The 114018-nt window shown below is 43.2% G+C and overlaps 3 protein-coding genes across 4 annotated transcripts; 1 reads left to right on the top strand and 2 right to left on the bottom strand.

The window, feature by feature from the left end:
- Positions 1-4619: 4619 nt before the first annotated feature.
- On the bottom strand, positions 4620-75565 carry LOC119647883 (galactosylgalactosylxylosylprotein 3-beta-glucuronosyltransferase P). Of its 2 annotated transcripts, none has more exons than XM_038049170.1 (6): positions 74843-75565; positions 17637-17874; positions 11031-11217; positions 10215-10369; positions 5079-5369; positions 4620-5020 (listed from the first exon to the last, which is right to left on the bottom strand). In XM_038049170.1, the coding sequence occupies exons 2-6, from the start codon at positions 17763-17765 to the stop codon at positions 4907-4909; spliced, it is 876 nt and encodes a 291-aa protein (XP_037905098.1). In that variant the 5' UTR covers positions 17766-17874; positions 74843-75565; the 3' UTR covers positions 4620-4906. The 2 variants fall into 2 exon arrangements, with proteins under 2 accessions (XP_037905098.1, XP_037905099.1); XM_038049171.1 differs by lacking the exon at positions 74843-75565 and adding an exon at positions 18016-18104.
- A 21514-nt stretch (positions 75566-97079) lies between these two features.
- Positions 97080-98467, top strand: LOC119650133 (prisilkin-39-like). The gene is made up of 2 exons (XM_038052664.1): positions 97080-97524; positions 97582-98467. The coding sequence occupies exons 1-2, from the start codon at positions 97235-97237 to the stop codon at positions 97805-97807; spliced, it is 516 nt and encodes a 171-aa protein (XP_037908592.1). The 5' UTR covers positions 97080-97234; the 3' UTR covers positions 97808-98467.
- An 11778-nt stretch (positions 98468-110245) lies between these two features.
- Positions 110246-112114, bottom strand: LOC119648812 (guanine nucleotide-binding protein subunit beta-2). Its single transcript, XM_038050664.1, has 7 exons — positions 111952-112114; positions 111658-111873; positions 111211-111440; positions 110940-111141; positions 110720-110849; positions 110572-110658; positions 110246-110505 (listed from the first exon to the last, which is right to left on the bottom strand). Exons 1-7 carry the CDS (start codon positions 112018-112020, stop codon positions 110399-110401), a joined length of 1041 nt encoding a protein of 346 aa, XP_037906592.1. The 5' UTR covers positions 112021-112114; the 3' UTR covers positions 110246-110398.
- Between the last annotated feature and the right edge of the window lie 1904 nt (positions 112115-114018).

The raw sequence follows: 114018 nt of genomic DNA, 5'->3' as shown, positions 1-114018 counted from the left end.
AAATTAACGACCATTCGGCCGCACCCATTACCTCGTGTGTGGTTTCTGTAAACTTGACTTTGAAGTAGACGTGGTGAAATTGAAAGAAATGCTTCTCCATAATCATCCTTAAATATTTAAGACGGGCTCTAGGGTGAGGCTAACGAACCGAAAGTCTTTCGCGGACACATGGCGACGGCTGCCTGCTTTCGGTATGAAAACTACGTGCGCATGCCTCCGGAGGGGCGGTACCTGTCTAAACAACCCTTGTTTACATGACTGGCATTATTCATTATTTGCAATGAGCCTAGTTTAAAATAAAGACTCTTTTCTATACGACCTTAAGGGGGTCTTCTACCGTCGTGGTTTCAACCAATAGATTTTTCGTATATTTTGAAAATAAGTAACGTCAAGAATACCCAATAAAAAGGATTTCGTGAAAATCACTCCCAGCAACCTCTATAACTTCAACGGTTTCCACCAATCTTTCAAGATAATAATAGGATTTTAGGCTGGAAAAAAATGCAGAGACATTCCGCTTTATCTGGCACGAACTTTAGATTTCAGTTATTTTTACGAGCGTTACATTCAGGAAATTCAAATGTTTTGTGCCATGTTTAAGACCCAGTTAATAACAGGGCTTGATTCAGGTCTAGAAATGTATGCAGAAATGGAATTCTAAAGGCCGCGCTTAATTTCTACTCAGGCTATAGGGAGTGCTGAACGAGAGTGTGGATTCTTTACTGACAATTTGACTCCGAAAGTCTGCGTTGTGTAATAAGCTAGGAATATTTAAATAGCCACAAGATCGTCTGGAAGTTGTTTAAAGTACCGAACAATGGCAGGCTTGCCCGTATACTCATATGGTGGTGCAGGGGCTTCCAGGAAGCATTCACGCGAACCAAGACGTGTGTGCAGACCTCCAGGTTCTTGAGAGCGTCGAAAAATGACGGGATGATAGGGGTGATTTTAATTTGGCTTCCGAGCAAGCGCAAAAGCCCAGTGATGGATAGGCCGACCTATCCACAGAAGCGATAGGGAGTCTCAAATTCTCCCCGTATACTAGCTCGGCGACAAACTCCTCACGATGGACTGTACCGAGGTCAAGTTGAATAAAAGGCACTACTTGCGCCCACGAAAAGTTATCGTGTGTCATTATAGCGGCAATAGCGGGGAAGGGACGGAGGAAGAAGGGAATGAGCCTACCTCTTTCTGTACGTACTTGGTGACTTTACACTTTTAGCACGCGATGCACTGTTTGGCTCAGGTTAACATCCTTATTCATTGACTAGTGCAAGCCGATTCGTTGTCTAAATGTTTTGGTGCGCAGGATCGTGAACTGCATGGAATACTTCCTTGCGAGAATCAGCCGGAATATATGGCCTAACTCCCTTTTCAGAAGTCTCGCAGACTATTTCGGAGATTGAGCCAAGAAGGGGAAACTCTCGAAATTTGTGTTTGAAGTTGTCCCTGAGGTTCGGAAGCATTGCGTCATCCTTCTGTGCCTCAGTGATTGCCGAAAAATCGACCGTGGCAGGGATTTTAACCTCTGAAATGCGTGACAACGCATTTGTAATTACATTGTCCTTGCCGGACACGTACTGGATGTCCGAAGTAAACTTATGAGGTTCAGGTGCCCAAGTTGGCGAAGATATGCTTTGTCTGGCTTCAGCTATGTCCGTGACCACTATGAACGACCTGCCTTCTAGGGAATAGCGAAAGTGTTTGATTGCCATGTGCGCGGCTAATAGCTCACGAACTGCTGTAGTTCTGCTGAACTATATTCAATTTCGTGGAAAGAAAGCTCAACGGCTGCCAGATTTGGTTCACCTTTTGGTGCCGGGCAGCACCTACTGCGATGTCTGAGGCATCAACGAATACGGCTAGGGGTGCATCTGATTGAGGGAATGCCAGGAGTGCAGCGTTCGCCAGCTGTCGTTTGGCTAGCTCAAATGCCTGGGCGACCTCTGCAGACGACGCAATTATGCATGAGTCTTTGATCTTAGGTCCAGAAAAGTAGGTGTTTAGGACCGCTTGATGTTTTGTGGATTTGGGTAAGAAACGACACAGAAGTTTAACATGCCCCCAAAAACATTCACAGATTCTTAACTGTGTAGCCTAAACTTTCACCTGCTGTGAACTCACCGAGTCCGATGAGTGTGCATATTTCCGTTTTTGGAATGTTTTCTGGAGCTACAGGGATTTGATTTTACGTCTAGGCTAAGTACAAGGTCGTGAAAACACGGCAGTTAGTGAGGTTACGCGGAAAGTCGTGTATGAGTGGTATGGGAAAACAGTCTGGAATGGTCTGAGCATTCAGACGTCTGTAAACGCCACATGGTCTCCATTCGCCGTTGGCAAGTTTTCCTGAAAACCTGAACGAGGTTACGGAGTCTATAAGAAACTTTTTCTGAAGATCCACTAGCAATCCATAGTGGCTTACAATGTCTGCGCTTGATATGGCGCTGATCTCCGCTATAACAAAACGCCATGAAAATGTTCGTCGAAGTCCTAGACTTACGTCCACTTGCCTGAAGTCGTAATTGTATGTGGTAGAGGAGTTTACTGCCACCAGTTTGAGTTGTTGCGGAATGAGTTTGTGATTCCGCAAAACCGGGGAACTGAGGCGTCTGCGCCTGAGGCGCTCGCTCAAAGGATCATAGATTGTTAGGCGGCATGAAGCTGCGCTCTGGGTACCCACCGCGGGAGCTCCCAACGAGTTCAGTTTTTTTATGCCGGAAATGTGCACGGGCTGATACCAGCAAATTGCAGGACTCGTTGAGGTCCCCGACGCACGACTACCCGATTGCCCATTTCGGTTGGCGGACCGCGAACTCGTTCAGGACGGACCTCTTGAACGCAAGGCTTCCACGGTAACCAATAGCTTAGACGGTAGCCGCGAGTGTAGCCACTATCTGGTGAAGTTCAGTAATTTGGCCCGTGGCCTCCCGTGACACTTCACTGATCACGGGGCATGCATTCACCTCGTGGATTTTTTCAGCGGTGTTCGCTAACACAGAGTCCACATATGCCAAAATGGCGTGGGTGCTCTCCGGGACTTGCTGTAACCACGGCTTCAGAAGCTCAATCCAGACCTTATCCCCGCCCACTTGCTTCATCTCACGCAACAGTTAGATTGGGGAGCGGTCCCCTAAGGTGAGGTCTGTTAGTAAGTGATTCAATTTTGCTGACTCACAAACAGTCGCTTGTTGACCTTTAACTTTGAGTAGGAACACTCCTCGAGCACGTCGGCGACGAGCCCAATCGACTCTTCGTTCAGGCCGATGAGCGCGTGATGAAATCGCGTGGCATCAGCCTTCGATTGGCGGAACCAGGCCTCCGGGTTACGTTGCCAAAACGGTGGCACCCGTACTGCCACTGCGGTCACGGGGGAGGTGCCGAAGGCGCCCGCATCGTTGTCTCCGTATGGCATTGCGAACTGACTGAATTTACGTGGAGAAAGCGAAGAATCCTCCGAGACCCACAACGAACGAAAAACGTGACCAGTGCAGAAAATTGAACAAAACCACGACCGAAGCGAACATCTTTCAAACCAATAAAATACGGAAAGAAAAAAAAACAATAATGAATTTGATTAGTAAAAACGAAGATGAGAAGGAAGGAGTTGAAACGAGGACCTGGAGTTTCTTGTCTGACCTTATCGTTCATTGTTTTCTTTTCCGGAGGTTCTTTTGGCTACTTCAACTGAATCTTTAATTGAGCTGGATAGTGGTATGGCGTAAAGGCATTCTTTTCGCGGGGTCAATTTGCGAATTAGCCAAACATTAGCTGACGATTACGCCTAGATGATCTTCTTGTGTGTTTCCCATCTCATGAATTACATATACGACACCCACAGAATCAAATAGATGCTCGGACGTCGAAGAGGTACACTGCTTTTCTTCCACCATACAAATTCAAGTAATGCGCTGGGAAACGAATCTCCTGTATGTAGTCTCCTTGGTCTTCCCCTATTGTGATGAAAGTTGAAGCTTAAAAAGGAATTATTTGGCGTATTCGGGACAGCGATGAGTTTTATAGGGAGTATTCAGTGTAAACTCTGATAGTAATCCGAAAGCTGTAATGTGGTAATTATGTGGAACGGATGCCTTTCGTTCCTGGCACTCAATGAATATTTAATGGCAATCATCAGGGAATGAAGGAAAATGGGGGTGGAAGGAGGCGTTTATTGGACTACGACGGAAAGCCATACGGCAATCAAACTGTGGCTGAGATCAATACTCTCCTGACACATTTAAGTAATAAATGCAAACAACTTGAGTAAATTTTTCAAATGGCTTATCGTTGTATTTTCAGTTTGTTTCAAAAACATTGCTTTCAACGTAAAACAGCGAAAATAAATATTTATATTCAAAAAATACAATGGCAATAGAATCGAAAGTTATAGTATAGATTTTACATTAAATATTAAAGATATTTACAAGCAGGAAATGATCAGAGTTTATAATATCTTTTTATAATGGAGAAGATTTTCACATTTAAGTTTTTCGTTTCAGGAATACTCATTAAATATTGCTTTCAATGACTTAAGATGTTAAGTAAGGATCTGTTCATTTTAAGGAAGCATTATTGCAAGATTATTTTCTTTTAATTTAGGTACAATATAAATAAATTTGAAACATGTTCACTTGGATTTGTATTTCAAACTCATGTCTATCTCACTTGTTTAGTTATACTCGAAAAGGACTAGCCTACGACTTCCTTAAATAAGTTTAATTTCTATCTACACCCGCTGATGGACAGCATTAAGTACAAGATTTGAATCTTACTAAAAGGAATTCAATAAGAAAATTTTATATATGTTTACTAGTGTTTGTCCTTAAAAAAATATACATTATATAGCACCTAAAAATATATTGATTGATTGAATGCAATATGCCATACAAGGTTGTCCTGCAACAATAATTCACTTTCCCACCAGCGCTTCTGTCAGTTTCAGCAGGTTTGTACCACTATATTTAGTCACGTTCAATTTGGCCGCAACAGGATTCTTCTTGGTTTGCGTATGCCATGTAAGCACCTGAAAAGAATATCGTGTCCATTATGCCAAGCTCACTACAAGTGGGTTGCTAACATACTTCTGTACATGAGGACGCTAGCAGTTCTATCTCCGTCTTATTGAGGGGACTCAAACTCTTCAGGAAGCCATCCTCCTCGTAGCCGGCTTTGTATGGCATTTTTGCGTTTGGACGTTCCAACAGAAATTTGACACTGACGGCAAATCCGGCCATGTCGACGGGATATTTACGTCCGCCGATCCAGCCATCATAAAATCCATCCAATTGACCGTTGCGAACAATTGGGCTGCTCACACCTAATCTGGTGACTAAACCTACAGGCCACATTGACACTTTTTTTGTATATCGCATCTGAAAATAAAAAGTATAGTAAAATTAGGGATTAGTTAAAAAAAAGTTAGTGATTATAGACGGATAATCCTTCAAATAATTTTAATCTCGAGTCTTTAATTATTGTATTCTGTTTAATGAGAATTCTGTAGAAAAACATAGAATACTTAGAGAAGTATTCTCTAAGTATGCCCAGAAATTATTGTAATACTTGCAGCGGCCTGGTCTGATTATGCTTCAAATTAAGGTTGCATAATTCGGCAAGTCCTCACACGACCTACTCGCAGTGGCCGCTGAAAACCGTCTTCCGACGGGCCAAGAGTATGTGCTAGGCTGGTTATGTGTTATAGGCAAGCGGATCTACTGGGAGATGAACTGAGCTAGCAAAAAGGTACTAGCAGGACCACAAACGCAGGTGGGGAACAGCATACACCGAGGGATGCGTGGCCAGTGGGATGCTAAATCTTTAGAATGCGAGCTCTGAATACCTTGGGAATCTTGAGTTTCAGGTAAGATCCTTACCCCGATGGCCGGGCTAGCCAGGGTGGACATTTTTGCGAGATTACTAGTGGGACCAAAACATGGATTCCAAATTAAAAAATAAAAAACTAACGACAGAAGTGGAAACAAATCGGGAAACCGGAGGCTGGATGCTTCAGATATGAAAGGTTTTGTGTGTTTCTTATATCAAAATATTTGAGTGGATTTGTTAGTAATAGTGCGATCTCTACCAGCCGTCGAGGGCAATACAATTGGTGCCAGTCGCAGCACTGCTGTGCTGAGATTAACAACAGGAAGTGAGGCGGCTGACGGACTAGCGGTTCCCAGAGCGGAGCAATGTGTAACTTCAAGCAACCTTTGAAAACTGGTAAGCAGCAGCGATGTGGCCAGGAGTCACATACGTGTGGCTCTGACGGATGGTAATTTCGCTAGCGGCAAACTGGCTTAGGAGGTGTAGACCAGTACTGAATGTGGTCTGTCGGAAATGATCATTGAGCATCTCTTGGACGGCCAAGGTCCGTGGGGTAGCCATGCCATAGCATGTGAGAATTAATTCTCCAAAGACTTCTCGGTTCGAGCGTCGTTAAGATCAGCGACGCCTGGGAGACTGAAGGCCATCTCATACGGTGAGATGTCAGGAGGCCGGTCGCTCGCATCTGGTTGCCGAAGAGCTGAATAGATAGCAACAAGCTCTTTCAACCCTCCCACCTTCAACACCCCAGGATTCCCATGGACGATTGGTTATCAAGGAGGAAGAACCCTAAGTGAACAGCCAACCTTTTCTGCTCCGCATAAATGGGCAGCGCCTAGAGACACTGGTGGATTATAAAGAGAAGGAACGCAAAGGAGAAAGTATTCCGCTTCGCGAAACCAGAGATCCTTTTTAGATCATAGTTGGATACTTTTTAGTTTAGATCTCGTTACAGAGGCCTACAACCCTTGCAGAGACCTCATGAACAATCTCTCTGATACGCAAATTGGTAACATTAGCACGACAGACGAGTTGGAGCCAAAAGCAAGGACTCTGGAAAAGGTATTCGAAACCGCCTTCAAAAGCCGTGTGCCAGTTGACGTTTGCAATCACCACGACCGCGGTGGTAGCACCCATACAAGCACTGCCTGAATAAATACAAGTCGGCCATCAACCTGGCTGGATTATTTTCAGAACATTGAAAAAACAAGCGAATCTGCAAAATTCTGTACAAAAAAACATTATTTTCCAAAAAATCCTCCCCACCAGGTGGCTGGTGAAACCTTGGAGGTGCTGCTTCAGCCAGTGCGGAGAACTGTGAGTCAGAGCCTTGCCTGGAGGGTGTGCAACCCCAGTTTTGAGACACCGTCAAATCGGTAATTTGTGTGTGTGTAATTTTAGTTGTCCCAAGATGTCCTGGTAAGCTACATCAGAGAAAGCTAAGTTCCCTGGTCCAGCTTACGATGCCCATACGTATCCAGATAGCTGAGTGGTTAGAGCACAAGACTATCGTACGGTAGCTCGCGGTTCAAATCTTACACGTGGCAGTGGGTTTTGTATCGTAAAGGGGTAAAGCTCACGGTCATCCCATATGGCGAGATGTCAGGGAACCGGTCGCTGCTCGCATCTGGTTGTCGAAGAGCCGCATGGGTAACAACAAGCTCGTTCATCCCTTCCATCTTCAACACCCCAGGATTCCCATGGAGATTTTGGTTTGTCAAAATTGGTAATATCATTGTAATGTGTGCAGTTTCCTTAACTGTAATGTGTTAAAACAGTCGCAACCCAGGTCTCAGAAGACCCCAAGTGAGACCGTTATTGTACGGTATTTAAGGCCTGAGGTAGTTATTTTTCTGAATTTAATATTCAGATTTCTTTTAACTGTTTTGTTGAATTGAACTAACACAGAAAAACTAAACTCTACCAGCTTTAGTGAGACATAATGCCCTAAGAAAAGAGTCTTTAGTATACGCAATGATGTCCTACTGTGGCTCGTCCAAAGGGCTTACAGAACAGCGAATCGATCTGACCACAGAGAGGGTTGCATAGCAACTGAATCTGGTAGTTTCCGAGGATAAAATCAGTTGGACTATAAAAAGCTTCTCGCTCTCCACCAGGTAATTAGCACGGTTGAGCGGCCATTACAATACAATCATTTTACTTTAATTGCCGTCGTGGACGTAGGGGGAGCATTCAACAATTTAATATCAACGCCATTAAGGAAGCCTTAACCAGTATAGAATTGTAGGGGTATCTTACACATTGGATGTTATCCATGCTAACAACTAGGATATGCCAATCTGATCTTGGAGATAACCACTTTACCAGAACTGCAAGCAGAGGTACGTCCCAGGATGGCGCCATCTCTCCCGTGCTCTGGTTGATTAGTGATGGATGAAATTCCATGCATATTTGGCAGAAGCAGGGCGAAGATAGTGGTGTATACCGGCAACTTGATGATATTGGTGTCAGGAATGTTTTCCTCCGTTATGAGTGAAATCATGGAAGGAGCGCTGGGAAGGTATGATTGTAGGTTGCAAGATGTTTATTCGGCATCAATATACCAAAACAAGGGTACTCGACTTGCATCTCCCGCGGCTAAATGTACAAAGATCGTTTTTTCCTCCAATGTAAACTCTTGGGTGTAATCCTGGATCCTTCTACGCCTGCAAAAGGACCTTTGTAAGGAAATGGGATGCCCGACAGAGGATGGTTCTCTGGATGTACATAGCCACAGTTCGTTTCATTCTAACGTACGTTTCTATTGTATGATGGCAGGCACTGAGCAAAAAGTACAATAGAACGAAGCGTAATATGATTCAAAGGACCGCATGTGCAAGTGCTACCAGGGCTCTGCAGTCCTGCCCGGCAGATTCTCTCAATGTACATCTGTATCTCCTCCAGCTAGAACTTCACATTAAATACGCTAAAGCGGGTAGTGTCGTCAGATTACATGAGTATACATGTTGGACACTGAAGCCCTACGGCCATAGTAACATCCCAGACAAAGTACCTCAACAAATCTGGGCATTTCCAACCAGGGCAGAGTGAAAGACAGGTGGCGTGTTACAAGGCTATGATACAGTATTTTTCACTGATGGATCAAAGAAGATCTGTGCAGTGGGTAAGAGGGTTTTCGCAGACGCGCCCAATCGTACAGTCTCCCAGGATTCTCCAGTGTATTCCAAGTAGAAGTGCTGGCGATACAGGAGCATGATTTGAGCCCCAACCGTAACATAGCTATTCTGTCGGTCAGCGGCCATTAACGCCTTGTACTCAGTGGCCATATCATCCAGCCTGGTGAGGCAGTCCAAGAAAGTGCTAAACAGTCTGAGCGACACGCTCAAAGTCATCCTCATCTGGATTCTCGATTATACCCTCTATTGCGGGCCGCTGGACTGGCTAGACGGGGTTATGCTCTTGGCAGTCCCTCGGCGGATACAGTCTGTGTCCCACTGGCGACTGATAAGGGTGAAATTTCGCATTATTTATCAGTCGCGGACCTCAGATGATGAAGGGAGGATTTGGCTGCCTATAACCAGATTCGGTCGCGAGAGCTCTTGTGCCAGACGCATGTACATACATACAAGATTATGGCAGTCTGCACGGGGTACGGCCTATAGGGAATCATACCTGACCGGCATACCCGACAATTCGCATTGCCGAAGCTGCGAAAAAGGGGGAAACACTCTTAGATACTTGCTCTGCGATTGCCTAGGTCTAGCTATAGCCAGGCTATGAGCACTAGGTACACCATTTTTAAGGGCCTCAGGGATTTTGCTAGTCTTAAGGTGGAAGAGTTGCTTTTCTTTATGAATACAACGGACAGTTCGACTCTGGCCTCCTTGCTCTTACCATAGCAGTCATTGTCTTAGGGGTTTGTGGTGTCAAAACGGCACCCCACATCGTTAATTGAGTTCCCCGGAGTGGCCACTGATACCTAGTCTACTCTAGGCGAAGTTTTCCATTCCAGATATTTGATGTCTATGCATTCCAACTGAAGTTACCATCAGGAATCGATATCGGAATTTACGATGTACTAATATAAGTCACTTATTCCTGCTTATAGCGATAATTTCTGGACATAAGGATGAAAGCATAAAAAAATTCGAGATAACGTGCACTGTAATTATGGCTTATATTTCATGTAGTATAGGAAAAACCAATTATATGACAGTTCCTCAATTTGTCCTTATTAATGAAATATTTGGGTCCGCATCGTCTGGTGATTAGTCGATTATTATAGGTTGATAGCAATTGGTAACAACGTTTTTTTAGATAACGCAGTCATTTTAATAGAACTCTTAATAGCTTGGCTGAAAAGCTTACTAAGGGTAGCATAGGGGAAATTAACGTTACATGTGCGCCCTAAATTAGTGCATTTGAATACGTACCTGCTCAAATATTGATATATCATAGGTATTGTCATCATCGGCAAAGTAAAATACTCCTTCAGTGGCATTTGCCCGCAGCCATTCCAGTCCTCGATTCCGGTTCGATACTCCCCGAGGCATGGCCTTACTCTTCCTATACTGCTCAGGCATGGGTGCTAAAAAAGATAAATAGGAAAACTGAGTCAGAATCGGTTTAATTCAAACAGAAATTCATCCACGTGCTCATCGATAAACATGCAGCCGGCAAAAGACCTCAATTCAATGGATCGTTAATCAAAAACTGACGCATTTATGGAATATTGAATTATGATGCATTTGCGGTTTGGAGTTTCCCAGAATAGAGCAAGCTCATCATGAAATTAGAAAATTATCATACATAAACACTGATTACGTAAGGAATATTGATTAGCAACTAATTTCAATAGGGGGTAGTTGGTTATGCCTTTCATCATGTGCTAGAAAAAAGGGCATTTGATAAGCTTCCAGAAAAGAACTCTACAGACTGTCTGGAGGCACTCCCACGTATTAATCCGCGGGTGTGATAATTTCAAGCTACTTTAGATTGAAGACAAAGTCACCCAGAATTCTGTTCAAGGCGGGAGATATCGAAAATCCGTTTGTTCTGCTTGTTCTATTTGGATATACATTTGTAGACTCGACGCGTTTCGTTCATGAGCATATTATCAGTTTTCTGATAAAAAAAGCGACAAAATTCTATATTTACGAAGATCCCACGTAAGGGCATCATGCTTGGAATATATTAAACATAATAATTTAACTAATACATACAAGCAGCAATATCTAACCCATACATACCTACTAAATGTATAAAAGGCACCGCTATATGATGTAATCTTTTGGTAACCAATTCTGAAGGCGTCTTAGAATCTTCTATGACTAACCAGAGCAAATTTGAGACATGCTTTAGCGTATATCCTAATCTAGTTAACTCGGCTAATTGTTCAGGTCTTTTATATGTTGGCGTTATTATATACAAAGGCGGCTGAAAATAAAAAAAAACACATTTTACTTTATTTACATGTTCATAGCATCCCACACTTGGATATATATACATCAATCTAGATTTAAGAGTTTTTCTAAAAAAAGATTTTTTTTGTGTATCATACAACAATCGAATATTAAAAACTGTATGTGATGGAAAATGTCACCATTGGATATTGAACTTTCAACTCCATCCCCGGAACAGGTGGGACGCTTATGGAAGGGGAACAGAAGGGCTCCCTTGAACATTGATGAAAATTCGTGGTGGTCAAGTGAAGGTTGGTTTCTTTGATGTCATCATGGTGAAGTTTGAATTTACAGCCCTGCCTCTGCAGGACGAGGGGATAGGAAGCAAAAGGAAGAAGGTCTCTCGTCCTTAGTCTCATGTTAGAATTGCGGAAGGGGGTTTTGATGCCATTATGGTAAAATTTGATTTGTGAAACTCCTCAGAGAACAACGGTAAGGGGTGTATGTAGGGGGAAGAGGAAGACCACTCATCTAGCTCCATTAAAGAATTGCAGCAGTCGCGGCGTTTTAAAGGGTTACGAGAACTCACAAAGAGACTATTTTCATATCATTGACAACCTTATTGGTATGGGTATGGTAACGCAACTATCGCCTCGTTTTATAATAGAAGAGAAGAGTGTCGTAGCTTCTTAAGAGGGGAGCGACTACTGGGATCTTCTAGTACGATCGGAAAGGAGGAGTCTTCCTCTTTTTCACCATCTTTTTTCTACCCCTTACCTTGCGAGAGTGGGGTTGACAAAGCAACAATTTGATATGATGTTACCACGATGCGTGTTCTTCGTGGTGTCATATCTGTGGTGCCAGCTTATTTCTCCCATTTAGCCGAAGTACGCAGCAGCCTGGGCCGCGGTGGGATGCATATTTGACAACATGGAGGCAACACTTCATAAGCCTCTTCAGCGCAAAAAAACTACAACATCGCCGAGGAATAAAGAACGCTACGCTTGCAACAGGGTTGTGCGGGTTTTTTTTAACTTGCCGGGTAAAGCTCGGGACTAATAACCAAAGAGGTGACACAGTCGAGTGTTAGTAATTGCATTTCGATACCGCGTCTCCATCTTCCTTTTCTTTGTAGTGCGAGTCGAATATAATTCTATTTAGATTGAAATTAGCGAGCCTCGGCGCTTATATCCCGCCAACATGTTGGATAAAGACGATGTTCCGAATACTAAAGACGGCAAGTACGACGACGCGTTCAACAGTGATAATCAGCTGAGAAAAGGAACATTTCCAACCCAGTTAATGGCTGTCTCGCCGGTGCATCTCTAATAATCATAAGATTCATGCTTAACCACGTCGTCTCAGCTCTCGACGACGCAACGATCTAGGAAATTGCCCACATACTTTTGAATCCTCCAGAGTCTGTTTTAAATATGAGTACCTCAAGGTGGAGATTTTTAAGCGTTTAAAAGATCTTCAACGAACTCGAGCTTGAAAACAACAAGCCGTCCCTGCTTTTACGCCGCATGAGAATGTTGGCAGGATCCGCCGTGACCAACGACGTCATTCGAATCAAACGGTTCGATCTGCTCCCACCAACCATTGCTGGCACGTTGAAAGTGGTGAAGTCACCTCCCATCAACGACTTCATTGGCGGAAGAGCTCGTTCATGACTTCTCATCCACTGCAGTAATTGCGATTGCCATGTATGGAACTCATAAATTGCAACTTAATCTGCGGTTACTTCGATGGTTCGACTGGACTTTTACGGTAGCCACCGTTCACGTGGCAATCTTGGATGCGGATTTCCTTAGTCACTACAACCTGTTCGCCGATCTGCGAGGTCATCAATTGATCGACGCATTCACTGACCACACATCAAAGGGTTACATAGCCCTGAAGCCAGTCCATAGCATCTCTGAAGCCAATCACGCTAATTCGCTTGCTGGGAATCTAGCCATCACATACGCAGTTCTGCAAGAGTTCGTGGACTTTATTCGGCCAGGCGGCTCGGCAGCCGTCATAGACCTAAAGATGGCGTTCTACTAGATACCCACCGCGGAGGAGGACATATCGAAAACCACCGTCACAATGTCTTTTGGACTTTTTGAGATTGCTCGACCTTCCATGAGACACTACAATGTATAATAGTATATTTAGGCGACATCATTATCGCTTCTGAGGATCATGCTTAGCATCATCGACTTCTTCGCCAAGCCTTTGAAATTCTGCGTAACATCAAGCTCCGCTTGAAAAAGATCGAGATCGTCTGGACCCTCGAGGCAGACGACGTCTTTCTCTGAAGCAGGCTCCCTGTCCCTGAAGCAGCTACCATCTTCTTTCTCAGGTCTAATGCCGCATTGGCTCTACCCATCGACGCTTCAGACTCCGCCATTGGTGCGGCCCTCGAATAGTAGAACCCTCATGGAGTACGGGGGCCGCTACCGTTCTTCTCTAGGAAACTCTCCAACACTGAAATGCGCTACAGGGCCTACGACTACGAGCTTTTGGCCATTTATGCTGGGTTCCAGTATAACATCACAATCATGGAGAGATCCATCAGGTGGCCGGAAGTAATGAGAAAAAGGACAATTTTTTTTTAATGCCGAAAGACAGAAAGACATAGGATGGACTTTCAAGAAGCACAACGAAGAAACATTCTCGGAGGTAATGCAACGAATACAAATTTGTCAGGGAATGCAATGTATATGGCTGTATAGATTCTGAAACGGATGCAGATGGTTTGTAACGCGTCTATGCCGCGGCAAACGGGATCAGTGAAACAAAGATCAAATTTCTGGTAGAATACTGAAATCAATAAATATCATAAAGTATGCGCTTAAATGCGAGAAGTCGATGTCAACGCCGCAGAAACAAGCCAGAATATAAGAAGCTACATCAATTATACAAGGTTGCCACTGTTGCAGAGAGCAAAACCATGCACTTCAACTAGCACTGCATTGAAGTTGACTCTGATCCTTGGGCTGGCACATATTAGATAGTTATGGCAATGATGAAGGAAAAACATTCCCCATCGATTACTTATCCCGAATTGCTGAACGGCACGTTCAAATCAACGATAAAGTACCAGAGGTAAGCGAAGAAGAGGTATTGGAAGCGGCCAAGAGCATCAACGTCAATAACGTTCCCGGCTTAGGTGGCATACCGAATATAGCTGCCAAATTTGCGGTAGGTGCAGCGTCAAAAACTTTAGCACAAGTATTTACTGTATACTTGAAAGAAGAAATGGAAGAAGCAGGTGAACCTTCGTCGTATAGGCCGATATGTCTCTTAAATACATTCGGAAAATTGTTCAAGCGAATAATCTATAATAGATTATTAATAGTCGCGGCGAGAGAAGGCGATCTATCAGGGAGGCAAATTGGATCCAGTAAAGCGATCGATGCGGTCAATTTGGTGAGAAATCTGGCTAAATCGGCTGTTGAAAGAAATAAATGTTGCGGGATGGTATCTTTCAACGTAAAAAACGCCTTTAACTCGACGACATGGAAAGAAATCATTGGTGTACCTTATACGTACTGTTCTCGAGTTTCTGCGCTTTGTTATGCTTCGGATGAGAGACCTAAAGAATATCGAACAACCTGTGAAGTACCGTAAAGATCAGTCTTCCGTCCTTTGTTCTGAAACATAATGTATAACGGAGTGCTAACGCTCCGTTTCCCTAGCCGATCACTTCCATTGGAAGGAAGGAAGGAATGAAGAATACGTCTGTGAAGATTAAAGTCGGAGACTAAATGATACATTCCCAGTCCTGAAATATCTCGAGTCGATTTTCGATCAGAAAAGGGGCTAACATCAGCTCGTTGATCGCTAGAATGCTACCGACTATATGAGACACAAGACAAAGCCGTCGCCAACTCATTACAAAAGTGGTTACTACCGTGTCATTTTACGCAGTGCCTGTGTGGACCACCGTATTGAGTAACGTTAACAATAGAAGAAAAATAGCAACGGCATATCGACTTAGTATCCTCCGAACATGCTGCGCTTACCGAACCACATCGGACTATGCAGTATATATGTATAATGAGATGCTGCCTATCGATATCTTGACGACAGAAGCCCTATGAATTTACGAACCAAGTTATGAAACTAATGGACCTAAAACCCCACAAACGGTGCGATGAGAGCAAGAAAACTCGATGGATACATAGGTTGATACCAAACGCAGAGATATGGTATGTTCTTTGTGATCGCCGTATCAACGAACGTCTCAAATCTAAAATTTACCGCAATGTCGTCCGTCCTGTCGCTCTCTATGGTTCTGAGCGTTGGCCGACTATAAAAGACAATTAACGGCGGCTTGCTAATGGGGACGAAGCTGTTGCGTTCGATTAGTGGCGTGACACGTTTTGATCACATCCGAAATGAGGATATCCGTGATCGTTATGGGGTTGCACTGATCGTGAAGAGAGAGGCGTCTTCGATGGTATGGTCACGCAATTCGTGCTAACGAGAATTCACTTGCCAAGATTGGTCTGAGCACCGAAGTCGATGGTAAGCGACCAAGAGGTCGGCCGGATAAACGGTGGCTTGATACGCTGGATGGGGATTTAAAAGTCTCGAGATTGCACCCAGAACAGGGATTCGATAGAACCAAATGGCGAAACCGATCATGACGAGCCGACCCCGCTTGTGAACGCGACTCAGTTTTTAGGTGGACGTTGCGGCTATCGAGGATATCTCCACCGATTTGGTCATGACGATTCACCGAATTACCCGAGATGCGAGTATGTAATGGAGGATGTGGCGCATGTACTCTTCCATTGTCCAAAGTTCATATCATACAGAACGGAAATGGAGGCGATATCCAAAACTCTCTTATCAGCGGAAAGCATCGTAGGCAATATGTTGAGTTCACTTAAGGTATTGAAAGCGGTGGAAGAAGCAATCAAGAATATCCACGGAATACTACAGCAGTAGGAGTTTAGAAGGAAGAAGGAGAGGATAACCATTATGAATAACACATAATGGGTCCAACCCCGAAACGAAATACCGTATGACAGTCCGCGGGGGAGAGTGCATGGAGAAGGAGGTGGTTTTAGTGAGTAAAAGTCCCACATAACCATCTGGCAGGAGTCAGCGGTAGCTTTCCACTTGCCGTAAAAAAAGACAGACAGGCACAGATAAACATTGAACTGATTTTAATAAACTTTTGTTTTACAAAAAAACTTTACAAAGGCAGACGGACAGTAAACCGATTTAGATAAGGTTTTAATTTCCACAAGAGCTTAACAGGAAGTTTTCACTACCTAAGTGGGTCGAATCATGAGGGAGCCCCCGCCTGGGCTCGGTGAACTAGAACGCATCCATACCAGGACTAAATGGTCGAAATTTGGAAGACAACGGTGTTGATAACATATTATTTTCCGAGTTAGCAACACATATTCTTAAAGGGTCTAGATTCATGGAAGAAACCATATATTTCGCAGCATTTCCATGATTACAATCCAGGGTTCCCCCAGTTCGCAGCCAATTCAAATTATATGTGAAAATATCTAATATTAAGTTCGATTGTTCGCTAATAAAGTAATTGGATGCTCATTTTCTATTCATAGAAGTTCTACTTTTATTGGAAACAAAGAGCGAACAAAGCTAGAATAATTGAATAGTTCGATTTGAGTCATGTCGAAACTGCGTCCGTTCGTTAATGTCAGCGAATAACGATAATGATGGGATATGAAAAGTAGGTTATTTGAAGGAGGACATACCAAACAAAGTAGATAAAAATATATACAAAAATATAGATATGCGTTTGATTGAGTTAATCGAGTTAATTAATCATGCAGATATGATTCTCCTGAAACCATCGAGTGATTCTCTAGAGAAAATTAATGAAAGATGAAGGAAACGAAAGTTTTTCTGGCAGACATTGACGCCGCACACCGACAGGTGATACCAATCATGAATATTGCTAAAGTAGGACCAACTCTACGTGGTAGATCTGCAGATGTCCTGCCGTGGAGCAGTTGGTGATACCTTAGCAATATTCGAGTGTCCAAGTGCAAATTGATATATTTGAAGTCTTAGCAAACAAAAAGGACAAAGCATGATTGATTCATAAGGAAAGCGTGTGTATATACAAAGCGAAGGACTATTATCGAAAATACTAAAAAGCCAAGTCCTTAGAGGCTCAAAAGGCACACAGAAGCAAAAGTTTATCTTTGTATTTACTAATGCATTTTTTATGGAAGTTGTTGTTGAAGTGGAGAGAGACTTTGTAGAAGTTGATGATGATGGGGCTACTGTTCGAGTATTGTCTAGCGTTTCTAATGAATACTCGATTTTCTCTGGTTCGACCTTTTGTTGCTGTTCATATTGTGATTGTTGTTTATGCTGTTGTAATTGTTCTTGTTGTTGAGACTGTTGTTCATGTCCTAACTGTTGTCGGTTTACTAGACGAAAATCTTTCGAATGGAACTTGGAATCTACCTTAATTTCTGTACTCGCGTCGGGTAGTATTTGCGTTCTCGATATATGATACTGATACAGTACCATGTAAATACACGTTGTCATGAGGAATATAGTCAGGTACAATCTTGCTGAAGATTTTAGTGTCATTTTTTCTATTTTCTTATTGTTTTTCTTTTAATTTTTGTTGTTATGCCTGGAAATTCCACTTTTTTTCGACGCTTCATTAACATGAGGTACATTTAATTTTGTGGCGTATCTGAAAATAGAATAGAAAAGAAATCTATAGTCAATAAATTGCTGTTATTTTGATTGATATAAATTTAATTGGCAATAGTTGAAAGTAATAATGATAGATTATGAAATTTATTATATTTTCCGAAGGCATCACTCATATTACCAAAGCGGGAGTCCAAATAGATAAAAAATTTTTGAGTAATGGCACCAAGAACTCAATTCGGGCCGTCACTTTTGAAGTGTGAGATTAACTAGTGGGTTGTCACTTCAGCCAAAATTGAAAACCCCTGATAACAGGCCCGACGACAGGGGGTGGCAAACGAGGTTTGAGATAAATATTTCAAAGAAACAGGAAATAATATAGGTAACCGTATAATTTTCACTTCGGACAAGGTTTTTCCATATAACTTTCATCGCGGGTCCGATTTTTCAATACCGCCGTAGGATTGACGAAACACACCTCCCCTTAAAAAGAGGGGTTTTGGTGAAATTTTAATGCTCATCCTTACCACCGAAGGGGCGGAGAAGGGGACAGTATACAAAGGAAGAAAAAAATCCTGGCCTATGACTCTGTTGTAAAATTGCCGTAGTAACCACCACTTAAAGAGCTACGGTTCCTCAAAATGGGAATTCATTCATAACAGACGGACAGTAGGTAGAGGATATAAAGGAAGAAATGGGAGATCCTTTCTCTCCAAACCTGTTAGAAATCGCAGCGGTTAGTAGTGGTATGGCGTCATTAGAAGCAAGGGAAACATTGCTTGCTCTACTTAATTAAAGAAAATCCAGTAACAGAAGAAACTGTTGCATAAGTCATAACACGGTTCGAAATGTTAGTTCTTAACAGCAGTTTGACAGAACAGCAGCAGAACATAAAATATCCTCTTCGCGATACGCATTCCTTGAGAGGCATTTTAAAATCTGCCTATATGACGGCGACATTAAAAAATTCATTTCGTTGTCGAGTGTTCATCGCGAATTCATAAACTGTACGGAGCCAAAGGGATGAATTGCATTCTTGTGAAAGTGTTTTCAGATTTGCCTCCGGAACGACAGAATTGGCTGCTGATGAATTGTGTGGTGTATTGGTCCGATCGAATGAACTTTTTCCAATTTCATTCCGATCGAAATGAACCATGAATGCTAAGTTTCCAATTTGATTTGGAGGTAGAATTTTTGCACGTTGTGAATTTGCAAATGGTTGCATGTGATTTAAAGTTAAAATTAGTATTGAACAGAAGTTTTGAGTAGTTTTCGAATTGAAAGTGGTGTATTTATTGAATCAATGAAAGGTGAAGGTATTTGTTTTTGTGTGATTGGTAATCTGTTATCGAAGTCACTTGGATCGCGTTCTTTGCTAGTAAGAATTCTTTTTTGTTAAATCCCGGTATTAACTATTATTAAATGACGGAAAAAAGTCTTACGTTCGTGGTTTTTCTAGTAAATTGTATAATGTTGGGCGTTGTTTCAACGACTACGATGTTAAAAACAAATTTATTCCTGGGAATTTCTGCTATTTTCTTCCTCCTATCTAGGATCGAAAATCACAATCGATAACAGCGTTGATGATAAAATTCTCACACGATTGATGGCTGCCAATAGAACCTATTTCAGCTTACAAAAACTGTTTCGTTCGAAGCGTCTCACCATAGCGTCAAAGCTCTTACTGTACAATACAATGATCTTGCCAGTCCTAATGTATTCCTCGGACACTTGGGTTCTTAACAATAAAAGTTGCGACTCTTGGTCGCGCTCGAGAGAAGAATCCTCCGAAGAATCTTTGGCCCCCTACATAATGACGATAAAATCCGACTCAATAGGTTGCGGTGGGCTCTTAATCACTTAATCCGTATGGATGAGGATGATCCAGCCCGAAAAGTCTATAAGGGCAATATCTACGGTAGAAAAGGAAGACGAGGCAGATCCTACCTGAGATGGAGCGATGGCGCAGACCAGGAAGCCAGACAGCTTTTACGGATATCGAATTGGTGGCCTTCGGCATAAGACCAGGATGTTTGGAGTTCCTTATTAAGAACCGGCTTATACCGGATATATATAGTGTTCTTGGCTTTTAAATAATTTTAAACCAGCTATTGGAGCTATTTTATTTAATTATTTACGAACTTATTTATTTTTACAGGGTACTATAACTCTCTCTCTCTAACACACTTCAAGGCCCTGATCCAATATGGGTTGTTGCGGCACCGATTATTATTATTTATTTTTCAAATGTAAATATATACATAAATATTTATTTATATTTTGGTGGTTTTGATATGATGCATGGGAGCCTAAACACTGCACGTCCTTGTTCGTGGATCCTAGATGCACAAAACAGCTAACGAGAGAGGTTCTGATCACTTAAAATGATTTTAAAAGTTCAACTTTGTAAAACAAATAAATATTACTTACCCTCACCCGAAACCACGCCACTGATGGTTAGCCACTCCGAGAAAGTTATGACGCTTGAAAAGAGGGATATTTTGATACCATCATGGTTAAGTGTAATTTGTGAACTTAAGCTTCGAAGTGGGACAAGATAAGTAGATTATGGAGGAAGAGAAAAAAGTCTGCCTCATTGAAACCTTGCGATAAATTCACGCCGCATGTTATTTAGGAACTACATATATTGAACCCAAGCAAAATCACTTTTTTTCCAGTAAATAAGGGAGTCCCGAGCCTACATTCAATCGACATCGGGTGAAACAAGCACCCTCTCAAAACGTAGGCAAAGTCAGATCATCATGGCTCAGTGATCCTGCTGAATAGCGCTGACCACGGTAGTATTGAGCGTGAGACGCTATATTTTTATCTACGAGCGCCGTTTCTAGCATTAGCGATATTGAACGGAAAATGGAGATTTTTCCAGTCTGCGTCAAGTTTTTAATTTGATTACTTATAAAATATTTCGGGGATGTTTTCTCTGGTGAAAAAACCATTTGAACCCTTCTTCAGTGTAAGTTTTGTAAGAACTAGATTTTGTTTTCCGAAATATAATATATACGCCCAATATAATCGGACCATCCCCCATTCGCTTTCATGTGGAAGATCAGGTAACAAACATATTTCAGCCTCAACAATGATTAGCCTATTTATTTGAACATTGAAGGGGCGTTTGACTATGCGCCTTTTTAAAAACTTTGTGATGCCGCCAGAGCGCATAGTGTTGATGTCTTAATTAAGTGGATCCATGTTATGTTAACGCAGAGACTGTTGTGTGCTGAAGTGGATGCCAATCGGTACCTAACAGCAGAAGCAACGAAAGACTGCCCCCAAGAAGATGTGCTGTCGCCACTTCTGTGAAGTATGCTGATCGACTCACTACTATGCAAACTGCAAAATTTGCCAATAAACACACAAGCTTATGCTGATGACGTGGCTGTTTGCTGGTGATTGGGATCTTGGAACGGTGTGTAGGAATATACAACGTGCCGTTGATCTGATAGACAATTGGTGCCTCAGACATGGTCTTTCAGATAATCCAAATATAATAAAACCTAAATGGTATTATTCACAAAAAGGAGAAAACTGAATGTACTGTGCCTCCCTGAGATGAGCGGTACTACCCTTCAACTCTCCGAAGAAGTGAAATATCTGGGAGTCACTGTAGATAAAAAGCTTCTTTGGAACAAACATGTAGAGGTTAAGATGAACCGATCTCTCACAGCTTATGGGCTGGGCAGACGGACCTTCGCCTCGACATGGGGACTCAGGCCTCATGTGATAATGTGAATATATGTTGCCATCATTAGGCGGATATTCGTTTATGCATCCGTAATGTGATGGGTTAAAGTGAGACAAAAAGATTTTCACCGTAAACTAGCCGCATTGCAAAGAACCCATACATCTGTTTGGTAGAAGATATGAAGCTACCCTGAAGCGTAGAGAGAACTGGCAAGTCCCAGAGGAATGCGTGGCGGGATATACGGAAGTCTTCAACACCGATGGCTCAAAAACCATAGGATTCTAGAACCGGACTCTACCTCTCGAATAAAAACGAGAAGTGGGTTTTTCCTTTGGGACGATATTCAACGGTTTTCAAGCCGAAGTTTATGCGATCCTATGGGCGGCAAACTGGGTGGTTGACGAGCGATTGAAGGGCAGGCGCATCGCAATCTGTAGTGATAGCCAGGTTGCATTGAAGGCGTTGAGGAGTCCTTTGATTACCTCGAAAATCTACAAGAATGCAGAAACCGTTTGAACTCTCTCTCTAAATTCAATACGGTGGAACTACTCTGGGTACCTGGTCACTGTGGCGTAAAGGGAAATGAAATCTCGGATGCTTTTGCGAAAGAGGGGTCAATCTCCCCCATGCCGAAACCGGAACCAGTAATTGGATTACCAGTAGCATTAGCTAAGGCTGTCTTCAAAAACTGGGAACAAGCTCCCCACAATGATAGGTGGCAGAGCCTAAGTGGTGCTCGACACACTGTCTCCAGCTGTGACGGGTAGCATCACATCTACTAACGAAAATCCTGCGATACGTTAACGAATTCGGAATATTCCGCCAGATGCGGGTGGCGAGTACAATGGGCCAACACGGCCTGAGTACTCAAAAGCTAGAGCTCCCCCACCACACACACACCTCACCAACAACCTATGGTTTTTGTATGGGATATATAAATATCTTGCAGCTATTGATCCGACAACTGATAAGTGCAGTCGCCGCTTTACAACGCTGCAAATTGGGAAATATGGCACCTCATCTATGCTTCAGAGGAAGATGCAGTTGGTTGCGTGTCCCCTTTTAGGAACCGACACTTGTAACATGACGATTGTTCCCGAACCTTCTTAACATCGGGTTCGGGAACGCCAATAGTGAGAAAAGTTCCCGGCCTATCGGCTCTCTCGTCCGTTTTGCTGCCTAGCAGCATCCAAGTGGAGGTGTTGAGGTTATTTTGCACACCAAATTGTTCCACAGCCCCAGCACAATTCCGCTCTTCTTCTGGAAGCCAGAGGAAGCACTTTTTGAACGGTGGTGGATATTTTACCGCGTACTTCAATAATGAGCGATAATATCGGGCTTTTATATATGTTTAACATATGAATAAATATATGTTCGCATTTCTATCTTTATTCAGTTCCAAAAAAACAATTGCCAAAAAAGTGAAAAAATAGCCTTCACACGAGATGACCCCCTTAACGCAAAAGTACCCTGTGGGCGTTGGTGTTGGCTTTTGACATTTTAACGTAAAAATCTTTGTGATGGACGACAGCGTAACAACGATCGCTTGCCAATTGGCCAGCGTTTTATCGTCGAGAAACTTTCTCGTCATTTTAAAGCTAAGTATTTCGGTTTTGTATCCCTTAGCTGGCTTGGTAACCCGGAGTGTTGCATAGACTGCTTTGTGAATAGACATTCGTAATGGTCGACAATCGCGTAAGTGAGATTTCTTCTTTTTTTTCACGAATCTCTTGTTTCGCTTTATAGTCATCTTCTTGGTAGAGACACTCTCCTTCATTGCCTGATTAATTCTCCACACTGCTCCCTGGGCTGCTTGTCTGGCATGATAGCATGCCGAACGAAGATCTGATAGTTCACTGTTTCACCAGCAGTTAGGCTTCCTAATGGCGAAAAAAGAACGCCTAGGCATGAATAAGCCACTTGTTGCCACTCCGTGAAATTAAAAGCTCTCACCGGGGGTACATTTTCATTTCTTTCGCGAAGTAACTTGTAGTGCTCTTCTTTCTTGGACACAATCGACCCTCAACCGCTTAACTTGTTCTTCCGGTTGTAGACGATTGTTTGATGAACGCTGTGGTTGTCATGTTCACTAACGTTCCAGGATATACAGCGAGCTGGAGAAAAACTCACCACAATGAAGCAGCAGATGTTCTTTTCCGGTATATAGTAACCTGACCATGGTTAGCGAATATGATGTTGAACTGTGAGAAAGCCTCTCTCTTACATTCGCCAATAAACTTTCCTAATTTGTAGCCTCTACGCTTGTCTGTTTGCCATACGCACTTTTCTCAGGAACGCTGATACCCACGACACGAAATCAGATGGAAAGGCTGGAACTGTGAACCTACATGTACATACGTGCATGGAATAGTCCCAGTATATACAAAAAGGGTTTTTTTTTTTGACCGAATATAGTCATGAGGGGTATCAAATTAGAGGCGTTAAGTAATACTTTTTTCCAAAACGGGTTCTTAGTTTTGGTGGCAGTTACAAGGGGGTGAGCGTGTTAAATTAAGAGGCTATTTTCAGAAACTATCCGCTCAAATAAAGTTAATAACAGCATATTATTAGATTTCAGAAATTCACTGGCAATCTCCCTTCAGTTTATTTTGAAGTACAAAATTTTGCAGAAATATAGATCACCACATAAAGTATAATTCTAGGGAAAGATGTGTTACTAATACTAACAAAGTTATGGTAGGTCAAATTAATAAATTCCCTAAAATTTATTAAGCTCCAAAGCAAATGGTCTAATGTACTTAATATATTTATATATATATTCTGGGGTTCGCATAAATGAAACCAGGGCACACCCGAATATTTTTACACAAAACCTTTCACACCTGAAACGTTGAAACTCCGGCTTCGAACTTGTTAGCTGTCGCTTGTAGAGATTATAGAGATAAAAGTCCTGTTCTATCAGAAAGAAAGCTTCCATTATTTTATCACTTTTATTGATAAAGTTTTATCTGGAAGTCAATGGGGAAGATTTAATCTCAATATGGAAGTAATAAATCCAATGAAGAAAAATATTCGATGACAGTTTTATGTTGGAATTCTCCGAATAACCATTACAAAGCACATTTTCTTTTATATTTGATAGTAAGTTTCCATTTTTATCTTTCCAAAAGCGCATAAGCAAGTATTTAATTGAACTTTGTTGCAATCATCAAAGCTTGATTATTAATTAACTGTGGGCTATGAATGCTACGAAAAAAATAATAATTTGTTATCGTGGCATAATTGCATTCTTTACAGGCTTTTATCTATATGTGTGCATATTCCAGCACTCTAATTAATTAAAATCAAATCTGCTACCTTTTTTTCTCGAAATCAAATTTGATGAGGTAATTTTTAAAAATAGTCTGGTAAAAGATATCCTTCTTCTTTTTCTTCAGCCTTTGTCCCGTTCACAAGCGGAGTTGGCTCGTCGTGATCAGTTTCGCCATTTTATTTTATCAAATGCCTGATCTGGATGCAATCTAGAGACTTTTATATCCCCATCCAGCGTATCAAGCCATCGCTGTTTCGGCCGGCCTTTTGGTCGTTTACCATCGACTTTGATGTTCAGACCAATCTTGGCAAGTGAATTTTTATTAGCGCCAATTACGTGACCATAGTATCGAAGACGCCTCTCTCGCAGTTTTTCCACGATCGGTGTAACTCCATATCGATCGCGGGTATCCTCATTTCGGATGTGATCAAAACGTGTCACGCCACTAGTCCAACGCAACATCTTCGTCTCCATTACCGTAAGACCCGTTCATTGCCTTTTATAGTTGGCCAACACTCAGAACCATAATTTTAGATTTGAGAAGTTCGTTGATACGTCGATCACAAAGACCACCAGTTGTGGAACGCCACTTCATCTCGATGAAGCAATTTCATAACGTACTGGCTGATAGTGTTGATCCGACGTATTTAAATTGCTCAGTTCTAGGCAGGTCACTGCCACTGACAGTGATTGTGCCTGTTTCATTGGGATCGGTCGTCAAAAATTCAGTTTTATTCAGATTCAATCTGAGACCGTGTTGCATGAGGCGATCATTCCAGTTTTGGACAAGATGATCGAGACCATTTTTGCTATTAGACGCTTGGAAAGCATCATTTGCATAAAGGAGTGTAAAGGGCGCTGGAAGTTGGATGTCCCGTATAACGGTGTCCATTACAAGAACAAAGATGAGTGCGGGCGCTACCTAGATGAACACCAACAGAGGCACGAAGCGGTTTTGATACATTCGCCATACTTCGAACTTTACTTTTCGGATCCTGGTAGAGCAATTGAACCCAGCGCGCGAGTTCTTCTGGCACGAAGTGTTGTCGTAGAACGTACCAGATGAGTTGGCGTGGCACACGGTTAAACGCTTTCTCCAGATCCAAAAATGCAATGTAAAGAGGGCGATGCTTCTCACGGTGTTTCTCCATGAATAACGGCGCAGCGTGTATTGTTAGTAGTTCCGCAGTTCTTGACAAATCCGACTTGATTCACAGTTATTTCAACGATTAACCCGAAGTATGAGAGTCCAGGGGCTATCCCGGTTCCCATAGTACCAATATACCCATGGTAAGGTTTCCTGACCAATTTGCCACTTCAGATGAGTCTCCGTGCAGACTCGGGTCTGATCGCCTTAATTACTTCTTTGGAGCATTCGCCTACTGCATCACGGCCGGCAAGCCAAAGTGAGTACAGCGTCTCCCGGTGCCACGACTATGGAGACCCTCGGCCTCTTGGTTTTGGTTTGGCCGACAGGGTTACCGCCCCGTATTCCTCACCGCCACCTCTGAGCACCACTATTTCAAGGACAAGGACAATCATAGTTACGAGAGTTGTTTGGATAATTTTGCAGCCCGATTGATGGCTTTGAGGCAAAGCAAATAGGGAAAAGGAAGGCCGCTGGTAAAGCATAAAAGTAATAAAGGTCCCAGTTAGAACCTTGAGGAATACCAGAGGAGGAGTAGAAGAACGGGGATGTGCAGCCATAAAAAAAAGGCAGAATCGGTTAGAAAATTAGGGGGCAAGTAATGTGATGTCAAGTAGTATGGAAACACTGAGAGAGGTGTTAGGACAACAGTATCTTCTGACTTAAAATCAAATGTCAGTGTAGATAATATGCATTTCCCGCCGTGAATTTAAATATTTAGCCACAAAACTGATGAAGTCGACCAAATTGGAGGCAATGGACCTACATTTAACAAAGGCATGCTGCTCCTTTAATATGAGGTGATCAAAGTGGCCAGACAACCAGTCGCTGACATGCCTTTCCAAAATAGTACGGTAATTCGATAATAATTTCCGATTGCCATTACTTCGTGGCCCTGGTTGAAAATATTGGAGGGGGGGAACTGAAATGAACCAACCACATTTAATCAAAAAGAGATTAAAAAAGTCGGCGTGACCAAGGCCAACACTGGCTTAAAGATTCCCATAAGGTACTCGACAAGGAAAGCGGTAAGGAAAGGAATGGCAGTCGTTGGAGAGAAGGAGAGGAAAGAGAGAAAACATAGACTAAAGAATCTTCTTCTTTTTCTTCAGCCTTTGTCCCGTTCACAAGCAGGGTTAGCTCGTCGTGATCGGCTTCGCCATTTGGTTCCATCGAATGCTTGATCTGGGTGCAATCTCGAGGCTTTCAAATCCCCATCTAGCGTATCAAGCCACCTTTGTTTAGGTCTGCCTTTTGGTCGTTTACCATCGACTTCGATGTTCAGACCAATCTTGGCAAGTGAATTCTCGTTGGCACGAATTGCGTGACCATACCATCGAAGACACCTCTCTTGCAACTCCTTATTTCGAACGTGATCTACACGTGTGACGCCACTAGTCCAACATAGCATCTTCTTCTCCATTACCGCAAAACGCCGTTCATTGTCTTTTATAATCGCCCAACACTTAGAACCATAGAGAGCGACTGGACGGACGACATTACGGTAAATTTTAGATTTGAGACGTTCAAACATAGACTAAAGAATAATAGCGGGAAGGTAAATTACAAGATAGTTAGGGGAATTTAGCAATTAGTTTTCGTGGACTCCAATGTGAACCAAACTCGGTAAGAGCGCAGGGACGTGACAAGAAAGGAGAATGCTATAGAAGATTATGAGTACTTGGTCGCGAGACGGCTGTTAGGGATATGAAACTAGTGGATCTCGGCTCAAAATCGGGACTTGGAGTTCCTTCTTAAGGCAAGCCCAGACAGGACATCGATTGTTACGCCATTGATGATGATAATTTATTACTTGGGCCATCACTTACCACTAAAACCATCTATTGGAAACCGCATGTATATCTTTGCAAATAATGATATAAGCAGTCTTATGAGACTGTATGTGGAAAAAGGGCTGCACTACTTACGACTTAAAGTACTTTTGGAGATTCTGACTGACTGATTAATCATTTTCTATGAAAGCTGCCTGACATCTACGACCGACGATGTAAGTGCGGTTCTAATTGTATGTAGTTCAAAACTGATAAAGTATCTACTTTACATAATTTGTAAGATAGCGATATGACTGTCATAAATCCATAATTGAATGCGTTAATTCCGCCACTATTTTCAAACAGATCATCTGTAATACAAGTAATGATTTTTCCTAGGTGATGATGGCTACAGTAACTTATCGTACCTCTTACTTTAACTGTAAGTATAACATAGTCCTGACACATTAGTTGTAAGTATAACATAGTCCTAACTCATCACTAATGGAATAAAAATACTTAAAGAAGAAATATTATGCTTATTCTAAAACGTAGTTTGCGCTAAGTGCATCTTTGACAACGATGCCAATAAATGAGATTAATGTCTAATATGTATACAATATTTGTCTAATATCTTCACCCTAGTTGCTAGTCAGATAGAAGAAAGCGAAAAGGTATGATTGCTCTAAGTGCGATCTTGCAATGTTTCTAGTGAAAATGATTTCCATTCTCAGTAATATTTTACTTTAATATGTATATTTCTATATTTCGGAAACCAGTTGTTCCCTTCCTCAGTACAGCACACAATTGGTTCCCGAAATATCGCTAAATGCATTTTAAAATCAAATACTAGCGAAAAAGAAGAAGCGTCCAATCATTTACACAGTAATTGTTGTCTCCTGTAATTTCATTCATCAACTACTCTCAGCAAGGAACTCTCACAAGAGGCTACCTGAAAATAACCGCATGTTTTCAAATGGTACCCTGGTTCCAATCATACCAGATGAAACCTTTTTTGAGCTTCCAATCGAATTACGCATGATTTGATCGACCTGCACTTATTAGATACGCAGGGTAGACACAGAATAGTGCCTTTAATCCTATGAGGATTTGCATCCAGTAATTAGCGTATAACTGTATGAAGACTAGTCTGTATGTGTAGGCATCTAGATTGATAGTAAGCAGTTCGTTTCGAAATAGTTGATTAAATGAAATTTAGTTAGATCTCCAGGAAATACCAGGAACATCACGTGATCCCAGAAATGCAACAAGAAAACCCTACGACTACGGTGAACTGATCACAGAAAACCGACTAAAGAGATCTGTAATATCTGTTACAAGCACAAATCTTGACAGTCCTATAAGGGAAGCATTAAATTTGATAAAGAGACTTACGGAATTGCTAAGGGATGGAAAGGATTAGTTACTCAGTAGGACTCAATAACTGGACCTGTACACTGTTTTTCATTGTACACATGATAGAAAAGATTCCACCAATTCTTCGCTTTATTAAGATATTCTAGATCATCTTGCAGAAGCCAATCCGAGCAATGTTTCACTGGTCAAAGAGGATTTTTAGGGAAGCAAATGAAGAAAACTATTCAATTGTCGAGCTGCTGAGATCTATAGATCTCAGCATTGAGAAACATTGCTCGGATTGGCTTCTGCAAGATGATCTAGAATATCTTAATAAAGCGAAGAATTGGTGGAATCTTTTCTATCATGTGTACAATGAAAAACAGTGTACAGGTCTATCCAATATCTGTTATAACAGATATTGGATGGAATCGAGGCCTATTTATAGCTAAACTATGTTGTAATGTTTCTGTTGAAAGCTGCAAATAGAACATTTATCATCTTCTGACAAGCACTAAACCAGACTAAAAGCCTCTTGACAATCTTTTTATTAAAATCGGTTCAATGTCTGCCTGTCTGTCACACAAGATTTAGAAACTCAGAACTCAGAAACGCCTGAACCGATTGTTACAAAATTTGGGGAGAACATGTGGTCTGTACCTTCTTCTACATGCAGCGAGTGGCGCCATTTTTGTTGAATTTTAAGAGGAGCTCCCAATACATGCGAAAGGATCGTGTAAATGTATGGCCCAAAAAGTGGAACAGGCTTCGTTCTCAGAACCTACCTAACCGTTACAGAAGGTCAAAGTTTCGCATTTCAGATAAATTTATGGCACCCAAGACACGTATGACATGATCATCATATAAAGTGAACTTATATGAACGGCGGAGTCCATGAGAACGTCTTAGTTTTCCTTTTTTGATTTTTAAGGTTTTGTGTAAAAGGTGATAAGGTTTTGTTTTACACATAACCTTATCAAAATCGATACTGTCACTGTCACTGTCTGTCTGTCACATGTAGTTTCCTCGAAAACGGGTAAATCGATCCGAACAAAATTTGGCGGACATATGGAAACTATGAAATCTCACGTATACAGTGGATGACAAAAATTTACGTGCAGTTTAAAGGGGGGCTCCCCATACATGTAAAGGGGGATTTAAAAAAAGTTTCATCCAACATAGTCATCTGGGGTATCAAATGAAAGGTCTCGGTTAGTAATTTCCGAATCTGATGTTATTTTTGACGTGAATTGTGCGCCAGGAAGGAGTCAAAATGTACACACTTAATGTGAGACAGGACTCATTTTTGGAAACTACCCAACCCAAAAATCCGAAAAAAAAATCAGGAAGGTGTGTTTAGATGAAATCTAGTCCTCAAAATATGCTCCATTCCGATATTTGCTCAGATGAACTCAAACGTGGTCAAGGGTAGTATAGGTACCAGGGCGAAAAGTGAATTGGTACCCACGATGGAACATAAAACCTGGGAAACGCCTGCTGAACCAATACCAACAGCTCTACTACCAAACCCTATCTCCACCTCCACGTGGTGACCGCTGGGAGCTCTTTCTTAACGAAAGCTGCAGACGGAGAAGGGTGGATGGTCATCCAGTAAACCATGTGCTCGGAGTAGGTTTCTTAGTCAACCAAAAAATGAAACCTGCTGTTATCGGCTTTGAAAACATAAGCGAACGGCTATGCACTCTGCGCTTGCGAAGCAAATTTAGAAATATAAGCCTCATTAACGCTCACCCCCCACAGAGAAGACTGCAGAGTCGGAGAAGGATACTTTCTACGAGGCAGTAGAACGAACCCTCGAAGCCTGTCCGAGATATGATATCAAAATCATACTTGGGGATTTTAACAGTCAAGTAGGGAAGAAGCTCGTATTCTGACAATACGTTGGTTCCCATAGCTTACATCATAATACAAATAATAACGGACTGCGCATTATTCAATTAGCAGTGTCATAAGAACTGGTTGTTGTAAGTACCTGGTTTGCGCGGAAAGCGGTTCACAAACATACGTGGGTCTCTCTAGACGGGACCACTTTCAACCAAATTCACCACGTGTTCATCGAACGCCGCCACCTCTCAGCCTTGATGAATGTCAGAACATTAAGGGGGCAATATAGACTCGGATCGTTATCTCGTTGGCATGGTGCTCGAAGCTCGAATAACAACACCACCCAGAATTCCCTCTGACAGTCAGATGAGAGTTAACACTAAAGCCTTCCACAACACAGCCCTTCGCGACACCTATAAGAAGGAAATGGATGCCGCAATAACCGCAACAAATGATCTTCACAATCACCTGAAGAACGTTATCATAAATACGACCCCAAACATACTTGGCCCCAGCCGAAAAAAACAGTCGGAACGGCTGGTTTGACGATGAATGTAAGCTAGCAACGGAACGGAAGAATGCTGCATACCGAGTAATGTTGCATTCTCAAAGGACGCGTGCACGCGCGGAAACTTATCACGAACTCCGGCGAGCACAGAAGCAACTTCACAGACGGAAAAAAGAAGCCTGGGAGAACCAACAGGTCTGTCAACTCGAAAAGTACAGGCAGCAACCGCACTAGGCGCGCAAGTTTTACCAACAAGTCAGCAGGATGATATTTTATACACCTCGATGCTCATCCTGCCGAGAAAAAGAGGGAAATCTGATTTCCAACAGAATGGGCATATTGGAACGATGGATTGAGCATTTTGATGAGCTACTGAACAACCAGAACATCGGCGAGTTGGAGGTCCCGCCAACTGAAGACGACGGACAAATACTACCACCACCAAGTTTAGGAGAAACAGTTCGTGCAATTCATCGGCTAAAAAATCATAATTACACGACTCGGTTCATCAATTTGTGCTCAAGGTGTGAGACAGCCAATCAATACCTGACGACTGGCAAAGAGGCTTTATCTGCCTCATACATAAAAAGGGAGATATCACACAGTGCAGCAATTATAGAGATATCACGTTGTTGAGTACCATTTAGAAGATATTCTCTGCTATCTTGCTAGGCCGGATAGCCCCATACGCCCAGAACATCATTGGCCCATACCAAAGAGGCATCACTCCAGGCAAATCAGCAACAGATCAAATTTTCTCTCTGCGGCAAGCGATGGAAAAACTGTTGGAATATGGAGACCAGTTACACCATCTCTTCATTGACTTTAAAGACACCTATGATAGCATAGCCAGGGTAAACAGTACACGGCCATGAGAGAATTCGGTATCCCGACGAAACTAATAAGACTGACTAGGCTGACCCTGACCAATGTGCGAGGCCAGATAAAAGCAGCAGGATCACTCTCAAGACCATTTGACATCAACAACGGTCTACGATAAGGGGATGCACTATCATGCGTACTCTTTAACCTGGCCCTCGAGAAAGTGATCCGCGATGCTGAGGTAAATGCAGAAGGTACGATTCTCTTTAAGTCCACCCAACTACTGGCCTGGGGAAGAACGACCCGAGACGTACAAACTGCCTTCATCCAGATCACCCAGAGGAAGAATAAAGATAAGAGACTACAACTTTGAGACCGTTGATAATTTCTCCTATCTAGGGTCGAAAATAACAACCGATAACAGCTACGATGATGAAATCCGCGCACGGTTGTTGGCAGCCAACAGAGCTTATTTCAGCTTACAAAAAACTGTTCCGAACGAAACGTTTCAACATAGAGTCAAAGCTTTTACTATACAAGTCTATGATTTTGCCAGTCCTCATGTATTCCTCGGAAACTTGGGTTCTTAAAAAGAAAAATTGCGAACTCTTCGTCGCGTTCAAGAGAAGAATCCTCCGAAGAATTTTTGGCCCCCTACATGAGGATGGACGATTCCGTAGTCTACATAACGATGAAATCTATGAGTGATTCCATGACCGTCAAGTTGTGGATAAAATTCGGCTCAATAGGTTACGGTGGGCAGGTCACTTAGTCCGTATGGATGAGGATGATCCAGCCCGCGAAGTCTATACGGGCAATATCTATGGTAGAAAAAGAAGACAAAGCAGACCTTGCCTGAGATGGAGCGATGGCGTAAGTCAGGACGCCAGACAGCTTTTAGGGATATTGAATTGGTGAACCTCGGCGCAAAACCGGGATGTATGGAGTTCCTTACTAAGGCAGGCCTAGACCGGATACCGGTTGTTGCGTCATTGCGGATCACTTTCTCGAGGGCCAGATTACACGAAACCTTTCATTGCTAAAGCATCTAGGTTGTTGTTTTCCGACTTATTTTGGACATGCTATCAAAATCACTACTTTAAAAGACACATACTCCTCTTATATACCTTGTACTGGTTAACGTGAGCCATTCCACTGATGATTGCATATTCTATTTCGCACACTCCAAACGGATTATTATTTTTAACCAGCCTATGTCGATGAAAATAATAAAATTGAATCAATATCAATAACTTATCAATTAACTAATACTCGTTATTTGATATCACCGATGCCGCGCAATTTCGCATGATTCAATTAGCATTAGCGGATTAAAGTTATCATTCTCAACTGGGATTAGATACATATGAATTCGTTAACGTAATAATGAGAGTAATTTTTCCGTTGAAATTGGGATTAAATCGAAATCTGAACATTTGGATATTTCATTAACTCAATAGTAATTTTCATAAGAATTAAAGCTGGTTGATAGGAGCCTATCGCCAGGAAAAAGCTAAGCACAGATCAGAAATGTGCTACAGTCTGCCTTTTTAGATAATATACAACCCTAACATTTGATAAAGTGGTCGTTTCATTAGTGAACTTTTTCCTAATAAAGATATGATTATAAGTTTTGCTTCTGATAAGTTTGGTGCGAATTTTGATATTATTAGCAAATATGTAAAAACTCAACTTTCAATATTAAACACTTCTTCCGAATTCATTGATTGTATCTATTTGAAACGGGTATGATGATAATGTGTACACATTTTTGATAACGTATGTTTGTAAAAGCTGTTTTGTAAATGTTTGCATCAAAGCTACCGTAAAGTATTTCATATTTTCAGCGTCCAGCTTCCGGTTTCTAGTAAAATTTTATTTGAACACAAAATATTTATTAAATAAAAAATTCGTAACTAACACCTGAATCAAAACAAATATTATATCTGATCGGACGACAATTTTATTTATCTTTAATGATATTTCTTCGATTCATTTAGAATAGAGGCAAATAAAAAGATTAGATACACATTTATGACAATGGAACGACGCAATATACATATATTGACGAATTCAATAATTATTCTTGTTCAATAAAAAAACGATTCATGTGGACGTATTTTGTATGGCTATTCGATTCAGATATTGAGGATGTTTATATACTGACGTGGATATCTACAAATATATGCGAACTTTCTTTTGTTGTTATCTCCACAACGGAGGCCATTTTTGTCTTTGTTTTCTAATGATTCATCTTATTAATAGATTTAAAATTGAGTGCAAACACGTGCATTATATTAAAGTGATTCAATTTCGAGGAAACGAAAAATAAATAAAGATAGTTTCATTGGAAAAGGCGCACTGTATGTATAATAGAAAAGATATTTAGTAGACAATGCTGATGTTTGTAGTTCTTGTTATCGAATATACTGGAAACAGTGACTGGCAGATACATCTTCCCGAATGCAGTGTGTCATCGTCGTCGGGCTTTCTCTTAATGATGTGGGGTCTTTTGATATATATGAACCGATCCTATGCTGTCCAAGATCTGTTTAAGATAGTGATAACATATATGGATTGTCATTTACCCCTTGGTAGGATATAGCGCGTCAACCACACCTACGTGCCATCGCTGGTGGTTCGTTAAAATGAAGTTCACCTCACCCCGAGATTTCAACTGTTCTGCGCCAAGTGCTCTTGGGGCGACCACTCGTCCACCATCTTGGAAGAGTGCATTCTACTGCAATTGTCGACTCTCCTTAATGTATGACCTATCCACTGCCACTTCCGTCTTCCGATCACATCGCCCACAGGTGTAAGATCGGCACGACGACCAAGTTCTTCGTTTGAAATAAAATCATCACAGCGTACTCCGCTAATACGTCGCAGACAGGTGTCAACGAAGGCTTGGAGCCTTCGAGTGACAGTGAGGGCCACTTTCTATGTGCTAGCAATACAGTGTTAGTGTTGAGATAAATGCGCTGTTGACCTAAAATAATCATATGGAATTTCAGTATTTTGCCGACATTTTTTTAGCTGATAATCGGAAGTTATTTTTTAATTTTCCTTGCAACCGAATGTAATGAAATCCACCAAGCAGAATATTTAGAAAGTGGAATCAACAACTGAATGAGACTAATCAACGAATTTACTAGATACCGGTATACTACCTACCTATCATAAGGAAGGCGGAATATAATAACCAAAGCAGAAAGAAATTGCAAGAAGGCAAGTTATATTAAGGGGGGAGTACAGTGTAGAGATAAAAAAAATCGATTTTTTTTGGTCTTGGGCATTCCGAGCAGTGAATTCAAAAAATTCCCGTCGCTACAAGTCGTTTGTTTGCAAAGACACGTCGTCTGCTTTGATCTTTCTGTTTGTCAGCTAGGCCGCTGCAGATTGGCTGGCATGGACTCGCTTCACTTGAGTAGGGGAGCCAAGGACGGGCACTTTCCTCCATGCTGGGGACTCTACGTTTTTTAAAAAGCAAAACTAACCGAACTAGGTGTTCGTGTTATTTAGGGGGGGTTGCTGTTATTGTTTTTTGACAACTGCTTGGTTAGGTTGTTAACATTTGTAAAATGTACGAGGTTCGTTCAATCGATCGGAAAGGGACTAAAGCAAACAAGCAACGCTCCAGAAAAAGAAAATTCTATGGGAATCAACATTGCAAGGATGACGAGGAGGAAACTAACCTAGCTTAGACTTCAACGTCTACAAGAAAACTTGTCCCTTGCACATCTCAGAACTTTGTGCATGCCATGTTTGGAGTTCTTCTCGGCGTTTAGTGTTCTTTCGGAAACAGTTAGTTGTGGAAAGTGTCACGAAAAAATGCAGTTCGTGACCTCTCAAGAACGTGGACTAGGATTTAAAATAAACGTAATGGCATAAAAATAAAAATAATCTAAAGCTAACACATGCCATTCTCCTGTGAATCTCTAAAATTAGTCTGTTTTTACTCAGAAATATTTTTTAAAAACTTGAAAATAATAGTTATTTTTTTAAGCCAGGGACTTAAATGGGAAGTTCACACGATAATAACAAGTGTCCTGAGTACTAAGAATTTTGGTTTTTGTTTCAGACCGACAGGAGGGCTGCAATCGTGTCCGACAATGTACGCCGTTTTTTTTACGCCCCAAACGGCTTGGTGACGAAGAGGGGGCTAAGGAAGGGCTAGGGAGGTCTTTTTTAAATTGAAGTCAACGATGTGACCAAAAATTATGTTTATACGATAAATACCTAATTTGCCAATTTTAGCCTTGATTTACTTCGAAAATAGACCTCATTTAAACCCTTCTACACTGTACTCCCCCTTAAACAGGGAAGAAAACGCGATTCGTGACTTTATTAAAAAAAATTAAAAAGTCTTGCGATGCACGTCAGTTAATAATCGGAAAAGTCTCCGTATTGGAATTAGCAAACTTCACACCAAATCAGATGTATCTCGAAAATCTACTAACATGTTAACGTCTGAAAATAAAAAACCGATTAGTGAAGAACAGCAGACCACTGCAAAGAGCTCTACGACCAATGTCCCCCGGGTTATCAAATCTTTCTATGGAGATAGTAATAAGAATGGTACTCTGCTTGCCGACATCTGAGTTGTGACATACAAATGGCGAGAATACTTCGATCAAATTTCAATGGAAGAATTTGTTAATCCACCGCCGCTGCAAGCACTATCGTTACTCCGAGCGATCCCACCCATCAGCGTACTTGTGACTGTAGAAGCAATTAAAGGCATCAAACGGGGGGAAGCAGCAGCATCCCAACGATATTGTAGCTAAGGTCTCCCAGGCGAAGAATTGGGATCTAACTTTCTGATTCAGTAAATCCTCCAAAAGAAAGAGGGAAGGATGGAAGACTATGATGTCTGATCAACTAGATAGGACAAGCATTTCTATATGGAAAAAAGATAACAGGTTTGATTCGATTGTTGTGTCTGAGCTGAGGTCTAAAAATACACTCACAGTACTCTCCCTACTTGTCGTAAAGGGCGACTGAGAGATTTGGAAATTTATGAGCTAGCAACCTGCAAAGTTCGACACTATTTTCCTATCGGAACATCAAACGCGCCTCGGAAAGGGGCTTGTTTTATGGCTATAACGTTTGACTATCGAAAAAGATTGGTTTATGAAATGTGGGCATGCTACTCGACAACGACGTTGAAGGCCCGAGAAGATTGGCTTTAAACCTAAACGATGTAACATGGAACTCCGGAGAGTTCTTTTCTCCCCGAAGGCCAATGGAATGTACTCTAAAGGGCGTTTTCGCAACTTGCTCGTCATTCAGCATTGGGAAAACTTTTTGCTGCGCAAAAGATACGGCCTCTGACCAATCCGAGGATATCGAATAGCATTGGGCTGCCATTAAAATTACTCTTATCTCTGACGCGTTGCTGAACATGGCGTAAGAGGACCTCAGGAGATTTGACGGTTTACGGAAATGTGGAGGCACATCGACAAACGTAAGGAACAGAGAGCTTTATTGATAGCTACGATCAGAACTCCATTACTATAGCAAAGTATGAGAAGTATACCATAATGTATGCCGTGAATAAGTGAATTCTACTAAAGTGTTGGTTGAGGGAAATATAATCTGCTGCAACTGGCAATGATTTTGCTCCTGTATACCGTAGCACGAAGGAGCTTACAGATGGTCATATGTTTTGTGACTGTCCGTGAGGGGCGTTAATGGTAAATTTTTCATATACGATGATGAGTTCCTGGAAATGTGAAAAGAGCACCTCACCATCACTTACAATAGCCGATAAAGTTCTCACAACTTTGAACAAGCGGATACGGTCTGCTCTTTAAACGGCAGCGAAATCGATTCGGCCATTGGTCAGCCCGGGCACTCCCTGCGGAACTGCTCCTTGAAACCGCTATAGTCTCTGTTCGCTGAAGTCTTTCTTTTTCTCTTTCAAATCTTAACTGTTGTAATTGGAAGAACATTTGTGTGTTTTCTGTTGCCTGTTTTCTTTCTTCTACAAATCCAAAGCTATTTCAACCATTTGCACAGACTCCATGAATTGGTGAGACAAAGTTCTCAGCCCAACGCCTAAAGCATTAACAGCACTAGATCCGTTTTTGCTGTTTTGTTCGAAATCTGGAAATCCAGCTATCTCAACACCAACATCAAATTGAGATTAGATTGCTCTGCACTAATGTCAAGCACATGAAAAATAACTCCTCCCCCTCTGTTACTCGAAAGCCCAAAGCTTTCGTCAACACGTTATATCATAGTGGTAATATGACCTAAGACAATATTAAATAAAAAACTTCATCATCGTATGTACGCCAGATACTGGATCACATTAAATATCGGTACGACAGATATTGGACGTAGTGATTGCAAGACAGGGCATAGATTCAAAAGAGCGACATGTCCATTGTGGAGGAAACCAATATGCTAGAAAGGCCGACGCCTGGACTGTCCTAGAGGTATATGGTGCAGAACGGTGGCGGAAGGCTTCTATCTCTCCGGAAAGTCGTGAAGGTCAAGCACGCACATTGCCAGACGCGAGGTCGCGTAGACGTAGTTGTTTCGTTATGCTCAACAAAGGTGTGGCAACCATATAAACCTGGTTTGTCAAGAATAGTAAAACTATTGACGCAATACACGATATGCAGTGGCTCATTGGGAGACACCTTGAGAAACATTACGGAACGAGGTTTTTGACGATCGACTCAATGAAGCCGGTGCGATAATTGTCATGTAATCCATGGTGATGACAAATCGCTAGCTGAGGTTGACCTGAAGGTCGACCGGAATAGCGATGACTTGATAAGCTAGATCATGAGTTGAGGATTTCTCGACTTTATTGGGAGCAAGCAAACAACCGAGAGAAGTAGCAAATTTAGTCTAGACATGCCAACCTCCTTTCGAATGAGCCAAAGATTAAGGAAGAAGGGGATTAGGCTATGCGTTGATTTCATTCATAGTTAATGCAAGTGATAACTTTACAACACTGGGAGAGGGCAAGGACAAATATAAACATGTAGGACCATAACCAAAATCCGGGGTTAGAGCAGCATACCCAAGAGATATACGTTCAACCACCTCATCGAAACCGTAAATCTTCATGAGGTAGTTTCTTTGGATGAAAAACAAAGAAGGGTCAACAATCATCATCATCCAGACGAACCCCGTGCGAAGGTATGCATGTGTCAAATGAGTTATCTAGTACACTAACTCGCTTCGATCAACATAGGATGCATCATATCTTAATCTTATTGAAAATCAATATTTTCATAATCTCATAATTAATACGGTAGCGTAAACTGCTGGTTTTTAAGGAAGCCTTTTATGTGAATAATTGGTGCTAGAGTTAAGGAAACCTGATTAATGGAATGACGCTTCTAATATGATGAAATTTATGATACAGGTCTTAGCAACTAAATTTCGAAGAATCAATAAGTAGATAGCCTGGGTTACGAGTACCATTGTTGTGCTTTAGGGAAATGATAGAAGAAGTAACATAAGTTCCCAGTTACTGATATGGGTAGGTAGAACAGGGGACAGATATCTGACAATACACGAGATAAATTAGAAATGAAAATGTTAAATAGAAGAGGACCTGAATCACTACCTTGAGGTACTCCAGAAAACACGAAAATTTCAGATAGATGTCTTTGAAACTTAACAGACTGGGTTCAATCAAAAAGAAAGATCTGAAGTCAACTGAGTAATCGAATATACCAACGCGACGTATTTTGCCCAATAGACTATATTGATCGACTTGGTCCACAAGGTTTGCTGAAGTGTGTATAGACCGGATCCATCTAGTTTCCTTTTTCTGATTCGCTGAGGACGTTAGAAACTGGAAAGATGGGATTAGTGGAGGTCGGCCTATCTTTTCGGAACCCCGGTTGTTGTTCGTTGAGCAGAGGGTCAATGACAGGATTGAATTCATAACAGATCAGTTTCTCGAAAAGTTTGGGGATGGACACGAAAGCATCTCGACAATTTTCAAGTGACCGTTTATAGCCACTCATATAGATAGGGATGAGATGAGATGATTTTTAAAAGGATTTCCATTGAGGGTGATTTGCTGCAGATCAAATACTGAGGAGTAGTCATTTGTCGAAATCGTTTTAGGAATTAGGGTTGGCGGTGGGATCAGAGTTGGACAGAAAGTACCCTCAAAGTGATCAGTAAATAAATCACGAATTTCCTGTGGACAAGAAAAATTTGTACTGTCTTCCGTTTTATATTAACGAAGTCGAAAAATTCCTTTGGATCGATGATGATTTCTTTCATGCATTGAAGTAATTTTTGACTCATATGCTTCATGGAATTTTATGGTGAATTCTCTGGAAATTGCATGGCATTTCTCCTCAAGGGAGGAAAAGGATCTGAGATAAAAAACAAGGCATTTTTTTAAAATTCTTCAGAACATTTTATTTATTCGCCCTGCGTTTTGCGTCCCGTTTTCCATGTACGATTCTTGTCTTCTTAATGACAGTCAAGTACTTGCATTAAGCGTCAAGCATTTAAGCTCGCACGATCCTATTTAAAGATAAAGGGGCGCTGGTGGTGGTGGCCGGCGATAGGCTAGTGGGGGAATCCGTCGAGAACTCACCGCAACATCGGGACGCCAAATTCGATATCCGAAGTCAGTGGCAAATAGTTCACCTTCTTCTGCACGTATTTCCATTCAATGTTGCTATTATGGGGGATGGCAACATCAACAATATACGGAGCGACCCGCCTTGTCGACTAACGCCGTCCTGAATGGCACACATAAATCCTTTCGTCTTAGCAAAGAGCTCCCCAGCATACAGCCATCTGTTCGAAAAATCACTGCCAAAGTCAGTTTACCGCGCATTGCCTCCGAATTCCATTTATCGATCCGCTCCTGGTTTGACTTCACCCCACTCAGAGGATTGAAAGATCGTTACTTCAAGTTAAGTGGAGTCAGCCCACAGTTTGCCTTACAAACAGCTGCATGCATGGGATTCGCCTGTGCTTTGCTGTAAAAATAAGCGCGTAGCCAGCCGAGTTGGCGGCAGTGGTGTTGTGCCGCCATGTCAACTACGCCCCTGCCTCCGATGACAGGAGGCAGGTTCAGCCGCTCCACCGCAGAGTTTGGATGATGCCGTTGAAATTTGGATTGTATTGTAGTGCGTATTCGCCGCTAAACGCTTCCCAGATCGGGTTTTGTCCATAGCAATATTCTGAATGCAGTCGGTGAGAGATGCGATTTCAGCACCAGCTTTATATGCTATCCCAATTCCAGTGGCGAATTCGGATAGCAGAACATCCTTCATATCATCAACTCGAGCATGATTGCAGAATTCCTAGATATCTGTAGAACTTTGTCTCGAACATAGCTTGGATGTAGAGGTCACCAATACTATGTCTTGCATGCGGCTGAACATGTCTACTATCCGTAAAAGACTTCTAAGGCGATCGTCAGTACCAGCATACAGCTTTGTGCCATCTAAGTACATCAAGTGTGCCAGCTCGCACTTAGTACGTAGGCCCTATTGTTATATTTGTCGATTGCAAAACTATTCCGTCTGGTATCATTCAGTAGCCATGAAAATGGGGGTTCAGTGCCATGCAAAATGCTCCTCCGTATATGGATACACTTTAAGACACCTTCAGATGAACGCCCTGATAACATCGTATGCCGCCCTTCCATGACTACCTCCAAAAACTATTAGCGAGGTATGCGGGACGCTGTTGAAAGCATTAGCATAATCAATATAGCAACTAAAGAGGTTTCTTAGGCCTCTAGTTGCTTGCCCTACAACTACCGAGTCGATAATGAGTTGCTCTCACTTGACCCAACTCGGCAGCCTTTCGGATCCTCGAACAGAATGTTGTTGGTCTCGAAGTGCGCATTGACCCTTCCACTACCAATGGACGTTATGAATTTGTAGAGGGTTGGTAAGCAAGTAATCGGTTTTGAGTCTGCGAGGTCTCGCACGGTGTTTTTTGAGGTACCTTGTCCCGCAGTGAGGAAGGGTGGAAATTCCTCCGGCCGACTAATGACCTGATTTATGTTATATGTCAACCAACCTGTGTATGCTGATAAACTTCTTATACCAGAAATTCTCCACCTGATTCAGACCAGGACCAATCCAGTTCTTCGATCTATTTATGGCTTGTCAAACCTCCTCTTTGGTAACATCCGATAAGTTCATGCTTGGTAAAGTGGCATTGTCGGTGTCTTCGACGGTATCCACTCAGCATACTGGGCGGTAGCCTCCAAAAATGCACCCGAATATTCTTTCACTTCCGTCACCGAAAACTGTACTGTCTGGACGCTTTGTTGGGATTCGTCCAGAGATCTGAAAAAACTCCACTGGTTCCTTGAATACGCTGCAGTTTGAACATGTCTGGAGTGACTTTCGCCATATCGTTACAACCGACCGCATACGACAGAACGTTTTTGTTTTAGTGTGTCCAGAATATCAACTACTGATGTTTCACTGGGTATGGTACAGTTCCTGTAAACCGTTTGCACTTTATTTTTTACCCGTGTTCCCAGTGTTGATTTCAATCAGTCTAGCAATGTCCTGCCGACGTTCCAAACGATTTTTTCACGATGGATCTCTTCGGCCACTCAAACCAATAACGTGAAAGCGAATCTCCTGACCGTGCGATCTGACAGTCGTAACTGCACCACAATGCACATATCAGCACACAGCCGAAATGCAATCTTATCATTGACTTGAAATAGAATTCTCGGAATTGCTGGAGATACATAGAGTTTGGGAATACCTAGTTTATGCAAAGGATCCATTTCTCATAATTCTATACATGCTCTTTGAAACTCGTCCTGAACCTCAGTGGAGACCTCAGCTGGACGGTGAAGAAGAGTGCTTCGACGTGTACTGAAACTGTTGCCTGTAGTTCGGCATGATGTTGATGCCACCGATTTTTGGTCACCGGTCTCCGCGACGACCTCAAGTCGAACACGCTCCCTAATGATAGCCGGGATTGTGTCGCTGCCAGTCATAAAGCGGTACTGGTCTGTGACTCGCTGTGCAGTCAAGTGCGCGAATCGCGGAAAAAGCTCGATGAAACTCTGATGCAACAAGGGGAGGTAAGATATCGTACCTGTCCCCGTCGTTATTTCGTAGTAGAAGCGGATGATAAAGAGGCTCATTTCCTCAGTCCACTTCATCTGCTGCCAACGCGAACATACTGTAGTGGTCGCACCAGGTTGCGGCACAATGGCTGCAGCAGGCGGAACAATGCTCCTGGTCATCGTGGCGTCTAGACCTCGAATCGCCCCACAATTAGCGGTTTCGACGCCGTGCTGTCGGGAGCCCGACCTGTTCACCAAGCCAGGCGACTCCCGGCGGTTATCCGTACCGGACCTCAAGTTTTTCCTACTTCGTATTAGATGGATTTGCATTTTATACCTTACTTGCCAGTTGTGGGGATAGCTTCATCAGCGTGTAATCTGTAAAACTACAAATTTCCTGAACTTTCCTCACCTACCCCCTGAGATGCTGCGATGGCCTACAACCATACAGACTGAAGCTTTCCATTCTTTGAATTGCCTCCTACTATTATTATTATGGATCTTATTCCGTTGATTCCTCAGATGTCTCAAATGAGGAGTGATGGGAAGAGTTCGAGTAAAGTTTCCCAGCCGCAATGTTTGGACTAACCACCATTTCTTCCCAGCCTTTGGTAAAGATTAGATCTAACCAATTAGCGCCTTGATTTGGAGTTGGATTAACTTGATATAAATCATTGTCATAAAATGCACTGGCGAGGTTAAAGTCAATGGGATTAAGATAGTTGACTGTAAATGGGTTATAATTTTCATCGATAATGAACCTGATGTTCGGACGACTAAAGTCTGCGAACACAATTATCTTGTCATCCTCTTCTAAGGAAGCAGCGATGGAAGAGGTTACGTTAGTTACTTCATAATGGGTAGCTTTGTCAGGGCTGGTAGAAACGTAGGTAATACCAATATAAAGGTAATGTTTGAGGACTCTTGCAAATGTACACTCAAAATGGAGTTTATCAATGTTGGTTGTAACAATCTCACTATGGAGGAAATTGTGAATTGCGATGATTACACGCCTCCTGTGGAAATACAAAGTGCTGGTATAATTGCGGTCAATTTCACAATAATTCAACAGCTCTCAAAGATTTCCTCGTTTCATTTAGCATCAAGAAAAAGCTAGTTAACTTTAGCTCTTTTGCCACAGCAGTTGTGATAAAGGATCCTAGGGTTCGTAAAAGGAACATTCATAAGGATTATCGGGAGAATTTTCTGACTAAGAGTAATACTTTTTATGGTCTTCGCCTGATTTTGCAAGGTAGAGTTTTGAGGTCACATTTGGACTAATTCATCGTAATAGCGATCAGAAAAAGGATCATAATGAATTCACGTCAGTGGGTAGCTCCTTTTGTTGAAAAATTATCCACCTGCGAACAGAGCCTATTTCAGTTTACAAACTCTCTTTCGCTCGAAACGTCTCACCATAGGGTCAAAGCTCTTATTGTACAAGACAATGATCTTGCCAGTCCTCATGTATTCCTCAGAGACTTGGGTTCTTAGCAAGAAAAATTGCGAACTCTTGGTCGCGTTCGACAGAAGAATCTTCCGAAGAATTTTTGATCCCCTACATGAGGATGAACGATTCCGTAGCCTACATAACGACGAAATCTATGAGCGATACCGTGACCGTCAGGTTGTGGATCAAATTCGGCTCAATAAGTTGCGGTGAGCGGGTCACTTAATCCGTATGGATGAGAATAATCTAGCCTACAAAGTCTATAAGCGCAATATCTATGGTAGAAAAAGAAGACGTGGCAGACCCTGACTGGGATGGAGCGATGGCGTAGGTCAGGAAGGCAGACAGCTTTTAGGGATATCGAATTGATGGACCTGTGCAAAACTGAGATTGAGTTCCTTACTACTACGTCGTTGATGTGGTACTTATTCCGCAAAAAGTCTACGAAAATCCACATGTCTCAGTCGATCATAAAATTATTTGCTTGCAATGGATTGACTTTATCAAGGAGCTCGATAAGAAGGTGCAAAAAATACTCTTTTGAATTTGCTGATGTAATCAATTGCTAAATTGATAACTTTGTAACTACAGTAATTGATCAATAAAGTGTCCAGTAAAACGTATCATTTCTGCGTCATGCGAACCCTTTGATGTTGCCTTCGACGCATCCAGACATTGGTAAAAGGACGGACGAAAATTTCTCAAGTAATTGCATTCATAAAATTTTTCATTTCCTTTCTTGGCATTGAACATTTTCTCTATCAATTGATTCACATTTAATATTTTCCTTAAAGTAACATAAATCTAATTTTTTTAGGTTGATAAATTCATATTTTCTACGAATTAATTCCATTTTATTCGTAAAAAATATATATAAAGATTAGATTCAGAATGGTGATAATGATATGGCGCAACATTGACGAATTTGGCAAGCACTCTTGTTCAATAAAAAAAACTCATATAAACCTATGTGCATATTATATGACTTTGGTTTCAAATTTCAAGCTGATATATGAGTTTCCATATGTATGCCTACCCACAAATATAGGCTATAAATATCCGTTTACCTATGGCAAACTCTCTACGGAATGTTCGTTATCTTGGCGTTATATTGATATAATTTCCACACAAGCAATGAATCAGTTAATTGATCAATTGAAACTACAATCGATACCCGCACGATAAAAGAAAGTGCCAATTTTTGAGGAAGTAGTAAAAAAATAAAGACAGTTCAACCAGACAACCAGATAAGAAAGTAATGAAGATGTTTACATGGACAGTTCCAGTGAAACACGACCTTCCTGTTTATTCCTTTGTTAAGTAGAAGACAATCACAACATTTTTTTCCCTAAACATTATGTGGTTATTCGGTTTGTTCAGACTATTTTAGATTAAAATTACAAAAGCAATTAATAGTGAGGGAGTGCCTAGGCTAAAAATAAACGCAACGCCTGGGTTCGAATCCCAGTCGTCGTATATGTTTGTGTTCGTCTCGGTGCTCTGAGCTTATCACTTGCACAGCATTTATATGTAATGATAATGAAACTAAAGCACAGTCTCACTGTCTGGATGCCCTATACCCCACAAAGAAGTGAACAGGAGATAAACATGTCTAAAATGTTGGTTTACATAATTTCGAAGAACAAATCAGTTAGGTCACGTCCCGTATTCTTGACACACTGAGCAAACCAATCTCTGGCGTTTGTCACAGCTCTTGCCAGCAGCATCATCATCATCATCAACGGCGCAACAACCGATATCCGGTCTAGGCCTGCCTTAATAAGAAACTCCAGACATCCCGGTTGTGCGTCGAAATCCGCCAATTCGATATTCCTAAAAGCTGTTTGGCGTCCTGACCTACGCCATCGCTCCACCTTAGGCAGGGTCTGCCTCGTCTTTTTCTACCATAGATATTGTCCTTATAGACTTTCCGGGCTGGATCATCCTCATCCATACGGATTAAGTGACCCGCCCACCATAACCTATTGAGCCTGACAATCATGGTATCGATCACAGATTTCGTCGTTATGTAGGCTACGGAATCGTCCATCCTCATGTAGGGGGCCAAAAATTCTTCGGAGGATTCTTCTCTCGAACGCGGCCAAGAGTTAGCAATTTTTCTTGTTAAGAACCCAAGTTTCCGAGGAATACATTAGGACTAGCAAGATCATAGTCTTGTACAGTAACAGCTTTGACCCTATGGTGAGACGTTTCGAGCGGAACAATTTTTGTAAGCTGAAATAGGCTCTTTTGGCTGACAACAATCATGCGCGCATTTCATTATCGTAACTGTTATCGGATGTGATTTTCGACCCTAGATAGGAGAAATTATCGGTCTCTTATCTTTATTCTTTCCGTTTGACCAGTGCGGTTCGCACCGATTACCGCTCGATCTGGATGAAGGCAGTTTGTACGTCTCGGGTGGTTCTTCCCATGATGTCGATATCATCAGCATAGGTCAGTAGTTGGGTGGACTTAAAGAGGATCGTACCCCTTGGATTTACCTCAGCTTCACGAATCACTTTATCGAGGACCAGGTTAAAGAGGACGCATGATAGAGCATCCCCTTTTCGTAGGCCGTTCTTAATGTTGAATGGTCTTGAGAGTGATCCTGCTGCTTTTATCTGGCCTCGCACATTGATCAGGGTCAGCCAAGTCAATCTTATCAATTTCGTCGGGATACCAAATTCTCTCATGGTCGTTTACAATTTTACCCTGGCCATGCTATCACAGGCGGCTTTAAATCGACGAAGAGATGGTGCAACTGATGTCCATATTCCAACAGTTTTCCCATCGCTTGTCGCAGAGAGAAAATCTAATCTGTTGCTTATTTGCCTGGAGTGAAGCTTCTTTGGTATGGGCCAATGATGTTCTGAGCGCATGGGGCTATCCGGCCTACCAAAGAATATCTTATAGATGGTACCCAGCAACGTGATACCTCTATAATTGCTGCACTGTGTGATATCTCCCTTTTTATGTATAAGACAGATAATGCCTCTTATCCTGTGGTCAGGCATTGATTCGCTGTTCCACACCTTGAGCACCAATTGATGAACCGAGTTGTGTAATTGGTCGCCTCCATATTTAACCAATTCCGCTATAATTCAATCGGCTTCTGGCGACTTATGATTTTTTAGCCGATGAATTGCACGGGCTGTTTCTTCTATACTTGGTGGTGGCAGTATTTGTCCGTCGTCTTTAGTTGGTGGGACCTCCAACTCGCCGATGTTCTGGTTGTTCAGTTGTTCATCAAAGTACTCAACTCATCGCTGCAATATGTCCATTCTGTCGGAAATCAGATTTCCCTCTTTTTGTCTCGGCAGGATGAACATCGAGGTGTGTAAGACTTCATCCAGCTGACTTGTTGGTAAAACTTGCGCGGCTGGTGCGGTTGCTCCCTGCACTTTTCGAGTTCACAGATCTGTTGGTTCCCCCAGGCTTCCTTTTTCTGTCTGTGAAGTTGCTTCTCCGCTCGTCGGAGTGATAAGTCTCCTCGCGTGCCCGTGTCCTTTGAGAATGCAGCATTCTTCCGTTCCGTTGCTAGCATACATTCATCGTCAAACCAGCTGTTCCGACTCTTTTTGCGGCTAGAGCCAAGTACGTAAGTACGTGGCCGTATCAATGATAACGTTCTTCAGGTGATTATGAAGATCATTTGTTGATGCTTCATCTCCAGGACAGGCCAGCATAGCAGGCATTATGTTGGCGATTTCTTCCTGGATGTTGGTTTTCAAATATTGCAAAGTCCGTGGAATGTTCACATAAACACTAAATTAAAAAAAAAAAAAAACAGAAAAAAATAGCAAGGGGCCAAATTGGGAGAGCGCGCCGGCCACTACAAATCGTGCATCATTGAAATGAGGCGCTCTGGGAAGTGTTTCCTTAAAACAGCTACCGATGTTCTCTGGGTGTGCTCTATTACACCGTGTTGTTGGAACCGAATCGTCGTGAAAAAATTCCTATAACATATTTACATACCGGTCTGAATTCACGACCACTGCGATTTCATTTTCCTCAAAGAAACATGGGCCAATAATTCCAGTTAAGGAAATTGCACACCACACTGCAACATTAGGTGAATGCAAAAGCGTTTTCGAAAGCCGCGCTAGTAGATATGGTACTCAACCAGATTCTTGAGGCACATAGACTTTGGAGACAAGACTTATCGTCCCAAATATCAGTAACATCCCGACATTCCGACGCCCTGGTTGCGAGGGCACTATCCCGAGGGTAACTTTTATTACGGAGTCCTTAGTGTTAGCGGTCCAAAGATGGAAGATACTGGAACATTTTATAGCCCCTCAATGTTCTGACGTCCGAAAAACACCTACCGGGTGGAACATCGGAAAAATTAATGTTGGAAAATTTGCCGAAGAGGGGTAAATCAGCCACAAAATCCAGGCATAGACAGAAGAACGCTATTTCATTCAACAATGAGCCTTATCACCGCAGCTTGTAATGCATCGGTTCCCAAAAGGAAACTACGTCCCGGGAAATTACCGCTGAAATCAAGACAAGATGACACTTGGATCCGCAAAATACAAGAGCGGGAAAAAGGAACTCCACAACGAAATCAACAGGCAGAAGGCACGCTGCTGAAAGGAGCTAATCAGCAACGTTAACAGAGGATCATGAGGCCTCGGGTATACGCTGGTTACCAAAAAACTGGGTGTCCGTGGAAGCAACGAAAATGGAGGAAGCGTATAGATCTTCTTTCTGTCCACTCCACTTGAACTGACGCTATCAGGCGCCGTCAGTGAATCGTCCGTCCAATATATTGGACCCAACGGGGAAGCTGTTTGAGAAGCTCATCAAGCCAAGACTGACTGACGCGATATGTGCTGCGAGAGACTTTTCACTAACATAATGTGGTTTTAGAGTGACTTGTGACCCTAAATGTAAAAAATACCTTCAATTTTGTGAGGTGGTGGCATATGCGTGAGACACTTCCATACTTTCTTCTTTTTCTTCAGCCTTTGTCCCGTTCACAAGCGGGGTCGGCTCGTCGTGATCGGTTTCGCCATTTGGCTCTATCGAATGCCTGATCTGGGTGCAATCTCGAGGCTTCAAATCCCCATCCAGCGTATCAAGCCACCGCTGTTTAGGTCTGCCTTTTGGTCGTTTACCATCGACTTCGATGTTCAGGCCAATCTTGGCGAGTGAATTCTCGTTGGCACGAATTGCGTGACCATACCATCGAAGACGCCTCTCTCGCAACTTTTCCACGATCGGTGCAACCCCATAACGATCGCGGATATCCGCATTTCGGATGTGATCTAAACGTCCCGCCACTAGTCCAACGTAGCATCTTCGTCTCCATTACCGCAAGACGCCGTTCATTGTCTTTTATGGTCGGCCAACACTCAGAACCATAGAGAGCGACTGGACGGACGACATTGCGGTAAATTTTAGATTTGAGACATTCGTTGATACGTCGATCACAAAGGACACCAGTTGTGAAACGCCACTTCATCCAGGTTGCGTTAATTCGTGAAGCAATTTCATAACGCAGTTCTCCATTGGCTGATAGCGTTGACCCGAGGTATTTAAATCGCTCAGTCTGGGCAGATCACTGCCGTTGACAGTGATTGTGCCTGTTTCATGGGGATCGGTCGTCAAAAATTCAGTTTTGTTTAGATTCAATCTGAGACCGTGTTGCCATGTTCGTAAAGAGTTTATCGTAAAGATTTTTGAAATGGTTCGCTCGGGTGACAGCGACCGCTTTCTTTGCTTCCCGGTTAGCATTCTTATAAATTTGCCAATTAGCAGGCTACCTATTGATATTGAGGGACTATTTAAAGGGCCGTGTCTTGCTCGACGAAAATTGGCTTAGGGCCCTTTAGAACCTCTTATATAATAGTTTTTTACGACTCGAGATGCCCGATAAATCGCATTTGGTTGGATACGCGGATATGTTGCGGTACTGATTAACGCATGCACGGTTTAGCCAGCCCAATGGATACTGGAAATGGTGATTCGGCGTGTAAGATGGATTAATGAATATGGATTCTCCCACTTCTGACCAAGTAGAGGGTTCCCTCAGTCCTACCTATGTGAAACCATGATCTAAAATGCCTTGGCATCATGATAGACATGAAGATGAGCAGATTCCGAACACCGCGGTGGCTAAAATGTTTGCGATTTGCCGGCTGATGCCCATTGTCGAAGGTTACTCCAGTAACCATCGCTTGGTGATGGGCGCGGTTCGGGCTTCTTTATGGTTTCGAAGTATAGGCTGACTCCCTCAGTAAGGAGATGTGCCTAGCGCAAATACAACGATGAGGGGCTCTGCCAGTTGTGACAAAGATGAGGGGCTCTGTCTGTTGTGATCGGCTAACGTACCGTCTCGGAGCCAGCAGGAGTTATTCCTCTTGCTCCCAATGCTGCCGAGCGGAGTTTAATAAACCTCAGAAAAGACAAGGGAAATAAGGAAGCTGTCGCTTGTGAAGGGAGAGCCCGTACTCTAGTTCAATATAAAGCACGGTAAGGCTGACTATTATCTAAACCAGGTGCTCAGCGAACATGGAAAGTTCAATCTTAGCTGCACACAATCGCGAAATCACGGTCGACTGACTGCGTTTATTGCAAGGATGTGGTGGTGGAAGCGCCATTGCCATCATTATTCGATGGAAGGGTATATTGCGTCCCCAGACGCCATGAGACCATGCTCCAGAGCGAGAAAACATGGAGCCAAGTGGCACGTTACACTCAAGCCATTTTTCAGTTGAAAAAATAAAAAATCAGTAGGAGAGATGGCAAGGTAGCTGGGGTTCCCTAAATCCACGGGGTTTTGCTCTTATACTGAATAGGCCTGACCTGAGATATTGTGTCAAACAGTTCCGGTTTAGAGTCCTAGACACTCCAGGGGGATATTTTAGCCTGCAGTTTGTCTGAGACAGTAGTCCGGCACTTTATGCGTAAATAAATTTCGCCCCCATACCAAAAAGGAACTCCGGGCCCGGATTTGCTCCTTAAAATACTACGTGAATATGCCTCTTTTCCACTTACGGAATGAAGAACTTCACGAAGCTCTGAATGATATATTGTATATCACGTCGCACTACAAAGTGGGAAGAATGATCTTATTCTATAAATGTAGTATTCATCTAGAATTCTGCGGAGACAAATATAATATATGCATACCCCACGCTAATCTGCAATAAAGAGCTCAGACATACAAATATACATACGAGTACATATGTGAAATTGCACAAAGTGTCTGGAAACCACTGTAAACATTGAACTCGGCATTGAATTGATGTTACTAATATGCACCAACTCGTAGTAGAAAATAGAATACGTGTAAGTTACCCGGACCCCTATGGGTCGAGAACTGACCTTAATACATAATTTCATAGAGAGGAAGTAGAAATTTCGTTCAATTTATTCTGTACGAGCCTCAGATAGTAGCACTAAATTAGATCGTCCACTATCAGATTGGATCAAGTAGTATTTCCAATAGTCAGCGTAATAGAGCCCGAGTCTAGGTTTTTCTGCATAAGGTGCGCACGTTGGCGTAGAGGTATGCACCGTTCTAGAATTGCCGCGGGTTCCACTGAGTTTATCAGTCAAGTGTTCTTAGAAATGATGGTCGCCAATTGAAAGTGCCATTACAACTGGGATAGATACAAACTGGAAGATGATAAGACGTTGTAATATGATGAGAACAATTCTTGCTCCTGATACATACTGAGCCCCAGATTGTTCTTAATTAACTGCGATATTCTCCCTCTTATCAAGTGGTTGCAAATATGTATGTAAAACGTGATAACTAGTACCAATCACAGAAATGATTAGAGGAACTGATTGAGTTGATAGCATCCTACAGAACAAATGCCGTGTTATTGGAAAATAACTAGATCGATAAGGGTATGCAATGCCAAAATCTGATACTTTCCAGCTGCAATTTATCGGTTCCACCATTCCACGTCTCCCTGTGAAAGAAGAGACTTTTTTAGTGATGTTCTGTTCAACGGAACAAGCCATGATGACCGACTGATTGTATTGAATGCGGTTATCAATCGATGCGTTTCCTCAATTTGTGATGATTTTAATTATTATTGGCGTAACAGTTCTGCTTGGTAGCACCCAAATCATTATATCGTTTGTGTTGTTCTCCTTGTAATTGCTTTTGTAATAATTTGAAATTATTTCTTAACAAATTGCAATTAGTTTAATGAAGTCTGCTTTCAATTTGTAGTTGAAAGATAAGTCGAAGAAAATGTCGTTGTCTACCAGCGGTAGATCCGCAATTCTAACTTCATCAGAATCGAAGAGTGTCAATCGTACATGTCTGTGATGACTGAGATATTTGTAACAGGAAATCATAAATGTCTTTTGTGAGATGATAGAACCTTCCTTGTGCAAAGAAGAGGGCACGAACCACTAGTCTAAACAGTTAGTGTAACACTTAGGCATCTCAGGGAGTCAGTGGGGCCCTAATAATATTCGCTATTAAACTATTCCAGCTTTTCCCAACTGAGATGGTGACTACCCTGGGAGATGGGAATTCAGTCAATCTTTTCCGTACTTATCGTAAAAAGGGACTAAAAGAGATAAAGATTAGGGAAAGTGGGTTAGCAAAAAGACGGACTTACTGGTAATGAGCTTCACTTCACATGCATTGTTTTCTGGAATGTGTGTACGATTCTCGACAACAGTATCAAGTGCCCCCAGAGTGCCATCCTTCTTCAACTTGCACGAGAGCTCCAGCGCTACAAGGGGGACCTGCTGTGATTAAGCAAGATTAGATGTCCCTGTGTCGACACAGTATAACTCTCCATAAAGACAAAAACCAACATGGAATCTGTATTGGATTCAGAATTAGGAGCCGATTTCAGATAGGATCCTGATTGAGAGATTAGTTAATAACACTCCCAGAGTCCTCCTCGCTTGTCGTAAGATGCAATTAAAAAAGATTACGTTCTGGTTATTTTACGTGAGTGCTCATCGGTTAGACCTATCCCCACGGTCTTCTTAAGACAGGGATTGATTTTGTGGCGTCGGAACGGCTGGTTTGACAGTGATTGTAAGCTAGCAACGGAACGGAAGAATGCTGCATACCGAGTAATGTTGCATTCTCAAAGAACGCGGGCACGCGCAGAGACTTATCACGAACTCCGTCGAGCGGAGAAGCGACTTCACAGACGGAAAAAAGAAGCCTGGGAGAACCAACAAGTCTGTGAACTCGAAAAGTACAGGGAGCAACCGCACCAGCCGCGCAAGTTTTACCAACAAGTCAGCAGGATGAAGCCTTATACACCACGATGCTCATCCTGCCGAGATAAAGAGGGAATTCTGATTTCCGACAGAATAGGTATATTGGAGCGATGGGTTGAGTACTTTGATGAATTACTGAACAACCAGGACATCGACGAGTTGGAGGTTCCGCCAACTGAAGACGACGGACAAATACTGCCACCACCAAGTATAGGAGAAACAGTCCGTGCAATTCAATCATAAGTCGCCAGGAGCCGATGGAATTACAGCCGAATTGGTTACATATGGAGGCGACCAATTGCACCAAGTGGTTCATCAACTTGTGCTTAAGGTATGGGACAGCGAATCAATGCCTGACGATTGGCAACGAGGCATTATCTGTCTCATACATCAAAAGGGAGATACCACACAGTGCAGCAATTATAGAGGTATCACGTTGTTGAGTACTGAGTTCTGAAAAGCCGAGTGGTAGCAGACGCGAATCCGGTGTCCGATTGTTTTTATGGCTACTGCAAGACTTAGGAGACGGTTTCTGACGAAGTTCTGATTGCAAAACTCCGGTTCAAATTAAAGAGCATCACAATTGTACAGTGCTAGGCACCAACGGAAATATAGTGCAGATGGATGCTTTCTATGAGCAATTGAATCGTGGAAGCGGAACGGAAGGAAAGAAAGTTCTACTCACCGTTGTGAGTGATAAGGGACCGGGTGCGCTCGAAGTTCCATACTGAGGGAAATCCCCAGAAGTTCAGCGTGTGCGACGTGACAAGAGAGAATTTGCTATTGCGATATTCAGGGAAGCATAAGGTGCCACAGAACGCAATGGTGTCAGTAGTATGTACCGCATCACGAAAGAGCTTGCATATTATCGCAAATTATTCCATGGTGAAGGACGTTAATCATCCACAATTGAATATGTGGAAAGAACACTTCACCACGGTTCTTAACCATAACACAACCGGTGAGGTTCTTCTTTCTGTGGATGAAATGGCTAGTGACGCTAACATGCGGGTATGAACTGTTCCTCCAAGTAGAAGAGAAATTTGGCCATCAATGCACTCAAACGAAGTAAAGCTGCTGGGCTCGATGATCTCTCCGTAGAGTTATTTACCGCTGTACCTTCGCTTACTGTAAATCTACTATCATACTTCCATTCGTAAGGAAATTTTAGAAATCCGTGACCCGTGATCCCAGAAAGTGGAAGGAGGGATGATCGTTAAGGCACCAAACAAGGGCACCCGTTTCGAGGATGACAAATGGAGGAATATCTGCGTGCTCCTTGCCAACGCAAAGGTAATAATTCGGGAACTAATCAAAGGACATCTCAAAGACTTGGAAGACGGAGAACAGGCTGATTTCCGCTTCGGATCCCCCTGAATTGGCCACATCAAGACCATATAGATCATTTTAGAACATCGCGCGGAGTTCAGATTTTCACTTCATCTGCCCTTCATCGATTTCGACAAAGCTTTCGATAGCATGTATTTGACGTACTCTATTCAAGGGGGAATTCCAGAGAAACTAATAGATATTATCAGAATGACATATGATGGCGCAAAGTGACACATGCTGCATCGAGATGAAATCTCAGACGAGTTTGAGATGCTACAATTGCATCTTGTCACATATATTATTTCTTCTTGTTGTTCGTATTGCCTTGTCCGGAGAATGTCGAGGAATTCAATCGACTACGTTGACGATATCTGTTTGCTCTCACTGGGTCATGAACCTTGGCCAAAAGACTCTGTATTGAAGATAAACGCCAACAAAACCAAGTGACATTGCTCTCTTTATTTGCATTTATGGACAGAGAAGAAAGCATCAATCAATTTGTATATCTAGGAAGCGTTGTTTTTTTCGACAATCGCGCCGAACTGGATGTTCCCCAACATATTAACAGCGCTAGATCTGCAGTTATGTTACATCGCGACTTCAATTACGAGAAGAGATAGAAACCTTACACTGTTGCGCAATTCTTTCAGAAGACGGAAGAGGAAGGCTCAGCAGAAGGAAACTTCTCCCGCAAAGAAGCCTAAATTTTATCTATCAGAGCCTTCTCTTTTGATTCTTCCAGAAAAACCGAAGAAAGTTAAGCTAGTGAACATCATCATCATCATCATAAACGGCGCAACAACCGGTATCCGGTCTAGGCCTGCCTTAATAAGGAGCTCCAGACATCCCGGTTTTGCGCCGAGGTCCACCAATTCGATATCCCTAAAAGCTGTCTGGCGTCCTGACCCACGCCATCGCTCCATCTTAGGTAGGGTCTGCCTCGTCTTTTTTTTCTACCATAGATATTGCCCTTATAGACTTTCCGGGCGGGATCATCTTCATCCATACGGATTAAGTGACCCGCCCACCGTAACCTATTGAGCCGGATTTTATCCATAACCGGACGGTCATGGTATCGCCCATAGATTTCGTCATTGTGTAGGCTACGGAATCGTCTATCCTCATGTAGGGGGCCAAAAATTCTTCGGAGGATTCTTCTCTCGAACGCGGCCAAGAGTTCGCAATTTTTCTTGCTAAGAACCCAAGTTTCCGAGGAATACATGAGGACTGGCAAGATAAGAGCTTTGACCCTATGGTGAGACGTTTCGAGCGGAACAGTCTTTGTAAGCTGAAATAGGCTCTGTTGGCTGACAACAACCGTGCGCGGATTTCATCATCGTAGTGGTTATCGGTTGTGATTTTCGACCCTAGATAGGAGAAATTGTCAACGGTCTCAAAGTTGTATTCTCCTATCCTTATTCTTCTTCGTGTTTGTGTTTGACCAGTGCGGTTTGATGTTGTTGGTTGATTCGTCTTTGGTGCTGACGTTGCCACCATATATTTTGTCTTGCCTTCATTGATGTGCAGCCCAAGATCTCGCGCCGCCTGCTCGATCTGGATGAAGGCAGTTTGCACGTCTCGGGTGGTTTTTCCCATGATGTCGATATCGTCAGCATAGGCCAGTAGTTGGGTGGACTTGAAGAGGATCGTACCTCTTGCATTTACCTCAGCATCACGGATCACTTTCTCGAGGGCCAGGTTAAAGAGGACGCATGATAGTGCATCCCATTGTCGTAGACCGTTGTTGATGTTGAATAGTCTTGAGAGTGATCCTGCTGCTTTTATTTGGCCTCGCACATTGGTCAGGGTCAGCCTAGTCAGCCTAATTAATTTCGTCGGGATACCGAATTCTCTCATGGCCGTGTACAGTTTTACCCTGGCAATGCTATCATAGGCGGCCTTAAAGTCGATGAACAGATGGTGCAACTGTTGTCCATATTCCAACAGTTTTTCCATCGCTTGCCGCAGAGAGAAAATCTGATCAGTTGCTGATTTGCCTGGAGTGAAGCCTCTTTGGTATGGGCCAATGATGTTCTGGGCGTATGGGGCTATCCGGCCTAGTAAGATAGTGGAGAATATCTTATAGATGGTACTCAGCAACGTGATACCTCTATAATTGCTGCACTGTGTGATATCTCCCTTTTTATGTATGAGACAGATAATGCCTCGTTGCCAATCGTCAGGCATTGATTCGCTGTCCCATACCTTGAGCACAAGTTGATGAACCACTTGGTGTAACTGGTCGCCTCCATATTTAGCTAGTGAACGCAACTGATCTAATACCGGAAGGCTCCCAGTCGATGACAGCGGAAGGTATGGGAAAAGAAAACGAATTATTTTGGGAATGAGGACATCAGCGTTGCCACACTACTACATATAGAAATATCCAGAGAAATCGAACGCATGGAAACAGAATTTTCGACGGAAGGTGGAGACAAGCTAGTATCCTAGATGCAAAACCAAGTGGCCTTAAACTCTTAATGGGATGTGATGTAAACCCTGGGAAGGGTGTGCCCCTACGTTCGTGAGCGCAAAAAAAATGAAGTAATTGACCTGACAATCTACATTTCAAAGTTGTTAAAATTGGCGGGTGCCAGATAGAAGTCTTATTGTCAAACCATTTTTGTCAGAGGCGAACAGAAGGTTATACAAACGAAACGGATTGATCAAAATTCAATAAACTTCTTGGCAATAAGTGCTTTGAAGAGGCTTGTTCTATTATCCGAGGCAAGCACAGTAAAACAGTTCCCTGAAGTTGGACTCAATTAGAAAAACAGATAGAAGTTCAGTGTGTACATACTCTGTTGGAAGTATACCATGCGAGAAAACAGGTGGCGTGAGGTGAGGTGAAGTAAATATTGATCGTTACTTAATTACAGAAGCAACGAAAGACTGTGGAGTATGTTGATCGATTTACTACTATGCGAACTACAAAATCTGTTAATATACGCCCAAGCTAATGTGAACGTCGTGGCTGTGCTAGTTGTTGCTCAACATCTCGGAATGACGTGTAGTAGTAGAATGATGTACTCGCAGTTCGCAAAAATGTGACCAACTCGCTGCCAATGAATGACTCACCCTCTTGTTAGGTTTTTCCCATCCAATACGTTGATCGAGAAATCACCTTATTTTAATCGCTTAATTGGCGTCAGCTTTCGAGTAAAGTTAACTGAGCAGAGATCGAGGTTAATACTATTAGAGAAAAACCAGGAGAATGGGAAACCGACTACCGCAACTGGCTAGATTCTACATGAATCCTTAATCTTATAAGGCATATTTTCTACTGAAAACAGAGAGAATAATCAGATGAAACTTCTTTTCCCTACACGAGTTCAAAATCACCTCTTCACCACACGCCTTTCAAACAATTCTTGTATCTTGTAAATTAATGTACTTCATTAGAAAAAGCGATTATTTCCATTTCCATTACATACAAATTGATAAAAAGGGTCTTTTTTTGAGAATGTTACTTGTGGTGAGATAAGTGCAGAACTTGCAAAATATCGTGTTCTTCTATTATCAGTCACAAACCACAACTGATTTTCTGGACTGTAATGGAAAGATGTAGTAAATGCCGGTACCCTTAATTTAGTGGTGAAAAGACATTTGTAAGTTCGCTTCTAAAATGCCTCCGCAGTAGATATATTAGCGATACTTTCAACCTGACATAGAATCTGAATGTTATCTTACGTGAACAGCAGAACAATTTAATGTCCCACTATATATTACAGAATAAAGATGCCAGTCTGGATGCTATCGATTCGGTAGTTTAAACAAAAAGTAGCAAGAGTCCAAGATTTCTCAAATTTGGAATTTTGTAAGTGTTGGGAAAATGTCATCCAGATTGATCCATCAATCTCTGTTCGTCTTCCAGTATCCTTCCTCCGAAATGTGAGAAGCGTGCAGAACCTTATTTGAATGTTTAATTAAGGCAAAGAGATAAGAAGCCATTTTTGAAGTTTTTGAAAATCCATGGGCCTAAATGCACCATTCAGAAACAGGTTGAAAGTAGGAAAACGGAATTGGCGATCAGCACAACTCTACTCAAGCTAGAGGTGTCAGTTTGTTGCACATTCATCCGCGACATTAATATTAGTAGATGTAGGACATACTTAATACCTCCGCCGTACCTGTGTACTGACAATCACTTGGAAGAAAATATAACTCCTCGCTGAATTAAAAAAAAAGTCTCCCTCACAATATGGATGTCAACCGCAGCCAGTATAAAAGTCCCAAAAAAGGAAATCGAACGCGAATAATCAGACCGGAAGGACTCTTCTTCACAAAATTTCACTTCCGTAGAATTACCAAAGTTTCCATCTCAGCAAAACAAACCTCAAGTCGGATACTAATTGAGTTCTATGTGTAAAAGTCTAATAAATCGAAAACCAGTCGAAATTATGACAGTAAAAATTTAATATTATTTTTCAACGGCGCAACAACCGATATCCGGTTTGGATTAATAAGGAACTCCAGACACCCCGGTTTTACGCCGAGGTCCACCAATTCGATATCCCTAAAAACTGTCTTGCATTCTCACCTACGTCATCGCTCCATCTCAGGCAGGGTATGCCTTGTCTTCTTTTTCTACCATAGATATTGCCCTTATAGACTTTCCGGGTGGGATCATCCTCATCTATACGGATTAAGTGACCCACCCACCGTAACCTATTGAGCCGGATTTTATCCACAACCGGACGGTCATGGTATCGCTCATAGATTTCGTCATTGTGTAGGCTACGGAATCGTCCATCCTCATGTAGGGGGCCATAAATTCTTCGGAGGATTCTTCTCTCCAACGCGGCTAAGAGTTCGCAATTTTTCTTGCTAAGAACCCAAGTCGCCGAGGAATACATGAGGACTGGCAAGATCATTGTCTTGTACAGTAAAAACTTCGACCCTATGGTAAGACGTTGCGAGAGGAACAGTTTTTGTAAGCTGAAATAGGCTCTGTTGGCTGACAACAACCGTGCGCGGATTCCATCGTCAACTGTTATCGGTTGTGATTTTCGACCCTAGATAGAAGACACTATCAACGGTCTCAAAGTTGTAGTCTCCCATCTTTATGGTTTGCGTTTGACCAGTGCGATTCGATGTTATTCCTTCTTTGGTTTTTAGTGCTGACGTTGCCACCATATATTTTGTCTTGCCTTCATTGATGTGTAGCCCTAGATCTCGCACCGCCAGCTCTATCTGGATAAAGGCAGTTTGTACGGATCGTTCTTTCCATGATGTCGATATCGTCAGCATAAGTCAGTAGTTGCATGGACTTAAAAAGGATCGTACCCCTCGCATTTACCCCAACATCACGGATCACTTTTTCCAGAGCTAGGTTAAAGAGAGCGCATGATAGGGCATCCCCCTATCTAAGACTGTTGTTGAATGGTCTTGAGAGTGATCCTACTGCGCACATTGGTCAGGGTCGGCCTAGTGAGTCTTACTAATTTCGTCCGATTACCGAATTCTCCCGCACCTAAAAACGGGAAAAATTGTACCAACTGGTCCTTCAAGTTGGGGGTTGGGTAGGTCAACCCGACACGGAAAACCAACCTTACAAAGCCACAAAAGGAGCCTTTGGCAGGAGGGTCATGAATATTTGGTTATCATATTCACTGTTTTCAGCATATTAATGTCCTTAAATGTTAGTTAAAAAATGAAAATATTACAATTAATAACAAAATTCAGGAAAATTCGAATTTTAAGAAATAGAATTTATGCACTTCTCGATATCTATCACATCACGTATCATATTTCAAATTATAGAAAAAACCAACCAACCAACCATTTAATCAGCAGAAAAATGCATTTAACACACCTGTTGCAAGCCATTATACATAGCTATTTGCCTAGAGAACAAACTCCTTATATAACTCATAAGACTTGCTTTTGTTGACCCAGTTGGACTTCTCTCTAGTTATCTATTTTATCATTGCAATTTACCTAGATTCTACTTTTATAGTTAATGTTTATGGTGAACATAACTAGTTTAATCTTCCTAACGTTTACCGCAAGGCGCTGCTTTGGAGGCGCTAACTGAGAAAAAACGAGGTGGAATTGATTGTCACTTGCCAATCCAACGGTGGAGACACCTACCTACCTACTTCCTACGTCTTCCAAAAAATACTATAAAAAAATATATGGTGATCAAAGGGTAGTATAAGTCCCAGGGCAAAACGTGGATTGGTACACACGCTGGAGCATAAAACTTGGATGTCAACAGTCAAGTAGAGACGGAGCCCGGATTCAGGTGATACGTCGGTTCCCATAGCTTACATAGGGATGCCAAAGATAACAGATTGCGGATTATTCAGTTAGCAGTATCGCAAGAAATGGTTGTTGGAAGTACCTGGTTTACGCGGAAAGCGATCCACATACGTGGGCCTCTCCAGACGGGACCACTTTCAACCAAATTGACCACGTGCTGATTGAATGCCGCCACCTCTCAGCCTTGATGAATGTCAGAACATATAGGGGAGCCAATATAGACTCGGATCACTATCTCGTTGGCATGGTGGTCCGAGCTCGAATTACGACACCACCTACAATCCCCTCTGACAATCAGGTGAGAGTGAATACTGAAGCCATCCACAACACAGCCCTGCGCGACACCTATAAGAGAGAAATGGATGCCGCAATAACCGCAGTCAATAGAAGTCTTGGAGATGAAGCATCAACAAATGATCTTTACAATCACCTGAAGCACGTTATTATAAATATGGCCACAAACATACTTGGCCCCAGTCGCAAAAAGAGTCAGAACGGCGGGCACACGCGGAGACTTATCACGAACTCCGTCGAGCGGAGAAGCGACTTCACAGACGGAAAAAGGAAGTCTGAGAGAACCAACAGGTCTGTGCACTCAAAAAGTACAGGGAGCAACCGTACCAGGCGCGCAAGTTTTACCAACAAGTCAGCAGGATGAAGCCTTACACACCCTGATGTTCATCCTACCGAGACAAAGAGGGAAATCTGATTGCCAACAGAATGGATATATTGAAGCGATGGGTTGAGTACTTTGACGAACTAAACAACCAGAATATCAGCGAGTTGGAAGTCCCACCAACTGAAGACGATGAATAAATACTGCCATCAACAATTATAGAAGAAACAGTCCGTGTAACTCATGGGCTTAAAAATCATAAGTCGCCAGGAGCCGATGGAATTACAGCCGAATTGGTTAAATATGGGGGCGACCACTTACACCAAGTAGTTCATCAACTTGTGCTCAAGATGTGGGACAACAAATCAATTCCTGACGACTAGCAAAGAGGCATTATCTGCCTCATACATAAAAGGGGAGATATCACACAGTGCAGCAATTAGAGAGGTATCACGTTGCTGAGTACCGTCTATAAGATATTCTCCGCTATCTTGCTAGGCCGGCTAGGCCGGATAGTCCCATACGCCCAGAACATCACTGGCCCATACCAAAGAGGCTTCACTCCAGGTAAATCAGCAACAGATCAGATTTTCTCTCTGCGGCAAGCGATGGAAAAACTGTTGGAATATGGACATCAGTTGCACCCTCTCTTCATCGATTTAAAGCCGCCTGTGATAGCATGGCCAGGGTAAAATTGTAAACGGCCATGAGAGAATTTGGTATCCCGACGAAATTGATAAGATTGACTTGGCTGACCCTGATCAATGTGCGAGGCCAGATAAAAGCAGCAGGATCACTCTCAAGACCATTCAACATTAAGAACGGCCTACGAAAAGGGGATGCTCTATCATGCGTCCTCTTTAACCTGGTCCTCGATAAAGTGATTCGTGAAGCTGAGGTAAATCCAAGGGGTACGATCCTTTTTAAGTCCACCCAACTACTGGCCTATGCTGATGATATCGACATCATGGGAAGAACCACCCGAGACGTACAAACCGCCTTCATCCAGATCGAACAGGCGGCGCGAGGATGGATGACTCCGTAGCCTACATAACGACGAAATGTATGAGCGATACCATGACCGTCAGGTTGTGGATAAAATCCGGCTCAATAGGTTTCGGTGGGCGGGTCACTTAATCCATATGAATAAGGATGATCCAGCCCGGAAAGTCTATAAGGGCAATATCTATAGTAGAAAAAGAAGACAAGGCAGACCCTGCCTGAGATGGAGCGATGACGTAGGTGAGGATGCCAGACAGCTTTTAGGGATATCGAATTGGTGGACCTCGGCACAAAACCGGGATATCTGGAGTTCCTTATTGAGGCAGGCCTAGGCCGGATACCGGTTGTTGCGCCTTTGATGATGATGATGATATATTATGCGATGCAATTGGTATGGCTCCGAATGCGTTTTTGTTAAGGTGTTTTCGGCAACGCAACGCATGTGGAATACGTGTGCCGAGCGCCCTAGCCTTCTGAATGTACATATAATCCTATTGCTATGATCACAATGCAATGTTCAATTAGTAAATATTTTTCGCCCAGCCTTCTGGCTTTTTGTTTTGTTCACCTTGACCCTACTGCCGGCAGTATTTTCCAACGTAATCAAGGCAGTGCTTGAAATTTGATCCTTTATATTAGTTGCATCCCTCGCTATACAATGCAAATATTCTGTGACGGGGTCATCCCTCCCGCAACAGTGGAACATCTCCTGCCTCTAGCCTATCTGCACAGATATTCACTTAACACTAGAGTTCACACTTGAATTAAAACTTTTGTTTTCGGGGGAACAATGACTCTAAGGTTGTGAATGCCGAGCAAAAATCAAACTTCAGCATTATTTTCGCGTGTTTCTCTGCTGCTGGCACGCGCCCAGCTTTGTTTCAAATTACAGCAAATATTGCGTTTGCAGTTTTATTTTAGTCATGTTCGGTGACTTCCTGATGAATACATGTTCCACGCCATCATTATATCAGTAAAATGAATAAAAATATTCTTTTCGCTTTTTAATGAAAGACCCCGAATAGGTAGTACTGGCACGAGTGCTGCAAAGCAGAAAAGTGATACCTGCGATTCGGGTTACTGCTCGGTGTGCAACTGCTCTCGTAAATCTTAGATAGTAAAGCTGGAATGAGTTATGTAAGCACTTTTAATAGACAGAGGGTATCCGTGGTAATGAAGTGCTATAGTTGCACAAGAGGGTTCTGAATGAACGAAATGGTAATTTGGATTCTCGCAATGGCTGGCGTTTTTAATTTACTGCAAATTGGAATGTGAACCATGTGGCGGCTAGGGCAGTTTTGCATGGGTTCACGTTTCCGTATCGTTGCCTACATAGGACGCGTCTGCATAGAAGTGGAGTTTGTTGGAATGATAAGGTGCTTGGCCTATTGGATATAGGTATATTATGACGACATTTCCAATTAAAGGGCCGCGGAATAGTCAGGGAAGACTTAACGCCGGAGAGTATGGAGCCTTAAGCCTTTAACGCGTAGATCTACCAAAAAGCAAAAAAGTGTCCAGTTGGATTTCATTAGTTTTAGAATGGATAATTATATTGGTCGTAAATAAACAATACAAACAAGTTTCAAAGTGACCACGAAGAGAACCGTTCACTTAATGGCGCTCGAAATAGTTGGCAGAAAGTAATTTTCACTTGATGGTGACGTCGTCGATTAGGCATAGTCTCAGCCGCTCATACCATAGATGATTAGGATCTAAGAAATACGACATTAAATGACATAGGGACAACCACGAAATAACACATCTGGGTTCGAACTCGGAGCGCGAGATTGAGAGATTGACGCTCAACCAACTCAGGCATCGCACTGTCAACTGAAAAGATAATCCAAATTCTCACTGAGTTCGGTTGAAGAACTAGTTCTTCCTTAGGGGTACTTTATCAGAAAGACTTATTCGCAGATGGGATGAGAAACGTTAGAATAATCATGTTTAGCTAGGCAAATTAGATAACTAATAAAGGGAAGAATTCCTATACGAATGACTCAAGAATGGTGCCCACCATTCCATGTCTTTGCTGAAGGCGTTTCAATGTATAGTCCGTCGATAGGGAAGGCTATGCAAAGCTCTCACGGAACAGCTAGGGGGTGTTTCAAATTCAATATCGTGTTTCAGTTACAATATCGTGAGGTTTAACGTAGAGAGCAGGGGGATTTGAATAAGGCCCCATGCTTGTAGAAGGATAAATAAAAAAGTCTAGAACAGTAGTTCCCAGGTGGGAGCTCTTATTGTAGCACACCACGACATATCATGGAATTCTCCGACGTCATTATAGAGTTTGTGACAGATAACTCGCGCAACCACTTACATGAAGAACAGATAAATCAGAAGAAAAAAGGGGGCAATTCCATTGTAAGTTATTTCATGTAATAAAACCCACTATCCCAGGATGGATAATGAGTTGGTCACCCTAGAAATATGTGGCGGAGAACAATGAATTAAAAGTGCAAGATTCTTGGATATTCGTGTGGGGAACTGAAACATTACCAGAAACTGACAGCGATGGTGAGTAGATGTATTCGACATACTACGCCACAGATAGTGATTTATGAAATTGCTTCGCGCATCAGCATAACTTGAAGGAAATGGCGTTCTACAACTGATGTTCTTGGTGCGTCATCCGCCCTGTTGCCCTTCTATAGTTCTGAGTCGCTCAGCAACTATTAAAGATAATGCACAGCGCTTTGCGGTAATTGTATGGCGTAAATAGTGAACCAACTAATCTATAACATACTCGCTGTTGTTGATAGTCCAGGTGGCTTATCAAACTGACCGTTTGGTGTCCGCAGGGCCAGATCAACCATTGATACCATCAAATTATCTACTAGTTTGCGGGAAATGGGATGTTTAGAAGAGGAGTGTCAGCGAGTATTATACAGTGATCCTCTTGGAAATACGAAATGCATTTAATTCGACTAATTGGAACCTAGTAAGGACAATGGTCCTGACAAGGATCATGCCAAATGCTGGATTGTACTCATGGGCTACTACTATCTAGAGTGGTGAACATACTACATATAATACCAATCCTAGTCTGGAAATGGAGGATTCGAATGGAAGTTTCGCCTATTGAGCGAGCAAAATAGGTGCGAGTTGATAGATTGTTCGATGCACACTGTTTGGACCCTAACTGCCCAACAGCCACATCAAGATGGGGGAATATTTCAATCACCCGCACCGACCTCCAATTCAATGGACAGTGGTTCTTCTTTGATGAGGACTGAATTTCCCTCATCGATCGGATTTCCCGAAGTTTTCAACTTGTTGAGCTTCTGGAAGGGGCTCAAGTAATACTTTCGAATTCCACCCAAAACTGCCTGTGTTTCCCCATCCGTATCGCGAGGAGTCGGCGCTGGATAAAGAAATGTGCTAGCTCCAGCATTTGGAAATTATATTGATTATCTGACAGAGAATACAGCAGTCTACTCTCTACAATGGCTTCCCAAAAACACACCGCAAAATGGGAATCCTCATATGTCAAGTTCGCTGTTGTTAACAATTTTTGCAAATATTGCAACTACCTAATTCTGCTTCAAATAGTTCTCCAAGGTGGCTTGTTTTTGGTATCCTTCAACTTCAGACGATACCTATTGCCGGACTTCTTTCAGAGTTCTGGCTGGATATTCATTGGAGATTAGAGAGTAGCTCAACCCCCTACGCGAGGTGTACCGCAGTGATTTTCGATAATAAAATTAATTGTGTTTAGCCAATGATGTTTTCTACCGAACGAACATGTTGAATTCTCTCCACTTTCTTAAGAAATAATTTCATCTGCTGAAATTTGAATACCAAATGCTCCATCTGCTTTAACTCTGTTAATCTATCTAAGCTAAGCTATCCCAAAAACCTAAAAAAATGGGCAATTAACTGTGACACTGGTCGGGTAGTATGCATTCAACCGGTATTATTAGACCACGTGGCCCCAAGCGTGATCTAGTAAAAAAGGTATCTAGAGCTGAAACATCGCGGACGCGAGACTCCAAGACACCACCGAATCGGCTTTGGACATAGACCGAGTGAGAACTCAACGTACTGTCCTTCCCCGAGCTGAAAAGAAAGGGCTTATACGGATATGCGCGGCAATAGTGAAGTACATGCGATCCGCAACGTTCCTTCAGAGAAACGTCCGCAAAAGCGTGAAAATCAAGTGAAACTGAAAGAACTACTGGATCGCATTTGTAGAAGTAACTATACTTCCCGCTTGCCCTGCAGGGATCGTGGAATATCTGTTGAAAGGTTTGCATACACTGCGAGCTCGAAGCAGTGTCCGGGGCACCGGGGTGAAACCGCTAACGAACTGCCAGCGCAGTTTGTCGCGGAGGTAAACTCAAATCCTCTTTGGAGGTGACTTCAAAATGACAATGGGTCATTTTGGGGTATGGGGTATGGTATGGTCATTGGGTATGTATTCACACCAACGTCCGAGTACCCACGCTGCGAAGGAAGGAATCCTAATGCAATCTTCGCGTTAAAATCATTGGTGTCGTCGATGGAGAGCGAGCTGTGAAGAGTTCTCGGCGCATGGAACGTTGCAAAAGCGAACATTCGTTGAAGCGCTACATACATAGGGTGAAGATACTTGGGGAGTGTGTAGGAGCTGCAGCTGACATCGTCGTAAACCTTGATATCAAAATAATTACGACGACTTGCGAGGCGCACCCAGTTGTGGCAAGTCTTCTATGTATTGGTGGATGATGGAAACTGCAAAAAAATACCATAAGCTCAGCCAGGAGGGATATGCACCCGACTGGGAAGGGGCATGGACCAGAATGACTGTGTCCAAACCAGCTCAAAGGAGATTTTCCAGCGCAATCAATAAAAGCAAAACTCGTTTCTAGCAGGAATTTATTTATGACGTGGATACGGATTGGTTACCTGAAAATCGGAGCTCTGCGGAAACCCTGTTTCCATAATGTCGAACAGATATATTTCACAGGCATCTTACCTTGCTGTTTCATTCCGGCTGTTGCCAACTACTTGGAAGGAGCGAAGAAATGCCCACTTTACACTCTAGAAAAGCTGGAAGAATCAGTCCTTTCTATGAAAAATAAAAAAAATACTTGACGATACCCCGGCGAAAGGAGACAACGAGTGTTCCACCTTCGTACATTCACCGCTTACCTAAAGGGTGGCTATTTGTCTTATCATTGGAAATTGCCGAGGTCTATCCTGAACAACAAAGTCAAAGGAGACATTGAATTGTCGTCTGCATATTAGTCACAATCGATAAGGCTCATCAGAAATGTCTTTAATTCCATAAGATAGGCAGGTATACTTGGTACCTCTAGTCTGGGAACCAGAGGTCATTATCACCTTCAAATGAGGTGAAGGACACCTGACATTTTCCGGAAAGTTGCAGACCCCGAATTCAAAACGCTAAGGAAAGCCTACGGGGCAACACAAATCGCCATCATCAGACTACCAATAGAGGCAGAACTCAAACTGTTGGTAGGAGAGAGAGTAAGAATAGGCTGGGTTGTGTGTCGGCTTAGGGAGCAGGTGGCACCGAAGCGATGTTTTAGATTCCTTGGCTTCGGTCACATCGCGAAGGCATGTACCAGTCCAAATGGCAGATCGAATGAATGCAAGACATGCGGAGTGGAAGGCCATATCCCACTGTGAAGCTAATCCAAATTGCTTACTGTGCAAATGAAAGGAGGATATTGACCATCGGTACATTGCAGGCAAGAGCAGGTGCCCAGAATACAGAAGAGCCCCCAGCACAAATCGTGGATGAGATTTATACAAATAGACCTCAACCGCTGCCAGGCAGCGCAGGATTTACTCTCCCAAACCATCCACAAAAAAAATATCGATGTGGCCATAACCAGTGGGTCATATCGAAACCACAGTGGTGTCTTTTGGGTCAAAGACTAAACGGTCCAAGCAGCGCTATGGGCTTGCGGAGAACAAGCCTTCCATAAAATAATGAGGCACTCGGGGGAAGGGTTCATCAGAGCGAAGGCGAAGGGAGTTCACGTACAACTACTATGCTACACTTAGCACTACACTTGTCGAATATAAACAGATGATGAGTGCTCTGGATTTGAATGCAAGAGGACGTTGGCTAACCACCATAGCAGGTGATTTTAACAAATGTGAAAGGACATGTCCTGCTCGAAGCATTCGCGGAGCTAGACGTTATACTACACTTTCAGGGATTCTGGAGTACATAGTGTACCTGACATACGTGAATGTTGCTTTAGCCAATAGAGTCGCTTGGTAAATCAGTGAGGATTATACTCACAGGCAATCTGCATGCAAATTGAGCTCGCAAGAAGCTGGGTGGTTTGCTCGGCTGGACCGCGAAAGCTTTTGAGAGGGACACGTTTTCCCCTGTACTCAAACCCGACATATCCCTGAATGTTTCAGCCAGAGAAAAAGCCACCCAAATCATCCTAAGGGGGACGGAAGCAGTTCAAGAGGCGATTGCTTTCCAATAGGCAATCTAATTATTGGTGAAACAACGAAATCGCAAGTTTGCGAACCGCATGTTTTCGGGAAAAAAAGCTCAGGTTAAAGCACATTGAAGAGGAGACACACAGACGACTGCGTGGTCGCTTCAAAAAAGCTAATCGAGGAAGTAAAAAGAATTGCTACAAACAGCTGTGTGGCCATGCCGGTAGAAACAGTTGGGATGAGGCGTACAGAGTGGTAGTAAAATCACGCCAAGTGACCTGCCGGCTCCTCCTAAAAGAGATTGTTACAAGTCTGTTTCCTCACCACGAAAGTAGCGGAAGGCAAACGGTTGTCTAATCAAACTAGGGCATAATATCTGCAGTAATTGTGAAGGATCGGCGACAAGCATCCAGATTTGAATGGCATCGCTAACAGAGATCTAAAGATGGCAGTGAAGACTAGACCGGACCTTTTTGCTAACACTTTTGAGAAGTGCCTAAAAGAAGAAATATTCCCTGCAGAGTGGACAAAAGAAAAGTTAATGTTGCTTCCCAACATGATATCAGCCTACCTGCCTGCTTGATACAGTGAGGTAGATGATGGAAAGAGTCATTTACAACAGACTCATCCAATCGTCGAAAACAGCAATGGCTTTTCGAAGCACTAGTTTGTTTTCTAGGGAGCTTAGACTACTGTGTATGCAACAAGCATGGTCGGGGTTCTGACAAAGAGCGCACTAGTTTCTGGTTGTGCTGTGTTGGCATTGGATGTCAAAAACGCATTCAACTCGGCCAACTGGAACAGAATTAATTTAGAATTTGGCTCCCGGGTATTTAGCGAATCTGGTTGAAAATTAATTTTCTGTGAGAACTCTCTGGTACGAGACGGATGAGGATCCCAAAGAGTAGATTGTCACGGAGGGGGTACCACAAGGTGCGGTACTGGGTACCATATTATGGAATGTCATGTATAATGGGGTGTTTGCCTTCCTCGTCCCAGTGAATACTACAATCGTCGGATATGTGGGTGATTTAACTGTGGTTGTTACAAAAAAACACGCAGAGGTGGGAGTCACTGAGAGCAGTAAAGTTCTGGCTAGAAAAAACCGAGCCGTCCTTGGCGGCCGCGAAAATGGAAGCGGTCTTAATAACCAACCGTAGGAAAAAGAAATCGGTGCATATATGGTCGTGTCAAAGCCGGCTATTAAATACATGGAGGTGGTAATTGACACTGGCAAAAGTGTTGCCGAATGTGGATGGGCCGAAACATTGTTGGAGGTTGCTTCTAGCCAGAATGGTTCGATCCACCCTACTTTACTTGTTCCCCTGTGTGGGCAGAGGCACTTGCAAACTCTCAGACTGCTTTTAGAACCACATCACATGAGGCAATACTGGTGGCGGACATGGTCCCCATCGACATTCTAGCGAAAGAAATTAGTGTGCTGTACCATGGAAAACATATGGAGAGCACACAGGACGAAGGAATGTGTGAGACGAGTCTGTGAAGGGTCGGTAAACGCACAGGCTCATTCCCAACATTAGAGTGTGGCGGAAACATAGGGAGACCAACTACCACATTATCCAGTTCCCCAGATCACACGGTGGTTGCTACAGGCAGTATCTGCACCGCTTTAAGTTAGATGACTTGCCGAATTTCCCTAGATGCGATGGCATACTGCATCCAGAGCGTATTATGTTCCACTGGCCAAGGTTAGTAATGAAGAGGAGAAATCTGAACCAAGATTTGGGCAGGAACGTGAGCCTGAAGAATTTAGTTTCGGTCAAAGGAGAACTGGCTTACGGCTTCCTCCGCAATCATGAAAATACAGGAGAAGTTGCTGAAGGAGAAAAGCCGAAAGCAGCAGAAGGACGAGTGTCTAAAGCCAAACCCACCCTGCGAAGTAATACCTAAATGGTGATCTCGTAGAACTGGGGCTGAAGAGACCGGGGTTCCTTTTTAGTGGGTGCGAATACCACACGTGCTCACCTTATCTCCTTCCTGGAGCAGACATGTACGTACAAAAAATGGTATACTAGGTACGTTAGAAATATTTAGCTAACTCTTATGGATAGTAAGGGACTAGCTTAGAGCCCTCTCCTTGCTCTATGAGCTGCTGCAGTGTCATAGATGGATGGAGATCACGTTGATGATAGCACAGGGATCTACCTTAAGGTTCAACTTCTGGAGCGTTTCATACGTTTTCATTGGTGCGATGCACCATATTGTCTCAAATCCGGCTGTGATGGTAATCGCAGGAATGATATTTGTCACTATCCTTGCTAAGATTGACTATTTCCTTACCCAGCTTCTAAGTGGTCATGGAGGTTTCCAATTTTACCTGCAGAAGGTTTTTCTTAAACAAAGTGGAATTTCAAACAACTCTATCTAGACACGGGGAAGCTTATTTCGAACATTTTCGCAGAGATTATGAGAAGCGCTGATAAATAGGGCCGTGTTAGGCATTACTTTTGAAGTCCTCGCCATATGAAGAAGGAATTCTCTTCTCTGATTCTCCCTTCAGTTAATGAAAGCTGTTTAAGGCGAGAGAGCGCAAGGACTAACCTGAACTAAGCGGTTCCAGGACAGTTCTCTGATGGCGGGATGGGGTACTTAACTGGTAGTCCGACGACTGATCGGTATCTGATGTAGTCAATCCTGGAAAGAGCCTATGAAGACCTATATTCTGAGAATGTTTATGGAAATATCTGAATTCAATCTTCTCATTTGCAGTTAGCCGTTCTACATTAGTTGCAAGTGTTTGATAACTAAATTTTCAATTCACAATTTGGAAGCTGCATCCTTAGATTGCAAGGCAATCTCGGATTAGCCTCGCGTCCTCTGCTAATAAGGGTCAGGCTGCATTCAAAGAAGAATAGTAACACATACTTTGGGGTTATGATCATCTGGTGGCCAAGACTGAACTTTGCTAACAGGAGGAAGCTGCTAACGCAAATTCAGAGACTTGGTTGCCTAAGTTTTACTGGAGCAATGAGTACTACGCCGACTGCGGCACTTGAAGCTATCCTAAATTTACCCCCATTTACTCGGAGGTGAAACGGAAAGCAGCCAACGACGCATATAGGCTCGATACCATCGGGACGTGGAAGGGCGACCAATCAAATGGTCAAGCGTCTATCTGGAAATTCCTTGAAAAACATCCGGTAGCTCTGATGCCGACCGATCATATGGTTTCCAGATTCGTCTTTTAAAAAACATACACCGTCGTAGTCACCGAAAGAGAAGAATAGTCGACAAGTGGCCATGAATCTTTTCAGATTACAGACCTAATAATCTTCACCGACGGGTCAGTCATGGAGGATGGATCGGGCGCAGGGGTGTTCTCGGAGAATCCGATTATAGAACTGGCCCGACCACTCGGAAAAATGACGACCATATTCCAGGCGGAGATATATGCCATTTCATTGGCAGCAGAAGAATGTCTGCGACAAAAAATGGAGGGGTTGCACCATTCGATTCTGTTCCGACAGTCGGGCAGCATTATCAACACTTAACAGCAACGACATATGAAGCCAGTTGGTGTGCAGTTGTCATCAGGTGCCGCTGAAACTTGGCCGACTGAACGAAACATTCCTGATGTGGGTGTCGGGGCACTCTAACATCGCCGGTAATGAGACGGCTGACAGACTGGCTCACCGAGGGTCTGGATCCACAATGGTGGGGCCAGAACCAGCTCTTGGAATCCGACCATTTACTGTCAAGTCTACTCTGAAGGGTGAAATTGCCAGGGTTCACGCAACCGAGTGGTGAAATTTTGACTCTTGCCGGCAAGCGAAAATCCTTGTGAAAGAGCCTTGGGCCACTAGAGCGGCATTTTTGTTGTCCCTTAAGAAGTGGGATAACCCTCGTAGGGGTTTTGACGCGACACTGCTCCTTAAACTACCATATGGAAAAGATTGGGGTAGTGGTTTCGGCTATGTGCAGCCAATGTGAGGAGGATGAGGAGACGGCCTTGCACTTTTTATGCAGCTGTCCGGCATCCCCAGATCTCAGACGAAAACACGTTGGCAAGGTTTTCTTCAATGAAGAATCTGCACACTCTCTGCCTCTGGAGAATGTTCTCAGATTCGCTAAAGCCTGCGAACACCGTAGGCGGCAAGCCATTGAATTGGCAACTTACGGAGATAGTACAATGGGCCTAACAATCGCCTCGTGCTCCGAGCTGCGGCTCCCCCCAGTTAACTAAACTAACTTGGGGTTATGATTTTATAAGGGAAAAAGGCTGTGAAATTGCGCCTTCTTGGCAAAACATTCATATCGACGTTCGTCCTTCGTTACTTTCAATCTGTACTGCCAGTTCACAGTACACCAAGTAAACTCATAGTCTCCATTCAATGTAAGTGGCTAGCGAGGCGAACCGTGAGTATTTTCACGCTCAGTGGGCATACAAGCGCTTAAAAGTGCATGTGAAAGGGGTCAATCATGCGTGACTAATTAGTCGCGGATTTGGTCGAAAACGCTAAAATCTCCAGGCAAATGGCAGCTTCTCAAAGCTTAGAAAGTTTGTGGAACGGAAAAGCAATGAAGGATGCCATCGCTCACTGCTCCCACATGATTCCGTCTAAAATTCCCATGCAATTGCATAATTCCCACATGAAATTGGAATGGACTGGACTTTGCACCGCGAGATTTCGGCTGGACACCCCCCAGTCAAGCGTTCGACTCAGAATGAGGAAACAGAAATGAAATGGCTAAAAACTGCACAGCCACGGGGGCTGCCCCAAAGAAAAGCGAAAGCTGCAACTATTGTGCGTGATGTACCGAAACATTGGCCAACATTTGGCACCGAGAGCATTCGCTTCTGCTTATTTCGGACTCGTCCATCCATTGTTGTTCCGACCCGTGGTTTTGTGCTCTACGATTTGGTCGCGTGAAAAGCTGCGTCCGATCCAAGCGTCTCGCCAGCTCAGCCCCAAGCGGGCTAGAGGCGACTTCACCTTGGCACCGTTAGCGGCCTTGTACTTACTCCCAATAAAGTGGGTAAATATTTTCATTGCCCATCACACGCCCCCCGGCCCCTGCTGGGGTTCACTAGCGGAAGACGCCGCTCTGGTTCCCAGCCAGCCGCGTACGTGCACACATTACAGGTGTAAGTTGCGGCTTGTTAGCGCGAAATGTTCAATTTTCCACCTTAATGTGCCTTGCAGTGGCCGACATGCAACCCCAGATTAGAATTCCGGAACGAGATGAGAACTTGGAAAAATCAATTACCACCGTACCTGCTTCTCCGGAATTAGATCGCTCCTGCAACTGCTCCTCGACCCTCTGCTGCAGGCATTGCTCCAGTTGCGTGAAAATTGTTTTTCCAGGGAAAGGGACTATGCCGAGTTTCTTGCACACGCACTCGAGGGGCCACTTGGCCCAAGCATTTTCACTCGGAACACTCCACTCCGAACAGATGACCTTCGAATTCCGCCTGACTGTGCTGAGCCTCCGGAGGACTCGTTTCCGGCATCACACCCCAGCGGAAGGGGCGCGCGACTATTGTGTTCGATCGAATGCAACAAAGCGTGCAGACGTTGCGTCGCCAAGGCGCGTCGCGGAAAACTTTCAGGACTAGGACACTCGCGCTCCTGCTCGGACTATGCAGTATCTGGAACGCACTCCCGCAGCGGCCAGCGGAACGTTTCTTGGAGCAGCTCAAAAGTGACTACCGGTCGTCGGCTGCGTTCTGCGTTGTTTTATGATAAGAACTTGCTATCGAGGCCGGAAAATGACGAGTAGTGGACGCCGTTTGAGCGCTACGAACCCGACCCGTTTGCGATTTCACTTGGGTCGCGCTATCACGCTGATATCGAAATGCGGACGAGAATCGGTTACGGTGCTGCGGTGGCTGGCTCGCGGCAGCTTAGGACCCTTTCGCCTCCTAGGGCAGCGGAGTTGGCAAGATGTCGTTCGCTTCCATCAACAGCTCCACCAACAAACAGAGCTCGCCTGCTTGTTCGATGGCTGATGGTGGTAAACTATCGGGAGTGCTCCGTGGCCGGGATACGGACGACACGGTGTGGCCGGGTCGTGCGCACGCCCAAGGACTATTGCAGGGAGCAGATGTTCGTGATTGTGAACTTTTGTTTTGGCTTCGGAGGTTTCCAAGGAATCTTGCTCGCTACCGTGAAATTCAAAGGTAGCGGTAAACATAACGGACATCAATCGAATTCGTGGGAAATACATAAAATGCGTTCACTTTTCTGCATATGTAAAACACTATACATGCGTGATATTCAAAGTACATATGGGGCCAGAGTTTGCATACTTTTCGGCAATTATTAATCTAGTCTAGACACAAATTTTCTTCGATTAATATTTCTAATGATTCTCTTTCTACAGTAAAGTCTGCAATTATTTATCAATAATAACAATGATGGAATAATGCATTCAAGCATTTTTTTCTAAAAAATGATTCTACACATATGTGTTACTTTATTTAATTTAGATGCTGTACAAAACTTATTTACTAAGTAGGACTTTTTAAAATTCTCGTAAATGTGATTCACTGTGTTGATAATTCTCTGCCTCTTAATTTTGATCGTTGGAGTGTTGATGTCGGGCATGAAAAAATAGCTTACTATCTGCGCAAGCTCCTGAAATGGGGTTTCCTGGATTGAAGTATGACTTGAACTATTTTCGAAATTTTGATGTGAACTGGTAATCTGAAAAATTTCCAAGGGGTTGATGAAGGAGATAATCGTTAAGATTTCAAATAACGGCCCTCATCTTGTCATCATCATCACCATCATCATCAACGGCGCGACAACCGGTATCCGGTCTAGGCCTGCCTTAATAAGGAACTCCAGACATCCCGATTTTTCGTCGAGGTCCACCAATTCGATATCCCTAAAAGCTGTCTGGCATCCTCACCTACGCCATCTCTCCATCTTAGGCAGGGTCTGCCTCGTCTTCTTTTTCTACCATAGATATTGCCCTTATAGACTTTCCGGGTGGGATCATCCTCATCCATACGGATTAAGTGACCCGCCCACCGTAACCTATTGAGCCGGATCTTATCCACAACGGGACGGTCATGGTATCGCTCATAGATTTCGTCATTGTGTAGGCTACGGAATCGTCCATTTTCATGTAGGGGGACAAAAATTCTTCTGAGGATTCTTCTCTCGAACGCGGCCAAGTGTAAAATACTGTAAAACTTACCCAAATTATCATTGTTTACTACGTACATATTTTCCCCCTACTGTACATTCATATGTATCTAAAAGTGCCTACTATAAATTAGGAAACATGAATTTAAAAATATATAGTTCGTCAGAATTATCAAAGGTGAACACGACGTGTTTAATTCTTATGGAGTTTAAGCAATTGTTGCTCCCAAAGTCGGTTAGCCTGGAGTTTGGCACTTTAGCTGCTCCGACTTTCCATAAACTCGTTTAGAGAGAAGGTAAGGTAAAGAGGCTGGGATCGGAGGGGGCACAAATACGACCCTTTAGAACTATCATTAGACTGGTAACATCACACAAGAGTTCGTAATTTTTTTGCTAAGAACCCAAGTTTCCGAGGAATACATGAGGACTGGCAAGATCATAGCCTTGTACAGTAAGAGCTTTGACCCTATGGTGAGACGTTTCGAGCGAAACAGTTTTTGTAACTTCAAATAGGCTCTCTTGAAGAGTGAAGCCTCTTAAGTATGGGCCAATGAAGGCGTATGGGGCTATCCGGTGTAACAAGATAGAGGAGAATATCTTATAGATGGTACTCAGCAAAGTAGTACCTCTATAATTGCTGCCCTACGTGACATCCCCCTTTTTATGTATGAGATAGATAATGCCTCGTTGCCAGTCGTAAGACATTGATTCGCTGTCCCATACTTTGAGCATCAGTTGATGAACCACTTGCTGAATTTGGTCGCCTTCATATTTAGCCCCACGCGACTTATGGTTTTTAAACCGATGAACGATGACTGTTTCTTATATGCTTGATGGTGACAACATTTGCCCGTCGTCTTCAGTTGGCGGGACCTCCAACTCGCCGATATTTTGGTTGTTGAGCAGGTTATCAAAATACTCAACCCATCTGGTGCCCCTGCTCCCTGTACTTTTCGAGTTCACAGACCTGTTGCTTCTCCCAGGCTGCCTTTTCCGTCTGTGAAGTTGCTTTTGTGCTCGCCGGAGTTCGTGATAAGTCTTCGCGCGTGTACGCGTCCTTTGAGAATGCAACATTACTCGGTATGCGGCATTCTTCTGTTCCGTTGCTAGCTTACATTCATCGTCAAACCATCTGTTCCGACTTTTCTTGTGGTTGGGTATCTTTGTGGCCATATCAATTGTGTGTTTTTCAGGTGGTTGTGAAGATCATTTGTTGATGCCTCATCTCCAGGACCTCTGTGTCGTAACTCGAGCTCGGAGCACTATTCCAACGAGATAGTGATCCGAGTCTATATTCGCTTCCCTATATGTTCTGACATTCATTAAGGCTGAGAGGTGGCGGCGTTCAATCAGCACGTGGTCAATCTAGTTGAAAAAGGTTCCGTCTGGAGAGGTCCACGTATGTTTGTGGGCCGCTTTCCGCGACTGTTGAAATCTCCAAGTATGATTTTGATATCATACTTGGGACAGGCTTCAAGGGTTCGCTCAACTGCCTCGTAGAAGGTATCCTTCTTCGACTCTGTAATCTCCACGTAGGGGCGTGAACGTTTATGAGGTTTATATTTCTAAACTTGCCTCGCAAACGCAGAGTGCATAGCCTTTCGTTTATATTTTTAAAACCGATAACAGCAGGTTTCATTTTTTGGCTGACTAAGAAACCTACTCTGAACACATGGTTTACTGGATGGCCGCTATAATACATGGTGTAGTGGCTCCTTTCCAGGAAACCGGTCCCTATCCATGGTATCTCTTGTAACGCTGTTACATCAGCCTAATTTGGGACAGGGCATCGGCTAGCTGCTCAGCAGCATTCGGTCTGTTCAGGGAGCGGACGTTCTATGAGAAAATGCCCCAATCGTTAGTCGGTTGTCGTTGCCGGGTTCGTCGTTGTAAAATCCATCCTGTCCGAGGCTCCTTTCGTGGCTTCGTAACATCGGTTTTCCCTGTAGGGTTGTTAGCCCTACCAAACTGCCAACCTGGAGGATCAGTTGGTACATTTTATCCCGTTTTTAGGCGCGGGAGACTCGCCTTCATCCTTCTCCATCTGCAGTTTTTGATGAAGAAAGAACTCCCAGCGATTACCACGTGGAGGTGAGATAGGGTTTGGTAGTAGAGTTGTTGGTGTTGGTTCAGCAGGCGTTTCCCAGGTTTTATGCTCCATCGTGGCTACCAACCCACGTTTCGCCCTGGGACCTATATACCCTTTGAAAGCCTTCGAAATCGAAAAATACTTCCCCCAATACAGGAGATAATGCAAACCGTGCACATTGAATAGTCTGCTGGTGAGGGTAACTGACTGTATTTGAACTTGCCTCACTTATACTTCACTGAGTAAGCTTGTGCCCGGATAGCTCAGTGGTTAGAACACAAGGTTGTCGTACGGAAGGTCGCGGTTCAAATCTCACTGGTGGCAGTGGGGTTTGTATCGTGATTTGAGGTCGGATACCAGTCGACCCAGCTGTGAATGAGTAGCTGAGTCAAATCAGGGTAATAGTCTCGGGCGAGCGTAATGCTGAGCACATTGCCTCCTACAGGGTACTGTACTCCTATAATGTATTATTACGGTCTTGAATGAACTGCTCTAACACACTTCAACAGTTCAAGGCCCTGATCCAATTGGATTGTTGCGCTGACGATTATTATGAGTAAGCTTTTATCTTGCCATACTAGGGGGCTATGTGATGGCGGACCTCATAACCCCTATTCTTGAGGGATTAAAAGAGTGCAAGAAATAAAGACATAAAAACAACAGAAAATAAACAAGCGTACCGCACACAATCTGGTCATCAAACTGAGGTATATTTCCGCAATACTAAGAACCAGATAACAACACCCAAGAAAAAAGCAGTTGGGAAGTCAAGCAGTGAGGCCAAGGTCAAAATGTGACTACTGCAAAAACCGCAAACAACAAGGGCCTTGCTCAGAATGCAGGGACCAGCAAATGTACGTCTGAGCTTACTGTATCAGACGTCAGGAAGAGGACATTCCTCAGTAGTGAATGTGCTAAATGGTGTCTGCACTATCTGAACGACGGAGCCAAGGAAGGGGAGAGGCAGCGGAAATCGGACCAAAAGAGGGGAATGCTCCCAAGAAACTCAAATCCGAACAAAAGATAGAAGGAATCTCGGATAGTTTAGGGTTTAAGGTAGGAGCCATTACGCCCGGCGTTAGTTTTACTAATGTAGTGAACGCCATACTGTCGAAAGTATTTGCAGAGTAATTAGTCACTCACAAGGAACAGAAAATCATCGAAGTCCTCGTGGTTATTCAGGCGTGTAAGGGATTGATTGCGGATCTAGTGCTCACCGGCACAACCTTTCGATTAGGTCTTATACTGGCAGACTTCGCGACGGAGGAAATGTGCTGTGGATGATATACCAGGAGCACCTGACCTACCTTCCTAAAGCCGCAGCGATTGAGATGGGGATGCTTTTGCGCTTCGTCATCACTCACACACAATTATGGGGCAAGGGCAGGAGGGAAAAAACAAACTTTTCCCGATCGGGATAGATGATCGATCCTTGGAGACAATTAAAGGTTCTAATTACAGATTGGGGAGGGGAGGGAGGAACCAAAGAAAAATATTTCGGAGGAGACATCAGGTAAAAAGCCTACCGAGATCCCTAAAGGGCAGGACCGAGCAGGAAAGTGGACGTGTTGTCCACAGAAGAGGAGAAGCTGGATGACTTAGACAGTCTACCGCTAGGAAATGCGATGTCAGAGGAAGAGGATGACACTGACATTGGAGAAGAACTCTAAGCCAGCACAAAGATAGTCCAGGTAAAGCATGCAAAAACTGCATGTAAAGTAATTACAAAGACAACATTTCCAAAGACAACATTGGAATAATGTTGGCTCAAGAACCCTGGGTGTATCGGGGAGAGATTCGTGGTCTGATTAGAGGAAGCATGCGAGCAATTTTAGATTCCTCTTTCGTCAAACCTAGAGCTTGCATCATTCTTAAACGAAATTTCAAATATACATATGTTTTAAAGTTCCCAACTGGAGGCCTCGTGATTGTCTAAATCTCACTGGAAGCCGAGAGGAGAACTCGAGGGGCAGTCATGACATCAGGCTACTTCAAAGGATACTGCACCCAGATCCCATCGGAAGTAGTCATTAGGTTGGTGAAGTTCAGCGGAAGAAAGGTGCACTTCTCTTCTTCTCTCTATGAAGAACGACATGGCTCATCTGTAGGTAGGCAGTGATATCAGGAGCGAAATAGAGCTCAAGAAGGTCCTGGAAGATGTCAACAAATTTATTGATGCCTTTGAAACGCAGGTTCTGGGTTCTCCGTAAACCAATATTAAAATGGGTGGGAGATCAAAAAGATAGGGGGCTAATTTTTACGGGTCCCGAAGCATCCTGGAGGGGCCCGAAATAGAGACTATAGCAAAATTAGATCGATTTTGCCATGATCGTAACCTTTCAAAGTCGTTAAATAGAAACAATGCAATAAATATTATAAATTACATCCAGGATATTTTGGGCAGCGAGCCAATAATCCGTTTCTGAGCACATGTATGTGAGTGAGTGAGTTCCCCACTTGCGTAAATCCCACCATATTAGAACAATTTATGCAGCTTCAGAGCATTTCGACGAAAAGGCTGGATTACAGAAAAATATATTTCTAGTATATGTATGCATAGAAGAACGTGTTTAGCTAAGGTATAGTAAAAATAAAACCAAATAAGAGTACATAATATGTACCTGTTCATTCTCAGATATTTGCATGCGTCATCCGGAGATATTACCAACGTTTTTTCCCAAAAAAAACCTGTTAATTTTGTGGGAATCCCCCTGGTTACTTTCTGGGTCGCACGTAAAACGGAAGTCAAATTCATTGTCGGTTGTAGCAAGTTAAGGGTCCCTTCCATGTCTTCCAAAAAGTTCATGGGCTCACTATATCAAAGTTGGATGTAATTCCCAGTAATATGACGCTCTTGGATGATTAAAATTCAACGATACATAATGATTTATGTAAATACCTGGAAATATGTGCTCACTAGTATGTGCAGACAACTTCTTTCGGTTACATTTTGGTAGCGAAAATATCCATTGGTATTTTTTGTTTAGAATTTCACGAGGTGGTGCAAAGTGTTTGTGCTTATTTATCAAGAGATCAGACAAAGATTTGCTTTAGATCAGTTTGGACTGTGGTTAGCTTGGGAATGTACACGTTATCGAATTTCATTTTGAAAGGTGCCAGATAAATAGATGAGTTATTTCGGTAGTTCAAAATTAACAAAATAAAGACCAAATGGTTATCATTAATCGCGATCCCAAGCACTCTGAGAAGCCAGGGGTAGCTACCATCGCACCAATAGACATACATATATATGCTTCCTTTGCACTTCGTCATGGATAAAATTTTTTCTTCCTTAAGATGATAACTTTTTAAAAGGGAGAACCCTATTTCCAGTACTCAAGCCATTAGCAGGTCCATTGTATTACAAATGAGAACTTATTTTTGGTTGGGATATGAGGGATCCTAAGTCCACATCTACATGATGTTGGACCGAATCAAATGGAGAGTAATTTACTCTTAGGTTTTTATGGTCCAGGGACCTTTCGTTTGAGGCATTGCACCAAAGTATGTAAAAGAAAGACGACTAACGGTTTCCATGTACATCAACGGCGCAACAACTGGTATGCGGTCTAGGCCTACCTTAATAAGGAACTCCAGACTCCCGGTTTTGCGCCGAGGCCCACCAATTCGATATCCCTATAAGCTGTCTGGCGTCCTGACCTACGCCATCGCTTCACTTCAGGCAAGGTCGGATTCGCATTGCAACCTATTGTGCCGGAGTTTACCTGACGGTCATGATATCACTGATAGATTTCGTCGTTATGTAGGCTCCGCAATCGTCCATTCTCATGTAGGCAACCAATTTTTCGGAGGATTCTTCTCCTGTAGGGCTGACAACCTTATACGGAAAACAACTTGTTACGAAGCCACAACAGGAGCCTCGGACTGGACGGATTACACAACGACGAACCCGGCAACTACAAAGGAAGAACGATTTGCGCATTTTCTCATGGAACGTGTGCTCCCTGCACAGAGATGAAGCTGCTGAGCAGCTAGCCGATACCCTGTCCCAATATAGGGCTGATGTAACAGCGTTACAAGAGATGCGTTGGACAGGGACCGGTTTCCTGGAGAAGAGCCGCTACACCATATATTATAGCGGCCATCCAGTAAACCATGTGATTGGAGTAGGTTTCTTAGTCAACCAAAAAATGAAACTCGCTGTTATCGGCTTTGAAAACATAAGCGAACGGCTATGCACTCTGCGCTTGCGAGGCAAGTTTAGAAATATAAGCCTCATTAACGTTCACGCCCCTACAGAGGAGACTGCAGAGTCGGAGAAGGATGCCTTCTACGAGACAGTAGAGCGAACCCTCGAAGCCTGTCCTAGATATGATATTATAATCATACTTGGGGATTTTAACAGCCAAGTAGGGAAGGAGCCCATATTCAGCCGATAGGTTGGCTCCCATAGCTTACATCAAAATACAAATGATAACGGACTGCGGATTATCCAATTAGCGGTGTCACACGAAATGGTTGTTGGAAGTACCTGGTTTGCGTGGAAAGCGGTCCACAAACATACATGGGCCTATCCAGACGGGATTACTTTCAACCAAATTGACCACGTGTTGAGTGAATGCCGTCACCTCTCAGCCTTGATGAATGTCAGAACATATAGGGGGGCCAATATAGACTCGGATCACTATCTCGTTGGCATGGTGCTCCCAGCTCGAATTACGACACCACCTACAATCCCCTCTGACAATCAGGCGAGAGTGAATAATGAAGCCATCCACAACACAGCCCCCCGCGACACCTATAAGAGGGAAAGGGATGCCGCAATAACCGCAGTCAACAGAGGACGTGGAGATGAAGCATCAACAAATGATCTTCACAATCACCTGACGAACGTTATCATAAATACGGCCACAAACATACTTGGCCCTAGCCGCAAAAGGAGTCGGAACGGCTGGTTTGACGATAAATGTAAGCTAGCAACGGAACCGAAGAATGCTGCATAGTGAGTAATGTTGCATTCTCAAAGAACGCGGGCACGCGTAGAGACTTATCACGAACTCCGTCGAGTGGAGAAGCGAATTTACAGACGGAAAAAGGAAGCCTGGGAGAACCAACAGGTCTGTGAACTCGAAGTACAGGGAGAAACCGCACCAGGGGCGGAAGTTTTACCAACAAGTCAGCAGAATGAAGCCTTATACACCTCGATGCTCATCCTGCCGGGACAAAGAGGAAAATCTGATTTCCGACAGAATGGGCATATTGGAGGGATGGGTTGAGTACTTTGATGAGCTACTGAACAGCCAGAACATCGGCGAATTGGAGGTCCCGCCAACTGAAGACGCTGGACAAATACTGCCACCACCAAGTATAGAAACAAGTCGGAATACCGGAAGCTCGCGCTTCGGGTATAAAGGTTTTGTGTTCATCTTATGTGAGAAACTTCATCGCACATTTTTCTGTCCGTATATAGCTACAAATCCAACATAATCCTTCATATTTTTCCAAACTACGAGACATACGTACATATTACAGCCATAAATATCACGCTCACCCTAAACAAACAAACTGCCTATTACCGAATATTGTACACATATATCCACGTATATAAATTGATCGTACCCATATTTCCGATTTACTTCTTATATCTATCTGGATTAGGCACTACCCGCAAAGTTCATTAGCACGCATATATCATATACCTACATACACACATGTCTGGCTGACAAATAACTAAAAAACTAAAACAAAATAATTCTCTGCGACCCAATTCATAAGAACTCATTTATTTGTGGTATTGACGAATTGATATGTGATGATGACGTCATACAGGTTGTAGAGTGCACGAAATTCACAAAAAATTGTAAAGTTTCACCTCCTATAACTTTGTTTATAATAATTGGATTTTCTTCAAACTTGACCAAATTGTGCATTATGTTCTTCATTATACGCATGCCCAATTTTGTACTTCTGGGATGAACATAAGGGGGGTGCCGGGTAAATTTCTAAAATCTGGAAATATACTATTATGAACTTTATTTGTGCAGATATCGGAACTGGATATATTTTGAGGCCTAGATTTCGTAGGGATGCGCCGCTGTGATTTTTTTCAGATTTTTCGGTTGGATAGGTTCTGAGAACGAGACCTGTTACACTTTTTGGGGGTCATATTTTGAGCCCTCACTCCCCTATGTTTCATCTAATATCAAATATTAAACCAGATTCGAAAAGTACTAATCGAGACCTTTTATTTGATACCCCACATGGCTACATTCTGTGAAAAAAAAATTTGCACCCTCCATTCACATGTATGGGGAGCCCCCCCTTAAACTTAACACAAGATGGCGCCACTTACTGCATGTAAAGGGATCACCAGATTACATACTTTCACCAATTTTCGTGACAATCGGTCTAGTCGTTTCCGAATAAATCGGGTGTGACAGACAGACAGACAGACAGACAGACAGACAGACAGACGGACAGACGGACAGACAGACACCGTCTCGATTCTAATAAGGTTTTGTTTCACACAAAACCTTAAAAACAGTCAACAGGCATCCCCTTGGCGTAGACCGTTGTTGATGTCGAATAGTCTTGAGAGTGATCCTGCTGCTTTTGTCTGGCCTCGCACATTGGTCAGGGTCAGCCTAGTCAGTCTTATCAGTTTCGTCGAGATACCGAATTCTCCCATGGCCGTGTACAGTTTTACCCTGGCTATGGTATCATATCGATGAAGAGATGGTGCAACTTATGTCCATATTCCAACAGTTTTTCCATCGCTTACCGCACAGAAAAAATCAGATCTATTGCTGCTTTGCCTGAAGTGAAGCCTCTTTGGTATGGGCCAACGAGGATCTGGGTATATGGGGCTATCCGGCCTAGCAAGATAGAGGAGAATATCTTATAGATGGTACTCTGCAACGTGATACTTCTATAATTGCTGCACTGTGTGATATCTCTCTTTTTATGTATGAGACAGATAATACCCCTTTGCCAGTCGTCAGGCATTGACTCGCTGTCCCATACCTTGAGCACAAGTTGGTGAACCACTTGGTGTAATTAGTCGCCTTCATATTTAACTAATTAGGTTTCCAAATTTTCCGCGCAAGCGCAGAGTGCATATTTCGGTTATGTTTTCAAAGCCGATAACCGCAGGTTTCATTTTTTGGCAGACTAAGAAACCTACTCCGAGCAAATGGTTTACTGGATGGCGACTATAAAATATGGTGTAGCGGCTCTTTTCCAGGAAACCGGTCTCTGACCAACGCATCTCCTGTAACGCTGTTACATCAGCCCTATATTGCGACAGGTTATCGGCTAGCTACTTGACAGCTCCATCTCTGTACAGGGAGCGAACGTTACATGAGAAAATGCGCAAATCGTTATTCCTTTTTTGTTGCCGGGTTTGTCGTTGTGAAATCCATCCAGTCCGAGGCTCCTGTTGTGGCTTCGTAACAATATTTCCTTTTACTTGAGTTTATTTGATATAAATAAAATAACAAATGAAAAAGACAAAGTAGTCGAACTCATAACTCCGAAAAGTTTCTCAACGCCTCTACAAGAGGGTTTTGGAAGGATCTTTGGAGCAGCGGATCAGGATGATCTATGATCATTCGGATACAATAAGCAATTATTTATTAGAAGTTACTATACATGCGAGGTTGAGCTGGTAATCCATATAGCAATAATGTTTTCTTCAATATTAACTAAAATTGAAGATAGCAGGAGAGTTGTGAACAGATACTCAGCCAATGTAGGCAGTGCCACAATATTAGTTCTGAGGAGCTCGAAGACGCTGTGTTGTGAACTGAGACGTTTGAGAGTAGTATTTGACGAGCCCAGGCTCGAAACGAGCTGTTTCAAATGAGGACTGATAGATTCATTGGGGGGTCAAATCAACCTAGTCTAAACTACTATACCATTCCTCCTTTTCCCAAGTACTAGATGCACTCGCAATGCAGCTATAAATACTCTACCCCCGCGTTAAATGTGAACGTAGCATGCACAGACAGGGCATTAGTAGGAGGTAGCCTTGTGGAAGCTTTGATTGTTCCTGTAATTGAAAGCTTTATGTCCAAGAAGAAGGGAAATCATCCACAAATTATAGATGCAAAAAGTATGAATGAGGAGTAATCAATGCAGATGATGATATAGAGGTGAAACGAGAAACAGAGGTCAAATATTTGGGAATTACGCTAGACCAAAAATTACTCTGGAAAACACATGTCGGAAATACTTGCCGGAAAGCTACGAGGGCTCTAATGACTTGTAGGTCCATAGCAGGAAAAAATGGGATTGCAGCCCGAAGATATTTTTTTGGATATATACTGCAATAGTAAGGCCAATGATTATCTATGGAGCGGTAATCTGAGCAGAAAGAACCGAACTCAGCATACAAGCCATAAGCTCGAAAGAGTGGCTGGCGTGTGTGTCAGTGGGTCAATGAGGATATGCCCAAAGGCATCCCTGGAGGTCCTTCTGGGATTAATCCCTCTCCATCTGCACATACAGATGCAGGCAAGGAGGGCAATATTCAGGATGGGCGGGAGTATGCGTGCGGAGGGGAGCTGCCTAAATCGAAGGAAGATTGATATTCTTTCTAGGCGGTATCCCGAATTACTGATACCAAGGGATAACATAACAACGGGGTTTCACTTCAATAAGAAGTTTGAAACACGTTGGAATAACAAGGCAAACTGGGAGAGCGTGGCTGCGACATACGGCTTAAACTAGCAGCTGATTACTTGGTACACTGACGGATCCCTCATAGCAGAGGGAGCGGGTGCTGGTGTCATTGGTCCAAGGAAAATGTACTTTGAGCCAATGGGCAGGTACACTAGCATATTCCAGCGGGAAATATATGCCATAGACAAATGTGCCTCCTTTAATCTGCAAAGGAGCTACAGGGGGCAGAACATAGCTATTCTCACCGATAGCCAAGCAGCGTTCAAGGCACTTAGGTCCCACCAGCTGAACTGTAAACTGGTATGGGAATGCCTGGAGAGACTGAATACACTCGGCTCGTCCAACAAGGTCTGGATACTTTGGGTTCCAGGCCATGGTGGGTTGGAAGGCAACGAGGCAGCGGACGAACTAGCGAGAACCTTTCTGTGGAATCGGAAACGGTTTCATGGCTATGACTCTAAGAAATGAAGAGGAACGGTTGGGGGAACTATACTTGGCGGGATTTTTTTTTTTTTTGTTTTGGGAGTAGGGTAGGTGAATGCGTTTACGCACAGAGTGTTGGACTCCCGCCACAGCACGCTGGCAGACTACCAACTAAACACCTCCCTGTCATCAGAGAACTAGCCTGGAACCGTTTGACACATTACTTCGGGCTAGCCCTCCCGCTCTCCCGGCTTTGGGAGCCTTCAAGTCAGGGAATTCCTTTCACCAACGGGAGGGGAGGGGAGGATGGGAGTTGTTAGTTCAGGGAACCCCTTACCGTCCGATCCCTCTACCGGTCGAGTTCAATCTTCTTCGTAGTAAGAAGAGCCAGAACATAATGCGCAATACGATTCCAGCTGCCAGCGCTCTTCAGCATCTCTCTGACAATGTTGTCTGGAGAGAGCTCCCCTGTGTCTGTATAAAGCTGCTGGCGGAGGCCGTCCACCTCTCGCAAGAAAAAAGGTATGTTCAGCGTCATCCGCCACTCTATTGCAGAACACACAATCAGGAGATCGCGCCTTCCCAACCCGGTGCAGGTAAGACTGAAAACCTCCATGCCCACTTAGAAGTTGGGTAAGGAAGTAATCAATCTCACCGTGCTTTCTGTTCAACCATGGGTCTAATTTGTCGATGAGCCGCGCAGTCCACTTGCCCCTTGGCTCATTTTGCCAAACTGGGCGGAATTACCAGGGATGGAGCAGTCCAGGGTGCTTATTGGGGGATACGAACCCATGCGCACAAAGGATTGCCTAAACCTCACCAAAAAGAACGTCCGAATCATAGTGGGAATTCTCATTGGTCACTGTCGGCTGAACTATCACCTAGGGAAGCTAGGGGTATCTACGGACACTGCCTGCAAGTTTTAAGAGAAGTGTGAGGAAACCTCTATACACGTCCTGGGACAGTGTCTGGCACTTGTGCAAAGTAGGTCGAGGCATCTGGGAGAACACTTAATACCAGATGCAAAGTTGGAAGATCTGGAAGTAGGGAACATACTAAAGTTGCTGACGGTTATAGACTTGCTTGAGATATTATGATCAATAGGTACACTTTAACCAGTAAAACAGGCACAATAGTTATTTGAGGACGCGGTGCGAGTTTCCCTTAACAGAATAATAATATTCAATACAGAATTGGCTGAATGAAAAATATCAACATTTTTTTGAGGAAAATCCGGAATACGTTACGTTGTCAATTTAGTTGAGCATAATATATATGTGTATATTGTAATGTATATTCATGCGATCATATTAGCTGAATATCTGCTTCCAGCTAATTTCCTTATTGCATTTAGATACATTCGGAATGAACTGCAAGCACGTTCAAGTTCGAGTTTACTCATGGGCACGTGCTACGCATTTTAAATAGTTCGCAAAAGTCGGCACATATGTACGCATATGCGTATATATCTACTATTTCTCTTCTTTCTTACACCTGTACCTGTCCAAAACACACCTTGGGATATGTACATTTGCATTTATTAATATCTACACGGGACTTATATGGACACCTCTCGGAAGACATAAAAGAGAGGAGAATTTCATCAATGGAGGCAAAATGTCCGCATACGTAACAGACGCGTATAATCAATTATGTGAAGCGAAGCTTTGTGTACTTTCCGCAGAAGATACACCAAACACGCTCAATGCTAAACCATTCATATCTGGGTATTATGCCTCATATTCACCATTTTGTAATGCTGTTTCTATGTAAATTGACGGAAACTCCGAGTGTCCAAAAGCGATCTGTGACGCGATGTCAATCTTAATGGGTTTGGCGGGAATCTCACTATGTGCTCAGCAGAGTCAATATTAACTGGGAAGAAGTGAAAATATAACGAACATTTAGCCTCATCGTGGAAAAATGCCGGTAATCCTCGCCCTCAGACAGGTTGCAGGCACTATAGGGTATCGAATCGTTTGTCATAATTTGTGGTATTGATTCGTCGGGGAAGGAAATGTTGCTTATTCCTAATTTTGGAACCAACTTACATATAAGGTAATAAATTATTCAAATATAAATTGGAGGCATTATGTTTGTGTAGGGGAGTCTTGGGCAATGAACATTTACTATACAAAGCATTCTGCCATAAACTTCATACGATGGATGTTTATAAGATTCTTTGGTAAAGCTTGGATTTTTAACCCTACCCCGTGTGAAAAAGAGGACGGGCAGAAGATGTAAAAGAAGGGGGAAGCTCCCCCTTCTTAATTCCCTTAAAGGATTGCAGCGGTCACATCTTAAAATGCCATGGTGTCTCAAAGTATATTTCATGTCATTTTGAACTTTACCCCCACAGAGGTAAGGAAAGGTGTGGCGCAGCGGGATTAGCAACATTCGAAGTCTGTGAGACCCGATCTCTTGTCGAAGACCGGATCACTTGGGAGCTCTGGGTTCTCCTCGTATACCAGGGTTCTCCGCGAGCCATAATGGCGGCGTTCAGCGTCCGGTGCCAACGCTCTAGTATTCCATTGGATTGCGGGTGGTATGCCGTAGTTAGCTGGCGTTTTAAACCCAGGAATTTGCATTCCCTGGTCAGTGGTGATCACTGCAGGGACGTCAAAGCGAGGGATCCACTCTCGACAGAGGGCTTCGGCACAAGATTGCACCGTAATGTCCTTCAGAGGTATTGCCTCGGGCCACCGCGTAAACCTGTCGATGATTGTAAGGCAATGCTTGAAACCATGCCAGTCTCGCAAAGGGCCTACGATGTCGAGGTGTAAGGTGTGGAACCGCTTGATAGTGCGTGGGAATGAGCTCACTTCTTTTCTTACATGTCTGGTGACCTTACACTTCTGGCATGCGATGCGCTCTCTGGCCCAGGAGTTGATGTCCTTATTCATGGAGGGCCGGAAATATTTCTCGGCGACTAACCGATTTGTCGTCCTGATGCCTGGATGTGCTAAGTCGTGAACTGCGTGGAACACTGCCTTGCGAAAGGTAACCGGAATGTATGGCCGGGCTACCTTTTCCGAGTATTCGCAATACAGAGAGAGATTCGAGCCGAAGATGGGCAACTCCCGAAATTTGTATTTGGGGTTGGATTTGAGGCTCTGAAGTACCGCATCATCTTCCTGCACCTTGGTGGCAGCCAATAAGTCGGGTGAGGCGGGGAGGTTAACCTCGGAGACACGTGACAAAGCGTCAGCAACTGTGTTGTCCTTGCCGGACACGTGCTGAATGTCGGACGCGAACTGGCTTATAAAGCTCAGGTGTCGAAGCTGACGAGGGGACGCTTTGTCTGGCTTTTGTTTTAAAGCATATGGGAGAGGCTTATGGTCCATGAACACTGTGAACGGCCTGCCTTCTAGGGAGAAGCGGAAGGATTCAATGCTCAAGTACGCGGCGAGCAGTTTTCGATCGTGGATCCTCTAGTTGTTTAGAGAAAAATCTCAACGGCTGCCAGACTTGATTTATCAACAAAAACGGCTAGGGGGGCATCTCGTCGAGGAAATGCCAAGAGTGCAGCATCAGCTAGTTGTTGTCGGGACCTCCTTGAGGCCAGCCTTTCGTTGCTTCTGCTGCCAGATAGAGATCGACTCCCACCCCAGCGCACAGCAATCTCTGCGTTAGGATAACATGGATAAATTTAATTAGTCAAAAGCCTCTTCAATAACCACGAACACGCCCATCGCGTACTCACCATTCAACGTTGCATCTTCTATCTTTGTGACCGAAGAATGAAGAGAAGACTCACCCCCATCGCGTACTCACCATTCAACGTTGCATCCTCTATCTTTGTGACCGAAGAATGAAGAGAAGACTCACAGGACTTTCCACGCTGGTAAGCATGTTGGTTTTCATTAAGTGGGTGCGACCTAAGTGCGTTTCCACGAATATGACGTTCCACCAGTCTCTTCAAACCTTTCAGCAAGAATGAAGTCAAGCTGATCTGTCTGAAGTTCTTTGGATTAGAATAGTTATCTTTCCCAGGTCTCGGTATGAAGATTACCTTAACCTTTTGCCAAGAGGAAGGCACGTAGCCCAGAGCAAGACATCCTCAAAAAATATTTCTTAAAGGTTGCTCTAAGTGGTCCATACCCTCCTTTACCAGGGGGAACTAAGTTACGAGCTAACACAGATTCACATGATTCATCAACAGCTAAGGCATGAAGAACTGCGAAGAAAGCAAGAAAGGGGGGAACAATAATGAGCCGCAGTTAAGAACTGATCCAGCCCCGCGATGCAATGCTTATAGCAGTCCCGTGGGGAGAGTGGAAGAAGAAGGGGGTGGTTTTAGAGAGTAGGAGTGCCACATAACTGCATGGCAGGACCCAGCAGTAGGTTTTGAAACTTTCCGCCTTCCAACGATGAAAAAAACGGACAGTAAACGGATTTTAATAAAGTTTTGTTTTACACAAAATCTTAAAAAAGAAGGGCACATCCAACCAGTGGTCAAAGGGTAGTATAGGTCCCAGGGCGAAACGTGGATTTGTACCCTCGATGGAGCAGAAAACCTGTGAAACGCCTGTTGAACCAGCACCAACAGCTCAACTATCAAACCCCATCTTCAGTTTCAAGTGGTGACCGCTGGGAGCTCTTTCTTACCGAAAAACTGCAGACGGAGAAGGATGAAGGCGAGTCTCCTGCGCTAAAAACGGGACAAATTGTACTGGTCCTCCTGCTGTTATCGGTTTTGAAAACATAAGCAAACGGCTATGCACTCTCCGTTTGCGAGGCAAATTTAGAAACACAAGCCTCATTAACGTTCACGCCCCTACAGAGGAGACTGCAGAGTCGCAGAAGGATACCTTCTAAGAGGCAGTTGAGCGGACCCTCGAAGCCTGCCCCAAGTATGATATTAAAATCATACTTAGGGATTTTAACAGCCAAGTAGGGAAGGAGCCCGTATTCAGGCGATAGGTTGCCTCCCATAATTTACACCAAAATACAAATGATAACGGACTGCGGGAAAGTCTCTACAGACGGGAGAGCCCCACTTTCAACCAAATTGACCACATGTTGATCGCACACCGCCGCATCTCAGCCTTGATGAATGTCAGAACATATAGGGGGCCAATATAAACTCGGATCACTATTTCGTTGGCATGGTGCTCAGAGCTCGAATAACAACACCACCCAGAATCCCCTCTGACAATCAGGTGAGAGTTAACACTGAAGCCATCCACAGTACAACCCTCCGCGAAAGCTATAAGGGGGAAATGAATGCCACAATAATCGCAGTCAACAGAGATCCTGGAGATAAAGCATCAACAAATGATCTTCACAACCATCTGAAGAACGTTATCATAAATACGGCCACAAAGATACTTGGCCCCAGCCGCAAAAAGAGTCGGAACAGCTGGTTTGACGATGAATGTAAGCTAGCAATGGAACGGAAAAATGCTGCATTCCGAGTAATGTTGCATTCTCAAAGAACGCGGGCACGTGTGGAGACTTATCACGAAGAGGTTAGATATTGTCTTCTATTTGTAGTTAAGTCTAAAATTGATAGACCAGTAGCTTACTCCAAACTACATTTTTATTTTATTATGTATATATATATTTCGGGAGCAACTTACTCCTTTCATCAGTACAAAAGTAGCTTTGTAAATAAAATTGTAGTTTGGAATAAGCTACTGGTCTATCAACTTATCACGAACTCCGTCGAGCGGAGAAGCGACTTCACAGACGGAAAAAGGAAGCTTGGGAGAACTAATAAGTCTGTCAACTAGAAAAGTACAGGGAGCAGCCGCACCAGGTGCGCAACTTTTACCAACAAGTCAGTAGGATGATGTTTTATACACCTCGATGCTCATCCTGCCGAGACAAAGAGGGAAATCTGATTTCCAACAGAATGGGCATATTGGAACGATGGGTTGAGCATTTTGATGAGCTACTGAACAACCAGAACATCGGCGAGTTGGAGGTCCCGCCAACTGAAGACGACGGACAAATACTACCGCCACCAAGTTTAGGAAAAACAGTTCGTGCAATTCATCGGCTAAAAAATCATAAGTTGCCAGGAGCCGATGGAATTACATCCGAATTGGTTAAATATGGAGGCGACCAATTACACCAAGTGGTTCATCAACTTATGCTCAAGGTATGGGACAGCGAAACAATACCTGACGATTGGCAAAGAGGCATTATCTGTCCCTTACATAAAAATGGAGATATCAAACATATGATCATACACATGATACGTTGCTGAGTATCATCTATAAGATATTCTCCTCTATCTTGCTAGGCCGGATAGCTCCATATACCCAGAACATCATTGGCCCATACCAAAGAGGCTTCACTCCAGGCAAATCAGCAGCAGATGAAATTTTCCCTCTGCGGTAAGCGATGGAAAAACTGTTGGAATATGGACATCAGTTTCATCATCTCTTCATTGAATTTAAAGCCGCCTATGATAGCATAGCCAGGGTAAAACTGTACAAGGCCATGTAAGGATTCCGTATCCCGACGAAATTCATAAGACTGACTAGGCTGACCCTGACCAAAAGAACGAACAACATCGAATCGCACTTGTCAAACGAAAACAATGAAGATAGGAGACTACAACTTGGAGACCGTTGATAATTTCTCCTATCTAGGGTCGAAAATCACAACCGATAATAGCTATGACAATGAAATCCGCGCACAGTTGTTGTTAGCCAACAGAGCCTATTTCAGCTTACAGAAACTGTTTCGCTCCAAACATCTCACCATAGGGTCAAAGCTCTTACTGTACAAGTCTATGATCTTGCCAGTCCTCATGTATTCTTCGGAGACTACGTGCTCCCCCCGGAGCTGTCCGGATAGCTGAGTATTATAGATAGAGCATAAGGTTGCCGTACGGAAGGTCGCGTTTTAAATCTCACTGGTGGCAGTAGGATTTGTATCGTGATTTGACGTCGGATACCAGTCGATTTAGCTGTGAATGAGTACCTGAGTCGAATCAGGGTAATAATCTCGGGCGAGCGCAATGCTGACCTACAGGGTACTGTAATCCTGTAGTGTACCTTTACGGTCTTGAATGAATTGTTCTAACACACTTCAAGGCCCTGATTCAATATGGATTGTTGCGCCAACGACTATTATTATTATGTGCTCCCCCTCCTCACAATCTATTCTTGTCGATGGTGGGAATATTCCCGACTCACCTTCACTCAACATACTGGGTAATAACATTTGTAGTAAGCTCAGCTGGACCGACCACATTTTGGGGTTTCTGAATCGTTTCAGAAAATATTAGCGCAGATCTACAAGATTCACGTTAGACCTAGACTTGAATCATCATCAACGGCGCAACAACCGGTATCCGGTCTAGGCCTGCCTTAATAAGGAACTCCAGACATCCTGGTTTTGCGCCGAGTTCCACCAATTCGATATCCCTAAAAGCTGTATGACGTCCTGACCTACGCCATCGCTCCATCTTAGGCAGGGTTTGCCTCGCCTTGTTTTTCTACCATAGATATTGCCCTTATAGACTTTCCGGGTGGGATCATCCTCATCCATACGGATTAAGTGGCCCGCCCACCGTAACCTATTGAGCCGGATTTTATCCACAACCGGACGGTCATGATATCGCTCATAGATTTCGTCATTGTGTAGGCTACGGAATCGTCCATCCCCATGTAGGGGGCCAAAAATTCTTCGAAGGATTCTTCGACTTGAATACAACTCTCAAATTTGGGACGGTGCAGGTACAACTGCACTGTCTGCTCTTGATAAAGTTCAACGAAGAGCTTTTAAACTCATCTTTGATGTGAACACTACATCACAAATTGAGCCCCTTGGGAACAGACGAAATGTTGGATGTCTTTCTCTCCTCTATCGTTTTATAATGGTCACTGCTCCCAGGCAATATCAGGTCTTATTCCTTGTAGAGCCTCTCTCAAACACAACTTCCGGCTAAGTAGCCGCTCCCATTCCCATACTCTAAGGGGCAGTGCTAGTTGCATTGTGAAATACCACGAATCCTTCTTATCTCGAACTATATGAATGTGGAACAGATTACCATCTTCGTCTTCCCGTCTGACAACAACATACAGATGTTTAGGTAAGGAGTGCATCTCCATTTCCTTTATGTTCAACCCCTTCCCCATTCCAATTCCTAACTTCCTTCTTCATTCTTGGCTCGACTGTGCGATAGCTTTATAGCATTACAGGGCATCCCCTGATGTTTGGCATCATCATAAAAGAAGATCAATAAAATCAAGAAGGCTCTAAACTATGCAAAGAGCTCATTCAATCTCCGCTTTAATGCGGGGGTTTCATATTTTGAATCAACTGTTTTTCTTATCACATGGGGAAGATGCCTCGCGAGGAATGGCAGATCTTTCACCAGTGTAGTCAAAAGTGCCAAAAATGCGAAGTTCATATTCTACCAGATCCTCTCCAAACCTCTAACATGTACTGAACCTAAAGGAAATAGAAGGATCATACGATCATCTTAAGTGGCCGAGAACGACCTAGAGGGAAACTTAAAAAGTTGGCGAAATTAACCGTGAAGGTCCGCCCGTAACGACTGAAGCTCCATCAAAGTGCTCGGTTGCACGCCTCTGTGCTAGTCAGGCTCGGGAATGTGGGGGGCGGGGGTCCTTTGAGCGCTTTGATCCCTCACGTGTCATTAGTACAAAATTAACGTGTCTACCGAGCATTTTCATGGAGCTTCCGTCCTTGTGAGCGGACCTTAACGGTCAATTTCGCCAACTTTTTAGGTTTCTGGGATAGCTCTTCCCTCTAGATCGTTTTCGGTGACTTAGGTTGATCGCCTGATCCTCCTATTTCCTCAAGCTTCATTACAAACATGACGCTCCGATGCCGTTCTGATCGATCACACGGTGATTTCTTTGAAAGGCGTCAGTCACATTCTAGCCCTTTCGTTCCTGCTTATCTAGAAATTGGGATCCACAAGGAAAAAATTGAGAATTTTTTTGACTAAAATTGACACTTTATTTTAGGGACACGCTCCTACCTCCGCTAGCTATAGGATTTATAGTTGTATCTCATCTCATCTTTTCTTTAGCACAACTTTGCATTAAGATATGAATTTAAAGCTTAATCGGACATTACCATTACCCACCTTTACTGTATAGATCTTTGTGCTCTTTTCGCAACTTGAAGGTCTTCTAGTCTAATATTGCCAAAATATTCTTAGTATAATCCGAGTTGAAGAAGGAGGGGCTGATAAATAAGATGATATAAACGCTTTAGCGACTACTTATCCATCATAGTCGATTTGTCTACCCAAGCTCATTAACGCAAAGTCTTTCTAGCTCGTGCAGAAAGTGTTAAGTCCGGTTCAAGTATCAGCGGCTCCAATTGTTGGTTTTCTAAGAGTGGTATCTTCTCCTAATTAATCCGCGATGAGGAAGTTTCTTGCAGTTGGTATCTTGTGCGCCCTAATCCAGGTCTTAGTTGCATTCCCAAGTGAAGATAGTGCAATTAAAGCAGCAGTGGAAGCGGATGATAGGACACCGGTTCTATTAGTGAATGCAGATGACGATGAGAACAAGCCAACTACATTAGACGTGATAGAACTGGAAAGCGGATCCAAGCTAGGGGATGAAAACAATGGAACCGATAAGAACAGACCACGCCGAGCACTCCTACTAGCGAAGGCAGCTCTCCTGAAACTAGGATTACTGAAAGCAGGGTAAGAAATCAGATGTCCTTTTTGGATCCTGAAATTATCGTGAAATTTGCATTGCAGAGTCGTTGGTTTAGGAGCCGCTAAAGTGGCAGGACTTGGACTTTACGGAGCTGGCTACAATAACTACTACGGTGGATACGGTGGTGGTTATGGCGGATATGGTGGATATGGCGGATACAGTGGTTACAACGGCGGCTATGGATACGGTGGCTACGGACCCTACGGCGGAGGTGGTTACGGCTATGGCCCAAAATTTTTCGGTGTAGCAGGATACGGATATTTCTAGTCGGAAGTACAGCACGAGCCACATAGTTATCATACATAGACCCGTATATTATGTATCGAAATAAGTATTCATAGATAACGCCAAAGTCACGAGATTCGAAAAAGCACTTACAGTTCGATGACTCTGTTTACTCCTCAAATATTTATTTTATTTGTTAGAAAATCTTTCGCCAGTTATGCTCTTACGTATTCGAGCGGTTATTTGGTTTCATAATTATCTAGAAATTGATATTCTGCAGAGAAGATAGTCTTCAATTATCTTCGATTCTATAAGGTAAGATTCTGTATCTGAAGCGGCGAATGAAGTAATTTTTAAATCCACCTTACCAAGTATTCACCAAGTACAAGTGTTATAAATTTGCTGTTATTTTGATAGCGTTAAGTAAATTAGGTAGCACTTAAAATAAACCTCATTAATCCTTAATGTATCTGGTATTTGCTCCGTAGATAATTGGCTGGTACTTTTGCTTTTAGTAAAAGGCGCTGGTTCGTGAAAATTTAGCATATAATTGGCATACATACATAGATTGAGTATCTTTCAAGATATTTAGGCTCTTCCAAAAAAGTCAGAAATGTGAGTCTAGTTAAACTTCCACCTTGGAAGTAAACGTTTTATTCCAGCGCTACCTAATGAAGTTGGATAATAAACAATTAAACAGTTTATGATGCTTTTAAATGTGCTAAATGAATTCAATTTTCTTGATAGGTAACGAAGCTATAATGGCTTTTATGGGAGGCGTGTTTGGAGCTTTGAAGATACTCTATTTGGGTGGCTGGTGAAATGTGATATGTTGCTACTTGAGCAGGTTCGTTGGCACTATTTTCAAGGGCAAGGTCGGGATGGTTGGGAAAGAGTATGACCTAGACTACTAGTAATCAACAGCTAGTTTTGAAATGGTTTATTTTTACACTGTGGTATAAACTCCTTGAGAAGTTAAGGGCAATTGACTGAATTGGCCATTATAATTCTGCTGGCTTCAGTACCAATAGCCATAAAAGTGATTAGCATGCTATTGTTCTAGGCTTGCTTGATATCTTTTCGCTTTAAGCAAAAAATCGATAGTTACATGCACATATATTTATAGATACAAGTATGTAGATATGACAAAATATCGTGCTACTTACGACAGTTTGCGAAATCGCACTCTGGAGGTAACTAGCCGTTTATTAGGTATGTGCAGTGTCTGACCCGCCAATTATAGAGAAGATAGCATGGAAAAGCAAAAACATGGCTTGTGGACAAATTGGCAAGATACATCTTTATCATTCGTGAAAAAGCAAATGAAAGTGCTACATGACTGTATGCTTCCGCTCTCCCATGAGGAAATACGACTTTATGGTGGCAACCAGCACATTATGCAAATAATGAAATATACATAGAAAAAATGTAGATAAAAGACATTGGAACAACAATTGAGTTGGTGGCTAGTCGTAAACATGAAACGTGAAACAGTAGCAGATAAGTCCATTTTTAATTCAGTGGATGGGCAAATATACTAATGTTTTGCATCATTACTACATACAAGGGTTTATTACAAAACAAAAATTAATTATGTTTCATCACCGAAGGTCAGAAACTCGTTAGCAAGATTATGTGCTAGATCTTTTTGTAGAGTCTCGGTAGGTGTCCGCTTAAAAAGAGGAGACTCTCGCTTCTGCACGATCCTCTGTATCCTCTATGCACTATAATAACACAATTCGATCCACAGCTAATGAGATTTTGCTTCAGCATGTCGATAAGAGCCAATACCACTTTCTCAATAGGGAATCGTTTTTAAGGTTTTGCAATAAAGCAAAACCTTATAAAAACCAGTTCAATGTCTGTCTATCCGTCTGTCTGTCAAGCGCGCTCTTCACAGAAACGGTTGTATCGATTGAACGCTCACGCATGTGGTGAGTTACATCTTTTTACATGCAAAAGGGAGGTGTAGAATTTTTCTCAAATATGGTCATGTGGGATATCAAATGAAAGACCCCGATTATTACTTTTCAGAGCTGGTTTTAGTTTTGACATAATCGCCCTTAAATGGATGTCCAGGACGCGTTCTAGGGTCTTCAGCACGAAACAGTTGAGGCTCATTGGTCGTAAGTCCTTCGCGGACCCATGGCCGCGCTGGCCCGCTTTTGGTATGAAAACAACTAGTGCGCGCCTCCCGAACTGTGGTACGTATCCTAAAGAGATACAGCTCCGGTAAATCTCTACAAGCCACGACACAACGCTTTACTGCTGCTTTTGTAGCATGACTGGCATTATGCCATCTGGGCCCGGAGATTTATATGCGGCGAAGCTGCTTATAGCCCAGCCGATCTTATACTCGGTAATTACCGATTTGATAGTCTTGCACGGTTGGGGTGGCCGCAAACCCTCCAAGCAAGGCTCTGACTCACAGTTCGCTGGCGGAAAAGTGCGTCTGATCCAACAGCTCCAAGGTTTCATCAGAAGATTCCACCCAGGAGCCTTCCGACTTTTTAAGAAAGGATGGAATCTTATGTTCCTTGGACAGAATCTTACTGAGCCTCGGGGATTCGCTGGTGCTTCGATGTTCTGGCAATAATACCATCAAGACTGCCTCTTGAACTTGGACTTGTGCTTCTTTAGGTAGTCCTTTAATGACTGCCAATATTTACGCCTGTAGCAGATGTTGAAGATTTTCTTGGTCATCTTCCTGAGGCTGGCGAGATCTTCATTCCACCACGGTGGCAGTGACTTTTTGCTGTACTTAATAGGGCACGAGACTTTAAAGGCGGTATCGAATACCTTTCCAGAGTCCCGACCTTTGTCTCCAGTTCGTCTGTCTTGCTAATCTTGCCAATTTGCGCACCGAGTAGTTGGTTCCTGATTACTTGACCAAACATTCTGCAGTCGATCCTCCTGGGGTCTCTGAAGGGATACCCTCTAGTTCTTCACCCTAAAAATCCTATTGTCGGTTAGTAGGGTGATATCAAGGACCCCCTCCCATTCGTCAGCGTCATACGTAAGTGGCTTCTGCCCAGGTCGCTGAAGGGTTTCGCAGTTCGTGACTTGTCGGCTGACTGTTGCTGTTTGCTTTTCTCCAGATGTTGCTTAGCATTCGAGCTCTTGTCCACTCTGCTCCGCTTGTGATCTTATTCGACCTCGTCTTGAGATCGATTGTGTTTGACAGCGGTGGGCTTCACTTTCTGCTGGTCTGCCTGGTATTTGCTGTTGTATTCCTCAACAATCGCCTGGTATTTAACGAGGTCTTTTTCATCCCGCTAGTCGACAGTACCGGCCATAGAAGCTCAAATTTCTCACTGCCCTGTAAATTTACTGCAACCTAAAACAGTAAATATCAACATCACACTAAATGACTAGTCTGCATGTACATGCATTCAATATACATTGCGAATTACATATAAATGGAATAGTTCTGCCTTCAAATATAGTTGCACAAGAAACACAATACCTTTAATATCCAAAGCGTTGAGTTTCCTGTTTGCTACTTGTTATTTTACGAATTGAGGCGTAAACCTCAGAAAGACGGCGATGTGCCAGAGATGTCGGGTGCGGGATTCATACCCACTAAAACCGCCCTTCCCCTTTTCTACCTATTTTCAGGAGGGGTCTTTCTGGAGTTTTACTTTATGAGAAGGGCTCTAGTTGATACTCACTTTCCGAGTTAAAGGTTTATTCTACTATTCGTGAAGTTTTTTTTTCGATTTTTTACATATTTTGATAGAATAGTAACAGACAAGGAATGCCGGCACGCTCCTCAACAATGGTATCGAGGGTCGCCAATCGACTTTGGCAACATGTTGCTCGGACATGTGATAGGGCAACACGTGCTTGATGTTACGGTCCTCAATAATAATGATAATTGTAGGAGGTTTGTAGATTCGTACAGTTTAAATAGGGTCGTCATTGGAGGTAAAGAGCTTGCTATAAGATCAGTTAGACCGACAACGTGCAAAGAATCAAATTTACTACTTTACGATTTAGGGTTGCCCCCTGGATGTGCGTCACCAGTAAATCAATGTGAATACAGCGTTTTCCGGTGTAACCACGTGGAGGTTCGCCATGGCCACTTGGTGTTGATTCTGTCGACAGGGCTGATCACGGGAACACATCCGGTTTACCGATATGCACCGCAGCCAGTGGTCGATATTTCTACTTACGGCATATACTGGGACAGTAAATTTTAACTGAACGCCGCACACTAGACAACAAACCTGACGTGTGTTAGTTGACAAAATGGGTCGCTCTACGTATATTATGGATATTGCTATCTCCCATAATAACAACAGTTAACGGAAATACGTGGAGAAGGAGAGCTCATAGATTTCGTGGTTATATAGGGTACGGAATCGTCCATATCTATGTAGGGGGCCAACAATTTTTCCGAGGATTATTCTCTCGAACGTGGCCAAGAGTTCGCAGTTTTTTTGCTAAGAACCCAAGTCTCCGAGGACTACATGAGGATTGGCAAGAGCATTGCCTTGTATAATACATAAGAGTTTTGACCCTATGGTGAGACGTTTCGAGCAGAAGAGTTTTTGTAAGCTAGAGTAGGCTCTTTCGGCTGCCAGCAACCGTGCGCGGATATCATCATCTTTATCGATTGTGATTTTCGACCCTAGATAGGAAAAATGATCAACGGTCTCAAAGTTGTAGTCTCCTATCTTTATTCTTCCTGTTTGACCAGTGCGGTTTGATGTTGTTGGTTGGTTCGTCTTCGGTGCTGACGTTGCCACCATATATTTTGTCTTGCCTTGATTGATGTGCAGCCCAAGATCCTTCGTCGCATGCTCGACTTGCATGAAGGCAGTTTATACACCCCCGGTCGTTCCTCTCATGATGTCAATATCGGCAGCGTGGGCCAGTAGTTGGGTGGACTTAAAGGGGCTCGTATTCCTCACATTTACCTCAGCATCACGGATCACTTTTTCCAAGGTCAGGTTAAAGAGGACGCATGAAAGAGCATCCTTTTGTCTTAGATCGTTGTTGATGTTGGATGGTCTTGAGAGTGATCCTGCTGCGTTTATGTGGCCTGGTACATTGGTTAGGGTCAGCCTAGTCAGTCTTATCAATTTCGTCGGGATATTGATTACCGAATTCTCTCATGGCCATGTACAGTTTTACCCTGGCTATGTTATCATAGGCGCTTTAAAGTCGATGAATAGATGGTGCAACTGGTGTCCATGTTCGGACAGTTTTTCTATTGCTTGATGCAGACAGAAAATCTGATTCGCCTGATTCGCCTGAAGTGAAGCCTCTTTGGTATTGGCCAATGATGTTCTGGGCGCATGGGGCTATCCGGCCTAGTAAGATAGAGGAGAATATCTTATAGATGGTACTCAGCAACGCGGTACCTCTATAATTGCTGCACTGCGTGATATCTCCCTTTTTATGTATGAGCCGCGTTGCCAGCCGTCAGGCATTGATTCCATGTTCCATAGTTTGAGCATCAGTTGATGAACCACTTGGTGTAATTGGCCGGCTCCATATTTAACCAATTGGGCTGTAAATCCATCGGCTCCAGGCGACTTATGATTTTTAAGCCGATGAATTGCACGGACTGTTTCCTCTATGCTTGGTGGTGGCAGTATTTGTCCATCGTCTTCAGTTGGCGGGACCTCTGACTCGCCGATATTTTGGTTGTTGAGCAATTCATCAAAATACTGAACCTATCGCTCCAATATGTCCATTCTGTCGGAAATCAGATTTCCCTCTTTGTCTCGGCAGGATGAGCATCGAGGTGTATAAGGCTTCACCCTGCTGACTTGTTGGTAAAAACTTGCGTGCCTGGTGCAGTTGCTTCCTGTACTTTTCGAGTTCACAGACTTGTTGATTCTCCCAGGCTTCCTTTTTCCGTCTCTGAAGCCGCTTCTCCGCTCGACGGAGTTCGTGATAAGTCTTTGTGCTGTGCCCGCGTTGTGCAGCATTCTACCGTTCCGTAGCTAGCTTACATTCATCGTCAAACCAGCCGTTCCGACGTGGCCGTATCAATGATAACGTTCTTCAGGTGGTTGTGAAGATCATTTATTGATGCTTCATTTCCAGGATCTCTGTTGACTGCGGTTATTGCGGATAATCGCAGTCCGTAATCATTTGTATTTTGATGTAAGCTATTGGAACCAACATATCGCCTGAATACGATCTCCGTCTACTTGGCAGTTAAAATCCCCAAGTATGTTTTTGATAATATATCTGGAACAGGGTTCGTTCTACTGCCTCTTAGAAGGTATCCTTCTCGGACTCTGCAGTCTCCTCTGTGGGGGCGTGAACGTTTATGGAGCTTATATTACTAAACTTGCCTCGCAAATGCAGAGTGCGTAGCCTTTCGCTTATATTTTCAAAGCCGATAACAGCAGGTTTTATTTTTTGGCCGACTAAAAAACCTACTGGATGTCCGGCCACTGTAATATATAGTGTAGTGGCTCTTCTCCAGGAAACCGGTCCCTGTTCATCGCATTTTCTGCAAACGCTGTTACATCAGCCCTATACTGTGACAGGGTATCGGCTAGCTGCTTGGCAGCTCCATCTCTGTACGGTGATCGCACGTTCTATGAGAAACTGCGCAAATCGCTATTCCATAGTCGTTGCCCGGTTCATCGTTGTTTAGTCAATCCAGTCCTAGGCTCCTTTTGTGGCTTCGTAACGTCGGCTTTTCCTGTAGGGTTGTCAGCCCTACCCAGCCCGGAGGACTAGTTGGTACAATTTTTCCCGTTTTTAGACGCGGGAGACTAGCCTACATCCTTCTCCTACTACAGTTTTTCGTTAAGAAAGTGCTGCCAGCGTCACCACATAGAGATGGAGATAGAGTTTGGTAGTAGAGCCGTTGGTGCTGGTTCAGCAGGCGTTTTCCAGGTTTTATGCCTCATCATGGGTTCCAATCCACGTTTCGCCTTGGGACCATATGATATCTTTAGTTGTATATAGTTGCCATTTACTCCTGAATGCGGTATATCGCCTCAAATACATCTACGTATCATTTTTCGCGGTTGGATGACATGTATTTCAACTCACTCCAGGACTCCCCAAGAAGTTTGCACTCTTCCTCAACTGTTCTGCGCTATGCGTTGCTGGGGCGACCCAAACGTCTCGGTATAGTCGATTCCGCTGCATGATGTAGCAGGCAATGCAGTTGTCGTCCTTTCTTAATGTGTGGACCTATTCACTGTCATTTCCGCTTTCTGATCAACACGTCTACGGGCCTGAGCGCCAACTAGGCTCTTTGTTCGAAACTGTTATAGGCCAGAGTACTTTGATGATACCCAGCAGAGTAATGTTGAAGCATTTGAGTAACAGTGGTGAAAATTTTTTATGTAATACTCCCATATAACACAGACAGAACATTAGGAAGGAACAATTTGATGTTGGTGTTAAAATAACGAAGTCAATATTTATCTGAGATTTTACCTAGCTACAGCAAGTGAAATTTGGCTTGATGTCGTTCTGCTAATAGATAGATTCTAGATACAGTGCTGGGCAAAAAAATCCGATTAGTAAGAAAATCTTATTTTTGAGAAAAAATATCGAGCTGATCAAAAAAGTAAATAAGAGAGTCTTTTTGTATTGAAATTTTGCACTAAAAATAGTTTTTGGAGAAAAAAAACCTATATAAAATTTTTCAGGATGGATTTTTATTGAAAATTAGTCTACTTTACGAAAAATAGGTAAATTTGGTTTATATTTCATAACAATCACAAAACTCGTCGTATCACAATATTTTTTTTTTCGTTTACTTAATAACTAAACAATAAATTCATAAATGCTTAATTAGAATTTCGTTGGACTTGCTTTTGTCTTAATTACGGCTCTAATCCTCGCTGGCGTAGATGAAATGAGATTCTGCAGAATCTGCAGGTCAATTTCGTTATTTCACGTTCTTAAAAGGATTAATTTCAGCTCATGTTAGCTTTTTGGCTTCTGTTCAGCTACCTTTCTCTTCATTAGTGTTCACAACTTTTCTATGGGTTTTAAATTCGGGCTTTTCCCGGGCCAAGTAAGCTGCTTTATTGAGTCAGAAAGTTGCGCACTTCCCAAGCAAAAAAGGTCAAATAATTGGAAAACCTTCAATATTTCTTGTAAAACAGCTAGAGAAAGGGAAAAAAATTATTACTTACAATGTGGGACCTGTGACGGCACAGAATCGTCCTGAAAGATGAACCCACTTGAATCTGATATTGCTCTTAAATGTGAGGTATCAGATGCTCCTCCAAAATTTGTTTATAGGCTGAACTATTGACTCTTCCATTAATTAATGAAAGTACTTTCACATCATAAAACTAAAAGCAGTCCCAGATTAGCTTGTTCACCGGCTGGCGTACTGTGGTCCCCTCCCCCGCTGAATCGCTAGCTTGATCTTCTCCATACGTGGTGGATCCCATCTGGCCCAAAAATATTAAATTGGGATTCATTGGAGAATTTTACAATTTGCTACTGTTCTAGTGTCCAATTATCGCGGTTCTTTGTCCATAAATAGTGTTCCTTCGGCGTTCTTCTATTTAAAAAATGCTGCGCATAAGTCTGTCTTCAGCGGATGCAGTCTTTCTCGTCCTTCCGGAACCCTGTTTTCGGGCAGTGGACCCAATCATCATCATCATCAACGGCGCAACAACCAGTATCCGGTCTAGGTCTACCCCCGGTTTTGCGCCGAGGTCCACCAATTCGATATCCCTAAAAGCTGTCTGCCGTCCTGACCTACGCCATCGCTCCATCTTAGGCAGGGTCTGCCTCGTCTTCTTTTTCTACCATAGATATTGCCCTTATAGACTTTCCGGGTGGGATCATCCTCATCCATATGGATTAAGTGACCCGCCCACCGTAACCTATTGAGCCGGATTTTATCCACAACCAGACGGTCATGGTATCGCTCATAGATTTCGTCGTCATTTAGAATACGGAATCGTCCATCCTCATGTAGGGGGCCAAAAATCCTTCGGAGGATTCTTCTCTCGAACGCTGTCAAGAGTTACATGAGGGCTGGGAAGATCATAGTCTTGTACAGTACGAGCTTTGACCCTATGGTGAGACGTTTCGAGCGGAATAGTTTTTGTAAGTTGAAATAGGCTCTGTTGGCTGACAACAACCGTACGCGGATTTCATCATCGTAGCTGTTATCGGTTGTGATTTTCGACCCTAGATAGGAGAAATTGTCAACGGTCTCAAAGTTGTATTCTCCTATCCTTATCCTTCTTCGTGTTTGACCAGTGCGATTTGATGTTGTTGATTGATTCGTCTTCGGTGCTGACATTGTCACCATATATTTTGTCTTGCCTTCATTGATGTGCAGCCCAAGATCTCGCGCCAATCGCAGCCTGCTCGATCTGGATGAAGGCAGTTTGTACGTCTCGGGTCGTTCTTCCCACGATGTCGATACCGTCACCATAGGCCAGTAGTTGGGTGTACTTAAAGTGGATCTTACATTCACCTCAGCATCATGGGTCACTTTCTCGAGGGCCAGGTGAAAGAGGACGCATGATAGGGCATCCCCTTGTCGTAGACCGTTGTTGATGTCGAATGGTCTTGAGAGTGATCCTGCTGCTTTTATCTGGCCTCGCATATTGGGCAGGGTTAGCCTAGTCAGTCTTATCAATTTCGTCGGGATACCGAATTCTCTCATGGCCGTGTACAGTTTTACACTGGTAATGCTATCATAGGCGGCTTTAAAGTCGATGAACAGATGGTGCAACTGTTGTCTATATTCCAACAGTTTTTCGATCGCTTGCCGCAGAGAGAAAATCTGATCTGTTGCTGATTTGCGTGGAGTGAAGCCTCTTTGGTATGGGCCAATGATGTTCTGGGCGTATGGGGCTATCCGACCTAGCAAGATAGCGGAGAATATCTTATAGATGGTATTCAGCAACCTCTATAATTGCTGCATTGTGTGATATCTCCCTTTTTATGTATGAGACAGATAATGCCTCGTTGCCAATCGTGAGGCATTGATTCGCTGTCCTATACCTTGAGCACAAGTTGATGAACCACTTGGTGTAGCTGGTCGCCTCCATATTTAACCAATTCGGCTGGAATTCCATCGGCTCCAGGCGACTTATGATTTTTTGGCCGATGAATTGCACGGACTGTCTCCTAAACTTGGTGGTGGCAGTATTTGTCCATCGTCTTCAGCTGACGGGACCTCCAACTCGCCGATGTTCTGGTTGTTCAGTAGCTCATCAAAGTACTCAACTCATCGCTCTAATATGCCCATTCTGTCGGAAATCAGATTTCCCTCTTTGTCTCGGCAGCATGAGCATCGAGGTGTGTAAGGCTTCATCCTGCTGACTTGTTGGTAAAACTTCCGCGCCTGGTGCGCTTGCTCCCTGTACTTTTTTAGTTCACAAAGTTGTTGGTATTCCCAGGCTTCCTTTTTCCGTCTGTGAAGTCGCTTCTCCGCTCGACGGAGTTCGTGATAAGTCTCTGCGCGTGCCCGCGTTCTTTGAGAATGCAATATTACTCGGTATGCAGCATTCTTCCGTTCCGTTGCTAGCTTACATTCATCGTCAAACCAGCCGTTCCGATTCCTTTTGCGGCTGGGGCCAAGTATATTTGTGGCCGTATCCATGATAACGTTCTTCAGGTGGTTGTGAAGATCATTTGTTGATGGTTCATCTCCAGGTCCTCTGTTGGCTGCGGTTATTGCGGCATCCATTTCCCTTTTATATGTGTTGCGGAGGGTTGTGTTGTGGATGGCTTCAGTGTTCACTCTCACCTGATTGTCAGAGGGGATTCTAGGTGGTATTGTTATTCGAGCTCGGAACACCATGCCAACGAGATAGTGATCCGAGTCTATATTGGTTCCCCTATATGTTCTGACATTCATCAAGGCTGAGAGACGGCGGCGTTCGATCAACACGTGGTCAATTTGGTTGAAAGTGGCCATCATTTGTCCCGTTTTTAGGCGCGGGAGACCTGCCTTCATCCTTCTCCGTCTGCAGCTTTTCGGTAAAAAAGTGCTCCCAGTGGTCACCACGTGGAGGTGGAAATAGGGTTTGGTAATCGAGCTGTTGGTGTTGGTTCAGCAGGCGTTTCCTATTTTTTATGCTCCATCATGGGTACCAATCCACGTTTCGCCCTGGGACTTCTACTACCCTTTGACCATATGATATCTTTAGTTTGGTATATATGGTTGTCATTTACTCCTTTACCATTTTCGCGGTTGGCTGAAATGTGTTTCAACTCCCTCCAGAACTTCCCAAGAAGTTTGCACTCTCCCTCAACTGTTCTGCGTTGTTGCTGGGGCGACCCAATGGGGTTAGTATAATCGATTCCGTTGCACGATGTAGCAGGCAATGCAGTTGTAGTCCGTCCTTAATGTGTGGACCTATTTACTGCAATTTCCGCCTTCTCATCAACACGTCTACGGGCCTGTGCGTCGACTAGGTTCTTTATACCCAGCAAACAAATGTTGACGAAGGTTTGACGCATTTGAGTGGCAGTGGTAAACATTTTCCAAGTAATACTCCCATATGACACAGAGAGAACATTAGCAAGGAACAGTCTTAACTTGATGTTAGTGTTGAGATAACGGACCTAAAATTTCTCTGAGATTTTTCCTAGGTACCACTTGTGATATTTGGCTTCGTAATATGTCGTTTTGCTAATAGCTATTAGTTTTTCTGGAACACCACTCCTGCGTAGAACATTCTAGATACATTTTCCATTGATTCTATTAAAAGCTTTTTCGAAGTAGGTGATAAGCAGGCAAAACAGAGATCTGAATTTCATACACCGAAATGATCCGCAGGGACACTGTAAGAGCAGCGATAAATAACTCTGCGGGGGACTGTCAAGCACAGTAGCTTCATTCCGGTTACGTTAAATGATGGCCAAGATTACATTTCGGTTTGGAGGAGTAGTCCGTATCCTCATGTCGTGGTGACTGACTAGGCATTTCATCCACGAGAAGCGGAACTTCACCATATGTGATACGGTTGAGAAACAGTGGTGAAGCGCCCCTTCCATCTCGTTCTTCATAGAATCATCGAAGAGGGTCACTTGCAAGTGTTCTCGTGTACAGTATACGGTTCTGAAATCATTGTTACCTGGGGCAGCATCTGCTTCTATCACGGCGCATATGAGGGTGAATGGGGGATTTCGCACGGTATCAGAGTTCGATTACCACCAGTTACAGTGGGCCGATCCCTTCCGTTCGTCGATCCCCTTCCATGATTGCGCAGTCACCCAGATCTTGCTGATGATATGAGTAACACCCGAGTAATGGGTATTTTTAATGGTCACCAATATTGATATTCTCAGGCTAATTACCTAAATCATCTGACACCCGATCACCAAAAAGGTCTCCCAATGTCGAACGACAGCTGGATAAAGCGGTCGATGTAGAACTTGGTGGGGCCGCAGCTTTCCAACCCTGCGAGAAGCGGCAGCACCTCTCTCATTACGTACGCAGAAAACAACCCCTAAATCTACTCATTTTAAAAAAGAACACCAAATAAATTTAAGAAAATTTAGGACCCATTCTTTCTGAGAAATATCCACATAATAGGTTTTATTGGAAATTTATATGTATTTAACAATTATTCTTTACTTAGACATTAAAACAAATTTCCGCTACCATTGAAAATCATAAACGAAAGAAATATTCTTCCAGATAGCAAGAAATAGATACTGTTAAACCCAAACCCGAACGTTTTGATCCCAACTGCAAGATGCCAGGGCCATCCCGTTTGGAGTTAAGCAAATTGATGTTATACGATTTTCATGACCTGCTAACATACCTGGGTGGGGATAGTTAGAATAACTTAGTAATTTGGACCATTCCAGTATCTAATTTCAGAGCTTACCAGTGTGAGTTGTCTTCAAAGTATCCCATGAATGAATGTTATTATCAACCGACCCACAAATAATGTATCGCCCACTGAAAGATAAAGCTGTGGAATTTCGTTAGTTAAGTGTATGTCCTTTGAAGAGTTTCCAGGTAAAAATACAAACCACAAGAGGTGAAGCCAGACGTAGTATTTGGGGGGCTGTATTGAGCTATCTGCTGATCAGACCTTAAGTCGTATAAACGAGCTGTTTTGTCCTCGGACGCTGTAGCGAATGCAAAGCCGCTGGGATGGAACTGAAAAAGAGATGATCAGTTACTAAGAGTTGTCCGTCAGGTCCTAAGCATGTTTATTTGTGTTTGAAAAGGTCAAATTAACACACTTACACAGACACTGTTCACGTCCGCTTCATGACCGAAGAACATCTGCTTATGATGGTCTTCTCGAACATCCCATAACTTACAAGTTTTATCAACAGATCCTGTCACATATTGATTCATATCGGGTGAAAGGGATATTGATACCACATCTCCCGCATGTCCGTCGAATTCCATTGTTTTCTTCCCCGATTCGAGGTCCCAGTGGCAGCTGATCAATTACCGGAATAAGATATCAACTTTAAGGATCAAAGACATAGTAACAAGAAATTATCCTTACATTTTCATATCTCCTGATCCTGTAATTATATGATTGTCATCTAAAAATCGGCAGGAGCTCAAGAATCCTTCATATCCTAGCAATTCTCGGGTCATTTTCGCTACTCCTGTTGAATCCCGATTGTTGAGGTCATAAATTGTACATTGGTTGTCCATACCACCGCAGGCTACAAAATTTCCAGACGGAGAGAATGCTACAGACATGACCCATGCCGATCGTAAAGGAATAATCTGAAATTTTGTAAACATTAGATATATTTGGAGGAGAAGGAACCGGAATTTATGGAGGTAACAGTTTCATTTGAACCTTAGCCTTGAAGCGACTGGGGATACTTCATTCTGGGATCCTAACGATAGGCTTGAAGACAATGTCCAGCAACATTTTCACGTTCAGCCCACTGTATTAAAGATGCACTACGGGAGATCTACTTAACAGAGGATCACTTACTTGAACTTTATTAGCGGTCCAGGTATCCCAAATGATCAACTTTCCATCCAAGGATCCTGTTACACAGTGCCTAGAATCTCCCGCGAAATGTACTGAGTTCACTTTGTTTATGTGACCTTTGAGGATTTTCTTGCCAGCCAACCGAATTTTCGGGACATCCGGGAGGTCTCCGCACTTTTCTGCGAGCTTGCAATCATTTTGCTTCTCTTGTTCGGCCTAGAAAGCAAGTCAACTTGAAAAAGGATATCCAACCCGCTGAATCGAGGAAAACACCTTTCACACACAAACACACACCTTAAAGTTAGCTATCATCGAATTAAGTTCTTCCTTAAGAGCAGCGGTCTCAGGATCATCCTTCGGCATCTTCGAGTCCTGTCCGAGCGGTTAGATGTTTCCCTTGAAAACTATAAAATCGAACTGACGGAAACTGTGCAGACTTTCCAGCGAAACACTCTGCCACTGAATTAACGCAAAAACTGTGAAGGTAAATAAGGGCTCAGAGTTGTAATTAAGTTAGTTAATTGGATTAGAACACTTCTACGGTTCTTCTGCACCAGGAGCTCGCTGCAAACGTGTAGTGGTGAAGATGAGTGACTTGGCGGTTACTAGGCATGTGTACACCCACTTGACTGTAGCTTTTTCAAAGTGTATCGAATACCGAATGCTTATTGAATTAGGCGTTTGCATAGAAAGCCGATAGTCACTCAAGAAAATGTTGGAAAGCGGATGGGAAATTACAATGTCATTGAATTGTGTAAGGGAAAGCCATTCGTCGTTTCTTTTTGTGCTTGCTTCATCGGGGAATGGTGATTTCCTTCTGAGCGCATATGAATAGATTCGTGCCTGTAGAACTAGGTGAACTCCGTTTGTGGGGCAGTGGATTCCACATCTGTTGCTTCCTAAACCGAATCCTGTCCCCAATTGGTTGATTTAAATGCAAATTACAGAAGATAATTGGAGAAATCGCGTACAATCTTATATAGATGATGAGGATAATGGGAAGAAATCAATATCAAAATTTGGGTTCGTGATGAAGTAAAGCGCATAGGAGGCTTGAAATTTACACTATATAAGTGGGATAAATACTTCATAAGAGATAGCAAGCACCGAAGGAGAGTTCCTGAGTTTTTCATTAATTATTAATTAATTAATTAAAAGAACCCAAACCAGAGACTGGCCTTTACAATCCTGATAGTGTCACTCGAACGGCTTGGTCTATAGAAATAACATGCTTCCTGTGTTGTCACACCTCCCGTCAGGCGCGACTCCAGGCGGCGGATGGGGGCATACTTATTGATGTGTAAATCTATGTTCATGTGCTTTTCTTTTCTAACTGAGCATCTCTGGTACGTGGACCAGAATGGCTATGGGAAGGATACCCAAAACCAACATGGAAGAAGTGAGAGGGAGTGAAGTCACGGTGCAGGGACACAGAACCACATTACCAGCGGCTTTTGGGAGTGAGTAAGCAGGCTCCCTGCCGTTGATATCTCTTAACGGCAGGGCTTCTACTGTCTACCGTGGCATTAAATTCTACAAGTGATTTCGATTTAAAGAAAGAGGTGTTCAAGCGAAGCAAGACCTTGCCAAGAATACCAATAACGAACGCGAAAAATCATGGGCTGAATGGAAATCGTTGGCCCATGAAAGCGGTTTCCCGCACCAAGAAGGGCGACCGCAAGAGATACTCAAAGATCAAGGGATTGATCCATTTAGGGGAAGTTCTTCAATTCTTCGATGTACACCAATGCCAAAGGCGGCAAAAGGTCTGAAAACTACATTAAAGGCTGAGGGTAACAGAGTGTTAAAAAAAATGATTCGGTTAGGACACATCGAGAACAGAGCCCTTATATGGAGGAACTACTCTTCATACAGCTTGGAGCAAAAATAATTGAGTTGTCCGAGTTCACCAAGGACAAGCACAATGTGCCCAAAGCTATTAAAAACATGGTGAGAGCCATTATCATCATCATCATCAACGGCGCAATAACCGGTATCCGCTCTAGGCCTGCCTTAATAAGGAGCTCCAGACATCCCGGTTTTGCGCCGAGGTCCACCAATTCGATATCCCTAAAAGCTGTCTCGCGTCCTGGCCTACGCCATCGCTCCATCTTAGGCAGGGTCTGCCTCGTCTTCTTTTTCTACCATAGATATTGCCCTTACAGACTTTCCAGGTGGGATCATCCTCATCCATACGGATTTAGTGGCCCACCCACCGCAAGCTGTTGTGCCGGATTTTATCTACAACCTGACGGTCATAGTATCGCTCATAGATTTCATCGTTATGTAGGCTACGGAATCGTCCATCCTCATGTAGGGGGCCAAACATTTTTCGAAGGATTTTTCTTTCGAACGCGGCCA

The sequence above is a fragment of the Hermetia illucens genome, chromosome 2 (genome assembly GCF_905115235.1).
Source record: "Hermetia illucens chromosome 2, iHerIll2.2.curated.20191125, whole genome shotgun sequence".
In the NCBI taxonomy this organism is placed as follows: domain Eukaryota; kingdom Metazoa; phylum Arthropoda; class Insecta; order Diptera; family Stratiomyidae; genus Hermetia; species Hermetia illucens.
This window is presented reverse-complemented; position numbering and strand designations above follow the sequence as displayed.

Bases quoted from the DNA above. Each gene is read 5' to 3' on its own strand.
- LOC119647883 (XM_038049170.1), bottom strand. From the start codon at position 17,765: ATGACACTAAAATCTTCAGCAAGATTGTACCTGACTATATTCCTCATG. The intron at 10,370-11,030 runs GTATGTATGGGT...TATCTTTTTTAG, and splicing joins GCCTTTTATACATTTAGTAG to CACCCATGCCTGAGCAGTAT. The intron at 5,370-10,214 runs GTACGTATTCAA...TTTTATTTTCAG, and splicing joins ATATATCAATATTTGAGCAG to ATGCGATATACAAAAAAAGT.
- LOC119648812 (XM_038050664.1), bottom strand. From the start codon at position 112,020: ATGCCGAAGGATGATCCTGAGACCGCTGCTCTTAAGGAAGAACTTAAT. The intron at 111,441-111,657 runs GTAAGTGATCCT...ACAAAATTTCAG, and splicing joins GGACCGCTAATAAAGTTCAA to ATTATTCCTTTACGATCGGC. The intron at 110,659-110,719 runs GTTTGTATTTTT...GAAATTCCACAG, and splicing joins GTCTGGCTTCACCTCTTGTG to CTTTATCTTTCAGTGGGCGA.
- LOC119650133 (XM_038052664.1), top strand. From the start codon at position 97,235: ATGAGGAAGTTTCTTGCAGTTGGTATCTTGTGCGCCCTAATCCAGGTC. The intron at 97,525-97,581 runs GTAAGAAATCAG...TTTGCATTGCAG, and splicing joins CTAGGATTACTGAAAGCAGG to AGTCGTTGGTTTAGGAGCCG.